Genomic DNA, 133646 nt, shown 5'->3' on the forward strand with positions numbered 1-133646 from the left:
AGCAACAGATCTTTTTTCTATATTTTGGGGTCCTTCCGAGTGAAATGGATTATCGATAAAAGGAAGAAAAGTAGGGTGGGGACTTGGTTCTATTGAATAAGGCAGATCTGAATGCAACCTGGTAGTCAATTGTAAGAATGGGGGGGTTATGCAGGCTAAATGATTGGAGAAGTCTGGGATACATCACCAGAAAGAAACCTGTTGTTTTACCGAAAGATCGAGTTATGATAACACAATCTCATGTCAATTCTCAACTATTTTTCTTTTGCCGAATTGGTGGCTAATTTGCATGAATTTGTAAAATCTCATTTAAACGTTTCTGTATGAACTGTTATGTTTTGGGGTGGACCTTAATGCTTACTTTTTTCTAAAAGTACTATGTTTTCGAATCATATGAATTCATACGAAATCATCACCTTGTAAATTAGTTATGTTTTGGAGTGAAATTGGGTTGGATATTTGAATAAAAAATTACGAGGTCAAAAAAATTATAATAATAAAATATATGCATGGATGATTTGTTTATAAGAACAATAACATGCATTTAGAAAAAAAAAAAGATGAAAGGGAAATTTTCATTTCATGCCGACTTTAAGAATAACAGTTGAGAGGCAACTAGCAACACCAAAGCTTTCATGAAAGCCACGGTGACATTTTGTCCTGACTTGTTTCTTGTAGAAGATGAGGTTTATGGGATTTGTAACATATCTCCTTGATAAAAGTTGTCATTTTGCCAACTCTATGTTCATGTGTTACTTTCCACTTACTGTTTAAAAGTCTGTAGTCTCCTTTTCTTCTTGAGGATGCCTGCATCTGTGCGCGCGTGTGTGTGTGTGTGTGTGTGAGACAGAGAGAGGGGCTGAAAAATGACTCACCTATTTACAGAGGGGTGTAACATTCACATGCCATCGACGCAACAGGAGTGCACACTACTTTTCATTCTCGCATTCATTCACACATTTTGTCTAATAAACCATATTAGTGAACAAGTTGAATGAATTATACCCTAAAATTACATGAACAATTATGTGAACCTACATGTTAACTGACACTAAACTCCAGATTTCAAAGATGTTGAAGAAGCTGTAATCGATACTCTTTCCACCCTGCACTGTGAATGTTTTATTGTTCAATTTTATTTTTAAATTGAATAGCTTCAGCAGACTGTGTTTGTTAGTTTTTAGGAGTCTGGATTTAGAGACTTCCAGCACCTGTAGAAATGCTTTTTCCATTTCATGTCCAATGTAGACAGCATAAACAATTCACAAACATTTTAGTAAGAAGTAAAAAAAGCTTTATGAATACTTTCTTTTCTTCAAACAGAAACTATCTCCACGATACATTGCATAGCCCTAAAAATGTTTATTCTTTTATGGACTCCAGGTAAGTAATATAGTAATGCAGATCAGACGATTATTTGTGCTATGTACCATTTCTTTCAAAATTAAATGAATTTAAATGTAAGTATAGTATACATATTAGCTTTGAAGTTTTTAAGGTTGTAACCTATAGGTAGGGGAAACCAGAGATCAGACATCACTGTCTGATGTGCAGATGTTTCTTTGAGGAACAGGCATGAATAATAGATCAGACAACAAAGTGTTCTCTCACAGTGGAGTTTCCCAGCAGGGAGCAACACTGATTTTATAATCTGCCTCCCTATTGGGCATATAGTTATGGTGCTATGATCATTTAAGGTGGTACATTCATTTGTCTGTTTTAAAACCTTGTGTAAATATGAGTGATCTGTGAATTGGATGAAGAGAGTGAGCAAAAACAGATAGGCCTATGTTGTGGGGAAATGTTTTGGTAAGAATGAGATTATCACAGAGGATTCCAGTCATTGTCCAGAGTGACACGTCCACTCTTCTGTCACCCAAGATAGAGGTCAGTGGTTTTCAACGCTCAGTCAGTATTCACACTGAAAAAGCAATGGATTAGACTACTGTAAACATATTCTCCCTATCATTTTACATTGTTATATAATTTCTAATTAATGTAAAAAAAAAAAAAAAAAACTTAGAAAAAATATTAGCACGGTTTGGAATCTGGGGCTTTAAGTCTATAGTTTAAACTCGAAGTATTTACTTATTATGCTGAAATTATATTTTTTAAAAATCATAGGATAAAATTCAGATCGGCCCCGCAAGTTTAGAGCCTTTAGCTGGGCATTCACACTCGTTTCGCTTCTGGCCCTTTAAAAGTCTCTTTTTGAGTTGGAGAAACATCTGGTTGTTGAATGAAACCCAGTCATTCATAAAAACAGGAGAGAAACATGCTCTGATTGGCTGTCTACAGCCTCGAGGTCGCATTGGTAATGCAGTGACGGCTATTGGTCAATCACTTGAATGACATGGCGGACTAGCCAATGAGCGAGACTTACAGTGTTAAGCCGATGCTCTTGGAAAAGCAAGCGATTCCATTGAGAAAATTTCAGTCGCGTCAAGCTGAGGGAGAGTGCGATCCTATCAGTGCTTTCAAAAGCAGTCTGTTTTTCTCTTGGATTTATCAAATCACTTCTTTTTTTTTTTTTCAAAATCAAAGGATTTAATCACCGTTGGGTGAGTATATTTTGCACGCTGCTCTAGCGTTGTATTGTTTAATTATGACTCGATGCAAGTTTCGTCTTCTGCTTTTATTTTTATAAAGTTGCATTACTTAAAACGGTGCGTTTAGTTTTGCTGGTTCTCAACGCCATTTTCTTTGTGCGCATTTGGCAACCATTCCCCTAGTTTCTTAGTACTTTATTAAGCTTATTGTAAACTTAATCATAATCGCAAGTTTGCGCTCTGCAAAAATCCATATGCGGTTTGGCGAAGTGCTTCTCGCGCGTTTGGTGTTTTTATGAATGGAACGTCTGAGGTTTTTTCGGGTAGCGCGCACGATGGATCAAATTTCACTTCATTGAGAAAAACAAGCGTCCGAGGGAAGGGAGGGGGAGCGCGCGGCGATAATGGGCGCTGGGGGGGGTAGGGATTGGACTTCTTGAACTCGCTCTTATACCTGTTAACTCGCTGTTGTAATGCTATAATCTCGCTTTACTTATTCAACAACTATAGCTTCCGCTGGCTGTCTTTATTGTCGCCAATAAAAATCTTTAAAAGCACAAACTCTTCTTTTTCAGCCTGAAATGTGCAGACGCACGTTCCTCCTGTTTTATAAAGGTCTGATAAGCTTCAGGAAGCAATAATGTTAAGCTATGGATGTTTAATTAGTTCTTGGTCCAGAGAGGTTGGCTCACTGTGAGGTGTTTTCTTGCCCTCGCGGCTGTAATACGATTTTATGGCTTGAACACTTGCGTCAGGGAAAATAAACACACGTGTGTGACGAAGCGTGAATAGCTTAGGCTTCTTATTTTATTCATGGCGTTCCACTATTTAAATCCGAACATTATTTGTGTTAATAAAAGCTCCTTTTTTATTATTATCACTTTGGTTTAGATTCATAGTCTCTTGGGCAACAGATGGTACTGTATGGTTATGTAAGGACCCCCATCTGTACCGAGTGTGTGTGAGAGAGAGAGTGTGTGTGCGTGAGAGAGAGAGAAGAGGCTGAGCCAGTGTAAGTGTCCTGCACTAATGTAGCACACTTCATCTGAGCAGGAGCTGAGAGTGAGTGTGTTACACAAACAAACATGCTAGCTGAAGTTTTCACAGATCAAAGGGACAGTTGGTCCTAAACTGTCAGGTCCCGGGACGATCACTGACAGCTGCATCAGATCCTGACTTGTCTTTCTCTAAGTGCCACTTTTCTCGGCTCTTCTTCCGACAGGCGACGATATCACCCGTGGGCCCACCCCCCCTTTATCCCTGTTTATTCCCGCTTTCCCTCCTGCTGCAGCCCTAGGCCGCAGTGAAAAGCCAGCGACATGGACGGATTTTACGACCAGCAGGTCCCTTTCGTGGTGCCCCCCAATGTACGTCTCTGCTTGAACTTTTCATGCCTCATTTTCTTCACTTTTTAGATATTTCACTACTGAATATCCATTTGTGGATGGCTGTACACAATGATCACTGGTTTCAACTTCATTATTTGATCTTGGTCTTATTTTACAGAAGTCTCACATGCAGGAAACATTTTGCAGAACTTTCAATGACCGAAAAAGGAAGTTTGTTGACACTGAGCTGGCACAGGATACAGAGGGTAAACAAATGAGCATGCAATCAATCCATCCAGATCTCTCTAAAACACATCATTTAACCCAGGCCCGAACAAGTCAGCCTGTTTATTCACAAATCAATCTTTGTGTTCCACAGATCTCTTTCAAGATCTCAGCCAGCTACAAGAGATTTGGATTGCAGAAGGTACGTCAACGGCTCTAGAATAGTCTAGGTTATGGAATACATTTCATAACTACTGTTAAAACACAACTTGGTGGCTAATGCATCATCTCAGTGGTTGATCTCTGGGGCCCTATTCAAATTGGATAAGACAATATGGCATGTATAAACATACAAATGATTTATATTCATGTTACTGACTCTGAAGCAGGTTTGCAAGCCAGTCAGTATAAATAGTTTTCCTTCTCCATGTGCAGCCCAGGTACCCGATGACGAACAGTTTGTTCCAGATTTCCAGTCGGATAACTGTGAGTACCTTTTGAATATTCATGTAGCAAGGAAGTGGGGTTGGTTGCAGAACAGCACATAGAACTTGCCTTTATGAATTATAGAAACTCCCAGCATATGAAAATCATTTATTTATTTATACTGCACAAATTATTAGCACTGGATAATTTGCTATGGACATTATGAAGCGTTTTGAGATGCATACTATACCTTCCTCCTTGAAACCAAGAAAATGAATCACCAAGAGTGTCTGTGCCAAACCTGATTCTTAGCCATGAGTTTAAGATGTTTCTATGGTGTGTGTGTGTGTGTGTGTGTGTTCACACGCATGTGAGGCCCAGTCTGCTGCTGCGGTGCTGTAACTCATGGCAGCCTCCAGCTTGGTGACATTTTAATGGGGCTGGATCCTCGGCGCACACACACTCTGGTTATTATGTGCTGGTGAACAGTGCTCTGGCTGTTTCCCTTGTTAGCTTTTCTTCCCATTTGGCTCTGAATAAGTCTTAATTGTGTGCATTTCAATGGTGTTTATTGTAGAACGTGAATGCACATGGATGTGTTTGCATAGAAATTGTGTGTGAGAGGGTATGTGTGTGTTTGTCTGGCACAATTCCTCTTATCTGGCATCTTGCCTGTAGTTCTCACAGGCCCCTCTTTCACCACAGCTGGGCAGTGGGGCCCTTTTCCAAAGGAATCACGCGATAGTCTGCGAGTTCTAACTTGCGGCCTCCTTTTCTAGAAGGAAAGGCCTTTTTTCCTTCCCCTCTTTAAAAGGAGTAGTTCTAGTGGTTCAGTGCTAAATATTTATCAAACATCTGACACCAGAAACAAACTAGGTTAGGTTCCAAGTTAAAGAACTGTATTTTTGTTCTGGCTTTTTAGTTTATGTAGACACAATGTATTAAATGAAATGAAAAACTTTCTCTCTAGTGATGTTCCATGGACCTCTTCAAACTAAAGTAAAGAGGGAACTGAGCCCAAGCAGGGAATTTTCCCCCTGTGGACAAGAGCAGAGACTCTCTCCATATGGAGAGAAGTGCCTATATAACTACAGGTATGTATTTACTTGTCCTTTCCCCATCTTTCCCTTCTCCATATTCCCCTCACACATGCTTTATTTGTGTTTTGTCGTTTTTAGTGCCTTCGACAGGAAGCCATTTCCTTTCAACAAGCCGCTGACTCCTCCTTCTACACCAGCATCACCCTTTGGTTCCTCCACCAGCACAGCAACACATAATGTGCAAAAAAGAGCAATGCAACCAGCCCAAACTCAGACACAAGGACTGCCACTATTACCTGTCCTAAACCACCGTTCTACCCCACCACATCAGAGAGCACATACTCCACTCCACAGTCAAAGCCCACCTTTTGCTGTGCCCTGCCAACCAGTCAATCACCCAGATGCCTCCTACAGTACAGACCACAGGTATGAATATATAACATCTTGCAATTTATTAGGTTGTTTTTATTTCCGACACTTCACAGTCATTTTTTTGGGTCACGGTGATCGATTTCTAACCTCATTTCTATCTTTGGCGTCACCTTGAACTGCTCGTGCATGTTAAAAGTACTGTAATCAGCTCAGGTTGAGCCTTTCATTGGGTATTATCTTGTTAAAGATGCCACACTGACCTGGAAAGCAGTTCTATGTTTATCCCATTCAAGTCTCCAGGTTTAACTACTGGAAAAAAAGAGCTTTAACACCAGACTTATCCCTCATGATCTCAATTGCCCTTGATGTTAATGCCTTCTCATGCCTTTTCTCCACTTTTTTCCCTTTTTCTTACTCTTCATCTCGTTAGGTTCCATCGGCAGCTTTCCGAGCCCTGTCTGCCGTTCTCACAGTCCGATGGTCGTTGTCAGACACTTTACCCCCCACACACCCGTGGCCATTTTCCCCGACATAGCCGCCCCCCTTATCACCGGCAGATGTCAGAGCCGTTGGTGCCAATGCCTCCCCAGGGATTCAAAAAGGAAATGGTGGATCCTCGTTACAATGACCAGGGTGTGCAAAACATGGGGCCTCCTCGTGCACCGTTGATCCACCAACTGTCAATCAAACAGGAGCCCAGAGACTTCGGCTTTGACTCAGGTGGGTGTAAATCGCTCAGAGATTTTGGATTCAGTCCCTGTGAAGCATGTAGTGCTGTAATGAGAAATCCTTTTAGCTCCCAGTAGGTCAGAGGTACTGATGACTATTGAACTGTCAAAAAAGTGAAATTTTAAAAGCAAAAAAGGTCCATTGTGAATGGTGTAGCGACTTGTGAAGCACAGCTCACACAGAAGTCACTTTCTGTTGGTCAACATGGCAAAATTCATGACCAATTTAATCTGAAGATGAAATGTGCATGGGAAATCTTTTGCCCTGATGCAAAATTCCCCGTAGTGCGGATTCCTATAGAAATTACTCAGATGAACTTGAAATTCCAAACTTTACAGTATATTATATTGTATATATTTAAAAATGATTATTAATGTGATTTTATAAAGTGGAACTCTGATGTATATATTTTTGAAAAAATATTTTTAATGGGATTTTTATATAAAGGAACACTGATAAACTTGAAATTCCAAACATTGTTATATTATATTTTTTTATTAATATTCATGTAATTGTCTTGCAGAAGTACAGAATTGCCAATCATCTTTTGGCAAATCAGCAAATTTCTATGGAGCCAACAGCGAGGGTGAGGCTTTTATCAGTTTAGTTTCACCTACTATTTCCATAAAGTACAGATGTTTTATTAAGCATCAGCTTCTGATTAGTCTTCTTTTGTAATGAGAGTTCTTTCTCAGACCGTCCATATTAAATCCAATATTTTTTTTCTCTGGCTGTCGATTGCAGGTTTTGGGTATGATGGAGAATCCCACCTTTATTATGATGATGCGTGTGTGGTCCCAGACCACCTGGAGGGAAAGCTGAAGCAGGAGGGTGGAGTTTTCCGAGAGGGTCCTCCGTATCAACGAAGGGGGTCTCTGCAACTCTGGCAGTTCCTGGTCACTCTGTTGGACGACCCATCCAACCGCCACTTCATTGCTTGGACTGGCCGTGGGCTCGAGTTTAAACTCATTGAACCAGAGGAGGTTAGTGCGTTATGAAAGCCAATAGCTCTATAGCCCATTTTTATTTCAGCCAACAAGCAATATTTACACCCACATTTTCAATAGGTTGCTCGCCGTTGGGGGATCCAGAAGAACAGGCCTGCAATGAATTATGACAAGCTGAGCCGTTCTCTGCGTTACTACTATGAGAAGGGCATCATGCAGAAGGTAAAGGCACGTTCACGTTCCAATGTCATTTTTCTTCTTTCAATCCCTTAATAATTAGATTGTAGTTCCCTCATTACCTGTAGTTAGTAAAATCCACCCCATCAAAGCATATCAGCTTTTTCCAAACAAGATTTTCTAAAACATTTCTCTTTCTCTTGTTCATATGCAGGTTGCTGGAGAGCGGTACGTGTATAAGTTTGTGTGTGATCCTGATGCACTCTTCTCCATGGCATTCCCTGACAACCAGAGGCCCAGTCTGAAGGCAGACCCCGATGGGATGCAGGTTCCTGAGGATGACACCGTTCCACTCTCCCACTTTGACGAGACTAACAGTGTCCCTTATCCAGCAGATGCCAGGGACCAGTGCTTAGTGGGGCCGTCCTTTCCTGAAAATTATGCTTTCTGAACTGTTTCACTACCAGAACTCTAAAATGCATCCTCACACTCCAAATGCAGCTCATGTCAAATTGTAATCGCTCCAATGAGGAATTTTTCAGTATAACCTTTTATATATATAAATAAAATCAAAGGTTATACTGAAAAATACTGTTGCTTTCTTTGTGTATTGGGCCTGGTGTCTATTTTTCAATGCTCTACTTCAATGAGTTTTTTTAGAACACTTCTGACAATGCATAATGATGCACCTCAGGCTGTGTTGTAATTATCTGTGTATATAGCTTTGATTATAATCTGGAAAAATGCACAATTTTTCTCCAGCTGGCCAAGTAAAATCTTAGTAATTTCAACTGCTTTTGTAATGTGATTTTTATGGATATGGGGCGGGGTAGAATAGGGAAAAAGAGAGCAGGGGAAATGAAAAGTGAAGAATCTATGTATATTATGAGTATATTTTTGCAAAAGCAGAATTGAATAGCATTGTATAACCTGTACAACAGACTTTTATCACTTCTAATCGGTTCTGTTTGTACAGTGGTGTGTGTGAAATTGAAAACAGCTCTTGATATAGGGCAAAATCGAGGATGAAAAGCCTGATTGCTGATTCAGGATCAGTCATGCTTGTGTGACCTTTAACTGTTTACCAAAGGATTAGAGCAAGGCCATCTGATCACTTTTCAGTAGTAAACCAGCATGGCAAGAAACCCCCTAGCTCTTTCCACATTCACTGTCAACCTTACTTGTCTTTCCTAGGTACAACAGACCCCTAGTTCTGCTTCACTGTGGATAAAACTGTTGTTTCATTGTCTTTTGAAGGCAATTTCTTTCATTAAGAATTTTTAAGTACAGTTTTGGTGTACAATTACAGACCTGTATTTTCTGAACTATATAAGTACAGGATAATAAATGTCCATAAACAGATATGGTTCTTTTTGGATACAGTTTGTTTGGTTTTTGTCTTATTTATAGCCAGTGGCACATCACCTACACTTTGAGAACATATTTGGGGTAAATGAACAAAGTAAAGAGCATTATGACGGTCATTAATACACTAAGGCTTGGTTTCACAGACAGGGCTTAGATTAAGTCAGCATTAGACCTTAGTTTTTTAGGGCGTTTAAGTAGATTTTATACGTAAATGTGCCTAAAAACACTACTGGTGTGCATCCTGAGACAAGGTAATGGCAAGACAATATTTTATGATATGCCAGTGCAAGTTGCTTTCACTTAAAACCACTTAAACATGCCTTTTAGTCAGGGCCTATCTTAAGGCTTGCCTGTGAAACCAGAGGTACATGACTTTTGCTCAGATTTGCATTCTGGACAAATGGAATTGATTCTTGTTGACGAAATTCAGAGCAGTCTGCAGATTTTGGGCAGTTCGAGTCAGGCCCGGGTTGGGTAATCGGGAGAATTCCCGGTGGGCTGCTTCACTTTTGGGCCGGTCGAGGAAATTTTATTTAATTTTTTTCACATTTGTCACGTTAGTTACATTAGGCTACACACGTTCCGCATTCTGACACCGCAGCGCGCAGCCTCTGCATGGGTTGTACCATGAGAGGGAGTTCTCCCTCCCCTCCCATAGAGTTGGTTGGGTCCATAGCCCGTCTTTTCCAAAACGTTTTCTCAGGTAGGCTACCGCGGCACCGCCGGCGCCTACCGATAGCTGGACCGGCCCTACAGTAACGGTACGCGTAAGGGAGGATGGATGGGAGGAAGAGGCCAGGAGGGTTGAAAACAGGTTGAAAAAAGAAAGGCATTGGAGGAGGATGCTGCCAAATGTGCCAAGCTTACAGATTTATTTTCAAGAGGACAAACATAAGTGGCAACAGGTAAAGAGAGATAGGTCTAGTAATGATTAGCATTAGCAACGCTGCAACGTAATTATTCGGCTAATACCGTTGTAGCGTTGTAAACCTATTCACAAGCAAAATATAAAATTGAATTAAAATATGAGCCTTTTTGTATCACCCAATACATGATGGCGATTCATAGACTTTGCAAATATTATGCAATTTAATATTGATAACAAAACTCAAGCTTGATCTGTGTATGCAGTAAAATGACCTCTTAATTATTTTTTTGTAGCTTCTGAGCAGCAGATAAGCCAGTCCCCCGAAAATTTGTTTTGAAAAACTTTTATTTTGTACAAAATGGCACATAGTCACACTTGTCGTGTTCCCGGTCACAAATGACCAGCCTACAAAAAATAGCTTATAAATCTCTCATTATAATATATTATAACCCAATATTGGATCTTTTTGTCAACTTGTTTTCTTTCAATTAGGACTGGTTTTATATTTCTATTTGCATCTGATTAATCATAGGCCTCATTTATCTGAATCTCATTTATTAAAAAAGCATTATTTTTGAATATTTTTGAATACAAATAAAACTGTAAACATCAGTTCAATATGCCTCTTTGTGGAAGAGTGGGATAAATTTCAAATGCTTTCTTTCTTTCTTTCTTTTGTTAATTTATCAACCTATCCTTGTAGAATAGTGGAATATTTTTTGTTAACTTCTCAGCTTAAGTGAATTATTATTTAACCTTTACATTATTTGTTGAACCATGGTATTAATAAAAACTACACAATAGTAAGAGCTGAACTGTTGCTTCATTTATCCAATTTGGAAAAAGTACTAATTTGGAATTCCACCATGGAAAAAGAGGGCCGGTCTTGGGCCTGAAACTCCCGGGCTGAAAAGTTGCCCCACTCCGGCCCTGGTTCGAGTTGACGCATTTCACAGAAAATCATGTAGTGTATGATGGGAACAGACTTAAAATTTTGCTGTTGTCGTGTAAACAAATGGTCAAAGCGCATAAAATGTTTTCCGTTTTTAGTTGAAAACACTGCCGTGTAAACGACCCCTATATGATTCCATCCAGTCTGAGAATATCAAACATGTTTGATATTTTGAGCCGGATTTAGAACACATTGTTTTCATTTGTCATGTGTCTCCAACAAACCATGTTTCTGCATTCATTTGTTATGTTCTTATGGTTTAAAAGTCTGGTAGTGTGTGATCCTCAGGCGTTTAGTGTATAATGCCATAGTGTTTTAAAATCTATTCAGATTTTAAAAGTTGTGTACTGTATTCCAGCCTTTACATTTAGACCATTCAGTCCATTTGGCACATTGAGGAATCTCATTTATGTGCGTGATCTTTCCAGGAACCTCTCAGTCTGACCACTAAACTGTAACCCAGCAAAGCCTGTGTAACGAGGCGATGCAAAGTAACAGGGTATTGCATAACCTAGTGACGCTCGTTCTCTTTCTTCTCTCCTCTCTCCTTTAGCAGGGTTAGTCTTAATCCTGCTGGTGACCTTGTTCCATGGAACCAGAGAATAGAAGAGTTATTAAGCTGTCATACACCCTTATCATCATAAAGGAACTCAAGCTTACTGAATGCTTGACAAATTATGAAGTATAACATTTTTGGTGCCAAACCACAGAAAAGTTACATACCAAAAATGTGTAATTCTTAGAGACTGAGTACCATATTTACTGTTATACAACAGTTCCAGCACTCAAATCTGATTGGCTGAGCTGCGATATAGGTATAATAGCACTGGGATGTTTAACTGTTCGTATAAATCAGTTCCTCTGTTTATGCTGTTCCAGACCACATATGTAAGTGGTGCTGAGTAAAAGGCCAAACAAAGAAAGATTTTCATCAGAAATGTAAATTACTTTGTATCATTACTTCTTTATAGAACTGTTGTATAAGAGCAATATCACACCCACATTCTTGCTAAATATCTGCTGTGATATTTATGACACAAAGCTGCAGCCCTGTAGATATTCAGCACTCCTGCTCATGCGATATTGCTTAAATAAATGTACAGTTTTAACAGTGTATTCAAGTGGAATGCTTTTTGGGGGTGTACTAGAATATGTTTTCATGCTTGATTGGTTAAAAAACGCATAATTTTGCACATATTTTACATTATTGCAGCTCCTCTCTCCCCAGTCTGGCTCGAACACGCCGATTTCCATAAAGCCCCTCCTTACGAAATACAAAATGTGCTGTGATTGGTTAGCTGGCCCAGTGTGTTGTGATTGGCAGCGCTTAGCGCGTGTTCGGGAAGTGTCCTGCCCATTGATAACTGCAAGTTCTTCTCTAGTGTAAATATTAATGACAGCGTCAATTTCAAACCATTTCGAGGCCGATTCAGACCCTGACAATGTTAACAAAAAAGAGGATAGTGCAGAACGTATTTCATGCACAGACTTTGCAAGCACAGATTTCACAGGACGTTTCAGAGTGGTATATGTTTTTTGTAATTTTCTTATACATTATAGATACAATGTTATCCACCATTTAATCATGATATTTGTCGGAAAACTAAGGTAATACAAACAGTAATCGATCCCAAAACCATGGTTAATTTTCCTAAGGAGTGGTGAACGGTCTTACAAAGCTTACAAAAGCAACAGAAAACAAGCTGTTCTCCATAAAATGTGCAGCACACAGATAAAAGTTGGGGTTATAATGTTCAGGAACAGTGTTTAAAATAAGTTTTAACCACTCAAAGTTCATCAAGAAGGTCAAACAAATGAGTTTTGAAAATGATGCAGTGCCTCTTTGACACAAGTATTTTGGAATTAATTTGCATATTCCATGGGCGGGGATTATTTAAATGAGCACCATTGTGACTTCATAAGATCCAGAAAAATCACGCTGTAGTACAAACGCTGTAGTCTACAAATCACGCTGTAGTATTCACAACAATGCTATTGGTGAATTTCAGGTTCACCAAAGAACCTTTCAGTGAACACTTTTTTTGTGAGTGTGAAAAACAATTTAATACTCTTAAGAATCATTTCCTACAATAAAGAACCTTCAGTGCAATGTTGGATGTTCATCGTGGAACTAGATGTCAATAAAGGACCTTTATTTTTTAACCCAGCAAATAGCCATCATTTCACCGTCTAGGTGAATATATAGACCCAATATAGTCTGGCTATGAGCTTGAATGTAAATATTGAATTGAATTGAAAATAACCATGAATTTGGTTACATGTCGTTTTTGCCAAAATAACTTGTGAGATGTGTGATGTTCCATCATGTAAGCAAAGTCAACAGTGATCATTTTTTAAACATGTTATATGCATAGCCCGGGAGTCTATGGTTATATTAAATGTTCACTGACAGCCCAAATTTTGCCTTGTTTTAGCCTAGACGTCAGGGCTGTGTTTGGATGGCTATTGGACGACGTTTAAACACAAAATTGCTTGCTGGGGACTTGGAAGGGTATGTTATGATGTCAAAAACTTTCATCCGCACAAAACATCCTGAATGGAAGGAATTGTTTCCTTTATTGTTGTGGTTGATATTATGTGATGTATGATTTCTCTTTTGTATGTTTCCGTTCTCTGTACAAAAAAAAAAAAAAAATCCTCAATGGAAGGAAACACTGTCCAAAACTTACCTCCAAACTAGAGTCTTGTTGCTGGGTTGAGCACAGGAGCTGCTAGCTTCTACTTTTAGTGTTTTAGCGCCGACCGCTGGTTCTCAACGTAAATGACAGGTTGGTGTTATATAAGCACGCACCATTGATAAACACGTCACCCCAGCCAATGGCGAATTACTACAGAATAACTCATGTTAATCACCAGTAAATACGTCTGTGATCATTTTGAACGTAACAGTGTTTCCCATGATGCATTTAATAAGCAAAACTGCGCAATATCATTGGCCACCAAGGTTATCAGTCAAATTGCCATATGACTTCCGTGTAAGGCTATATCTGTCACTGAACGCTTACTTTACATTTGGAGGTGTGATCCAAAATCGGCTCTGCATAGATAATGTAGTCATGTTTTATGACGTAAGGTTAAACTAAATCTCTGCGACCCGATCGCTGTCAGTCCTGCTGATCCAAATGACGTCATCCTTACGACTTCCCGTAACAGTCGATGTACGGAAGTGATCTGGACTGGCCGAAAACTTTCTCATAAGATTCATTTTTAAGTCGTTTCTGTTCCTTGAGGGTGCAATCACTAAGTATGGCGTATCCTGGGTATAACAATGTAAGTATCACTTATATGTTTTATGTTGTAGAATGTAAAAATAATTTGATAATTAGTTTAAGAAACGCCAGATTGGTTGAAAAATCTGTATGTCTTGTTACACCCCAAATTGTTACATTGAATAAATTACATATAATTTAATACCGGTAATTACATTTCCTCTAATATGGATTTGGCATAAACTAATATGGATTAGGCATACCGATTGAAACCGCAGCAGAATACCTGAACCCAGTATCAGTAATGTAACTTTTTAACTTAACGTTACTGGGCTATTATTTTGCGCACCGCCCACCCGGTTTTCAAGGGCAAGGACATTTTCAACAATACAATAAGCCTTACATTTTTGTTTTGTTTTGTTTTCCATTGAAACATAAACATTACTAAAGCAAATTATCTTGAGATTTAAAATTGTGGAATAATTTTTCTTGAAATGTGTTTTAAGCATAAACTTTCACTTCCACTTCTAGAAATTTTATTTTAAGAATGTTTAGATGTTTTTATAAAATATCTCCACAAAAACAAAAATAGTCACAACACGTCATCCATCTATGTCAAAAACAAGCTAAATTAATCAAATGGAATAAATTCTTTATTTGCACACCACCCACACATATTTTTTTAAGGGCAAGGACATTTTCAACAATACAATACATAAGCCATAACATTTTTGTTTTGTTTTGGTTTCCATTGAAACATAGAAAGAAACATTACTAAAGCAAATTATATTGAAATTTTGTTTAACCTATTGGCAAATAATTTGTCTTGTTTTAAGCATAAACTGTCACTTCTAATAAATCTTATTTTAAAAATGTTTAAATGTATATATAAAATATATTTAAAAAAATCTTCTTTTTTTTTGTTACTGTGTGTCACAGCACGTCGTCCATCTATGTCAAAAACATAAGTTAAATGAATCAAGTGAAAGAAATTCTTAGGCTGAATTCCTTCACTGTCAGGAAGAAAAAATGTGCAAAAATGATGCCGGTTTAGCAAGCCACACCTTGTGACTTGCCTCTAAGCTGTTGTAGCCTTGAAAGTTTGTTTCCCCCCTTTTTTCTCTGAGAATGTATAAGTCCAAATATTTATTTACATTTTTAGTCACTTTTATTGACATTTTCTGCTCCCAAGTCATGCCTATCTATATGCCTGTCTAATTTTGCATGGACAGGTTAAAGTAAAAAAAAAAAAAAAGAAAGGTATATGAACATGTAGCATAAATGTGGTTTCACCACAGAAAGCACATGTATAGCCTCTTGGCTATATATAGCCTCCTATGTAGGCTGGAGTTTGTTTAGGCCCAATAGTAATTGGCCACCCCTGTCTGTACTCTTGGTAAAACCCAGTGGAATGTTATGAGTTTAATTGGACAATTGTGTGTCTTTTGAAACAAATCCTTGTGGAGTAATACGTGATGTTCAGCAATTGGTTGGTTGATACAATCTTTTGAACAGAGACTAAAGGTTGATTTATATTGCACATTTTATTCTAGCTGTAGCCTATTAGGGCTGTTGTCAGGGGCAGACCACTTGAACCTTTTTGTAATAAGTTAAGTCTTAAATGTAGTCATGAACCGAAATTTACATCTGAAAATTATTTCTCGTTTTTAATCAATCTGCATTTTGATGAACCAAGATATTTTAGTCTATACTGTTTTCAGGCAGGCTAATGCATGAACAAAACATCACTAAACATAATTTTAGCGCACTTAACGTTACCATCTAATAATCGCAATAAGCATTGTGCTTTGATACGAAACAAAGCGTGAGCTTTCAAATTCTGTACATATTTTAATGAAATTCAAACAATAAATGTTGTGTTGATGCTTTTTTGACATATCACTGTAGCCACCTCAGTTACTATTCTTTACTTGTAGCATGAAATAAACAATAATGGGCGTCAGAAGGTATGTTAAAAGAAACTGTACAACTTACTGAAATGTCTCATGTAATCGCTCCATCAATGTTTCAAGATGTCAATATCTCAGGAAAGCCATTCGATGTCCATAGCTTGTTAGTCAACTAAAAAGCACCATATTACATAATCATTATATTTTTTACTTAAAGCTGCAGTCCGTAACTTTTTTTGTGTTTAAAAACGTATATAATAAGCGAGTACATCATGAATCCATTTTCCAAACCGTGATTTTGTCTTATACTTAATCACTACAGTACACCTATAATAAGAGTTTATATTCTGACCATTTTGAACTGGTTCGGGTCGAGTTACCCCAGTACCTGACTCGTCATAGACATAAACAGAGAGAAGACAAGAAAGCACATTTATATTACAACCACCATTTAAATGTTAATATTTCAACAATGAATTAGTGTAGAAACATATAATTAAAAGGTTGATATAAAACTGCCATGTGTGCCATTTAAATGTTTGTATACAGCTCAGTATATATAACTGATTTGATGAATGAATTGATTATTAAATAAACTTTGAGGTTCGGTTTTTCAGCCTAATTATTATTTTTCCGATCAGTACAGTAGGCTGCTTAAAAGTGTCCCTTTTTTACTTGCAGTTTGGTGGTCCAATGCCAGGAGTTCCTGCTCAGGGTATGGCAATGCCAGGGGTCCCTGCTGCAGGTGGTTACCCAGCACAACCATATGGGGCGTACCAGGGGGCTTTTCCTGCGGGTCCTGCCCAGGACCCAATGTGGGGCTATTTCACAGCAATAGCTGGCCAGGTGAGAGCTGCTAGCTATACTGTTTTTTCTGTCCCATTATGTTGTTCATGTAGTAAACATAAATCTTATGTCAGGATGGTGAAGTTGATGCTGAAGAACTTCAAAGGTGCCTCACCCAGACCGGAATCAGCGGCACCTACAATCGTGAGTACAAAGATTGTAGAAGGATTTTTAGTTCCAAATGCTTGGACTAGCAAATCAATAATATAGAGCGAGTGGATCATGCTCACTGCGCTTCTGTTTTTGCAGCCTTCAGTTTGGAAACCTGCAGGATTATGATTGGCATGCTGGATGTATCCTTTACAGAAAAATGAAACAGCTCTGTTCTGGCTCTGATCTTATCTCTACAACTTGAGTCAAAAGTTTGCTTTATGCAGTATCCCAACATCTTGATGTGGTTTAGATTCTTTAAGCATGTGTGTACAGAGAGATCTCACCGGAAAGATGGGTTTCAATGAGTTTAAAGAACTGTTCTCTGTGCTAAATGGCTGGAAGCAGAACTTCATAATGGTGGACAGGGACTGCAGTGGAACGGTGGATCCTCATGAGATGTCCCAGTGCCTTGCTAACATGGGTGAGTTTAACCTTTCATAATAATAGTATAAATTAAGTCTATTTCTATTGACTGAGATCAAAGAATAAATAACAAGTCTCAAAGAATAAATAACAAGTCACTAATTTTGAGCTTTAAAATAAAATCAAAACTACAGGGCACAATGTACATGTCTTAGCCAATAGCCTTGGAGACTGTGATGTAAGCAAAAAATGTCTGTCATGATTTCACAGGTTTCCGAATTAGCCCACAGGCACAGAACGCCATCATCAAACGCTACAGCAAGTCTGGAAAGATCTACTTTGATGACTATGTGGCGTGTTGTGTGAAGCTAAGGGCACTTACAGGTAAGACTTTTTGTAAAATTTAGAAATGCAAATCTATACAAAACTTGATTATTATAACTACACCGATTATAGTTATACTAAGTATTCTGTTGATTGTATTTTTGATCAAACACTGTATGACTTTTTTATTTTTATGTAGACAACTTTAGGAGGAGAGATACAATGCAGCAGGGAATGGTGAACTTCCAGTATGATGATGTAAGTGAAGACAAAGTTTTCCCATTTATGTGCCTATATTTTCTTATTTTTAAAATCTAAGATGGTTTTTACTGATTAATTGAAGAAGTAAAATGGGTTACTTCTTGAAAGCATATAGGAAGCTGTTGTAACATCTTTAATTTCCTCTTGCAGTTCATCTTGTGTACTATGTCTCTCTGAAGAGGGTTACTGACAAGTACAGTATGCACTTCAGGAAGAGCACTGAATGACTGAAGGTGCAAAGAAATATATTTGCTAATTTGCCAGTATGATGTTATATGTGAACATAGGAGTAAACCATATATTGCTTGAAATTATCAATATTTGTGCCAAGCAGACCTCAATTGTTTTTAAATGATCTTTTTCATATTCATTCTTTATAAATTCTATGTATTATGTTAAAATATAACCACACTTACCATATATTTTGCCAATAAAACATGGTACATCTTTAAGAGTTGTGTTCTGGCTTTATTTAGCAGCAAGGACAGTGAGAATGTGCTTTTGTGGTTCATGTAGGTAGTAAAAATCAGTGTTGGGTGTAACACATTACAAGTACGTAATCAGATTACTTTTTTCAAGTAACACTAATTTTTTAATTTACATTTATTTACTGACAGCTTTCCTGTCCGCATGTTGAGAGAAATCGGGAGTAAGAGCAGAGGCGTTGTGTGTTCTGTCTAAACATGAGCTGGCTTGTTGTAGTTCTAGACTAAATGTGAGCATGCTTTTACTCGTCTCACTTGCACAAAAACAGATTAAGTACCTCAAGTCAAGTTACCTTCATTTATATAACACTTTTAACCATATAGACTGTTTCAAAGCAGCTTTACAGTGATAATAGGAAATTAAAGTAACAGAGATGATTTTGGCTTTACAGCAGCTCTTGTCCAGCTAAAGTTAGTTTTCATTGATTCACATCCGTTGCAAAGATCATGTTATTAACCTAGGGGCCGCTTACACAACACCGTTCTAACAGAAAACCCCTAACGCGCTCCGGCCCGCTCATTCCCACAACAACAGTGCCTGGTGCCTCGAGAACGCAAACATTGAAATAGGTTCCAAGGTGCAAGTGTTGACTAATTTTGAAAAACGTCATCATCTCCGCGTAAACTTCAAAAACGCGAATCTGTGAAAACGCTGATGCACATGTGTATTCCGTGTTTAGTCTATAGGTATGCGCGTTTGAATATACATGTGCGCAGGTGTGTAGTCCTTCTTTACAAATTGACCTCAACAAATTACTTGTCTGGCTTTAAAAATTCATAATTAATCATTTTTTGTCGCTTCCACGTATCCATGTAAACCGGAATCTTTTTTTTTTTCTTTTTTTTTTTAAATATTGTTTTTTGGTGATTTTCCTTTTATTGTGACAGGACAGAAGAGAGATGACAGGAAACAAGGTGGGAGAGAGACGGGGGGATGGGATTGGGAAAGGTCCACGAGCCGGGACTCGTACTCGGGCCGCCCGAGCGCAAAGGCGCTACATGTCGGCGCACTGACCACGAGGCCATTGGCGCCGACTAAACCGGAATCATTTTGACAACATTTTATCTGTGCAGAGGTAAAGGGAAGGGAAGAGACTAGTTGACACTTTAGGACTGTGTTATCGTCGTGTCCAGGCGCAGGCCCTTCATCAGATCTGGATACGGCCTGGATCCGGCGGACTGCAATAAACCTTGGGATAAACAGAGAAACTAATATCAGTGTAGACACCATTCTTATGATGCAACGAGTACATCAGGATTTATGGGAAGTGTTCCCGGTTCCGGCTGACCTAATCTATGCAGCCTAACATTGAATTATTGAAGTTGATCATGAGTTATGTGTATGATGGGTCAAAGAGATGTGTTTGATAAAATGAATAAAATTATAAAAACAGTGAAATGCAAGCAGTATTATGCAAGCCTGCAAAAATGAAATGTTAAATAGCACACATATTCTTAATGTACTTAATCTCACTTTATTAAACAATGTCTTTGCTGCTGACCTTCGATGATCCAGTTCAACCATATGAATAAGCAATAATCACTTTAGTTAAACATCACTTTTTTTCTTTTTTTTTATTGCTATGAGAGGCTGCATCCGAAATCGCAAAGTGTCCAGTGCCTATTCTTTTATGATCACTGTGTATGCGGGCATACTTTTGTCTTATGCTGTTTTTCGCCTACAGTACAGTAATGATGTATGTGATTTTAGATGCAGCCAGAGAGTTGAACTTTCTTCTTCTGCAATCCAGAATGGCAGTATGCAAAGCTGAAAGGTTTGTCTAAGCTGTGCCAGAGCCCGTCTACGGAGAGCCTTGGCACTTCCTATTAGCCCCATTGTATCGATCTTGGTTGCATTTCCATTAGAGTTCCACTGGAGGTGATCGCGGGCGAGTGCAGAGTGAATGGGAGTCTATGGGGCTAGACGGCTAAATGTGTCTCTTTCACCCGATTCCCGTTGAGAAATCTCAGATTTTATTGTAAGTTTTGCAAGTTCAACATGGGTTATAGGTCGAAAGTTGAATGAACGAGTACTTATTTCTTTTCGATTTCTTACAGGTTGAGTTGTTGTTGCCCATAACACGCTAGCATTCTGCTAATGACGTCAGCATTCTGACGTCATTGACATTTTAAAAGACTTTTTAAACCAAATAAGTGACTCTAAAAAATCTAACACCCAGCAATGTGTAATTTCTTTGCATCTCCTTTCGAATACAACATTCAAATTACTAGACAAAAAGTTATATCCTGAGAAAAGTGGATTTTGAGGGTTTTTCGCCATAGACCTCCATTCATTCTGCACTCGCCTGCGAGCGCCCCCGCATGGACAGAGACGTGTTACTGCAGCCAGTCCAGAAACCGGAAGTAAGCAGAGAGTGCCAATTCTCTTCCTATTAGACATTCTCTGGCTGTGCCCTCTACTGTTCAGTCGTGAATGTGCATTTCCTTCATCTCTTCAACCGGAGCCGGACTCGATTGTTCACCGCAACGGTGTGAAAGGGCCTTTACATTTGCCAAAAATGTAACTTTTTTTTTTGTTGTTATAAAAAGAAACAAGCCCGGGCCAGCCCAGCAAAAATGACGCAAAAGTAATGCCACGTAATACTTCATCAATAAAAAGTAACGCAATTATTACTTTATAGGTAGTAACAATATTGATAATTTTCCCCAACACTGCTAAAATTCAACTAGCGGGATATAATAAAGCAATGAGACTCCTTTCTGTCAAAAATTAGGTTTTGGGTCAGCTATTTTTTATGTTTAATATATAACTGCATGTGTTTTTAAATGATTCTTGTTGCAAATTATAGAGATATGCACAAGCGAACAGTTCAATATATCAAAAATAATAAAACACTGAATAAAAAGACACATATACACAGTGATGCTCTGCATCACTTCACAAACAAGTTTTATTAGTCATCACAAGATACAAAATATATACTTTTTTAAATTCTTCTTCTTTTTTTTTCTTTTTTTTACTGATTTGCCAGAGGAATAGAACAATTAAGCTGATCACAATAACCATAAAGTAGAGATATTTTGACCAAGGAAGAAAAGAGGGAATTCGATCACTGTCTTCAACATAATACTACAACAGATTAGCATGTTCTTCAAAATCTAATCTGAAATTCAACATATCTTCCACTTCAAGTTCCTGCTGTCACATGAGCATTTGATAGCTTTCTCACTGAAATGAAGTGTGATGGATTCCCATAGGAAACTGAAGAAATGTGGAGTCTCTAGGATGTAGTTTGAGTGGAGACACATGAATAGGCTCAAATGTTTTCCACATTTTATGTTCTGCTTGTGAGGGCCAGTTGTTATAACTATGTATAATAGATTAAAACTGTAAAACGGAAATGGATTTTTATTTTATTTTAATAAATGAACATGCAAGGGGACGTTTAAAATTCTGAGGGCACACGTTAGCATTGAATGCGTGTTAAATATGTTGAACATGAGACTACAGCAAAGCTCACCTTCATGACAATTGTTTTCCCCGCCCCCTACCACCCCAGTAGACAAGACTATTGTGTAGGAAACTCACATAACACTGAAGAAGTGTACGTAACAGGACTAAGTCATCACCATGGTGAAACTGAGGGCAGCATAAAAGAGAGAGCGCAAACACAGAGAAACGGACTTCCCTTTAGATAATTACATTTTTGTTACCAAGAGTGAAGGCAAGGAAGAAATCAGATCTTGAAGAGCGTAAATATAGGTCCAAGTATATATTTTTTTGTGAGTATTCATTTAAAGGAGAATTGATATTACATGCTGTAGGGAGGCAAATTTGGAGAACTTGTTGGGATATGTGGTTTTGAGTGTTTATGTGCAGTAAATCAGAAGTAATAATTAGGGATGCCACAGAGTAATTTTGTAGGCAAGTACTCTTACATTAAAAACAAGTAATCATTACTCCTAAAAAAAAAAAAAATGTTTTTAAAAAAAAATCACAAACATAAGTCTAAATCAACTTTACAATGGTTTCACAAGATAACAAGCTATGCCTTTGGAAACCATGGCTCTAACAAGAAGCATGAAGACTGATATATTGCACACTTAGATATCTCACCCCTCTTCATCATGTATCCAGAGTGCCACCCAATGCACTTACCGTAGAAATAACGATTTAAGTGAAGGCAAAGGAAAATCAATTTGCGAGTAGTTTGTGTAGAGTTTTACTAGTTAGTTGTAGAACGAGTACTTGACTAGTCGATTACTTGTGCACATCCCTAATACTAACCTCAGTGGCCACATAATGTATGCACACATGCATGTAATCTGTGAGTGTGTATGTGTGTGTCTGCTCAGTCATGGGCATTCATTTCACTGGGGTAGAGCTTTGAGAATAGCATTAACCTCTTCAGCAACAGCGGTCAGTGCAAACTCAAACTGATCCTGAGGAGAGAGAAAAGCATAGATCAGCGTTTATATTTTATGATCCACTACTCCATCCGTCAAACTCTCCTTTAATAACACCATCAGCGCCAATGAAAATGATATATAGCAGTTACTGCAACTGAGGAGAACAAGACAGGCTGCTGATACTATGGTGTTTTATGGGTACAATAGTGCTTTTATTTCTCATATGGGGCTCTGTGGTGTTACTGAGCACAGCTCTGCTGTTCTGTCCTTCATTACCTTGGTGCGCACCATTCCTGGCCTCTGGTCTCGAATGTGTTCCAGGGTTGCGGCAATATCGATCTCCTTTACTCCTGTGTTAAAAAACAACAACAAACTTTATTAAGCATCTTCAGTATTTTGTACTTTCCTAAACACTGATTTCTTCACAAGCTTTACTAGTTTATATTATGTGCTGACCTTTAGCCATGCGGTTTAGGACCATGTCGATCAGGATGTATGTTCCAGTCCGGCCTGTACCATCACTGCACAGAAGGGCGATACTGTGAGCAATACACTCTACATACAATTCACAATGCAGTGCTTGATCTCCATAAGAATACTGGGTGTATTTCAAAACACCTTCTAATAAAATGTTTGGTAGGCTTAGCATCTCTTAAAGGGGTGGTTGATTATGATTTCACTTTTCTAACTTTAGTTAGTGTGTAATATTGCTGTTTGAGCATAAACAACATCTGCAAAGTTACGACGCTCAAAGTTCAAAGCAAAGGGAGATATTTTCTTTTAAAGAAATCACTTTTAAGGACTACAACAAACGGCTGGTAGGGACTACACGACATTCCTCCCGGGTTAGTGACATCACAAACCCTAAAATTTACATAAACCCCGCCCCCGGAACACGATTTATAGATTATCAAGACAGAATATGCTAATCAATGACTAGAAGACAACTACACATAAGCTACATAAATTCATCAACTAACCATTCAGAAATGTTGTCTACATGTTGTCACTTCTACGTGAGTCTCTCTATCTTTGTCTGACTCCGGTTTGACAATAAAAGGCTAAAAGCTTTTGAAATTTTCAGAGCATGTCTGTGTGAGTGGAAGCTGTTGAAGCTCCGCCCTCTGTGCTGGGAGCAGCAACTCATTTGCATTTAAAGGGACACACACAAAAAACGGTGCGTTTTTGCTCACCCTCAAAAAGTGACAATTTTAACATGCCTGTGGCAAATTTAAAAATATCTGTGGGGTATTTTGAGCTAAAACTTCACATAAACACTCTGGGGATATCAAAGACTTATTTTACATCTTGTGAAAAGGGCATTATACCACGCCTTTAAAAAAAAATCTCAAAAAGGAGTCAAACTACACTTTTTAATAAAAACTTTTAATTCATCAAACATGCCAATGTGTTAAAATACCTGCAGTGCACGATGATGGGGCAGGAGCGTCCACGGTAGCACTTGTTGACTTTCCTGAAGGACAGAAAGAAAGATTTCCTAAAGGAAATACTAGTACTTACAAAGCAGCAAAAAAATGTTTTTAAGTTAGATTAGCTCTGGTTCTGAGTAAATGAAATAACGATTATAAGTTGCAATGGCATTGCTTTCTGTCAGATGTTCACAAGAATGCATATGACAGTGTAAAGGAGTATGCAGTACAAAAGTATGTAATATGTACCGTAATTAAATGCCAGAAAAGCAATCCAAATCCATTATCCAAATATTACGATGTTGAATAACAAAAATTCTATTAATAATAGTCAGTTTCTTAAATGTCAATAAAAACTGTATAGGACGTCATTCAACGGTTTGGGTTTAGTAAGATTTTTAATGGTTTTGAAAGAAGTCAATTATGCTCACTGAGGCTGCATTTATTTGCATATTATTACAATTTAAAACAACTGTTTTCTATTTGAATATATTTGTAATTTATTCCTCTGATGGCAAAGCTGAATTTTCAACAGCCATTACTCCAGTCTTCAGTGTCACATGATGCTCCAGAAATCATTCTAATATGCTGATTTAGTGCTTAAGAAACATTTATTAATTATCATATATGCATAATTATAACATTTATTATATAATTATTAATTTTGTAAACAGTTTTGATACTTAATATTTGGTATAAACAGTGATATTGTTTTTCAGGATTCTTTGAGGAATAGTTAAAAGTTCAAATTTATTTGTATAGCACATTTAAAAACAACCACAGTTGACCAAAATAGCTTGGTTTCTATTCTAAGATGAATAGAAAGTTTATTTTATAATTCAATTATTTTCAATTATTTTTTGTAACAATGTAAAAGTCTTTACTGTGACTACTGTGATCAATTTAATGCATGCTTGCTGAATAAAAGTTAAATCATTATTAAAAATATTCCTTACCTCAAACCTTTGAAAGGTAGTGTGCCTATATAATGTAATGATTAATCATTTTAATCATTTAACATTTTAACATACAGAACATTTTTGAAGAAAAAATAAAACAAATAAGTATGTTGCTCTGTGTAATTTGTTGTGCTTATACAATGATTGTGACTTGTATTGATGATGATGACAAATATAACAAGTTTTTTGTTAAAGTGTACATACACATACACGAAGACTTCAGATGTCCCAAAAAAACCTTGAGCATTTATGTTTTTAATTTTACTCTTAAGTGAAATTTTTAAAAATAAGGCAGTTCAATATCTTCACATAAAAACCTTTTAATTGCCATTAAAGTGAAATTACTGAACCTAAACATAGGAGCCTGATTAAAAATGGTCATTTAAAAAAAATATGTCAGACCGACTTAGAGGTTTTTGCAAGTCTTCATATATGTACGTTGCTCTGTGTGTTATTTATTTTAGTGTTTATATTAATATTATGATGATTGTGAATTGTATTGATGATGATGGCGAATGTTTGGATTTTGATATGGTTAAGCTTTATAATTTAATAAAAAACGAAAAGAAAATAGAAATATGTTCCATTGGGTATTATTAATTTTAGTGTTTATTATAATATGATGATTGTGATTTGTATTGATGACGAAGAATGTTTGGATTTTGATTAATTTTCTCAGTGGCAGGAGAAAAAAAAAACAGATAGCAAAGCACAAAGATTAATTTAATCTACAGAGCAAATTTTTTATTGTGTCTGGACTGGAATATATGTAGCCATTTAAATTTTAGATGGAAAAATTGCAGACTTTGGTGGAGAACAAAAATTAATAAAGATGAGAGGAATTTCAACACAGTGGTCGCCTTGCAAGAACTGTAAAATCGAGTCTAATGTAGAGTGGAGACCCACAGAGATCAGAGGAAAACATCAGGACCACTGCACAGCAGAGAGCCAGAAAGATCAAAAAGAGGAGTGTTATACCAGTCAAGAGTGGTAAGAAACAAGCAACATCAACCCCAAACATCAAAAAGCATGTAATGTAAGGACGTGTTGGAGAAAGGAGAGACACAGAAAAGGAAATGAAAAGAGACTAAGATGAAAAGGTCGACAGAGAACGTGGAGGGGGAGTTAGGCGATGGAGCGTTTCATCAGCGTTGCTGCAGCCACACCTGTCTGTGCTCATTTTTGTGACTATGCAACTGGAACCAGACTACTAGCTGCAAACCACAAAAATGACACAGACAGCTGTGCAATACCTCGCTACTGCGCTCCATCGCTCTCAGAAAGAGACTGACAGAGGTCGAGAAGATAAAAGAGACTGAAGTGAATGGAGGGAATAAGAGTATAGCGTGATGGAATGATATCATGGCAGCTGGGAGAAAAGAGAGCAAATGGAGAACATGACTTAAAACTGACATATACATAAATTCACACAGAGCTGTCATGGTTTTGGCTGCAAAAAAATGTTTTTTTGTAATGTAATTTCTGACTATTATTTGTCATTTTCTGTATGAAAGTTATAGCGTACACTTATTACACCTTAAGAATTCAGTTGTTGTTATTAAGAATTAATAACAACAACTGAAAAGCTGTAAAATGACATGAATAAAAATATTTATAATTGTTAAAAATATCACCTATCCCACCTTAGTATATAATTAAGAGTAAAACAAATAAAATACTAATAGAATTTGAATAATAATGATGGTTCTTCTTATTTTATAGCATTTTATAATATTATGATGTTATTGCCATTAGAGTAAATAATCACAATCAGGCAATAATTAAGCCTTCATACATGTGTAAGTAATGTATTTACACATTAAGTATGTTTGTGAGCATGTGTAGTACCTGCGGAAGTCCAGCAGAGGGCGTGTGGAGGTGGGTATTCCCTGTGCGGGCCAGCTCAGGAAGTGGAACTGAGTGAGGGTTCGGGTTTCCTGGGTTTGGACGTTCTTCAGGTAGAAACTACGCACCAGGAAGTCATTACACCAGATATGCTCAGACACCAGGTTCACCTGAGTGAGATGATTGAAGGGTAACAACATTTGATATAGTTTACACTACATAAAGCAAACAGCTCAAGGCATCTCTTCAGGTTCACAAGAGATATTACAAACCTCATAAATGTGGTAGAGAGAAGATCCTTCATCGGGCCAGTAGCGATCGCACTGCTTTTCTCCATCCTCAACCAGAGCCGTCATCATCACTATGACTGTGCATCCGCTCTCCCAAACCATCTGCGCAACATACACGGATTACAAAACATGCCATTTAAGCTGTATTTACTTGAATGCACAGAAAATAAGCAATAATTGATCCATAGAACTGTAAAATATACAGAAATACACCATTCAAAAATTTGGCATTAAGATTTTTTAAAAGAATTCTCTTATGCTCGCTAAAGCTGCAAAATTACATAATTGAAATGTAATATATAATTAATTATATATTAATTTATATTTTAAAGTTGTATTTATTCCTGTGATGGCAAAGCTGATTTTTCAACAGTCATTACTCGAGTCTTCAGTGTCACATGATCCTTCAGAAATCATTCTAATATACTGATTTGGTGCTCAGATAACATTTCTTATTATTATCAATGTTGAAAACAGTTGTTCTGCTTAATATTTTTATGGCAACCGTGATGCATTATTATTATTATTATTTATCTGATGATTAGAAAGCTAAACAGCATTTATTTGAAATACATATATTTTCTATAAATGTAGACATCTTTACTGTGACTTTTGAACAATTTAATGTATCCTTGCTGAATAAAAGTATATATATAATTTTACTGACCATTTTTAATGGTAATGTTAATGGTAACATTTCAAGCAACTTGTATTACTTTATATCAAATGATTACAAAGGTCTCACATCCATACACAGATGTGACTGACCTGCCAGAAATCAGAGATGGTGTGTGAGAGAGGTCCTTGGGTGGCAATATAAGCTGGCATCCGGGGGTCATGCTCGATCTAAAGGGTCAATAGTAGACAAAAGGTCAAGGGTCAGTGCTTTAGCCCTTCTTAACCCTGGATCTGCCCATCACCACGACAACAGGCCATTAATGTGATCCGAGGCGCGTGAAGGCTTAATTGATGATCCCTTGCTCTCAACTACAACAGAGCAGCAGGGGATTCCAGACCTAAACATCATGAATGAGATCAATGCAATGTAACCATAGCAACGCTGAGAGGGGGATTCCGAAACCAGTGGCAGCCTTGCACATCTATGAGGAATAAATGGATTATTGCCTTGGTAACAGGAGGAGATGCAAGGAAAGGACGGCTTTCTAGCTTTAGATTTCAGCTACCGAGGAAAGGAAAGAGACAATAATGCAGGCCCTTCAAACTGTGCTGAGTCACATGATGAGGTCCAGGGCAAAGAGGACCATCAAGTGCACATACTTACAATGGTGCTGGCGTTGATGTAATCTGTCCTGGAGGGGTTAGTCTCAGCCTTCAGCTTCACCCTTGAATGGTCATCTGCATAAAACAACTGACGGTTACACATCTAATCCATTAAAAAGGGTCGATCAGGTTGTGTGAAAAAGAGATGCGTCCTAATTTACGTACTTATGCACTTTTTTATGCCATTTTATAGTATAAATAGTGTGAGTAGTGTGTTCACACTGAACTAACACCTCAGGTACACTTGCAGGCAGGGGGTGGGGGTGGGGGGCAATGGGTTCGTACTCACAGGGCACAGCATCAGAGCAGCGGTTCTTCTTTATGTTACTTTCACTCTGGGCCACTGAGATGGTGCTGGGTTCAGCCTGGTAGGAGCACAGAGCCTCCCATTCTTTGAGCAAACGGTCTTTATTCTTCAGATGATCCTCCATATATGCCTAGAAAACATGAGAGAGAGAGAGAGAGAGAGAGAGAGAGAGAGAGAGAGAGAGAGAGAGAGAGAGAGAGAGAGAGAGAGAGAGAGTGAAACACCAGTAAAGACTCCTGATTTCTCAGAAATGCTGCTCATTCATGTGATGCTTAAAAAAAGAAAATTTAGAGAATGCCAGTATACCAACAGAATCAAATCAGAAACACTCTTTGTAAAACATGAAGTAAATATAGTAAATATTACAAGCTGCAGGCCAATTCATATACAAAGCGTTAACCAAAGGGAAAGAATGAAAGACTGTGACACACCAGGGATGAATACTATAATGATAACTATAAAGTTTTAATAAGTGTTGTAATTCTATGAGAATAGGAAAGTCCACACCATATAGTAGAGCTGCACGATTTAAACACCCACATGATCTCATTCCTAAATGACAACAATTCTCCTGTGTCTACTAAAATCACACCGGAACATTCAGATCTGCGTTGGCGCTGCCACTGACCTGGAGAAAGAAGTTGTCATGCATAGGTACTGAACAGCTTCACAACCAAAGTATCATTATTTCTGTGTTACAAACAGGGTTTGAAATTAACACCCGCCAACCCGCCTAATGCGGGTAAAGACCAAATGTGGTGGGTAACGCTGTCAAATCACTAGCCAATTTGGCAGGTTATTTATTATGTTTACTCACTTTGCTGGGGAAGTTCGTGTAAGCCAAATCTGCGTAGATTTAGTGCAAATACACAACTTGTGAGTCATCATGATATATTAAATACAGCGTATTGCGCAGAATCTGCACATATCTGGCTTAATTGAACATGCCCATCACTATAGCGGGGTGCTTGTTAATTTGCGTTGAAGTAATAGCAACGACTAAAAAGCATTTGGTTAAAGGCACACTATTCAGTTTCCGTTTTTCTCTAACAGCGACCCCTAGAGTCGCTGTGGAGTACTTGTATTTAATGTAACTGTCGTAAATACCACTCACGCAGAGCCATCGTTTTCTTTTCCTTGACTCTTCCGACCGCTCTTTCTTCGTTTTCTTCGTCGACTCTGCCATGATTCACGTCTGAAATGCGTGCTAGTGTCTTCCATAGAGGCTGCTTCATATGTTGTTGATGTATGTGACGTGCCGTAAAGCAAGTCTTGATTCTCGCGAGATTTGATGGGGCGCCACCTCTCAAACCTGTATTGCTGGTTTTGCCAGCGGCGTCCACCCGTCCCCCCCCCTGCTTTGCTATCGGGATGATTCGCCCTACTACGAGTTCGTTTACCATCGAAATGACTTCGAAGCTGTTATATTATGGTACAAATCTTGCATTTTACAAATCCTTTAACAAAAAAGCAATTGTTATTTTCCAACATCCTACATGTTCTTTGTACTGTATTGATCTGGCCACCTAAAACACATTTTTTTGGTGAAAAGGATGAGGATGAAAGAGGAAGGGAGGAGATGACTGGATTTCATACATTCATTTCTTGTTCAAACAAAATCCTAATTTTATAATATAAGCTGTGACGCAGTTAATCAGGTTTATTTCTAATCGGGGGGGGGGGGGGGGGGGGGGGGGGGCTAGTAGAAGTTCTGAATGGCCGGTAACAGATAGTATGTGAATTGGGATGTAGTAACTTATTCATCCAGCAATAAAACAAGTGAAGTATTTATGAAGAGTCATTGAATCAATCATTCAAACCGATTGTTTTTTAAAATAATTTATTCAAATTAATTAAACGCTTTTTAAATAAACCGTAGCCATTAACATTTTGTTAGAACCTCTAGTAAATTACTTGTTATTTTGTTTAGTTGTCTGTTCAGAATCGTGGGAGATTCTCAATTTATCCAGAATCGTGCAGCTCTACCAAATAGTTATCGTTCTTGGTTACGAACGGGCCTTAATTGTTTACACTCAAAGTGAATTAAATTTTTTGTGTCGGTAAATAGGGGTATAGAGTGTCTACCAGTATCATGTGCCCAGTGGAGATATCCATGTTAGACTGTGCTGGCTCCTCACACCAGGAGGGGGTGCTGCTATGTGAACTAGGGCTTGGCTGAGGTGCATCACTGAACTGTGACGACACGCTACTGACTCGTGACGTATCCGTTCCTCCACCACCACCACCTCCTCCTCCTGCACCGGCACCCCCTGCAGCTCCGACTCCGCAGTCCTGCCTGCCCATAGAGGACTTAGCAGCCATGTGCTGCCGACAAAGATCCTGAAATATTAAGAAAACCAGAGAATGTGAGAGAAAGAAACAGAGAATTAGCTATTACTGACAAATTGCAGAACATGCTGCATATGAAATTCAGACAGTAAATGAAAATCGACGCTAATCAAATTACTCTGGTTTGCTTCTGTTCAAATTAAATAGCCTAAATCTGATCACATTAGTGTCAGATAATAACATGTCATCACAGCCAAAGCCACTAAATTAGCTTGAATTCAGAGATTTTATTGCAGAGATATGATGCAGTACGCATTTCAAACACTCCTTCCGACCTGGTACTCATAATGCGTCACATTTCCTGCTTCAGGTCCTAGTCCCAGTTTCCCTGAGGCCAACTGGCGGGCATGGGTGCGCAAGCAGGCGATGGTCAACGCCCCCACCAGGAGTCCACCCACACAAGCCACACCCACAAACATGAGGAACACCCACTGGGTGTTGTCACGTACACGTGTTGCCACTGGCAACGCATGGCCATCGTTCTTCTGCAATGACGGAGAGAAGGAAACAGATGAAAACAAATATATGAATCACAAATCATGTATACATCCCATACTTAATGTTGTGTTGCCATAGTTTGTACTATCCTAGAGAAGCACAAATGAGAGAAACCATAAAGGACTCTGAAATATTTAAAGATGGAAAAGTGAAGAGGGAGAGAGGGTCCATGAGGAGTATTAAAAAGAGTATTTAAAATAGGGCTGAACATCCCACCCTGCTGTCTGGAACTATGACTCAGTGGGCAACATCATAGCGTCTGATGCAAGTACCATAGTAGTAATTAACATGACAATAGATATAAAGCAAATAACTGATGAGAGAAACAGAGAGTGGAAGACTATCTAAATTCTTTATTACACCTCATTTCAACACACAAGAATCCCATCATATTCCCTAGTCCTATTTCTCTGCTAGAATGATGCAGACCACACAGGAGCCAGGGCATTACATCATCACTCCTGTGTGCACACCGCACTGACCTTGTCGCCACAGCAACCAACTTTACCTGACATCACTGTCTGTGCTGAGATTCTGAGTGCAAATCATTCTGATTGGTCATTTTTAATGCGCGTTCTTTATTTCAACAAATCACTGAGCACTTCGAGGAAAACAGTTTAACGACTACAGCAGGTTCCTAGATTCAAATAAAACAGTCTGGACCGGCCAGTAAAGTAACGTTAACTCATTTATTGTTACATTTAACGTACATTTAATTATTTAGCAGACGCTTTTATCCAAAGATTACAAGTCTGATCATAAGCTTTAAACCACTGACTTCGGAGAGTGAGTAAATGAATGCTGGTAAAACCAAGGAGTTAGATAGTGTGTGGTTAAAACGGTCATATTTCATAATTAACGTTTTTTTTTGTTTTTTTTAATTCTAGCAACATGTGATTTGTATGAGATTTCTGACCAAGATCAAGTGAACTGAAACGACAGGTAGGTGGATACGTTAGATAAAAAAGCAGATTTATTTATAGTTTTACTGCCCCGTATGACCTGCACTTGTAAGTGTTTAATTAACATGTTTAATATAATGTAACACGATATTAATACAACGTGACATTTAATCAAGTTTAAGAAGAAGTGCAACTCACCAAAAAATCAATAAACTAATGGAGAATGGAAACCTCACGCGCCCCGTGGTCCGCCGAAGATGAGCAGAAATTTGTACGTGCAATAACCCTAGAGCTCTTCTGCACCGGTTTGACATTTGAATTTCGTCCACTTTTCTTAGGAAGTGGAACGGTTGGTAAGTTTAAGTTCGCGGGAAACGAACAACGGTGACCGAGCTCAGCCCTGGAACAGACATCGTGATGTTTTGCGGGAATGTTGCGCTCTGAGGGGGAGAAGCATTTGGGATGGCAATCGGTCGCGCGCTTAGAGTCGTGAACGCGCCTGACAGTTTGACACGTATGATGTCGTTGTCATAGCAACAAAGCAAATGAGACGGGGCGGGGGTGGGTGTCAGGGGTCTTGTGAGATATTCCCTCCTCAACCATCGAAAGAGAAAGAAATCATCGGGAAAGGGATTAAAAAAAAAAAAAACAGGCTCAAAAGTTAAGACATTAATTCAATGTTTCTGCACATCCTTACCTCCCCAACACCTGCCTGAAGCACCTTTAGACCAGTCTCTGATTCTAGAAGGTTCTTTTGAGCCACTGCATGTGAAAAAAATAAAAATCAATGTAAAGACAGTCACAGACAGCTTATTCTAATGTTTTCTCAACATAGTTTCTTATAAGCTGATACATAGAAGACATTTAAATAGACCTTATTTAGAGCAGCACCATGAAAGCGAAGCTGTGAGGGATAGACTTACCATGTTTTCAATGGCATGGGCTGTAAAAAGCGGTATAAAGCTCCTAGATCACTTATAATTTTCCATAGTTCATGTTGTCTGGAGTTTTTTTGTCTACTGAAATTTCTTGGAAATATCATTTTGCAGTGTTTCGTAATCCAAAAACACATTAAATAACAGTACAATGTCTATCCCTTATAGCCTCGCTTTCATTCCCATTAAAAATCAAAGATGGTGCTGCTGTGAATAAGGTTTATTCACTGTGCGCCAGTCTCTTGTCGTATAAAGCAAAAGGTTGTGCATTAGGCTACAGTGATTTTTTTTACGCGATTATAAAAGCGCACAGCTTTAAGTAGCTTATTGCTTTTATAATGGTACGTAACTGAAATATGATAAAATACATATAGCTTATGCATAACATTAATCAATAATGTATACACTTGATGCAAATATAGAATTCAACGGATGTGGGTCACGTGACTCATCCAAACAGATTTTTAGTCTCCTGGGTCTGTTTGCTTTTAAGGCTTGTGTGCTCCAAAACATTGTCAAAATTCACTTTTTACACGCAATTACAATCCAGTCCTCTTCCAGAAGCAGGCCAAAAAAACTGATGACTCATGGTGCACTCACTTATTTAGTCAAATCAAATGCTCTCAAGAGTGAGAATGCCCCTCCCCCTAATAACACCAACATCTAGTGGCAAAGGCTGTAGCATAAAATAAAGGCCATTTTCTATTTAAAAACAAGGACAAGCTCTTCAGAAATACACCAGATAGGGGGGAAAAATAAGCCTATGGCTCAGAATATGAATTCTGAGCCATTATTATGTATCTAAGAAACACTTCTGTCTGACCAACATCACTAGTCTAATAGTCATGAAACATTCTCTTCATTACTCACCGGTCTTTTCGGACACCTCATTAGCTGATAAATTCTGGCTGTTAGGGAGCACCCGGAAAGTGACAGCTGGACCAACCACACTGTGTAGAGCAGAATTTTTTATCACATGCAAGTTTCCCGTATGATTATGAACAGGGTTTGAAATAAACTTTTTCACTCACCAGCCAATTACGCCACTAAATGTTTACATTACAAGCCATTCAGAACTTCAGAAATAAACCAGATTACCAAATTCAAAGCTTAGATTTAAATATATCTTATTAAATCTGATTCTGAATCATTGAATGGCTTCCAGTTTTATAAAAAAAAATTATCTGTGACTTTTCACATTTTCTAATTTTAAAGATGTGGCACGACACACCTCGTCAAACTTCTTTAAGCTTTTGTTTCAATAATGTTGGAGGTTCCTCTTAGGGGAAGGGCTCTGGACATCATAAGGAAAATAGGAACTTCATAGGAAAAAAGTCATAGGACATCATTTATGAAACATAACCTGCCAAATTAGCTAGTGAGTTGATATGCATTACCTGCCACGATAGATTTTCATCCGCATTTGGTGGGTTGGCAGGTGTTCATTTCAAACCCTGATTATGTTAGATATTGTGATCCAAGCAAAAAGGGAAGGACAAGTAGTGAAGCAAATCCACTTTTGAGGTCAGTTCATTCCATTCACTTTTCTCTCTCATTCTTTCCCTCTTAGCCATCCCCCTCTGTCCTCCTAGGACAATGGATCAAGGTTCCAGCTCACCACAGTTTGATTTAGTAAAAAGGGTTGGTGGGATTAGTGTTTGCTTCCTAACCACAGCAACAAACAGCAATCAAGACTGTTTGCTTTAATAAAATAATTATAAGTAAAGCATTGTTAGCTAAGTTAAACAGCATGCTTTTTTATTTCCATATCTTCAAATTGTGTGTTAGTAAATGCCTTTGCATGTTTGCTAATTAAATAAAGCTTAGGGTTAGTGCCCACCGCATCAAAGCTAATTCTGGGACTCTCCTCAGCTTTTGCTGCTAAACCTAAGCCTACCTGATATTGATGAAAGAGCCAGTGGTGAGATGGATCCTCTCAGCAAGGGTCTTCAGAAGACGAACCCCATCAGACAGACTAAGATGGCTGTTGAGAGACATACACATTCATATGCCCCCACACACAATTTCACAGCACAAACCAACACATAACTCACAAAAACAACACACAAACAGACTCTCCACTGAATATCCAGTTTGACGTCTGCCCTCAGGTCCTTCGGTAGTGTTTTGAAAATAAATACCACATGACTACTTTGCTTTCAGACAAAAGTAACGCCCACATAGACTAGCACTCAGTCCAACAGTCTAAACTGTTAGTTGTACCTTTGATTGGTGACAATGTATCCAAATTCCTCCTTTAACTTGGTTTCATTCTTTCCTGGTTGCACGCTCAGGGCTCCCTTTCCAAGTCGTCCTTCCTCTTGTTTAAGAGCTGAAGGCCTTAGTGCACTGGCACCCATTGGGATGGAGTTATCCTGGGAGGTTCCTGGGGACCCGGGGCTCTTATGGGAGGTTTCGGGCCCGGGGTTGAGTGGGGAAGGGAAAGAGGAATTTGTAGCTGGGGCAGAAGCCTTCTCCACCACATGGGTCATCTCCTCCTCTGAAATCTTCATCTGATATAGCACATAAAACATGCCATGTCAGGAATAGGCTGTAATAAACTCCACAACTTTTTAAAAAATGTAATTTTAAAACAATAGGCATCATATACTTGCTGACTTGGTTACACTGTCACACACTACCAGGCATTAAAGTTGTTCGAAACACAACCAACTCAGTCAGAAAAGCTTGCCTTGTAGCTTGTTCTAAAATTGGCTCAAAATATCAAACATGTTTGATATCCTCAAACTGGATGGAATCATAGTCTGATTGTGAAGCTAAAAAATCAGAGTCACCAAACACTACACGATTTTCTGTGAAATCTGCAGACTTGCTCTGACTTTCGGCAACTAACCTCGACTCATCCTGTAAATCTGAGCAGAAATCTGGGCAAAGGTTGTGTAGTGTATTCCAGCCTAAAACTGACAACAGATGATAATTTGTTCAATTTATGATGTATAGTGCTTTTCTCTCTTATTCCCTTTAAAATGCCTTTGGGAGGACCATCAAGTAGTGTCTGTTTATTTTGTAACCATGAATATTGATCATAGACAAAAGGTGGAGGAAAGGATATCTTGTTTCAGCAGTATAAAAGCACCTATGTGCAGAGATACACTAATGTTTGGTAAGAGGCCTAAAAGATAAAAGATTTACAAAACAAATCACACATAATCATGCTCTTGTTTCCCTCATGTTATACATGTATTTTCATAGTATTATGAGTTAACACTTGCTGCCCCCTGTAGGTAATATATAGCATTACTACCGAGATGAACCCAACCTTGTAACAATACTAAAGCACTTTACAGCAAAAACATTTTTGATGCTCACCACTTTTGGAGGCGCAGAAGAATCCTTTGTTTCAGCTGAATAAAGGAAAACAAGCAGTTATGACTTTACATATTTTTTGGAGCTCAAACTCATATATGGTGCGTATATTTTGGAGTTGTATACTGATACTCTTTAAAAGTTCCAGTGAAATCTCAAGGTGCTCACGTTTTCTCTGATTGTTTGTCGGTTCGCTTTGCAGGAGCTGAAGAACAGTGAAGAGACGCTCCGTCTCCTCTGGGTTCAGGTGGTTTAGATCAAATCCGTGTTGCAGGAGCAGCTCATTCAGGCTCTGTTGAGTGGGTCCTGGAGTCAGAGTTCAGAAGTCATTGGCAAAGTATAAAAGTATGTACAGTAGGCTATATATATATATATATATATAACATTAAAAAACAATCTCACCACTGTGCCCAGGAAACACTCCATACTTCTGAGGACCTTTCTTTTGCTCCTGTTGGCTGTTGATCTTCTCATCTTGGGAAAAGAAGCCCTTGTTATAGTCAAGCGGGAAATCCAGCTCCTGAAAAAAAGACGAGGCGGAGTGAGGCGCTGCCACACGATGGCGTGAGGTCGGCTGTGCAGGCGAGGAAAGGAGGAGAGTCATCAGATCCTGCAGAAGCTGATCATCTTTATCTAGAGACGGAGGAAGTGGAGAATTTCCCTTAATTCGAGAGGAGGCCGGTGGGTACCTGCCCCCATCCACCAGGTTCAAAGAGCGCTCCTCTTCATCTTGGTAACCATACTGTGAGACAAAAAGACATGATGCAGGAATTAAAGAGAAGTAGTTGTAGACATCCGTCCAAAGCTACAATGAGCACAATTTAACAAAAGTGCTACAGTATGTGTTTGGTGCTTGTGCAGGTTCTCTCACTCGCTGGTAACTATATGGATCCAAACTCTGCATATGGAGAGATGACTGAGGTGGATCGACAATCATGTAGTCCATATAAGGCTGCACCAGTTTGGAGTTGAGCTGGTTTGTAGGGCGAATCTGAGGCCTTTTATAATAGAGAGATTAAGAGAAAAATAAATGCAGTGGAAGAAAAGGGAAAGGAAACTGAATATGTGACAAAATTGTATACTCTGTGGATGGGACATTCTTTATCCCAGAAGAAACTGGGATCTTCGGAACTTTGCTAAGTTCTTTCTTAATCACTGATTGGGTGACATCATCCCGCCAAGTTAATCCTGCAAAATAAAAAGAGAAAAATACATCAGCCCAGAGCAACCAAAAAGGTTTGTATTGTTTGTGGGTAAATTACACAATAAGAATAAGAATCCATGATAAAAAAGGGAAAAATCTAGTCTAAAACATGCAAAATGTCAGTTTCATTCTAAAAATGTCATTTGTTAACCCTCAAACTAAAAGTTATGCTTTCCTTACACATATCTTAAGTGTTATTTATTTTTATGTTTTTTTAAAATATATTTTAAAGTATATATTATTAAATATATTACAAATATCATGAGTGATTCGTTTTAGAGAGTTTCACAGGGTAAGGAGTTACACGGTCCTCTCTATGGCACATCAGAAGATTTTCTTTTGTAAGAATGACGTTTTTTATTGAATGAGGCTTTTTTATTATGATACCAGGACAGTTGTAGCACCCTGACATCTTTATTTATCAAAATAAAGAGGTGATTTAAATAATAAAGAGGTGATTTAAGTGCAAGTTTAAGTTAAACTGCATTTTTTTATGTATTTTTGATTAAACCAATAGATCCAGAAAAAAAGGGCATCACTGATATATGTATATTCACACATGTATTCACTTTTGATTCATTTGACCTTGGTTACTGTGGTAACATTTGGACCATTTTCTGTCACATGCTGGTGGATGAATCGTCACTTTGCCATCGTGTTTGCATTGTGTGGTTTCTATGCCAACCGGCATTTTTTTTTTGCTAGCTGGAAAAGGGCCAAGAAATTTCATTTCCACTGAAGGAGGATTTTAAAATTTGCATGAGAAACTCACCTTCCTTCATGAGCGTTTGCAGTAATGACTGCAGTCTGTCCAGTAAGACTGCAGTCACCCTGTAGCGAAACCTTTCCTGTCTCTGTGTGAGACACTGACCAAACAGCTCATCTGGAAAACACATATAGAAACTTTACACTATGTGTCTTAGACAGAGTATAAATATTGACAGTGGTCATGGCCTGTTGGTATCAAACAGCTCACCTAATACATATATATATTGTGCAGCTTTCTATTTAATGTATTTATGACAGCCACAAACATTGACAAAATATACACTCCAAGGTTTATCTGAGGATCTCTTTGCCTTTTATATTTTGCTTTCTCACCCCTGCTCTTTCTGCTTGTATTAGACATAAACAGAGACTCCAGCGAGGGTGAAGTTGTGTGATGTCACAGTTGCCATGGAAATGGTTGAAGAACACTGATTGGGTAAGACCAGGTGATGGTGAAAGTGTGTGTTTACTGTGTAGTCAATGATTTTTTTTACACACTCAACTGCACAGATCAGCTTTAGCTAAAAGCTACAAAATAATCAGAGATCAAACCTACACAAAATAATCTGTATTTACAGGATTTTTTTTTTTTTTTTTTTTAACAAAATCAAAGTTTGTCGTGTTTGTCAGCATGACAGGCAATGAAGGCAATTTTATACACATAAAACAAATAAACATGAGGGCAAGACTGATGCATGAAAGCCAAATAAAACATAAAAGACGGATGGGATGGCACTATCACTATCACTACTATGTAGAGTCAATATTACACATCTGTTCCAGAGACTCATAGTTATTCATTATTGTTCATTATTTTCCAGTGATGAGTAACATTATGTAAAACGGAAACTGTAAAATATGGCAGCACTCACCATCCCAGCAAACCTGCCCATTGGAGCACAGGCCTTCATCAAACAGACAACCTTACCAGAAAGAAATGGAGAAAAAGAACAGAGAGTATGAAAGACTTTTAGGTTAATGTTTTTTGACAAAATAGACCAGCACAGACCATCTCTTCTCATAAGTGAGCAGGTTGTTTCAAGATTTGTACTATAGCTAGCTCACAAACATCCCAGAGATATGAGTTACATTTACATTAACCAGCACACCTCTGACAATTTCAGCACCGTAAGTCAGTTTGTGCAATTGCTTATCAAACACTTTCAATCAATTTAACACCACAGCAGCAAACAGGTTCTGGTTTGAAATAATGACCAGCCACCATAATGGGCATTAGTAAAATTTGCCTGAAGATAAAACAAGCAAGAGTAGCTGCATCTCAGTACAAATGTTTCTTAATAGGATTTACAAATAAGAATGGTAAATTACTAAGAGAAAAGAAAGAAAAAAACACACACACACAATATCAAGCTCTATAGGACAAGCCAGTTTTTCATGTTTGTCTGAAAGCATACCAGAATAGTTTGCACTCTGCCAACCTTCTGTTTCCTCCAGTCCCCTTGTGCTCTCTCAAACATACACACACACTTGAGAGTTGGGCAGACACACTCGTCATATATAACTGAATCATGAGATGAAAGTTGGTTACGTGAGTGGGAGTTCCTGCTCCAGTCTGCTGTACTATATCAAAAATAAATGTATTTCTGAGGCTGTATGTGAGGCAAAAGTGTAAGAGATGGTGTGCAGAAGAGGAGAGGAGATAAATCCCCCAAGATTCCTTTCTTAATTTGAAACTCATAATTAGTAGCCTAATTACACATCTCCTATTATGCCACTTTTGTCACATGGAAATCAATATTTATGCTGTTCAGCTTCCACAACAGCTCTCTCGTAGATTAATGACACATTCCCATAGAGTTTTGTAGGCTATGCCTCTGCCCTCTCAGTGACGGCTGTTATAAGAATGACGTGAGATGGATCGTCAGTGGTGAGTCAGCCTGCAGAAGAGGAGCTAACACAGATGCAGTGCACAAGCGAACATACTATCTCTGTGTACGAGACAACCACTCAGACACCCCCCACCCCGCTTACATACGCCCCATCAACTTCAGTTTAATTTGAAGCAATTGTTCCCAAATCGACCCCACTGTGCGCAATTAGAAATGGACTACTTCCGCTGTCCATGGTGCTGAGTTTTTACACCACAACAAACAGAACGGCCTCTTAGCAATGGTCTTGTGTGAAAGTCGTAAAATGCCTATAAAGGCAGAGGATTGCTCAGCTGTTCAAATTATCGCTGCATAAGTGATTAATGCCACTAAATAACCATATTGTACCAGAATAAAAATAGTGTTATTACTGTGAACTATTTTAAACACAGATGTGGCTGTTCGCGTCGTATAAATCGCTAGAAGACTAACAGTAGGCTGCGTTGTTGCGGGGATTATGAATCATGCCTGTATCTCATGCCAGATCGCCAAAATGTTGCCTTTTTTTTTTTTTGTCAGAGAATAAGAATATTATACAACATAAGAAAAATAATACAAAATAAGGTATAGTAAATACATATTTTGTACATATAATACACAATCTTAAAAGCTTTTTATTCAGTTTCCTACTCGCAATGAACCCCATGATTTTCCTTAATAAGTTAGTTTTGTTATCAGTAAATTTACATTAAGACTATTGTGATAAATATATATTTGAAATGTTGCCAAAATTATATAAAATGAACACAACTGTTTTATCATCATCATCATCATCTTAAAGATAAGTGAAAACAAGAAGCACTTTTCCCACAATTCAACATATTTTCAAACGCTGCCATTCATCCCACCCGAGACAAGCGTTATCTCTTCGACGTCAACATCACAAGCAAGCACAGGATTTTCTTTGTCAAAATTATATTAAATACATGTAACAAATTTACTGATGGCGTTTAGCAAGCACGTTCTTGTGCATAACATTGCGCGTTTTTACTAATTCCAAATGCATCTATAAAAGCTTACAATGTGACATTAAAATACGAAGAAAAAAAAAACTATGAAGGCTATAGTGCACATGCATTTAATGTGTGTGAGTGGGGGGAGGAGATATGCAACCATATTAAAATCTGATATTTAATACAGTTGATTTTCCGCAGTTGAATCATGCATCATTCAGTCAGCTGAAGTTAACCTGTGGCTCGTGCTCTTGACGTACCGTATCTATCACCGGTGCCAAGCTGACAGCACGCAGTCGCCAAACAGACCAGCATCCACAGACGCGCCGATTTCATCTTCCCTCGGCTTCTCTCTCCTCGGTCTCCGTTTACACCGACATATTTAGATGACACAGCGATCAATGTGATGTTGCTCGCGTGCCAAACTTCAGAAACACGAGACGTGGGCAAGAGTGCGATAAAGATGAGTGTTTGCGAGAAGCAGCACCAGTGCGCTCCTGAAGGGAGGGGGTGAGAGGGCAGGACAGACTGAAAACCCGGATAGTGGGCACGACAATCAGTACATTAATGCAGTTATTTTGAGTAATACACAAATTACATCATAATGGCCACTGCTGGTCTGTGGTTTGGACTTAATGCTTACATATTCAAGGCACATATGACATGCAAATAACAATAATGGAAGACATGAAAACAAGGCATCATAGGTTTATCGGTTTTATTAGCAAGTTCACAAAGTTGAGTGCATGGAAACATTGTTGAAGTAGGCCTACCACAGTATATGAGTGTTTAAACTCTCCATCTTCACCAAGCAGTGATTAACAAATGGATATATGTTGACAAATGAACAGATGGCAGTGGTTGATACAATGAGAACATGAATGGGTGTTGGACAAGTGATACTGATTTCGCTAATAATGACGTCCATGAATCCCATCTGTATGGTTCTGATGATTCAGTCTAGTCCACAGTTACTGTGCTTCGTACAATGGGGAAGTGCTCAAAGAAGCCCTGCACATTACAACACAGTTATTACAACCCAAAACAGACTTAAAAAAAACATTCATTAGACAATCCTTCCTTAATCCTTAAAAGAACAGTTCACCCAAAACTGTGCTCGCCCTTATGCTGTTCCAAACCCATTTTTCTTGAATTCTTCCATGATACAGAAAAGATGAAAATGTCAAAAATTGCAATTGTCACTCCTTTTCATGCAATTACAATGAATGGAGCATGAAGCTTCAAAAAGTGCTCTTCTTACTCTTTAATATATATTGGTTGACCCCGTTCACAAAACCTCTGCGAATAATTTATTCACCAATATAGCAACATTTTATGATGCATTCATGGTGCTTTTTTGGAAACTTAAAAACCGTCAGTCTCCATTCTTCATAGTCGTAAAGGACAGACCAACGCAATCTTTCAAAAATGTTCCTGTGTTCATGGAAGAAAGCAAGTTATCCAGGTTTGAAACAACATGAAGAGTAAATGACATTTCGTTAAGCTTATTATCAGCATTTACATGCTCGATTTGTCATTATGAAATAATTCACTTAATAACCATGGCCATTTAATATTAAAATTGTCACAGAACTCCAAATTTTACAACTAAATAGGAGTGTTTTAGATTTATATTTGCCCTTATAATACTGAATGACCAAACCTTATGCGGTTAAGCTGGCGTTTACCTTAAAGAGGGTGGTGGTCTGGAGAACTCCAGATGTGCAGCACATCTCACGAATGGAGTGCATGGCAAGTTGCGGTGCCCCGAGATCCAGGACTGCCATTCCTAAACGAGCTGCTAAAATGGGACCAATTGTTGTTCCACATGGACTGTCATTCCTAACCATCACATCCTGTGGAAGAAGAAGCCTTTTATCCTTTTATTTATATAGCGCCTTTCCACATGCATAAGGTCGCTTTACAAAAAATACATTTCACATTAAATTTAAACGGATAGTTCACCCAAAAATGAAAATTATGTCATTAATTACCCTGGCGTCGTTCAAAACCCTTAAGACTTTCATTCATCTTCAGAACACAAGTGAAGATCTTTTTGATGAAATTCGAGAGATTTATGTCCCTCCATTGACAGTTACTCAACTACCACTTTGACGCTTCAAAAAGTTCAGATCGTAAAAAACCTAATCAATATGAATCAAGCGGTTTAGTCCACATTTCCTGAAGACACGATCGCTTTATATGATGAACAGATTGAATTTAGGCTTTTAAATATTAATACCAATGCCCATTCCACACAGAGAGAAGAGAGTCATTTATATCACTGTTAATTTTGTATACAAACAGTGTCTTAAGATTTCATTCACCCTCTTTCTATCATTCTTCTGCACCCTTTTGTTTATGAATCCCACACGGTCTTATGAGCAGCCTGTTGCTAGAAGCAATGGTATGAAGAGAGATGGCATTCTCTAGATATATTCAAACATCAATAAACATTCTAAATGGCTACCAACAAAAACAAACCACACGATAGTAATCAACTGCTCTCTCTTGCATTTCATGTCTTCAGAGCAGTAATGCTCAGATAATGAGGAGCACTTTAACTGATTTATATGGCAGAAGAATCTTGACAGATGGTGAAGCAGGATATAATGAAATAGAAGGGAGGAGGGAATGTTCTGCTTACCTGTAGAGGTACGCCCACTTTTCCTGCAATCTCTCGTAATATAGCAGCAGTTACAGCAGTGGTGGCATAGCGCTGGTTACTGTTAAACTTGATGACTGGACCCTGATCCAGAACAAACAATGTGAGAGGTTTAGCTGACTGGGCTCTGCCGAAGACTTCATGAATGTGTTAAAGAGGCATTAGTGCGTATGTTTGTTACCTTATGAAAAGCTGGCCTGTGGTTCTCCTCATGTTTCTCCCTGTAAGGTGAATAATATTTATTATACATTACAAATATAATACGTTTTAAACTAGAAAACTAATATTCCTTTACTTTAACGTGGACATTTATTTGTCATTGACCCTTGCCCAGTTGGATAATTAATAATAACGCAATTAATCATTTTATTAAGGACAATTTCCAGCCTGTAAACAAAATATATACATCACATATTATGCAAAACATTCTTTTTTGTTAATGTTTTTGAAAGAAATCTCTCATGCTGCATTTACTGGATCAAAATACATTAAAAACAGAAATCTTGTGAAATTCTATTACAATTTCAAATAACTGTTTTCTATTTTAATATACTTTAAAGGTATGGCGGAGGATTTTCTTTTTCCGGGTGGATCATCAAGACTATTGGTCCTCCTAAGTGTCAATCATTCTGGTGATATGTTTACGTAAGGCCGTCGTACGTGCTCGTGCACACGATTCACACGATGGCGTGTGCTCAAAACACAGGTTGGGCTTCCCACTGATGCCTCAGTCGTGAAGTTTCTTGACAGGTAAAGTTTGACATGCTATTTAGAGAAATCCATTTAAAATCACTGCTAGTAAAAGTTAATGTAAGCTATGATTAGCTCGTGCATGCTCTCTCGTGCACACGTTTAATAGGCGTTCCCTCTCGGGAGCAGGTAGAGTGTTGCGCATGTGCATTTTTTCAAAAAGTGAAGAGGGCGGTTCTTTTCTAAAATTCGGGAAAATCCTCCGCTATACCTTTAAGATGTAATTTATTCCTGTGATGCCAAAGCCGAATTTTCAGCATCATTACTCCAGTCGTCTATGTCACATTATCTTTCAGAAATCATTCTAACATGCTGATTTGGTGCTCGGGAAACATTTCTTCTTATTATCAATGTTGAAAACAGTTGTGCTGCTTAATATTATTGATACTGACTTTAGATTTGATTATTTTTTATTACTTCCAAGACTGAAAATAACAATTAGAAAATTCCCAGGTATTTCTTGTGACTGGGAAATATGATTATTATTAAAACAAAAAAGGCACAAATTCCAGTGTCACCATAGTGATGATACATTGTATGTGGATAAAGGAACAAACAAGCTGGCATAGTAAGAGACTGACTGGTAGTTAGGGTGTGCAGCGTGTGCCATGTCTGCACTGATCATGTAGGACAGTGGCACTGCCTCCTGAAAGGCGGTCAGATTGTCAGGGGTCGAAGCTAGGCGTCGCAGAATCAACTCAGTCAGGTTAGACTGAGCTCCCTGAGCGCTTTCAGATCCCACCTATTGATCAACCAAGAAGCCAAATTATTTGGGTTAGGAGACTAGTGACCATTTTCTCATAATACTGCATTTTGTTTTTGTCTCACCTCTTCGTTGTCATATAGGGTAACCATACGGATGTTTGGATCTTTAGCTAGAGAATCAGGTGTGCTGGAGTCCATGAGTGCCTGGGAGAGAAGACATAATTATGCATTAATTATTTATCATCACTCCTCAGATCATTTCTGAGTGAGTGAGTGAATGACTGAATATTTAATAAGATGTTGCTCTCTGTGTTCAGACGTACCGTGAGGGCACAGAAACAACTGTGCAGGTTGTCCAGACGAGGAGAGAAAATGAATTCCTCATAGACACCTCCTAGTGCCTGCAGAACACAAAAACATGTCGAAACTCATGATAATCAGTTAAAAAGCCCAGGTGAGAACCCACCGCCGTAGTTCCGACAGTTAGTTTATGTGTAAATCATATGGAAATGAGAGCCATTAGAGCTCTTCGTCTTGTTCCTTCCAGATTCTCTAAAGTAATGCTTAATTCTGCTGGGAGTCCCACTCTCACATTTAAAGGCGTCTCTTCAGTCGGGTAAAAATAACAGCAATTCTCTTTGCTGAGCACAAATGTACCCTGCATACTAATCCTCTTTATGTCAGCACAATTTTGTGCAAAACCTCAACAAAAAAAAAGAAAGAAAGAAAGAAAGAAAAAGACTACCCTAGTAAAAAACAAAACTATACCAAAATGCATTTTAAATACATTTATTTCATACCAAGTATAGTACAAATCCAGCAACATATTTAATGACATATTGCTTGAGACTTTCTGATAAACATGCACTACTTCCAGATAACTAAAGTACAAATTTAGTTGTTACAATTTAGCAGACTTTAAGTATATCAATTTAGGCTACCAAAATTGCAGGGTATTTATAATAAGTACATACAAAATGTAAATGTATTTGTAGTATACTTAGCATTAAATAAATGTTTTTCAGATACATTTTGGCATATTTATTTTTCACAAGGGATAGAAAGCAAAAACAGATCTTTTGGGTATTTGTCTAACATGAAGACGAAGAGACTTACGCCAGGCTGTGTGTCTGCCAGACACAGCTCAAAGTCCAGTAATGCGTTTGGCTCGACCCCGAGCTGTCCACACAGCATCTGGATCAGTGCAGGGTGATGCTTCTCTGCCTGAACACACATTGATGCAAAAACACTGAGAAAAATGTTTACACAAGGATTGGTCACTTGTTCAATTGTTATCAGTCGAAATCAGAAATCTTAAAATATCTGTTTTTCATACTGCACATTGTAATGTTGTGGTGTCTAAATTCACTTGTAGCATTCTACAACTGAATTTGGGTTATATTTTAAATGTACTTAATAGGCCTATAGTATAGAATTTGAATATTGGTCATAAGAAAATTATTATTGGCTTACTCGCTTTCATGTCGTTCCATTAATATGGAAGCTCAAAGGTGTTTGCTTCACGCATGACAACCAATAAGGTTTGTTCTCGCATGTCATGCAAGCACGTTTGAGCTTCTTCAAGAACCAATGAGGCTTGCTCTCGCCTGAGGATGAGCTGCCATTGGCCAAATCTGATGTGCTCTATATATGTGAGTTGATCAATGTTTATATGTGAATAAAAGCTGAAATTAAACTCGTTCATCCTATAAAGTGGTCATCTCTTTGGAAGACTTGGAAGTTAAACGGCTTGATTCAGATGGATTACTTTTACAATGTCTTTATAAACTTTTGAAGCTTGAAAATTTGATGGAATGGACTTTCAATGGAGTGATGGAAATCTCTCAGGTTTTACAAAAAAAAAAAAAAAATAATAATTCTTCATTTGTGTTTCAAAGATGAACGAAAGTCTGATAGGTTTGGAATGATAAATGATAACAAAATGTTAGCTGAATAGCTGTTATTACCAGAACTGATGCAAATAAATATACATTTTATACAAAAAAGGTTTTAAAATATGCGTTATATATCTGTGTGTGAGTGTCTCATCTTTGGACCCCACATTACCTAACATTTCTTATGAAACTTATTTAAACATGACAAAATTTGTACAATGTAACTGATGTATAGATTAATATCTTTCCCTCATGTTCTTTTTCTCTATCTTTTTTATTTATTTATTTTAGTTTTCAGCTCATTAGAATTCTGATGACATTGAACATATTGTTAATACATTTTGTATATTATATACAAAGTTGTATGTCATAAACATGTCATCTCTGTATGTTTTGCAAAAATAATATAAAGTAGACTTTGAGTTGTAAGCACGTCCCAGCCGGATTCGTCACTTATTGGGGTCCTCTGGAAACATTTCCGTTGTGGTCTGTGCTATTTGCAGCACATTTCTGTATTTGTTTCTGTTTTGAACGTTTGCAGCGCGTTTCTGTATTTGGTTGTGTTGTGAGTATTTGGAGCACACATGTGTTGTGAAGCAGATGAAGATGTTTTCTTAATTTGCGGGTGTTTTTCTATTTGAATGTGTTTTCTTCAGTTGCAGCGCGTTGAGCTCTCTCGGCCAACGTATGTATGAGTCTCTTTGTAAAACATTGGCAAATCAGACCAATATTGGATGATGATCACAGTGTTAAATTATGGGTCAATGAAATTTAAGCCTAAAAGTTCCTGATCAATGCACCATTATTAATTAGATTTAAATTGAATCATTAATTAAAAGAGTGCCGTTTCCCCAAATACCTGCACGATTGCAAATGTGATATTGTTTTTATACAACAGTTAAATAAACAAGAAGTTATTATTGTTACATTTTAGACACAAAAGTGAGCCGTGACCCATTCATAGATGGTCACTTGCTTCGTTCCTGAATGAATCAGTCGTTTGAATGAATGACTGACTCCTTAAGAAAGCGACTTGCCACCACCTACTGGCGGTTTTAGTTTATATTTAGAGTATCATTTCATTTTTCCTTCATATTCATGCCACCTCTGAGCTGCATTAAACAGTCTGTGTAAATATAACCAAAAATGCCACTTCAGATGCAGCTTCTAAAAGGTATGGTCAAAGTTTATGTATAATAAATTCTGTGGCGAATCAAAATATTTTTTTCTATAAAGCTACTTTTTGTAATGTCTATTCAATGCTTTTCTCATCTAGCAAAATAAATAACTTCAATTATTTTTGAGGGGTAACTTCTCTGCCAAAACGGATGCGTGATTAATTCGAATCGGCACATTATGTAATTATTAGATTAAAAATGTTAAGCGCTTGACAGCCCTATTATTTGTCATTTTGTTGCACAGAAAGCATATACTTCAACTGTAATCAGGATTGTGTGGTTTTGTACACCTAAAGCATGAATTTGCATGATCTTACGATGGATGTTGCATTACAGGCATCTCCACAGGAGGCAGTTCCTGTTTCCAGCTCCTCCTGTATGGCAGTGGCCAGGAAAGGTGCTCTACATCGGACAAAAATACACAAAAATCAGCAGCGTTCCAGCGTGCTTATCCACATCTGTCCGAAGCTCCACCTGTCCTGCTCCCTGTCTTTTCCTATGGCTAAATTAGTGCTTACAGGTGGTTTTCCTTGTTAGGTCCAAAGGAGTCGTTGATGTCTCTCTGCAGGTGAATGGCAAGGTGCGGGATCCTGAGGATGGGACGGGGAATGTGAACCAGACGCTGCACAAGCTTGCCTTCGCTCTGTACAAAGAGAAATAGACTGACAACATTGGTAAAAATGATAACGATATAGTGTTAAAAATCGCTCTAAATGTAAAATAAAATAGCAGAGTCCACACCACAACTATAACAATAACAGCACCAAAAACTAAACTGAAATATACCTGGCTAATAATCTAAACCGGCTTCATGGTATAGGCCCCTAGTCGAGGACGTGATAATCACGATAGGTAGATTTAGATTCAGTAGAATGCAGTAAGTTTGCTTTTGATTGGATCACGATGATCGCATGTTAAATGCCAAGTGTAAACGCAGCCAGAGGTTTACCTTAACCATGATACGTCCAGCAATGGTCAGGTCACGATCAAACCATGTGTTCCAGATTCCCCCTCCATAACACTCCACTCCTATCTGCAAGAAGCCTAACTTTGTCTTCTTAGAGCGTGGCTTCACCTGAGCACGCGCACACACACACACACACACACAGGAAATTAAGAATGATACCCATATATGTATCCTCTACTTACATTAATGCGCAATACAGTGATCTGACTGCTATAATGTAATTACTAAACAAAACTACAGATCACTCAGAGAACTGATATGTAATCTATATCAAAAAGCCCTTTCACAGGGCATCAGGTGTTTGTCCTTCTCACCCTCAGACATGGACTGTCCGTATGAGCCCCGATCATTGAAAAACCATTTCCAGGCTTGTAGAGACCACCGACAGCAAAGGCAATAATGGTGGAGTAATTTCTGGTTACAAAGTACTGGAAAGGGAAAGATCACAGTAAAAATACAGTGAAAAGATAAGGATGAGTAGCATGTTTCTCATTCTGTCCAAAAATTATAGAATAAGCTACATATGGCTGAAGACATTTTGTAAGATGAGCAGGACCTTTTTATACAAGTTTCTACACATCTGCCTGCTATCATCCAAGTGTTTGAAGAGTGATTTTTTTTGCAATATATAATATGCATTACAATATTATTATATTATATATTATTATAACTACATTATAAAATGCACCTTTGAAAGTGCCTCCCCCCATTTGTAGGGGCTTATTATGATATGCTAAGATTTAAGCACGCACACACCTTATTGGCAGGTTTAATGTTCCAATGTTCAGCCTCCTTGAGCTCAGTAAAACCAGCCTTCAGCAGGCGGGATTTACATTCCTCCACCACTGCAAGACGGAGAAGAAAGGAAAAGTGAGATATACAGACTGTAAACTGACATTACAAATCTTGTGATCTAGGGAAAAAGTGAAGGTGCATTCTTTCAAAGTCTAGATCAAGATCTATTAACCATATCTGGAGCTCTATCAGCAAGTAAGGAACAATGTTCAAGACCCATATCTAGTCAGACTGTAAAGTTGGGTAATCATATTACAGACAAAGTGGAGCTCAAACTTTCATGCATTTCTCTATAATACATTGTCATGGCTTTCAGCTCAATATACAGCATTTCAATCAGTCCTATGTCATTCTTACCATGGTATGGTGAAACTCCTTTATTGACAAAAGTAAGAAACTCTTTGGCAGCGGCCTGTACAGCTTCTTTGGAGCTTTTCATGATGAAAGACTGAAAATAATTGAGGAAACAGTAAATATAAGCACAAGCAGTCAGTCATATGCAGAGACGTTATTCACTCTATTAGTGACAGCGTGAAACCAACTGTATTCTTGTTTTGGAGATTTTTATTATCATTGTTTTGGAAATTTTCATATCTTTAGTAAGCTTATGCACATGAATAAATTAGAAACAACAAAAAATAAAGTACAAATGTAAAAAAAACACCGATACATATATAACCAAACTACAACACTTGCAGAATTACCGGAAATCCGACACAAGGAACACTATACGGATCTCTGCACTGTCACAGCACTTTTAAAGTTACCCGTCAACCGTTCTTACCTGCATATGATAAAGTGGACTTTCACATTCAGTTCAGGGCATGAACGCAGGAAGCAAGGGGGATTTGCTGTAGTCTGGTTGGAACTGGTAGCAGAAGAAGTTTTGCGCCCTCTAGTGGTTGGAGGTGCAATAGCTCTTTTAATGACTATCTTTTTTTACAGTCTATGCTACATTGACAAAGGCAGTTCATATACCCACTGCACCAAGTTTTGCTTGCATCATGTAACTTTATTCTATGCATTATATAATACTTGACATAGCCTAAACATATTAAAAATATATGGCATGGAATGTGAAAATGTATCATTGCATTTTTTTTCTTACTTGTAGGCTATATTTATATATTATTCAAAAAAAAATAAAAAAATTAATAGGCTATTTATTGTTGTTGTAATTTTGCTGTGTAAATTATTTGATTTGATTGGCAACAACCCTATAGTGTCTTATTGTAACTGAATTTGCAATAACATTTTTACAAATGTAAGAATTTGACATTAAAGACGATGGATGCATTTAATAAGTTTTAAAAAATCCGCCTTTATAAAGATAAATAACGCCCTGCCTGTGGTTATTATCACAAATATGCAGATTTAATATAAGCTGAGAAATCAGATATGGTCAATTTGATCCGTGCATTAGGTCTTAAAGTGACAGCAAAATGTTAATCAAACGACTAAAAAGACAAAGAGAAAATCACTCCTTGCTTTTGACTGAAAAACTTCCAGCTTTAACAAGGATTAATCTGTATTTCATTTATAGGGTGAAGACAGTGTTATTTTACATTTGATTATTACATTTCTGCCTTCCTGAACATCTTAAAACTGTGTTTATTTCATTTGTTTTTGGCTATTGCTTGCAAGTTTATTTGTTCTTATGTTGTTTGAATTTCACTGGTAGGCCTATGTAAAACTGAATAGCTTATTTATTTGAAAAAAAGGTTACATGGGTCAAAACCTTTTTATCTTCAGTGATTGTGTTTACAGTGGGGAAATGTTTGAATGCATCTTCTTTGGGGCAAATGCTTTCTTCAGCATAACAGTTTTTACATTAGGAGATACATGGGCAGAATTTGACTTGTCATGCATCTTCAGAATGTCTTTTTGTCTATCTGTATCAAGTTCTGTTTGGCCTTTGCATTCAGCCCACATTCTTCAGACATTAGGCAATGCCTCAAAATTTAATTGGCTTCATTGAGATGATCCATGCCAAATTCCATGCAACACATATCTAGATAGTTAGCTAGTTAGAAAACATAGATTTTTCAAGAAATTCAAAATGGCTTATATTTTGCAGTGTTTGACTTAATGATTCAGAGGAATTTGGTTTCTTACGGTTTCAGAGTTAAGATCTAAAATGTACATGGCCTTATTATAGCGCCACCTAGTGTCAGACGGATATGTGTCTGTGCACTTTTTTCAGGATCATCCTGCCAAGTTATGGTCTTTGAAGAAGAACTTAAAACAGCTTATTGTCCTAGTCAATATAATATAATATAATATAATATAATATAATATAATATAATATAATATAATATAATATAATATAATATAATATAATATAATATAATATAATATATTTATAATATAATATAATATATAATTTAGTCATGGGAAAGTAAGGAAACTGGGGGAATCATGGCAAGCAAGGAAACGTGTTCACTCAAAAAACAGAAATATATTAAAATAATTTTAATGCCCAGAGATGAGTAGCCTACATACATTTTTTTTTTTTTAAATTCACTTGTATTTGTATGTCTATGTTTTTGTACTGTTGCCTGGTTGCAATACAATATTTAGAAACATGATCTTCCCCGCTTCCCATCACAAGAGCACACAGCCCTGAAGCATGAAGTTAAGCTATGATTCACAAAACTTCATAATAACATATAGCATTTTTCACAGTCTATCTGGAATTCACAGTTGTACAAATCGTTATGTTGTTTGGAATTATCCTGTAACATTTATTTGAAACCGTCCATGCATTTTCAGTTGTGTGTGTGTGTGTGTTTGTCCTATCCTGTTCTAAGAAACAAATAAAATATTTGATCTCATCCAGGAATTGCAAGTTTATCTGAGTGATATTTGGCAGCAACATCCCTGAAATTTTAGGGTGTGATGTTTTCGACCACAGCATATTTTTATTCAGTCACAAAAAAAAAACTAAATGTCACAGCTTCTATGTGAATAATACCATGGCAACATCTGATAGTGAAAGGTCACACTCTCTAATTAAAGCAGTTTTATAGAAAACAGCTTTCCCTGTTGCCAAGCAAGGATTTAAAGACTCTTCTCCGAGTTTGTCACAATTTCATCTGTTCTGGACAGCAATTATTTATATTTTTATATATTTACCTATTTATTTGTATTTGTTTTGCATTTATTGTTTTATTATATTCAGAATTACACATTAAATAGAGAAAATGCAAACAATAGACCAAATTATTGTCAGGATGATTAATTGGCTTACATTTTTGTGTACATTTTTACATGTCTTTTTGGACATACACTGACACCTTGTGTCGTGAATGTAACATTACCCAATATTTCCAAATGTTTCAGGTGGAATTTATGCTCTATTCACAATTTTTTAATTATTTATTTTATTTTGTGTGTGTGTGTGTGTGTGTGTGTGTGTGTGTGTGTGTGTGTGTGTGTGTGTGTGTGTGTGTCTCAAACTTTTTGAATGAAAAAAACATTGCTGAATGCAACTTTAAATACAACACATATCTTCATAATTTTACTTCATTATACTTGTGCACCTTATATAGAGCCGAAAGAGATAGAACAGGGTGAGAGGAGAGTGGGAGAGTGGAGGAAAAGAAGATTTGTTTATATTCTCTGTCACCTGTGGTCTCTCTCTCCTGCAGTTGAAGGCTTCCAGAGAAGCTTTTGTAATGATGGAATTCCAGTCCTCTTACACTCTCTATAAATAGATTTGACAAAAACCATGGAAAGCCATCAGAGGCTTGTAACAATAATATGCCTTATTTGATCCCTCAGCCCAAAAGATCTGAAATTGCACACTTTAAAATCTATGAGATTGTATAGGGAAAAAGGTGTTGATCTCCACTTTTCGCAATTCAGATCATCTTCAGAAATAGAAATAATTTCATTATTAATACTGCTTGATGCAGGTCTAAAACAGGGGTCTTTAATAGGGGGTCCACAACTCCAATTATTTTGTGAAATAATGAAAATGTGAAGGAAAAGAATAAAACAATTAGTTAACTAAGCAGACGTTAAGGTAAAGTTATACATAAAACTAAAATGTACTAATGATTATTTTAATGGCTTTGCAATGTAGGCTATGAATAATTTAAATGCATTAATATGATACTAGATGCGAATATGAGAAAGACATTAAATGCAACACTCAATTTTATACAGTATGTAGCAGGGAATCCCTGCGCTCCCTCTCATCCTCTAAGGAGTACATGGCATTGATAAAGACGAAATACCCTTGGTTTATAGTATTATTGGCCACCATGGTCTCTAAATCAAATGAACTCGGTAACAAGGGTGTGTTGTGTTGAAACATCTTAAAACTGTTCTCCTTCAGTATAGTGACATGGCAAATGACATTATCAGGAGGAAAGGATCATCTATTCTGCCATTTCCAGAGAAGGTACACAGTAGTGACATGGCAAATGACATTATCCAATAATGACACAATGCATTTACCAATGCTGGAGGACAGGATCATCTCTTCTGCCGTTTCCAGAGAAGGCACACAGTCGTACATCCCCTGCTCTCCAGTTCATGCCTTTCCTTTTTAAGGCAGCTTAGATAAACCTTCTGCTCGATCTGTGATCATCTGTTTACCAGCTTTGTGCATGTGACATTTTCTCAAGCTGTGATCAGGGCATTTGCAAACGGCAGAGCAATGCAGTGACATCATTGTGGCAATTTAAGGAATCCCAATGTAAATGCTCTTTCATTTTTTCCAATCAATAAATGGTACACATTTGAGGAATGATTTTTATACTTAAAGTCGCCCTTTGCTTTTGAGCTTAAAGGAACAGTTCTCTCAAAAAAGGAAAAAACTGTTCTCATTACACCCTCATGTCATTCCAAACCTGTATTACTTTCTGGAAAAGAAAATAAGTGTTATTTTATTATTATTGATATGCTATTATAGTTTTTATTAATATTTAGATTTTTTTTTTTTATTCGAAATATTTTCCATTTTCATTTTATTTTTAGTTCAAGTTTTGGTATTTTTGTTATGTGTTTTGTCATTTTTTTTTTTTTTTTTTTATAGTTTTTAAAAAGTTTTTGAAAATCGAAATTGAGTAATGCTGCCAGCGCAACTAACTGAAATTAAATAAAAAAAAATTTTTTTTTTTTTTTTTTTGTTAAAGTTTATTTTATTTCAAGTAATGGAATTTTTTATGGTTTTATTTTTATTTTTATTTTAAGTTACCTATAATAACCCTGGCCCATACAATGAAAGTTAATGGGGTCCAAAACAACGACAACAAACACCAATAAATTTCTCAAAATATCTTGTTTTGTATTTCACATAAGATTAGTAAGTGAGTAAATGATGAAACCATTTTCATTTTGGTTGATCTATCCTTTTAATTAGAAAAAGGTGAAAAACATGTGCTTGTCATTTAGTCATTTCCCAAGATTGCAGGTTTGCACCAGAGTCCACAACTGTGATGAGGGGCACAATTGGTTCTCTCTCTCACTTCATACTCAGTATTCTTGTTCCAAGAGTTGGGACAGCTGGACAGTAAGTGAAAGAGGTATAGAGATAATTAAGGGGTAGGATGGGAGAGTGAGAGTGGGGCTGAAGGATTTTGGGGTAGTTGGGGAGGGAGGGAGGGGGCTGAAGCCTACAAATAGCCACAGATGATCATGTCATGCGCTCATTCTGTCTCTGTCCTCTCCGGAGGCTGTTTGTATTCATCTGGTCTGTCCTTCTTGTGCTCCAACATGAGCCACTCTTATGCCTCCTCCTCAGCCTCTTCATACCGTCGCATGTTTGGCAGTCCCGGCTACATGACGCCACCAATGTCCCGTTCTACGTTTGGCCGAGCCTCCACCGGGGGGTCCGGCAACTCTAGGGTCAGCTCCAGAGTCTACGAGCTCTCCAAGACCTCCACTTCCTCTCCTGGATTCTCCAATTATCGAGCCTCCTCCTACAGTATGCCCAACTTATCAGCGGGCTATACCCGCTCCTATGGCGGGATGGGTGAGACGCTGGACTTCAGCCTGGCAGACGCGCTCAACCAGGAGTTTCTCCACACACGCACTAATGAGAAGGCTGAGCTTCAGCACCTGAACGACCGATTTGCCAGCTACATCGAGAAGGTTCGCATGCTGGAGCAGCAGAATCAGGGGCTGGTGGTTGAGGTGGAGCGTTTGAGGGGGAGGGAGCCCACGCGCATCGCCGACCTGTACGAGGATGAGATGAGGGAGCTGAGGAGAGAGATCGAAGTGGTGACCAATCACAGATCACGTGTGGAGGTGGAGCGGGACAACTTGGCAGATGACCTGCAGAAACTGAAAATCAGGTAAGACGCGTGAATCCTCCACTGGAAAACAAACAAACATCTTAAACCAGCCTAAGTTGGTTTAACAGTCTCCCAGTCTTCAGGCTGGTTTTAGATGGGACATTTCAGCTAGTCAGGCTGTGAGAAACCAGTTGACTGCTCTCGACTGCTCCTGTGAACGCGCGTTGGAGATTAATATTTAGTAAATAAAGTGGTACATTTTTTTTTTTTTGCAAATAAAGCACTCACTTTGCTTTATTAAATTAAGTTTAAACCACTGGAGTCACATGGATCATGTCTTTACTACTTTTCTGGCGCTTGAAAGTGGTAATTGCGTAGGGTGTCAATGGCGGGTCAGAAAGCTCTCAGATTTCATTAAAAAGATCTTCCTTTGTGTTTCGAAGATGAACGAAAGTCTTACGACATGAGGGTGAGCAATTAATAAATGAAGTTTCATTTTTTGGGTGAACTAACCCTTTAAGATTCTTTATGGAGCCACAGATGACAATACATTAACCATAATTTTTAAGAGTGTCAGCCAGAGTCCAACTAGACCAGCTGAAGACCATCTTAGCCAGGCTGGGAGACCATCTTAAACCATCCAAGACCAGTAAACCAGCTTGGGCTGGTTTAAGCATTTAAAAATGGAATAAAATGCTAGTTTCTGTTTGAAAGGATACAGTTGAAAAACATGCTATTTTGTAAAAAAAAAAAAAAAAAAAAAAAAACTTTATGCAAATGTTATGCATGTATTCTTTGTGGTAGTGAAGCTGTCAATCCACACTTGAGCTTCATATTTAGAAACACAGTGCTTTACATAACAATCTAGAGTCTTTCAGAGCCAACAGAGAAATGAACATGATCTCTCCCTGTCACAAACATCTTATAAACACTCATAAGACAACAGCACACTCTCATACCTTCTTTCTGAGTTAAAAAAAAAATTGTACCTTGTACAAATCAAGTTCATACGAAATTGGTACCTTGTAAAATAGTTATGTTTTCTCATGAGATCAGGTTGAAGGTAACATAATATGAGAGGAATACAAACATCACATTCACCGATAACACAACATGAAGACTAAATCACAGCAAAAAGAGCATAAGATCGTGTGAACTATTTAACAACTGGAGGAAAGAAAAATAACCAGTTAAAATGAAAATTGTTTTGTCAATTGAGAATGTCAGTTTATATTTAAACCAATGTATTATTGAGGTTGTAAAGCTTATGCCATATTAAAGCATGCACTTTATCTCATGAAATATCTCTATAAGCTGAGAATAGGGAGAAGGGACTTTTCTCCCCTAAAATTACATTTTTTTTCCAGAATAAGTAGGCTATATGTAACTGTTGGAGGGGTTAATATGACAGTCTTCTCAAAATACAGGCAGAATATTTATATAATGGGTTTGATAAATCAGGCCGAGAGACCATATCACTGAATTGTTCTGATGTGTTCTTTATTTAATGCTGAAAAGAGTTTCAAATTGCCTCTCTCTGCAGTGACCAAGCTAAGAAATAATTTAAACATTACTTCATCCGGTCAACAATTTAATTATGAGCTAAATAAAATGCTGTATCAGACCTTGAGAGGTTATTAAAGGCTTAAAGAAACTGCCTTTATAAAGGAAGCTATTGTCCTCTCAAACATGTTGTTTACAATAGCCTAGCATTAATTCCTATTCAGGAGTTAGTCAGGCTAAAAGTGTTGGCCCCACTCCACCTTCCAGCGCGAAGAGCATGTGTGTGAAGTTGTTGTGCACCTTCGGTCTATAAAAGGAAAGGAAAGAAGCTGGTTGTAATAAATATGACATACACAACTCCCATTCCCCCTTTTCTTCTTGCCAGGCTTCAGGAGGAGATTGCACTGAGGGAGGAGGCAGAGAATACTCTGTCCGCTTTCAGAGCAGTGAGTCCCCTAAATTGGTTTTATTAATGAACATTAAAATGTGGCATAGATTTATTTTGGTATCACATCGACTCTCAGGACGTGGATGCCGCCACTTTGGCCCGCCTGGATCTGGAAAGACGCATAGAGACTCTCCAGGAAGAGATCGCCTTCCTCAAGAAGATCCACGAGGAGGTCAGCACATTTAAAGACTTTTCATTTATTTTGTCTGTGCCAATTTGACTTAATGGTGCACACACAAACTAATATTGTAGCTTTTTTAGTAACAAACCTTTTTACAACAAGGACTGTGTTGAGGGATAAAACGTTGTTGTTCGCCACACAAACACAGCCTCCAGGTAAGTCAGCTAAAATATAGCATTTTGTGTCCTCTGTCTCATACAAACTATATTGTGCTCATTTAAAAAATAAATGATTCACTGATTTATATGTAGTATTGGGAAGTGAGAAGATAGTCATTTGTCTCATACAAACTGATATTTATCAGTTATTTTTTGGTGTATTTTAAGTGTGTCAGACAGCTCATGCATATGCATCTCTTCAAAACATGATTCACTGATCCATTTTAGTCCTTTTACTTAAGGCCTTGTCTGCATTTACAACTTTTTTGTAGTGCAATATTTGGTTAAATTCTGCTGTTTGTCACTATATTTTACTGTTCAAAACTTTAGGGTCAGTACGATTTCTTAACGTTTTTGAAAGAAGTCTTTTTTATGCTCACCAAGGATGGATTTATTGAATCAAAAATACAGTAAAATCAGTAATTCTGTGAACTATTATTACAATTTAAAATACTATTTTAATATATTTTGTGTCATTTATTACTGTGATGGCCAAGCTGAATTTTCAGCATCGTCACTCCAGTCTTCAGTGTCACATGATCCTTCAGAAATCGTTCTAATATGCTGATTTGGTGCTCAAGAAACATTTCTTATTTTTGTCAATTTTTGTGATATTTTGTCTGAATTTGAAGTCGAAAAGAACAGCATTTATTGGAAAAATAAACATTTTGTAACATTATAAATGTCTTTACTGCCACTCGACCAGTTTAATTATAAAAAGTAGGCTAATTATTTCTTTAAAATACTTTTGAATGGTAGTGTACATTTTATTTTATTTGTATTTCATATAAATGTACCTATTTTGTACCAGATAAAGGACCCACATTAAATTACTGTAATCATCATGATACAATGCGCTTATTGTAGGGTTGCCTAATACGTTTTATTTTTAACTTAAACAAATACAACATATAACATTCAAAACTCATTGGCTTAGACTGCATTTGAAGAAAAATAAACACAACAGTATTCCCTCACGCATTCCAGCCATGGGTAGTCATTTTCCCATTCAATTCTATATTTTTGTGCTCTTTTCTTTTTCGCCGGCTGCTCGGAGGTAGTGATTTTTACATTTCCACGACCAATTAAAAGGGCATTCTCTGATGATGTTCCAAGATGTTAAAAACGCTACGCTGATCATAGACAAACAGAGGGAGAAATTAGTATTAGTATGTGTCTGTAATGGATTTGCACTGAATTGATTCTCAAAAATACGGAACAAAGTGCGTTCCGTATCAGTTCAATACGGAACAAGACTTTTATGTGTCAAATACGGAACGATTCCGTATTATACGGAACGGTTGGCAACCCTAGCTTATTGTGTCCATGCATGTTTTTACGTTGTTGAGCATATAGCTTTAAATTAGCTTAAAGCTTCAAAGTAAAGTAGCTTCCCCAACACTGCTGAGCTGAGTGAATCTCAGAGCTCTATTAGAGCTGCATCTGTTCCTATAAGATACTTTGAAACACAGTATGACAGGCCTCAGCTTCAGGGCCAGGTGCGTGTGGATGTTTGAGTTTAGTCCTGCCAGTATCAACACTGCCGTGCTGCTTTATTAGAACAAGCACAATCACATACACACAAGCCTTTTTTCCCTCTGTGTGTAGGAAATCCGTGAGTTGCAGGCCCAGATGCAAGAGACCCAAGTCCAGATCCAGATGGACATGTCCAAACCAGACCTGACCGCTGCCCTGAGGGACATCCGTGCTCAGTATGAGGGCATCGCTGCAAAGAACATCGCAGAAGCCGAGGACTGGTACAAGTCAAAGGTGAGACAGAAGAAAGAGAGAAGTGAAAGGAGAACCTGCTGATCTTTGACCTTTGTGTTTTTTTTTTTCACCATCAGGTGTCAGACCTTAACCAGGCAGTGAGCAAGAACAACGAGGCTCTCAAACAATCCAAGCTGGAGAGCATGGAGTTCAGACACCAGATCCAGTCCTACACCTGTGAGATCGATTCCCTCAAGGGCACTGTGCGTTTGTCTGTTCTATCTGATGTGGATTGCTCTGTTCTTTTGTCTTTCTTCACGCGTCATTCATCTCTTTCTCTCTCACTCTGTAGAACGAGTCTCTCCTGAGGCAGATGAGAGATATGGAGGATCGCCACGGTCGTGAGGCCGGCTCTTTCCAGGACACCATCGCCAGGCTGGAGGCGGAGATCTCTAACATGAAGGATGAGATGGCACGTCACCTGAGAGAATATCAGGACCTGCTCAACATTAAGATGGCCCTGGATGTGGAGATCGCCACCTATAGGAAGCTGCTGGAAGGAGAGGAGAGCAGGTACAAAGGACAGGGACTCAAACAGATGTGTTTTTGTTGTTTTTAACATACTCCATCCTTTCTGCTTATTCTGATGGCTTTTCCTTACTTGTTTTTTCATCATCCTTCCACTCCCACGTTAAAGGATTGTGATGCCCATGCAGGCGTATTCCACTCTAAGCTTTAGAGGTAAGATGAAAACCTTGTTTTAAGTAGAAATCTTTGTATGTGTTTCCTCAGAGGCCACAGGGTGGCGTTGTACCTGACTTAATGCAATTTGTGATGCCTTGTGTATGATTTTCTTTGAAGACTCTGTTTAATTATGGAGTCAATTTAAACAGAAAATGAGTGTTAAATAGAGTTAGTATGATTTAATTTAATGTTAATATATTTAGCATATATGTAAAAATGTTAGGGCATCAGTAAAACATTTTTAAGAAGTAATACTTTTATACTAAAGAAAACTTTCAAATAAATGCTGTTCTTATGAACTTTATATTCATTAAAGAATCCTGAAAAAGAGTATCACAGTTTCCACAAAAATATTAAGTTGCACAACTGTTTTCAACATTGATAAGATGAAATATTGGTAACTTTCCATTTGTTAACATCAGTAAACTACATCGGTTAACATGAAATAACAATGTAAACTACTTCTAGTTTTTTTATCTTAGTCAATGTTAATTTTATAATTTACGAATGCATTATTAAAACCAAATCCTGTATCTGTTAATATTATTTAATGGACCTGAGCTATCATGAACTATGAACAGTTGTAGGCTATGTTATTAACTAACGTTAACAAAGATTAATAAAAACTGTATCAAATATATAGTTAATGTACTCAATGTTAACTACCGGTAATAGGACTTTATTGTGAAGTGATACTGGAACGTTCCTTGAGCAGCAGATCAGTTTATTAGAATGGTTTCTGAAGAATCATGTGACACTGAAGACTGGAATGATGCTGATTCAGCCTTGCAATCACAGGAATAAATTACATTTTTAAATATATTTTAGAAAAACTTATTTAAAATTTTAAGAACACTTAATATTTCCCCCTTTTCTGTATTTTTGATCAAATAAATGAAGCATTGTTGAGCATGAGACCTTTTTCAAAAACATCTTACTAACCCCTAACTTTTGAATGGTAGTGTATATGTGTTTATTATTGTCATTTTCAACAGAGACGAGTCCAGAGCACCAACAGAGAGCATCTGAAATGCACTCAAAGAAAACGGTCCTGATCAAGACCATTGAGACGCGTGACGGAGAGGTGTGATGCATGCGCGCACACATTCACACATTTCAGTTCATTCTCCTCATAACATCATATGCAAAATCAGCTTCACCTTAGGTGCGGTCAAATAGTTTTGTGTTCAAAATGGTCTAATAAAACTAAAAATATTTGATTAAAGTACTTGGATATTGTAAATCACTCAATAAAGTAACATTCATTGCAGAAGCCTGATGACAGGAAGAGATGTCTTTGAATTGAAATAAGTCTACTGCCCCCTACAGGTGGTGAGCGAATCTACACAGCACCAGCAGGACATCATGTAAACCTTGGACGAAGAGCCTCAACTAAAAAAATAAAAAAACATTTTCAAACAAAGACAAAAATACAACCACTAGGACAGTTATTCATATTCTGTACTTTTTTTCCCTTTACATCCTAAAAGTGATACGAGCACATCTGCATGAGTGGGAGAAGAGAGAGATCACTTTCTTTTCAAATCTATATTTTTAATAAAAATTCCAGTATGTCAATTTTGAATGATGTAAGGTAGATTAATCTTTAAATTTCAAATAAAGTAAAAAGAATGAGAGAAATATTAAAGGAGGTGTGAGTGCAGCAAATGAAGAGAGGTGGAAGACAGCAAAATGGAGAAAATTGTGATGGTACCAAGCATTAAAAAAAATAAACTAAAGATACCTAAACCAACACATTGTATTATGTAATCTTTCTGTTTGTGTGTCTGTTCACCTTTACATAGTATAAGAATGCACCTAGACAAATAAATCATCGACCACAAGAGACAGTGAATTCACAAACTTTACTATAATAACCAGGCCCATACAAACACATGCTGTTGTACAGTGTTAAAGAAAAGTTGATGTCAGATTGTCAAAGGTTTCATTGCATGAGGACTTTTAGTCTTTAAGACTATGCTCCGTTATCAGAAAGTAAGTAATAAAGAAAACATGACAAACAAATTAAACAAACTAATAAATACCACCATCCATTCACCTGTCGGGACTCAACATCCCTTGAAAAACAATTAATTAGAATTAAACCAATATCTAATAAATATGAGAGGCCATGTTGAAATGGATATACTAAATGTGCAATATATGTACATAACATAGACTTTTCTGCTTTGCAGAATTTAAGTGAGAGAGAGAGACACCATGGCAGAAACTGCTCATTTCAATTATTTGTATGAGGATGAACATGAAAAATGAACATTGTTAAAAGAAAATTGGGGTGTTTATGTCATGCAGTTTGCCCCAAGGGATTGCGGGGGTCTTTTTAGAAGGATGTTGTCCTCCTGGACACCATAAATGTTCACTTGTATGGCACTGCAAACTAGTTTTATACACAGCAGTAACTGAACAGTCATGGTGACATCCCTTTTGCACTTGCCTCAGAGGGGACATCATCATCATTTTTGCATCATCATTCTGTGTCCTTGTCCTTTGCAGTTCTTCTCCCAATACTCCATGACATTCACGCCGTCCCTGAGTAACGTCTTCACTTTTTTTTCCACCATCTTGACTTGTCCTCGTTCGTTTTATCACCAGGTGTTCAGCTCTGCATCCCAGAGTGGACCAGGTGGCTCTGATCAGCAGTAATATGGCTCTTTGCCCCACAGCCTTTCTGAAACAAGGCTAAGGAGTTGCATTCTCCTGAGAGAGTTTCTTACTGGTGTCTCGAAGGCACCCCTGCTCAACAGTATTTGGTACAGTCCTGGGCGGGAATGCGGGATCTCACAGTACAGACACTGACTGGTGGAGTCCACAGACTTTACAATGAGAGGAAGGGCGGCTGACTTTGACGTGAGTCAGCGTTATTGTACAAAGACAAGATTCAGCACCAACTGATGAATATGTCACAAACAAACGGAAACGCAATATCGTGAAACAATGATGAACGGGCAACACGCTAAATTCACCACGCTGACGTTTTTAGAAAATAAATTGACAGAATGGAGCCCAGATTAATTTTTTTTTTTTTGAACACCTCATAATGGTTTCAATATTAGGTGAACAGAATGCCACATCTCAGGCACATGTTCAGGGAAAGTGTATTAGTGTAATTATGTGTGTGAAAGCAGCTCTTTAATACAACCATGGTCTCAGAAGGATGAGTCCAGTATTATAGTTAGAAGTGCTTTAATTGTTCGGTTCTGAATGGTGAGGAGACCCAAGCCTCTGTGCGTGCGGGACCAAGGGTCAGGTCAGCACCGGATTTGTGTGTGTGCGTTTGTGTATGTGTTTATTTGTGAATAAGTGAGTGTGGTCAGACCCGAACATGTGGTCCAACCCCAGAAGTGAGAGGGACAGTAGAGCCACAGTCATAGTCCATATCCACACTTGTGTGACCTGAAGCCATAAGCCCGCCCACCGGATAAGCTCGTCCATCCACCTGTCTGTCCCGAAAACTCTGGATGTAGCTCTGCGAAAGAGTAAAAAAACAAACAAAAAAAATTAATAAATAGGCCTATATATCATAGGTATAGATTCAATAACATTATACAGTGAACATAAACAGAAGCTAAACCTTACTTAACATTTTTAAGCTTTGGGTGAACAGACCTTCAAGGGAGGGGCAGAAATCTCTCAGATTTTAGTTAAAACATATCTTCATTTGTGTCACAAATTTTGAAAGAAAGTCTTATGGATTGGAACGACGTGAGGGTGAGTAACTGATGACTTCATTTTAATGTTCTGATTTTCTAATACAATACATGTAAATAAATGTATTTTGTCTACACACATTTAAGGTCATGCTAATTGACCAGTGCCTTCATGTTAGTTTATGCTGCAATGCACAGAATCAGAGTCTGTCAGATTTACAACAGATACATTTATTCACTTCTCCTGAAATTCATGAAAGTGGACAGTGAACTGGGAGAAGAATAAAATAAATGTTATAGTTACCTCCCCAATGCGTTTGAAACATAAAACACAGACAAATTATGTTTGAAAGGGGTTCAATTATTTCCTATAGATTTTCTGCTTCAATAAACATCAGCGTGTATTTTACAAACTATAATTTTTTTGCAAGTACATGTGTGTAAATGTCCAAAACCTAAAATTAACAAGAAAACACTGAACAGTTGTGATATACGATAAGTCTCTCTCTGGCTTAGCGCCAGTCAAAGCACAAAAGCAGATTTGAATTTAGCAGTTGATCACATGATGCACAGAGTTTTAAATACACTGGTGTGATTGTATGCGTCAAAGGCTTAAATAAATTCTCCATGCAGATAATTAGAAAAATTAACCAAGCAACAAAAAAAGAAAAAATTCCCCAAGGAATTCATTAAGGGGGTATTATGACATTTTTTGACCCCAAGCCCCATTAATTTCGAACACTGCCCTCCAGAATATGTCTATAATTTGTGCAAGTATGCATGTATAGGACGGTGTGTGTGTGTGTGGACTCACAGGAGAAAGTACATCACCGTCAAAGCGTCGTATAGGGTTGGGTTTCCTGCGGTAGGCTGGCTCTGGGTGCAGGGCTTTGGCGGCATGTGTGTGTTGTGAGTCCTGCTTCTGCTTCTTTTTTTTCTTCCTGCTGCTTTCCCTCCTCTCCTCCTTCTGACGAATACGCATGAGCTGAACTCGTCGCTGCTGACGACTGATCATCACTGAAAAAGAGAAAGAGTGCATTACATAACAGTAACATACATTTTGTATATAATTGGCACAGTTCACTCAAAATTAAAAACTATTTCTACTAACTAATTATTTCTAAACTACTGGTTTCTATACAACTAAAGTGAATGGGAATGAACATTGTCAAACAAATGAAGCACCACAAATGTAGTAATACAGCACACATGTGGTCAGTGGTGTGTCATCATGTGATGTATTATTCCCAATCCATTCAATAACTTAAAGGGTTAGTTCACCCAAAAATGAAAATTATGTCAGTAATTACTCACCCTCATGTTGTTCCAACCGCGTAAGACCTTCGTTCATCTTCGGAACATAAATTAAGATATTTTTGATTAAATCTGAGAGCTGATCACTCCTCCATAGGCTGCTAGGTGACCGAAACTTGCTGGCCCAGAAAAGTTATTAAAGAGATCGTTAATATAGTCCAAGTGACTACAGTGGCTTAATCTTAAGTATATCAAGCGACGAGAATACTTTTTGAGCGCAAAAACAAACAAAAATAACGACTTTATTCCACTATTCATTTCCTTCTCTCTGGGCCTCTAGTTGGTTCACGTAGTGTTTTTGCGCTGCGCGTCTGTGTTACACGTCACCACGTAGGCTCACAATTGGCCGAAGCTGGTCATGTGTGTGATGCGTCTGACGTGCAACACAGACGCGCAGCGCAAAAACACTACGAGGCCCAGAGAGAAGGAAATGAATAGTGGAATAAAGTCGTTATTTTTGTTTGTTTTTGCGCACAAAAAGTATTCTCGTCGCTTGATATACTTAAGATTAAGCCACTGTAGTCACTTGGACTATATTAACGATCTCTTTAATAACTTTTCTGGGCCAGCAAGTTTCGGTCACCTAGCAGCCTATGGAGAAGTGATCCAGCACTCAGAGTTCGTCAAAAATATCTTAATTTGTGTTCCGAAGATGAACGAAGGTCTTACGCGGTTGGAACAACATGAGGGTGAGTAATTACTGACAGAATTTTCATTTTTGGGTGAACTAACCCTTTAATGCGATGAACACAGAGTATGTTTACATGCACTGTGTTAGTGGTGTACTATTTTTCCTTTATTTTAATCATCCATTCTTTTCTACAATCCAGCACACTCTTTAAAATCCTACATATGTTTGCATGATCACAGTCGAATTCTCTGGCACAAACCCAGGTGTAAAACCGGTTTCTCTTAATCCCTTGGCGTAAAAAAAGAGTTTGTGTTTACATGATGTTTCAGAAAGCTGCTTTCTGCAAAAACCCTGGAATTTTTTTAAGCGTATAAACTTACCGGTAGTCACTGAAATGTACGTCTTTTACACAGCATGCTCTGTCACGAGAAACATAGCGAAAATGATCGACATATAGCGCAAAAGTTGTATAGAACAGGGCTGCCTGATTTGGGGGGGGGGGGGAAACTAATTGCAATTTTTCTGATAATTTTTTTTATTGCGAAGAGCTCCAGGTTACAATAGTATATTACTTGGGAATAGTATATTACTAGGGAAGTATACTGTAATAATACTATTTAACTATAAAATAAAAAAATAGAGTATTTAAGAAAAAATACCATTATGATAATTCATTTTTATTTTTCAGTACAACTGTAAAATTACAAATCTAATATTTATTTCTTCCAAATCAAGCTTTTATTTTGGCTGAAAACTGCAGGGAGCTCTTAAATTCGCAATGAAATAAATTTAAGTAGAGATAGCTCTTTTCTTCCGTATTGTGACATTGTACATCTGAGTAAAACAGATTACTGACAAAGAAAAAAAATGCAGGCTGTGACTTGGTTCCATGCATTGATTGTTCATTTGATTTTTAGGTCAATCATTTTTTTGAAGACTTTAAAGCTTTTCTCTTTATAAATGCTTTTGAGCTGCTTGGAGACACTGAAAACACTGTATCATGAGCTGCACGGGTGCAAATGAAAACAGTGCCGCTTTTTGCTCTCAAACTCGCTGTGCATATGTTTTTTATTTAATAAAATCGCAGCCTTTGCTATTGATAATCACACTAAGCAATATTTCAATTTAATTTTGATTAATCATTCAGCCCTAGTATAAACTACTTTTATGGTCTTTTATTTTTGGAGTTTGACAGCATCTGTGCCTATTCACTTTCAAAAGAGCACTCTGCACGTTCTGCTAAACATCTCCTCGTGTTCCATGGAAGAAAGAAAATCATGCAGTTTTGGACTGACATGAGGGTGAAATAAATCCAGAGCATTCATGTAAACTCACTCTTTAAGAAATTTGACATTAAAAACCATTCAGTGGACACACACTTGGAATGGAAACTGCCTTGGAGAGACAGAGAGAACCTCTCCATGACCTGATGCTCTGCTCTGCATGATTGTTTCTGTGATCATTAGTCACACAGGCCTGAGAGCACACCGACAGACAGGAACCATCTGCCGTGCTGCACACACATTCATACAAACCTTCTCTCCCTCTCCGGTAGAGTAAATCTACAAGAACAGTGTGTCACATACTCCAAACAACACTGTCTCTCCCTGACTCACCCTTCGTGTGGGAGTAGCCCTCTGCCGTCACTCTCCACTGCACCAAAACACCCAGCAAGGCGAGAGCAGGCCAGGCTCCCAGGACCACCCACGTAGTCCAGCACACCGGCTCCCGGGGGCCCGTTTTCACCCGATCGTAAATATACCTCACAAGTCCAAAGAGCTCCACGAAATAATCAGTGGCCACGACGATCACTGCAGCCCCGAACACGGCTGTGGAGAGCGTGGTGAAGCATCTCTGCCACTGCAGGGTGAGGACGGCGAACAGCATGCCCAGCCCCAGCAGCACGCCCAGGGGCACCCACACTGACCGCGGGGGGTTGGATGACAGCTCCTCCATGCCTATCAGGGTCCCGATGCCCACCAGCAGGCCCAGGAGCAGCCCCACCATAAAAAGCCCAACGCTCCGTACCAGCATAGTCACCAGGCCGCACAGGGTGCCGATGCCCAGCCCGATGCCCACGCTGGCCTCAATGCTCAGCTGCGTGTCTAATATTCGCTCCTTGTAACAGAGCAGGAAGATGATCACAGAACCGAACATCAGACCCGTGAGGAAGAGTACAGCCTTAAAACAGCGGTAACCTGCAAAAGGGAAAAAGAACTGGAGGTGAGAGTTGAATGAGTGAACAAATGTGTGAAAGAGTGAAGGAGGGAGAAGAGAAAGACATCCGAGGTGGATAAATACTGAAAGTTTGTACAGAGTGGCTGATTTCACAGCTCAAGAATAGCAGTTTATTAGCAGCTCAACACTTTCCATAGTTGTCAGTGAAAAAAAAAAAAAAAAAAAAAGCCTCAAACAAAACAGAAATGACTTTAAAGTTGAAGCCCTCAGGATTATACCCTTCATGTATAATACTAGAAAATAACAGGGTATTAAATAAAAATAAAATCATTAAAAAGTTAAATAAATTTTAAATGCTACAAGTGAATTTAGGCATTACATTACAATATACATTATGAAAATAGATAAGCACATTTCATTGGGTCATTATGTGTCAACTCCCGGTCCCCGGCTAAAAATTTAGTTTTTTTTTTCTTTACTGTTGAAAGAAATACATGAATGAAGAAGATACATAATGTTGTTTTGATAGAGGGAAACACAATACATTACTAGTTTCAGTATCATTTCAGCTGAAAACTTACCCACTTTTGTTTTTTGAACATTAAAAATGGTTAACATTCAACAATTTGAACATGCACTGAATTCACTTTAAACATATATTTTTAATATATATTTTTTTTTTAGCTATTTCAGTTCAAATATATTGAGAAGATTCCAATATATTCAAGTCTGTGATTTTGAGTAAGGGAAAATACCTGTTTGTATTTGACATTCAGTTATGCTGTACAATTAAAAGACTGTCTGCAACTAGCATGGCACAAGTAGAACGATAGCTTACTTGTTAATGCACTGGCATTAGCAAAGCTATTGCTCATTGGACGTAGAATCATGCAGCATAGTTTTTATACATGCAGCCATCCACAACCTAACCATAAGCTCTACTTTTCTGCACAATGTTAACCATAAAAACGTCAACGTAACAGAAACTCTTAAATGTCAAACATAACTGAACATTAAACATTAACAGGTCTTTCCCTTCACTCCATAACACATTAAATAACACTTAATTTAAACATTTACTCTACAGATCCAGCCATATCCAAAGCATGCTGGGAAATATAATTCCTAAGCCCAGTTTCAGTTAATGCAACAAAAATCAATCATGTAATCCCAACACAAATGGTAAAAGTAAACTTAAATTCTAAATATATTTTAAGTGGATTGAACACAATGAAATTAAGTTAGGACAAAATGTATAGAAATTGTGTTGCTTTAGCTCATTTTAATTAATTAATTTAAACAAGCAGCACAAATCTTCTTCTTTTTTCAGCATGGAACCACATTGAGATCCCCATGTCTCTGGGATTAAACCTAATAGGACCTTAAAAATTAACATTACAAAAGAAACATTTATTAAGAACCAGAAGAATCTAGAAGGATATTAAGATATCTTTAATACTTTTAGAGTTACAGGCACACAGTCCTTTGGAAAATAATATTTGTGGCACTCGGGTATGTTCAATGCAATTGTTTTGATAGGAAAAACAAGATACATTTCTAGTTTCAACGTTATTTGTTCCTCAACTGTTCCTCTTTGAAATAAAAAAATAAAATCAAAAAAAATCAGCAGTACTTTTAAATAGTGGATTATTCAGTAATACATCCATGACATTTAATATTTTATCTTTCATCACTATTTATGTTTGTCTTGCTTACATTTTTTTTTTTTTTTTACAAAATAAAAAAATGAGGCGGGGAAGTTTCTCAAAATTGGTTGATTTAACAAGAACGACCCACCTTAAGTTTATTCAGAGGCATAAAATATGCTCAAATTTGGTGTAGATGTTATTTATACAGATAACTTACTGTACATTAAATGCACATATGGAAATATATCAGTTTTCAGTCTATAAATTGTCTGATTAAGATGATATTTAAATGCATAGTTTTACAATCAAAGTAGTTTTAGTTCAGTAGTTTTAATCGTGGACGTTTTTAGAATTATTCTAAAAGGCTTTTTACTTTATTAAAAAATGATGTACTATCAATCAGATAACAGAAGGTACATTGTAAATTGTGTGCAAACTGGTTTTTCAGAAAAATTGTTTATTTTCATAACAATGCTATTACATTGTTAATTTTGTTACAATGATATTGTTTGCATTTCTCATGCAATGTGGGTAGCCATTCAAAAGAGAGAAGGCTTAAAGGTACGGTGTCAAAAACATCCATTAAATTCTATATGACAGCTGTTGACTAACAACATAAGTGGATTGAATGGTATACAAAAAAGTAGAATATGTTCCCTTTAAATCTGTAGTCATCTCAAGAAGAATGCAGTACAGTTATACAAGCTATGACCTTATTTAGAACCTCATCAATATTGAAAAGAGGGCAAAAAAACAACTCTCAGAACAAGAGAACATGGGTTTGACACAGAAACAGAATAAAAATTGAAAACCACCACCACCACCACCATAACTATAAATAAATAATTATAATAGGGACAGACTGCAAGCATGAGATCATGTGCCATCTACAGATTGTTAACTGTAATAAAAATTATTAACATTGCATCTTGGTAACATATACAAATATTGTGTCTTGGTAATGCACATAAACATGAAGACTCAACTCACCAAAGAAGCAATAGATGATTCCGAAGAGACAGCACATAGAGCAGACCACCGAAGGGACCACCTCATAACGTCGTCCCACTCCATCGCTACAAGGCTCTGGTCCAGCTTCTCTTGAGGGAGGGGCCAGCTTAAAGGCTAGGGTCTGCAAGGTGGACGTCATGGTGACCGTAGTGCACTGGACGGAGCGAACAGGTTGTAGGGAAGGGGTGACTGAGGGAAGGGGAAAGGGCTGGGAAATCAGGGTACACCACGTGTCCACATGAATCTACCTGTAAGAGAGAGAAAAATCTATGTGTTAGAAGATTGGAAGACTAGAAGTTGTATAAACCAACATGGAATTAGTAGGAAAAGTCAAGTCAAATATATTCGTATAGCAGTTTTCACAATACACATAGTTTCAAAGCATCTTGACAGAAAATCATGATGTCAATGTTTATGAGTCAGGCGATAATATAGTTTACATTTTTCAATGATATAACAATCAAACAGTTGAAATATGCCAGATATAACATATTTCGCTCTATGCGAGTATACTGTATGCATATAAAGTTGGACATGCTTATATATCCAACTTTATATAAAGAGCTGTTATATAAGAGTAATAAGTTACATTTAGCACAAAAAAATCAGGAAGTTGAGATTTTCAATATAGTGCATATGGCTTTAATGTACGTGAGTGTACTGCATGTATGCGGATAAGGTTGGATATAATAACTTTATATATGGAGCTGTGCAATAATAGTTTACATTTTGCAAAGACAAACAATCACGCAGCCAATATTTGCTATATACAGTATATTGCTTTACATGGGAATACTGTATGTGCAGGTAAAGTAGGATAAACTATTTATACCACATTTAATATAATGCTGGGTGATAATATACTGTGTAGTAAGTGTACATTTTTCAACAATATAACAATCAACCAGTTGAGATTTGCTTTATAGAACCTATAAAATCGAACCTAAAAAAATCCCTTGTAGGTACCTAGGCCTATATTTATTATGTTTATTAGAGTTTTCAAGTTTTAAAGGTTCCGAATTACACTGACTCTTTCTCTGTCCTGCCCCTTTAGTTTTACCTTTTCCCCTGTGTCTGACTGTTTGGAAAAGATTTTGGAAAATGTAAGGCTAATTTTATGAAATTTACATCCACGACACTACTGGTATGTAGGCCATTACTCACTCACAGATATTGCCGTTTCATTTATTCTCTAACTTTATATATGGAGCTGTGCAATAATAGTTTACATTTTGCAAAGACAAACAATCACGCAGCCAATATTTTACTTTACTTCACTCTTCTTAATTCTCTCCCTTTGTTTTTTTTATTTTTATTGAATTTTCAAAGTGACAGAATTCAATATCAAGTTCTTGACACATTTCTTTTACACATTTTGTAAGTATAACTTGAAACACAACAATAATTTAAATAAAAATAAAAAAATAAATAAAAAGAAACTTAAAAATAAAGGGCATCACTATGTTAAATTAATTTAGCAGAGATATAGATCTTTGGGCTTTTCAATTTTTTAAAAACTTTACAGATTCTAAATACATTTTAAAAGGCTGCTTTAAAATGAGAAAACTTGGGTTTTGAGTTACTCCATTTAGTTTGATGAATATAAAATTTTCATAATAACAAAAACAAATCGATAACATATTTTTCTTTTGGAAAAGTCATATTAATTTGTATGAAGTAAGACGGATGACAAATTTAAGACTAAGTTGCAGTTCATTTTAACACTTAGAAATTGAGACATCTCATACCAAAAGATTGATGAACAGGGACATTCAAAAAATAAGTGCATAATAGAGTTTCTTTCACAATTACAAAAACAGCAATTGTAATCAATATCCAGATGAAACCACTCTGTGTCTTGCACAGGATATATTCTGTGAGCAATATTAAATGACACTTCTTTGGTTTTATTTGTACAGACTAAGAACTCCCCAAAAATGTTCCCATTTATCATTAATTAAATCAAGTTTATCTAAAAATAAATGTTTGGAAAATTTACTTCCTACAGTGTTACACCAAGTGCCATGATTTCTGAATAGAGATACAATTTTGGCAGAAATAGAATTCATGACAATACAATATTCTTTAACAGAAATATGACACTTAAATTTCAGACATAGTTCAGTAATACTCAAAAAATGACCATCAGAATTCAACAACTGACCAACTAATAATATATCCGACTCAAACCAATGTCTGAAAAATAAAGGTTTTCTTTGGTGTGTGATATACTTATTCCAAATAAAAAAGGAGTGAGGATAGAGGTTATGTTTAAAAGCCAAACACCATGTCAAAAGGACTTGCTTGTGAAAATTAGATAAACAAAGAGGTATTTTGTTAATATCAAAACTGCATCTAAGGAAAAAAATTATACCACCAAGTTGATTAATAATTAGCCTAAATGGTTAGGGAAAATATTCCACATAGAGCAATTATTTTTAATAAAACATTTTAGCCAATTTATTTTAAAAGTGCTATTCAGACCACTCTGATCATATGGATTGCATAATATATTTTTCTTTAAATAATGAGGTTTGTTTTTCCAAACAAAATCAAATAACAACTTGTCAAACTCTTTGGGAAATGTCTTGGGTACAAATAGAGCTTGGGATATATACGTAGACCTTGACAAACCTTCAGATTTAGACAACAAGACAACCATAAATGGATAAATCTCTCTGGTTGTGACTCAAGAGTCAAACTTTCTTTTTGTACTGTTGATAATCGGATTAAAGTTAAGAGAAGCACGATATGATTCATCTTTACAAAGTTTTACACCAAGATATGTGACTACTTCCTTAACAGGGACTCCAACAATTTCTTCAAGGTACACATTCCTAAGTGGAAATCGCTCACATTTGCTAATATTAAGGTTAAGACCAGATACTTTAGATAAATTATTTATGGCATGAATTGCTTAGCTCTGCAGCATTTTTTTTGCAGTGTTGCATCATCGGCTAGCTGCCAAATTTTTAATTCATTCCCAAAAATGTTAATACCTTGAAAGAAATTCCTATTTACATAGCAAAAAAGAACCTGTGTAACGAGCAAAAAAAAAAAAAAAAGAAATGGTGAGATTGGGCAGCCTTGTCTGATGCCCCTAGAAAGAAAAAAAATCTACCAGAAGTCCCATTAACCATTTTAACAGAGCTGTTACATTCAGTGTACAGGGTTGTAACTGCCTTTCTAAAAAAATTCCCAAATTTAAACTAGCCTATTCTAATGTTGCGACCATGAATTTGTGTTCTACTGCATTGAACGCTTTATTAAAATCAACAAATAGTAATAGATTGTCATCACTGAGAAGGTGACTATAATCAATAAAAAATAAGACGAATATTATTACATATATGCCTCCCTTTCTTGAAACCAGACTGAGACTGATCAATTAGGGAATCCAATCCTAATTTCAGCCTGCTGACAAAAATAAGAGAAACCAGTTAACCAGAAACCAGAATAAAGGTAATGATGGGTTTACGAATGAATTTTTCAAAACTTTCAGAGATGCCCTTTCCCCGTTTATTTTAGCTGTTTAATGAATCTATAAATAATGGAATTTTACCTTCATCTCTCAGACAGGGGGTAATTACCTTAATACCAAAGGCAAATAAGGTAACCTTATCTCTACATGGGTGGAGACCTATTTTTTTAAAGTCTATGGTGGAGACCCATAACTTTATTTTTCAATCCCTTTCTTTATCTCCCCCACTTTCTTCCTCCCCCGCTTGTTTAGTCATGCCCTTCTCCTCTGACACATAGGCCTAGTTGTGGTTCCTTTTGTGCTTAACGATGCCTAATAAGTTTAACTGTTCTGCCGACAGGTCTTCTTTAAATCACAATCAAATCAGTGGACAATTCTTCTGTTCTGGCACTGTTTACTACAGAATAGTGGTCGACCGATATTTGACATTTTTATTAATCGGTTCTTAAATATGTTTTTCTGTTTGGCGATGTATTGGAGGCGAGGCTTTTATTTTGACGGCACACCAGACTTTTAAGGCTACGTTCACACCGTCAATTTTTGGGATTGACAACCGCATTTACTTACAAATGTGTGAGTCTCGAAATGTCCCGTTCACACAGCAAATTACAGCAGCGTCTTGAATAACGTTAACTTACTGTCTCTGTACGAACGAACCGGAACGAAAGAACGTGCAACGACTAGACTAGAGTCAAGCCCCAGTAACCATAGCGACATTGACCGAAGTAATATCAAAGATGGCGACGTCCACAAAACTGAAAAAGTCTTATTACTTTTGACACGACAAGAGTCCAATCGAGTTCCGTCAAATGTTCAATAACGTAACCGACACAAGCTTCAACGTAATCACTCGCGTTTCACGTCCTTTACAGCGTCTCGCGCATCTGTGTCGCGCATAGAACACAAAACTGACGGGAGCCGCTCCGGTGGAGAAAAGACTGGATCTAAAACCTTCAGATGACACACACGGCTCATATTTCCGTCGCTGTAAGTTACCGACAGCAAAACCACAAACAAAACCCATTAGCAGAGCGACTCTCTGGCAGTGTATGACGTGACAAACAGACAACTATTTGTCCAGTGCGGTTCCGTTCACACAGCGCGGGTTTTCCGAGAATGCGTTGTGACTCGTGAGTCCTGAAAATTTTGGGTGCGAGTTCGGTTGTCACTCCCGTAATTAAACAACAGAACTGTATGTGAACGTAACTATATACACAAACAGGCTTTATATCGGCCATCGGCCAACCTTCTCTCTTAGATATCGGCCATCAAAAAAACAATATTGGTTGACCACTAGGCTACTACACAATTCTCTAATTCTAGTTCCTGATTCTTTATCCAACACTCTTTGACACTGCAGAAAAAGTAGAAATGTGTAAGAACTGCTGACCAGCAGTGATTGGAACCGCTAAGTGGTTGTACTGTAGGAAGCCATTTGTTTCAATGAAATGAACTGGTTTGTTGCAACCATGATTCATTTTAACAACAGCCCTTAAAGGGGACATAACAAACACAGTTTCTGCCAATCTCGTGTTAATCTTGAGTACCAATAGTACTGCATCCTTCATATCTCAGAGGAGTCTTTAGTTTTATCAGATTTATAAAAGAGAGATACAGCTGTACCGCTTCTTTCCGAACACAGACGAAAAACTTTGGCCATGTTTAGCAGGAGAATCCAACTGTTTAACAATGCAAATAAGTCAGAATGCATGACATAGCAATAGCGTGTGCAGCACAGCAAAAACAGACTCTGTGTGGAAACTATCGCTGCACTGCTGTATACGCACCGCTCCTGGAACGCATTGCCGGATCGCATCTGAGTGCACTGCAGTGTGAAAGCTCTAACCTGTTAACATTGGTACGGAAAAAAATATGCACTGCAAACGGAGTATGTGTGAAACAGGTATTAGACATCCCCTTTACAAATCTAAAATACTTTGCATTTGCAATAAACAATACTAAAATTAATTTGATGTCTCTTAACTCAAAGGTTATTGCATGTTTTAAAGTGCCCTTATAGAGGATTTTTGAAAATGACCTTTCATGTAGTGTTTAACATAGCTCTAAGTGAATGAAAACATCCCGCAATGTTTTAAATCTGAAAGTGTGCCGTATATAAAGTTATTGTCTCTCAAAAGTAAGAATCGACTCTGAGTCAATGAAATGAATTGTTTTTCAAACGAGTCATAATCCGTTTCGTTGTGATGTCAAGACGAAACATTAGCATATTGCCTGCACACTTACTGCGCGTGCAGACACCAGATTCCTGTGGATACTGGATAGCATCATGTCGAGAAGACGCTGTGCTCTACAATGTGAAGGTAAAGCCAGTTTTCATGTGAAGATTCAGAGATTAAAATTCATCTTTACCACGATACCACAGCAGTATAATCCTAAACTTTTGCTGTGTTCCCTTCATATTACTGACGATTGCTTCTCAAATCTCGGAGTTCAATGCAGGATTCGCAAAACGCTTGCTCTTGAGAGACGGGTCAGTACCCAGTTAACTTGGACTAACTTGCTCCTCAAAATCGCAACCTGTAAGTATGACTAATTATTGATGTATAGTTTTTTTTACCGGTGGCTAACTCACATTATTACTGTCTTACTGAAATACTTCTGCTAATCAGCAGTGGGCCGTTATTACCTAAAACTGTGTCTATTAATGCAGATAGTCTGTTGTTCTTACTACTTTGAGTAAAGATTAAGCATGGAGCAAGATTTGTTTTACCAACGTTTGTTACATCAGTCATTCACATTAGAGCTCAGCTAATGTATGCAGTTATTGATCCAGTTCCCACATGTTCACCGCAATAAATTTGAAATAAATAAGTGTAAAATAATCAGGTTGTTGATGGACATGCACTTGTGATGGTGAGGAATTACAGTTGCAACATATCATAATGTACCTCAAACTGAGTAGTGTCACTGAGAAACGTCCTGCTTGAGTCGTCCTTGCAACGGAGGTTCAGGTTGAATGACTAGTTCTTCCAGTGTTTCATCAACATCGGACTCGAGTCAGATTGATATGGTAAAATCAACGTCATTGTCTGTTACTGTCTTTAGTTTACTGTGTAAAATCGCTGAGCTGCAGGACAGAGCTGACGTTCAGTTATGGCAATGGGCGTTTTTGTTTGACGCGTGCTGTACGCGGTAGAACAATCACAACAGACTGAGCTGTCTGGCCAATCAGAGCAGAGTAGCTTGCGGAAAGGAGGGATTTAGAGAGACTGATTCATCTGATGAGCCGTTTGAGAATCATTAAAAAATGTGATGTGCAAATGTATATTATGAGAAAATGAAACCTTTGATGCATGTAATGAAATTACCTTTGATGCATGTAAACCTGTTGTAGGAGACAACAAAACAACATTAGGAAACTTTAAAATAGCATAATAGGTGCACTAGGGATAGGGATAAAAAGCTATTTAAACCAACTCATGCATACATGTTTTGTTTGGATAAAAAGTCATAAAATCAGGTCATAAACATATTTCCAGCATGTTTTAGCTGTACTATTACTGCTTTTCAACCAAAGTAACTGTTGTTACGTCCCTTTTGGTCTGTTTGTGTGTTTTATGCTGTTGTGGGAGGTGTTTATCCAGGAAGAAGACCGAATTGGTTCCTGCAGTCTGATTGGTGCCACGCCGATTGATCAGCTGACACCTGGACGTGTATAAAAGCCTCCTTCGTTACTGCTTTCATTAGCCTTGTGTTAATTTGCTACACTTGTCTTGCCTGATTTAGCTACTAAGTGTATTAGTAAGACTGTTGAGAGTGTTTATTCTGGGGTGTACATTTGAGAATTTGTTTAAGAGAGAAGAGTTTGTTTGTTTCTTGTGAACTGCCATATTCGTGATAATGACTACCGCCTGTTTAATGACCTAGATTCCAGATTACCCCTGCACTGATTTATTTGCTCTTATACCTGTATATACTTGTGTTTTGGATTTGGGAGGTAGGGAGACCTACGCCACCTTTTTGTTTGAACTTTCTTGCATTTGTTTTGGATTAGGGAGTTAGGGAAGTAATTGTATTTTCTTTTCTTGGACAGTAAGAGGTACATACAAATTAGTTACTTTTTTGTTTGTTGTTTTGGGCTCTGTCGGCTCCTGAGGTAAAAATCCCCAATTGTATTATAAACCAGTTAAAACTCAATAAATATTGTTTCATTCACTTTTCCATAAAAAGAAACCGTATCGTTTCCTTTTTTTTATGTTACATCCTTTACCCTAGACGGGGCGTACCACTGTTAAAGTAACTTTTTACACCATCAGTCAAATCCTCAGTGCATTCCAAATGGCCCGAGTAAGTTCACTCATCTGCTTTCTCAATTTAAATCAGACTTGTTCTCGGTTCAATGACCTGGTTGGCGACAAGTGGACAACTCTACAAGTGCTTGATGGTTGACTGATATTTGGCTTTTTTTTTTTTATTATTGGCATCAGCTGATCTGTTCACTTGATATGTGTTGGAAGCGGGAGTTTTATTTTGAAAGTGCTGAGAGTGCAGATTCACAGGAGCTCTCATTCTCTGTCTTCCTTAGTTTAGCCTACTGTGTTTGTTAAACAGTCCTGTCTAATAAATTAATAACTTATTTATTTGTGTGAAAAAACTAAAATACATCTACAGAATCAAGAAACTGCTATCTAAAAGTATAAGGGGCCGTTTACAAGACACGCTTTCAAACTTTTTATGCGTTTTGGGGGCCTGAAAACATAAGGCCCCAGGTTTCAAAGTGCAAGATTGTGAAAACAATACCGTTATCGCCTCCATGTAAACAGCAAAATTAAGAATTTGTGAAAACTGTAACATCATGCGCATGCGTATTATGCGTTTAGTAGTCTAAAGGCCCTTAGTTTTTCTTTACAAGTGGTGTCGTCAACTACCGGCCTAGCATGCATAACACAGCATTGTTATGCAGTTGTTTTTGTGGATCCTTGTAAAAGGGATCATTTTGACAACGTTGTCGTCTGTAAAAAACAAAAGGAAAAACTTTTCCATTTTAAGAACACATTGACATGTAAATAATATACCCTAAATCAGTTATATTACAGATTTATTTTTCCCCAAGTTCAATCGGCTTATATAGGCTTTATATCGGCCATCCTGCTCTCTAAGATATCAGCAACACACCCATTAAAAAATTGTACACTTCAAAGTGAATGAACTCAAAGCCAAAAAATGGATTGTGGAGTGTGTGTGTGTTTTATGTGCTTTCTAAAACCCTCTAAGCAAAGCTCTCTCGGTGCATTCACACGGGGTGTCGGCTTTAACGCTTCTCATTTACTTTGAATGGGTGACGTCATGCATTGCTGAACTAAAATGTGGGTTACATGGCGTTGCTCATGGCAGAATTTGAAAACTTTTCAACTTTAAGTGCCAACGCAGGCATCAGCCAATTAGATCGCCTATGCAAATACCCTAGCACAGACGCTAGTCAATTGCATTCATGCAACACCGGAAAGGAATGTGATTGGCTATTGTCACTATGACGGTCGCGTCAACACCAAGCTTCAGACACGCCCTCCATCAAGCGTTGACGCCGATGCCCCGTGTGAATGCAGCGTATAATCATCCTCTTTAAAGCAAAGCTGCAATAGCTATACCTTTTTTACTGCATTCATTCTGCAGTTTTATGTACAGCTGTTTCTGAATTAGTGCTGGGCGGTATACCGAATACCGGTGTTTATTTTTAATATACAGCAATACCGGTGTATGTTGCTTTAACAACGATCGGAACGCGGCGCAACACTGTTTGAGAGGGGTCACTTTTCACTGTTGTACTGAGGTCACAGCTATATGTGTTACTAGCGTGATGGTGAAGATGGATAGGATAAACTATAATTGATAGCTGTCAAATTATATTACAGTGTTTCCCATACATTGGTTTACAATATCAACACTGCCAACCACAAATAGATTTTCCAAAAGGCTTTGACATCGTTGAATAAACATGAGCACTCCACATTTCAAAGTCAAACCGCGGCGCGGGTGTTTTTATATGAATGTATCTGAAGTGAGAGTTTCAATGTTATTTCAATTTAATCTTTCTTTATCTTTCCTGATAAAGCAGAGTTATGAGACTGCTTTGTGTACAGCCGTTACCGGGGAAACCAATATTTCTGCCACTCCTAAAGCACCTCCTGACTCTCAATCATTAGAAAATGTGATTCTTGAAATGTGATTCCCAGTCATGCTTGAAAAAAATAAATACCGTCATATACTATGAAACCGGTATCATTTTGAAAAATACCGTGATATGGATTTTTGGTCATACCGCCCAGCACTATTCTGAATGCAAAAATACATTCTATGAAACAAGTCTGATGGGCATGGCCCTAAACCAACTTAATTATACAGGGCTTCCTTAGGACCCACTAGTCTATTCATTCAGAAAACCAACTGAGTAGAAGATTATGAAACTATGTAGTTCTGCATATCCCTAGCCCATAATTCCCCTGAAGCGAGTCTGAGTTGAGTGTGAGAAAATTCTCCATTCGGTTGTGCTCCCTCCCTATTTTCTCCCCTTCTCTGTCATACAAAGCACATGCCTTAGTAATTATCTTCAACATAGGGATAATCAAAGCTCTGTTTATGTCAACCCCCACGTGGCAGAGAATCCCTGCCAAACCAAACTACAATCCAGCACAGAAAGTAAAAAAGCCATATTCTAAATACACGTTTTGATAAAAACATATTTTACATCAATAGATCCCCCAGACAGATGTCCAACATCAATGACCTTCCACTTCCTGTCTGTGACCATAACAATAAAAAGATACAACCCTTATCAGCTCTAGGCCAAGGCAGCATTGACCAATAGGAAGGCAGCCTCCCCCTCCATAGCAACAGACTAGGATCCAATCAGAGCCATTCTAGCTTGTGGGGCTCTTCTAAGTGTTGCTGTAGCATCATCATCACAACATGAGGAACTAAAACAACTGACCACATACCCTCATTTATTCTTATACAAAAGTTCACCATACTCTCCTGAATGTTTAAACTCACATTTGTGAACACAACAAGCACAAGTCTAGTTGAGGGACGAATATTAGTCCAAGTTATATATGTAAAGAATTGTTTGGGGAAGTTAGTTTGATGATTTTACTTTTTTACTCAGCAGACTAACATTTCTTTTAACGCAGAGTGAAAAAAGAGGCTGACTGAATGTAAAGTGGCTTCATGGAAATTGAAGTTTGGGATAAATTAGGAATTCTGAATAGTGTATTCTGCAAGCAGGTTTTTAAAAACTGTGCCGTGCATTTCAAGTGGCAATACCATCAAACACCATTTGTTTTATTCAGAAGTGTGTAGAACTCACTGAGAATGGCCCTTCAAAATGACTGCTTCTGAAAGTTCAAAGATTTAAAACAATCCAAATTGTTATAAACCATTTCTATTTCAAATAAAAGCTGTTTGTCTGAACTTTCTATATGCATCAAAGTTCCCACAGCACAACTTTTTTTTCAACATTGATAATAATAATAAATGTTTATTGAGCACCAAAACAGCATATTAGAGTGATATCTGAAATGAGCTACTGCAGTTACACTGCTGTGGTTTCTGATGCTTTCTGAAACTGTCACTTTCTAGAGGTTACCTGAGGTCACAGGGATGACTTGTTTATCGACCGTGTTAATATCATGACCCCTGGAGTGTCTTGCCCCGCCTGTTGTTGGATAGCGAGGTGGACACTTGTAACCACGGTAACCTAATCTGACACAGCTGTTAGAGCTGTCTGGCTTCGATTTATCCCATTGTTTCAGTTTGTCTTCCTTTTGCTCAGTTCCTAGCCTCCCATTTTTTTTGTTCTTCCTCACTTGCTGTTCTCCTCTATAGCTCATTAATTACTTCCATCTGCGGTTGTTTACCTCAACTTGCACTTCTTTCCATTTAAACGGAGAAGCTTAGCGTTCACCGTCTTCATTCCCTGGAGATGTTTTAGTGGATTTGGTCACCTGTCCTTCTGTTTCTCACCTAAACGCTCTCAGAGTTGCCTCCATGTCACATGCTTGTGTTTATCTGTCCTCAAGAGCAAGAACATAATCAGATTCCTGACAAACACTATATGATTAATCGCCCGCTGGTCCAACATTAGCCACCCGGCCCATTCCCATTCCAGGAAACTCGTTTAAATAACCATCCAATTTACCTTACACCACTGCATGTAAAAGCGGAGCACTCAATGAGATTAAATCCCTTGCTTTTGTTCATTGTCGCTTTCCATTCTCTTATTTTCTCTGATAAACTGAAATGCAGTCCAGTCTTTACTGTTCAGCCAGAGTCCCTCTCCTATGGGGAGCCTACAAAGTTAGCTAAAAAAAGTGCAATGTCCGTCCAACACGGAGATCTGAGGTTGTTCTTTTTAAATGGAAGTCTCTGAGAAGATGCACCTTTGTGCGCTAAATAAACTGCTTTGGTGCAAACACAGCTTAACACTTAATAAATTGACTGATAGACAATTGACAGATGAAGATGTTGCCACTTCCTCCTGAGTAATTCTCTAGTTTAACTACCACTGTAAACTGCTCTAGCTTTATAACCTGACAATGAGGAATATGTTTAAAGGGGACTGTGAGAACGTCTCGGGTTACGAATGTAACCATGAAGGAGAACGAGACACTGCATCCTAGGACGCTTTGGGGAACGCCTCCAGAGTGACCTGTGTCTGAAGCAGGTGTCTTAACACAACAATAACATTGGCAGGTGACAGCCTATGCCGTCACTACTGGTGTGACCAGCAGTGTTGGGAGTAACGCGTTACAAAAGTAATGCATTACAGAAGCATATTACTTTTTGCTGTAACGCAGTAATGTAAGGCATTACTAATCAATTTTCAGTAATATTTTACACGGTACATGTTCAGTAACGCTTGCGTTACAACACACTTTTAGCCCAAAATGTAATTGTTCAAAAAAACCGGGGGGAAAAACAACACGACCGCGAGACATTAACGAATGAAAAATGCAAGTAAGTTATTACCTGTTTGTGGTCAGTCAATAGCCGCGTGTGGTGTCCAAGTTTGTAAATAAAGACTAAATGACAGCTTCTGATATATTTGTATGGCGATTTATTTCAATCATCCCCCTCTTGCTGGTGTACCTTTGTATTGTGTGACATAGTCCAGTAAAGGCGTGTTTAGGGCAGGTTTTACAGGAGTGCCGCGAGGCATGATTTCGGCCTCTGTGCTCGCGCTGGCCAGTGGAAAAGCGGCTAATGGGAGAATATGGTAGAAGACTGTACATTCGCGAGATGGACGTATGCGCATTACTCTGTTTGTTCTGTGTTTTCTTTCTAACCAGTTAGGCTATGTTTAGGTGGTGTTTTTCATCAAGCAGAGAGCAGTCGGTTTTCTTTTGTTTTGAATTGTTCTGTTTAAAAGTAGATGTGTCTGTGAGGCAAGTAGGCGCTGAGTTTCGGTTCATTTATGAGACGAGCTCCAGTTCATGCGCCGGCGCCTCCGTGTCCTGATTATCTCGTGTCTACTATATTTATATTAAATCCAGGCAACTGGTTGATGAAACATTGATTAAAATTAAGATACAATTAATACAAGACGAAATTAACTTTAAAGAAAGGCTTTCGGAGCACTCACGTCCATAACTGAGAACTGACACATCCGTAACATTGTTTTTTCCGCATAAATGCAAACACGAAAAATAAAATAAAATGAATATATTATGTTCTATGGAGAGCCAACCATTCTTCATCCGGTGGGTAGTATTACTTTTGGTTTGCTTAGTGTAATTCACAGAATTACAAAAAAATATTTTGCTAGCTAAAAGTTAACGATTTTTTGTGTCACACATGCATGCATGTCTATTTCCCTCATATTAAATATAAAACGCTAGGGGTGTAAGAAAAAATCGATACACTTGAGTATCGCGATATTTTATTTTGCAATACTGTATCGATTTTCAAAAACGCAATATCGATTTTTTTTTTTTTTTTTTTTTTTTACGTCCAAAAATATTCATGGTAAGACCGTAAGACAGTGGTTCACGTTTATGTTGTTTAAATCCCTACCACTAGATAGCTATGCTGAGACGCACCACTAGTGTCCTCGCCAGGCTCGCCTATAACGGTGCGTGTCCACTGGACATTTTTAGGATTGACAGCGGACCGGAGAAAGCGTTGAGAGCGACCGAGAGCGTCAAAAAGTTGGGCAGTTCCTTTATACAAATATCAAGCGAAAAACGCAGTCGGCAGCCAATTGCTGTGAGGTTCGGGATGTGACGACTGTCTTGAGAGTTTAAACATATGCAAATTGTGCCGGAGTTTATGCTGGATTTAGTGCGTAAATCATTTTGTTTACAAATTAGACGTTGTGCAGTTGTTATATATATGTTAAATATTTCATTTTGGATGTGTTTATTGTGATTATATTGGCTGGTTTTATAAAAGTTTATACAATTGAAAGGATATCTTTGCTTGGTACATTTGGAAACAAAGCTTGTCTATTTCTAAATGTAATCGCGTGCATCATTCACACCAAACGCGAAAAGAGCATCTGGCGCGAGTGATTTCAATGTTAAGTCAATGCAAAGACGCGTTTACGCGCGTCTGGAGGTCCTGCGGCACGAGGCGTTTAGCGCGGCGCGGTTCGCCTCATTCGCGCGTCCAGTTCTTTTAAAATCTTTTATCACATAAAACTTGATTTCAATATATGACACATTCATTTTGTTCACTTTCATCCACTTTCATTCATTTTTGTCCAGTTCACGTTGTTGTTTTGTTTTGTGACGGGCTATGTATTTTCTTTTATTATGGCCTACTTGAGCATATAAAAATTTGCTCACTAAGAACCTGTGAACCACAATCCCAAATTGGCAGTTTGATTTTCTGTGTACTGAATTGTTTACCTAAAGTAAACTTCTTTTTCTTTTATGCACATCATGTCTTTTTTAAATATTTTTAATATATTATACTTAAAAAAAATCCCAATATATCGCCTTATGCACAGTATCGAAATATATTGCAATATATTGAATCGTGACCCATGTATCGTGATACGTATCGTATCGCCAGATTCTTGCCAATACACAGCCCTATAAAACGCATGTGTAGACTGATATTTTTCTAATGCCTTTATTAAGGGAGTAGCCTATGGATATATAAACAGAGGTTTAAATATAGTGGTATTCAATGTATTTTCTGAGAATTTATATTTCAAGTTTTTACTGCTAATGTCACGTCCATAACGCTGGAATTGCCCAATTTTAAAGAATTTATCCTCAACTAATTTTGTGGTGTAGGTCTACGTATTTTATAATGTTAACTTCAAATAATACTAATAGTAATTTAAAGATGTGGTAGCATTGGATCTGGACGGGAAGGATAACTCTGGGACTGGGAAGGGACGTGTCGCGATTCTGCTTTCTCACACCGCGACACAGGTTCGTGGATCTGAGTGTCACGATTTCGGTTTCATATCGCATATCGTTACAGCCCTAGTCATTTTAGAATGTTGTTCTACTTCTGTAGTTATTTTGGTGAAAGTAACTCAAAAGTAATACAGGAGTAATGTAACGCATTACAATTCTGAGACAGTAATATTGTAAGGTAAAGAATTACTTTTAAATAACAGTAACAAGTAATGTATAATGTATTACAGTTTGGAAGTAACTTGCACAACACTGGTGACCAGAGTAAAAAAGGGCGCCTGTAGTACACGTCAACAACTTCTTTTGTTTGATGGAGACGTGGGCAGGCATACCCGAAGCATGGCAATGAGACGCAGTGTCTCGTGTCCCTTCTCAGGGAACCATAATTACATTTGTAACCCAACACAGTCCCTTTTGAATGGGAACTTGCACTGTATCCTAGGACGCTGTGGGGAACAAATACCAATTTCGCTATGTTAAAGGAATGAATGCCGTAAAAGTGGACAAAGTCAGTGACTCCATGGTCCAGAGTCACAATTCCCCATCCTAGATGGTATGCACCAGCGGCTGTCGTGACTATTCCCTAGGGCCAGAAACCCTGGCTGCATACCCTGCGGGCAGATCTCAGGGCCTGGTATTCTTCCAAATATTTTCAAGGGAATATGGCCATGTATTAGAAATATCCTGCCTGTCACTTCTGGGGAAAGTATACATTTTACGTTAAGGACTGCTTACCATGGAGGCTCACAAAAGAGCCTGACAACTCGATATTGCTATCCAAGCAGAGCTCTGGGGAGCGGAGGTCTCAGCATGATGACTCTCGAAATCGAGACAAAACCTAACAACGCTTTCCTAAGGGTGGTTTCACCAAGGAGGCTCAAAGAGGGACATTCAACCTGGCATGACCACCCAGACAGAGCTCTAAGAACGGAGGCCTCAGCAAGATGACTTTCTAAAGCGAGAGGAGGCCTAACTATGTTCTATACCAAGAACTGCTTACCAAGGAGGATCACAAAAGTGCTATCCACAAATTGCTATCCAGGCGGAGCTCTGGGTGGCGGAGGCCTAAGCAGGATGACTCTCTAATGCGAGAGGAAACCTAGCAACGCCCACCTTTAAGACAGTTAACCAAGCAGTGTTAATTTCGTTAACGAAAACTGACGAAAAATGTTTGTTGACGACCTTTTTTCCCCTGACTAAGACAAGATGATGAGAGACGACACCCACGTCATTAAACGATAACTGTGTCTATATCAACACATGCAATATCATTGCCGAAAACAGATGAGAATGAAATGTGTTTAAAAAAATAAAATAAAAACTTGACCAAAACCACTTGTTTTTGTCGAATAAAGGAGGAGACAACACATTACAGTCTGTTTTTACGAGCGTTCATGCTTACGGTTGCCAGATTTCAATAATTGAAACCCCAAGTCAGAGCTCTTTTTCTGTTAAAAGAACACGTCTTTTCAATAGTATCTGGCAACCACGCACTTGCGCACGCACTCTCTACACTGTTGAAGAAGCGCGGATGATCTGAAAACACAGACAAATAAGCTGGAGTTCAGCAATCTTCATTTGAGATTTTCTACTTAAATTAAAGTGTCATTCAGTCAGTCTGTGTTCTGTCACGAGCCGCTTGAGCTGTTTGTGCGACTAAATCAGCGATCAAAAAGCAGGCTGATATCCAGCAGTGTTTTTAATGTTGATCATATTATACGAATAAGCAAGAATGCAATGTTTTCCGAATATCCACACGATTTCAAATGTGAAACTGATTTTATACAACAGTTCAACAAACAAAAGGGTAACTTTTGTTAAGTGATGTTTAATTGTGATGTACTACATTTAAAACAGTATTGTAAGTAGGCTATATCATTGTTCTATTTTGCAACGAAAGCCATAGAAGAACTACAGTACACAGCAGTGATTCGTGAGCGAATCGTGAGATTCAATGGCCCGTTCATAAACAGCCACTTGCTTCGTTACTGAATGAATGAATGACTCACTCATAAAAATCATAATTGATTTTTATTTAATATTTAAATGTATCACTTCGTTTTTACCATCATTGCATATTTATTGAACATTGTTTTATTTAAAGCATTATTTATTTTATAAAAGGTAAAAAATGAACTGGAAAAATCGATTAAAGGGGGCAAATATTGTCCCTTAAACGGATACTTCACCGTTTTTTCATATTAAACTATACTGTTATTCCCTTAACTAAGACGAGTTGATACATACCTCTCTCGTCTCAGTGCGTGCACTCAATCGCTCTGGCGCGCGGCGACACTTTGATAGCACTTAGCTTAGCCTAGTTCATTCATTAGGAACCAAACAGAGATGAAGCTAGAAGCGACCAAACACCTCCACGTTTTATACACAACAAAAGCAAATATACACAACAATCTTACATTATATCTTGAGATTTTCTTTTAGTTGAAAACATGGAAAAAAATGCTAATAAATAAGTCTGTGCCAGGTATAGTGCAAAACGGATACACTCGAGTCAGCATATGGTTATCGTGTTTATATTGTTTGTTCCACACGTTCATGTTGAGGAAAAAAAGAATATCCACATGCTCAGGTGAAAGTTGGCTCCTAAGTCTGATAACAATAAGGCCAGGTGCAGAGAAAATGCATTCCGCCAACAGACGTTGCAGGGACACAGATAACGGTGTGCTAGGGGTGTGTGATATCACGGTTTTTGATCGTGGACGATTAAAATGCCTCGACGATCTGCTTTTGAAGAAATATCGTAGTATCATGTTACAGTGCATTCTATCAGTTTACACTTGGCATTAATGTGCGACCTGTATCCGGATGTTGTCCACATACACATTGAAAAGACAAGTGTAAACGCGCTTCTGATCGGAATGTTATCCGATCAGCGTGCGCAGGTTCGGAGGTAGTCGAGGACACATTGTGATCAGATCTCAGTGTAATGTAAACGCAATCCAGCCATCGTGTCTGCATTCACAGGTGGACGTCACACAAACAAATCATTTTGGGGGAAACTAATCCTTTAACATTAATAAAACAACAAAAACCAAAGAGAAAATCACTCACTGCTCTTGACTGAGAACTTTAAAAATAGCTTTAATAAGAATCAATGTATAATTTATACAGTGATGTCTATGTAGTGTTTTATTTTTATATTTGTTTATTTAATTTCTTTCTTGAATGCTACTGTTAAATACACCTACTGTAGCTGAAAAAATAAAGCACTGTTTATTTCATTTGTATATTATGTTGTGTAGCCTATTTTTATTTGCGCCACTTTGGCCTAATTGTCTGCCCTTCTTTTTTTTTATTTCATATTTTGTTACCTTGTAAGGCTTTGTTTTTAAAATAGGGAAATTAGTTTGGCTGTAATGCTCAGTCACTTGCAAAATAGTAAAACCAACATGAAAGAGAATCGTGATAAAATCGTGAATCGTGATTTTCCTGAAAAAAATATGACATTTTTGCCATATCGCTCACCCCTACGGTGTGCTAAGCAAAGTTTGTTACAGTGCTTTGTCTTTTCAGTTCTTAAACCCATCTCCCTCTATGAAGCATGTGTCTCAAGATCATTGTGCATTAAGTTATAACTGTGAGTTTTAGTTTGTGTGCTTGCATGCAGCTAAGCAACATATGTAGCAAAATTAATATTTTTCGGATAATAATTACAGATCGAATATTCATGCACACCCTTAAAAAAAGTATAAGAAGGATTTGGCAAAATTGCTAGCCATGCCAGTATAAATGCTCAACTGAGACTCCAGCAACAAACCAAGCTCTCTATTAAGGATTCAGGAATCCTACTATTGAGGATTCCACTTACTCTCAACCATGAAGACATTGCCATCAAGGTGCTAGCTGCGACCACTCGGAAACAAATTTGTAGGAGATTCGTAGGATCTCAAGATTCCAGACACTCTCAAAGGTGCATTACAACAAAGAATGGTTTGCAAACTGGGGCGAAAAACCCACTTCCTGTCTGATTCTTGATATTGAAAGAGCTCATCATCATAGGGACTGGAGGACCCTGCTTCAAAACCCGACTCAGAGTGAGGGTTCTGCTCTTCAGTCAAACCCGAGGAAAAACGGGCTTTCTAGACTCCAACACTCACACAGGTGCCTACAGCTGTAAACTCGCACTAGACTGACATGTTTGACCATTGGGCTCACATCTTGTGTCTTTTGCAGCGTGTCGCACATGACACAGCGTTCTAAAAACGTTGTGCTCAAGTTAAAAGAAGTGCAATTTTTAAATGCGCATCTCGAGTTTTGCCCCATTCCACTGTCCCATGTCTCACATTTTTCAAAGCAAAACCCTGTTCTGTGTGAATGGCCCCTTATACATGAGTGTTGTTGCCACTGTTCCTCCATCTCTGCTGTTCAACTGACCCGTACAGCAACTTGTTTCATGGTCATAATCATCCCGATTTAAAATCCTAAATATAAAACATGATGTTTGATATTATTGGGGCGGTCCCGGTGTGTCTGCAAACAGATCGGGAGGTTTAAGATTTGATTTGTAAATGCCTCACAGCACCAGATAATCTGGGGTGAACAGTGTAAAGATCAAGGTCCTGGACAAGATTTTTTCTCAGATTGTCGAGAGGGGTAAATCAGGGATAAATCGGCCTAAAACTCCTGTAGTCTGAGCTCAGCGTTAAGGGAAAATAAAAACATAAGCTACTGCTTTCAGAATTCAGAAGTTTTAGATCTCAAAACTAACTCCCTAGTTTAAAATATTAACAATTAAATAAACACTTATTCTTTTCTACCCTCATCAAACAGAATGATTTGAAATCAGGAGAACTGTGATGTCGCCTTTCTCCTCGACACGCCGCTTAACATGCGTCATCATCGTGAATTTATGGAGGTGTGTTCTGAACAACTCATATCTGTTCATCAATCATAAGAGTGATTCTGCTGTTGGATAAAGATGTCGAGTAAGACCGTCAAACTCAGACGCTGTTCTCAGTGGATGTACATAAACTGCACCTCCAAAAACGTCCTAAAATTACAAATGCATGGTTGAATTTATTTTTAATGACGTGCCTGAACACTAAAATCATGGTTTGTTCTTCACATTTTTCATAATCTTTTATTGAAAGATACAGCAATGCCAAGAATTTTGTCCTCGGAGTCAACGCACCCCTTAAAGCAAATTTTACTTTGAAGACCAAAAAAGCAACTGATTACAGACACAGTCATTTGTTTGTATGCGTTTGATGATGTACTGAATGAGTGGCACTATAGTGGTATTTGACCACAGAAGCAGATCCGGCACCACCTGCTACACCCCCTACAAGCTGTCCTGTCGTACCTAACACCAGGGCCTTGTCTGTGGGCTATGTTCTCTCACGACTCCCTTAGTCACCCACACCCAACACCAATCATCCATTAAGTAACCCACCTACAGCACCGTCAGCATGCGTTGGCTACAGATGATATTGTGTGTGTTTTAGGCAGTGTCGTGTTTGGATAGCATTCAGTTCCTGAAGAAATTGGCTGATGATTTGAACAGTGTGTACGTTCATCAGAGCACAGGGTTCCAGCCTGATGCGTCACCCTGCAACAAAATCAATGTGTATCATAGCGTTAGCTCATTGTTTTCCATATCTTATCCAGCCTACAGATTGTTTCTCTTCTCTGCCAACTCTTTATCCAGTTTTGCTCATGAAATGCATACTCTTTGACTCGCACACTCTGGTTTGTTCCAGTATTGTGTGCTAGTGTTGCAAAATGTCAGAAAAGCATCTGTCCAGCTGTAAACCTCAATCATATCCTCCCACAAGCGCCAAAAACTACACCCCACCACTCTATCTTTCCCTTACGTAAACATTTACAGATTTTCTTTATCTTATCCAATTTAAAACACACATACAAACATTCTATATCATATTTGCACAGACATGGAGCACCCTCTCATTCACACATTGTCTAGATAGCGCCCAACATACCACCATCCTAATGATAATCCTCCACTAGCAGATTTTCCTATTTTCATGAATCAGAAGGTGCTCTTTGGCACAGGCTGCTACTAAAATAGTCTGCCATCTCAGCCAAACCCTGCAGGGGCTGTTTTTCTCTCATCCCATTGCGGTTTGGACACTGTCAAACACCCAGCGTGGAGTTACAGAATTCCACTCCGGAAAAGATCAGTGTGAGTGAATTTGTGTGTGTGTGTGTGCGTGGGTGAACCTGGAACACTGCCAGCGGAAGAAACTTGGGCAGAGAATAGAGAGGATGGAATAATAAAGGAGGAAAAAATGAGATTGATGAAAAGCAATGAGCAAAACAAAAGAGAGAAGACTGTGGTGATTTTTAAAGAGTACAAGAGACTGAAGGAGAATACAATGTGTGAGGAATGGAAGAATTGATAAGAGGGAGAGTAAACGTGTGTGTAGGGAGGAGAAAGAAATGGAACCCTCTCTTGCATAACTCCTTCATAATGGATCAGTCATGCTCCACTCATTCTGTTCATGTGTCGCCTGCAGTATCTGCTGACGAAGGGTGAAAGGAACCCACAGCCTGGTTGTGCAGAGAACTAGAAAATGGAGTCAGATGAAACATTTCACAACTCTTCAGACTGAGATTAGCAAAGGACTTGTTTCCACGACACCGTTTTCAACTAAAAACTGAAAACTTTTTATGCGTTTTGGCCGTTCATTTACACAACAACGGCGTTTTGGGGGCCTGAAATCGCACGTTTTTGAATTTTTTTAAAAAAAATATACCGTTATATTGTCTCTGTGTAAACTACAAAAACGGAGGACATTATGCATATTACATGTTCAGTCAATAGGCATGAAGTTTTACTTTACAAAGTGATGTCGCCAACTACTGGCCTGGCAGCATAATACAGCCTTTTTTAGTTGTTTTTGCAGATTCTTCTGAACGGGGATCGTTTTGACAACGCTGTCGTCTGTACGCGAAAAAACATACATCATTTTTAGTACATCGTTGCTGCGTAAACACGCCCTAAAATGCTTGAGTGTGGAGAAGAACGTTTTTTTAATAACAATAACTTTTTTTCTCTGAATGACAAGGAAATGAACCTCATGTGCTATAGTTTCCAACGGCCAAACTCTGGGCCTCCCAGAACGACAAGGCTCCAGTGAGGTCATACTCTCGGCACCTCATGGCTCAGTCTACAGGAAACACATTGCATAAAAACAACAAAATCAACTTCAAAGCAAAAACAACAGATGTAAATAGTTAAAAAAAAAAGAAAATAAAAAGCAGATGATTAGCACATAGGCTAGAGGTTGGCCTACCTATTTTCTTTCACAGAATCTATCATCACTCTAATCATTCATCAAACTACTATTGGTAATGAAAACGATCTGTTATTCTAGAAACCTTGAGACTTCTGGATTGAATTTTAGAGGTTCCTCTGGTGTCAGACCTGTAATCGTACCCACAGGGGTGGTCACATGAAACCAACTACAGTGAGGTCACATCAATGTAAAACAACAGATTCTCATGTGCAACAAACGCCTACAGGAATCACCTGAAAAGATGTTGATAATAATAACAACAACAATAAGAAGTAAAGGTGCAGTTAATAAATCTGTGTGTCTTCTTTATGCTGATGCATTGTTATTATCAAGGCACAAAAATGTGTCCAGTTTGGTGATTACTTTGTCCCTAAGTAACAATGATGGACATTCTGTTAAATTTATATCCAGTCATCAAATGAATGTCCAGGGACAATACTAAAAAAATTAAAACGGATCATTTCAGGCGAACGGGGTAAGGTTACAGATTCGACGCATAGGAACTGACATGGAAAAAAAAAGGGGGGGAAAGAAAGAAACAGGTTTTCCTCAGACTACCACACCAGATTTCACTACAATGCTTGCAATGACTCTGACAGAGAGCACAGAACAAAAGATTTTGTGGCTATTCTACTATAACTTAACACAAATAAGTTATGGCATTGCTCAGACCACTGAATATCACAGCCAGCTAGGGAAGAGTTTTCTAGTAAACATACTTGATCAGTAATGACAGGCCTTAGATGGGGATACTAGTCTAATATACACAAGGGCATGAGATCCCTGGCAGACTCAGTTTATTTAAGGTTTCATTAATTCTGAATCAGACTGAAATACATTATTCTGTATCATTTTATAGCATGCCAACTAATAACATTGAAGCAAAGAAGAAACAAAACAAACAGTTTTGGAATAAATGATGGTCAGAGTGCATAAATGATGACAGATTTTTTCATTTGTGGGTGAATTATCCCTTTAAGGCCACTGCAAATTTAATGGATTGAAAAGTATTATCAATGTCCTGTTGGCTGAACAATCTACACTAAGGTTCTCAACAATAACTTTTGGAGTTGATTGTACTCATGTCCCATAAAGCCTTGTCTTTATTCGCATCATATGAAACATGCCATCTACCCATGTCGTATAGTAATTTCATGAACGACTAATTAGAATGCACAGACTAGTTTCAGAAATGTCCACTCCCATCCAATAACAGTAACTGTTTTCATAACAACACAATGATGAAATGCTTGTGCATGCTTGCTGGAATTTAAAAAGATTCTGCAGTACATGTGGTTTGGGTTGAGTGGATTAATAGTATTATGACCTCACGCCTCCACCCTCTCTGTACGCCTTTGTCTTTTCTTTAGCAGCAACAACATAGCACCTCTCAGTCTTTCCAGGTCACTTCTATTGTGTTCGTTCAAGGTTTAAGGAATGCCTCCACCTAACCACCTGTGACTTAACTGCACACACCATTACACTCAATATTTTTGTTCATTATTTATACCTGTAACACTTATTACACCCATTATACTAACATGCAGAAATTACCACATAATCTGTTCTGCAACCAATACAATTGTAACATAACATAGGGTTAAACATACAGACTGATCGGGACTTCTCAAAACAAAGCACTGACTTTTTATGCTCCTATTAACTTGAAATAATAAAAAAATCCCATCATAAGAAGGTCTGTGAGTCATATATCTGTCAGAGTTGGTGGACATCAAAAGAATGCAAGTCTTTTGGTGATTTGGACATGGAACAAAAGGATCCCCATGTGGCACACACAAGTGAGGACGAAAGACGAAAGATTTGACCTAACCGCTAGAGGCCTGAAGGACAATGAATGGTCTGTTCATCATACAGTGCATCCGGGGGAAAGTCTTACTCTGTTTCTGTGTTCATGGAAGTTGAGCCAGCATAAAAAGAGCTAAACCACATCAATATCTGAAGTTTAGATCAACAATATGCATCAAATTATCATGGTCCAAACATACGTTACATGGGCAACATATGTTTTGGTTAAACACATAAAGTAGTGGTTGGTGTAAAAAATAAAGACTAAAGGTGCCGTCACAAAAATGGTGCAAAACGGTCCATTGTCTATTGTCAATAGTGTAACGATCTAAGAAGCACAGCTCACACAGAAGTCACTTTCAAACCATGCAGCTTTTTGTTCATCAACCCGGAAAATGGCCAATCAACACTGCATGGTCAATTTGAATCCATTGCGAAATGCGAAATGTGTGTGGGCCAGTCAATGACAAAAATTCACCAAACAACAGTGAATGCGACCGTGACTTAAAACTCCACTGCAGTGATTGAAATGACACGTGTGTATTGATGCTACCTCACTTGAGTGTGATCCCTAATCTGGTGTCCATATTGACAAGCCACATCAATACAAATTAATAATTTATTAACATTAATTATACTAACACCTGAAAGCAGACCAAGGCATAACCTAATATACCAGTTGCTAATGTAACCTAACCATAGCAATTATCACAAGCTCCCATCCAAACTACTCAAATCTGTTGGTGTCACATGATAGCTCTGCTAAATGTGACAGATTTTACAGGAATAGGTCTCCAGCCATGATGAATTAACTTTGATTCGATGTGTGTGCTGACATGCAGGACAAATGATGGGGACTGCCCTGGGGGCATCATTTGTGCTGTGCCACTGCTGCTTTACTGTACCACTGCAATCGATGGGTGACATGTGCCAATACCAAATGTTCCAAGGGAACGTCCGCACAGGCTAAAGGCCAAGTGACAACATCACACAAATAAAACTGGCAGTGCACATGCTGACAGTCACCAACTCCTTAAAGCAATCTGCAAGGGAGTAAGTCTGTAAAGAGGCCATTCGCGCAGCACAACACAGGGTTAAAAAGACAGATGCCAGTGTGTATGTGTATTGCTGTCAATGAAAAAGATTTGGTATGGTACATACATTTTTCGAAGCATGCACCAACAAAGTCCACAATGTGTGGGAACTAACAAAGAACCTAAAGAGAACATGGTGATAAGATGAAGCAAACAAACTGTAAACATGTCATATCACGATATGATAACGGTGACATACCGAAGATCACAGAAGAGGTTATGTGAGAAGCCAAATTACTTGTACAGAACATGACACTGATCAAGATCACTGGCTCTTCCTTAAGAAGTGCACTGTTTGTAAAAATGATATTAAAGAAAGTCTAAAAGAAATAATTTAATGATACTGTTTCTCACAGTCATTTGATCTGGAATTTGACTACACTGCACGTGCTCTTTGTTTTTGCTTCACTAAAAAGAACCAGTTCGTAAGAAGCATGAGTTTGGGTCACTGTTGTTCACACTATTTTTCTGCACTGTAGCTGCTATATTCTGTAGTTGTGTTGTGGTAACATTTATTAGTAAGGCAAGAAACAAACCAATCGTCATGAAAATTGTAAAGCACTTCCGGAATAAAAAAAAAAATGGTTCCGGTTCTTGGAGGGATACTCCATCCAAAAATCACCCTCATGCCACCCTGGTTGTATATGACTTTCTTCTGTGGAACACAAATGGCGATTTTTACCAAAATAATCAAATCTCTGTGAGGTCATATAATACAGATAGGTCCCACAAAGTTGACGATGTGAAACTCGCACGAGAAGTGACGGTCCTCTGTGCTTCCGCATCACTTCTCGCACAACATGCTGACGTTCACAGCCCGCTGACAGTAGGCCAAAAGTGATGGTTTGTATATTAGTATTAGTAAAATATTAGCCTAGTATTTTTCCTCACACACACCTATAATTTTGCATCAGAAGACAATGATTCATCAACTGGGGTCATATGGATTAGTCGTGTTCCATTCCACTTGGTTTTTAAAGCGTCAGCTTTGAAGGACTTGCATTATGGACTATTTTTCCGAAAAATGTGTTCCACAGAATAAAGGAAGTCATATATAGGCTACAACTGGGACTGCATGAGGGTGAGTAAAGGATGAGAGAATTATCAGTTTTGGGTGGAGTATGCCTTCAATAAAAACAGTTTCCCAAGAAATCAATGAAATAGTTTGACATGATATCTCCCAATTCCATTAAATAAAGTACATTGTACATTCTCTGGAACACGAAAATGTTTAGTAAACTCGTATCGAATACAAAACTAAAATAATATAAATTAAACTATAACACACACATAGCATACAAGCCAACACATAACAAAAAAAGCAAGTCTAAGTTCCTGAGGCTGTCGCATTTAAGTTTGCTTGTTTGTGTGTCAAGTCCTGTCTCGTCTGGCACGTCAATGCCCTTCTGCTATATGTTAACAGAAGTCATAATCACTTTACCCGCAGATATGAACACACATGCATAGATAGCCTAATTATATGTCTATAAGCGTAAGACACTAAGAGTGTCATATCTTGTAAATCTCATGCACACACTCATTTGGACTGGGAGCAGATGAGACATCTCGAGCGAAGTAGGCCACGACATCATTTTCTTGATTTGATCGCATTCATAACACGCAAGCAAATCCCCCTATGCTACTGTGTACAGACATTTACAGTGACACGCGTGTCTGTTGCATGAACGGCATTGCCTGAATGCTAAAACCAAACCCGCGCTTGGCATTCTCATGTTATTGTGAACAAAAGCGTCCAGACGTGGCCATATGCACTCACCCTGATCGCGGTTCAGCATCCTGCTTCTCCCAGATCCCGGTCCCGTGCTTTGGCTTCGCTCGTCCGACAGTCTAATCTCCGGCGAAACAGCCACATTCCAGTCCTATCGATCAAGCCCTGCACACTTGAGCTCGCTCGGGAATATAAAGCACTTGTTTGTCCTGACAAACCGCTCCGGAGATGTTCCCGAGGTTCCCCTCGACTCCCTGTCGGCTTCTCGTTGGTCGTGGGTGCTGCCAAGTAGTCCACGCACTGATTAGTGCCTTACATTTGTGAACCCTAAGACAGATAAAGCACAATATTTTATAGTATGCTGTGGAGTGACTTCAGTGGGATGACAGACACTGATCAGAAAGATGCCGAAACACATAAATACTGCTGTTACCTACTCAGTCTGGGGCGGACCGTATTGGCCCGAGCAGGCGGGGTCAGGGGAAGATGTAGGGCACGAGAGTGCTACTAGTGGAGGATCGTGAATTTGAATGAACACAGACGCAAATCCCTGGGATTCATTTCGATTAATGGGAATCTCTAAAGCTACTCTTGGTAGTATCTGGGGGCAAATCTGATCAAAACCAGTATTTAATCAGTGAAACGTTCAGCTGTCCTCATCTAACAAACAACTTTTCTGTAATGAACTGTATCGACTCTAGAGAATATATGCAAAACAACTACAAAACGATACTTTTACATTACAGATTATGGAACATTTCATTTAGCCTACTGTGAATTAAGTCTACTGGCACAAATGAGTAGATTCTAAATCTAAGTACGCTTATTCATTCATCATACATTATCAAATACGTGTCAATGAATATGCTATATACCGTAAATATCATTATATGTAGTTGTTATTCTCACATTAATATTCCAGCCAAACATTCCAACAGACGAAGGAAAATAATGACGTGAGCAAACGTGACTAAGAAAGTGCAACACCACTGCTGCCTCCTGCTGGATAAAAGGTTTATAGCATGTAAGTGAGGCGAAGAGACGCAGGGGAGCTGCAGAATGGATTTGTTCACCCAAAAATAGAAGAGTCAGGCTTTATGGCATGGCAGACTTCATTCACTTTCACTGTATTAAAAAAATTGCCATTAAAGTGATTGGTGACTGGTTTGAAACAAACCTCAGGGTGAAATTGTGACAGAGTTTTCACTATCACTTCAACAGTTATTAGGCTGACTAGTAGCAGCACATAATAAATCAGCATATTAGAATGATTTCTGAAGGATCGTGTGACACCGAAGACTGGAGTAATGATGCTGAAAATTCAGCTTTGCCATCACAGAAATAAATTATACTTGAAAGTATATTAAAATAGAAAACCATTAAAATTTTAATAATATTTCATAATATTAATGTTTTTTTTTTTGTTTTTGTTTTTTTGATCAAATAAATGCAGGCTTGATGAGCATAAGAGACTTCTTTCAAATAAAAAATAGTAGTGTTTCCAAACTTTTGACCGGTACTGACACTGCTATTCAAAAGTTTGGGATTGGTAATAGAAAGCTTTTGTAACATTATACATACCGTTCAAAAGTCTGGGGTCAGTAAGATTTATTTTCTTAAAAGAAATTAACACTTTTATTCAGCAAGGATTCATTAAAGGGTTAGTTCACCCAAAAATGAAAATTCTGTCAGTAATTACTCACCCTCATGTTGTTCCAACCCCGTAAGACCTTCGTTTATCTTCGGAACACAAATTAAGATATTTTTGATTAAATATGAGAGCTGGATCACTTCTCCATAGGCTTCTAAGTGATTGAAACTTGCTGGCCCAGAAAAGTTATTAAAGAGATCGTTAATATAGTCCAGGTGACTCCAGTGGCTCAATCTTAAATTTATCAAGCGACGAGAATACTTTTTGTGCGCAAAAACAAACAAAAATAACGACTTTATTCTACTATTCATTTCCTTCTCTCTGAGCCTCGAGTTAGTTTACGTAGTGTTTTTGCGTAGCGCGTCTGTGTTGCACGTTAATAACTTTAATAACTTTTCTGGGCCAGCAAGTTTCAATCACTTAGAAGCCTATGGAGGAGTGATCAGCTCTCAGATTTAATCAAAAATATCTTAATTTGTGTTCCGAAGATAAACGAAGGTCTTACGCGGTTGGAACAACATGAGGGTGAGTAAATACTGACAGAATTTTCATTTTTGGGTGAACTAACCCTTTAAATTGATCAAAAGTGATAGTAAAGACATCTATAATCTTACAAAAAAATTCTATTTCAGATATATGCTGTTCTTTTGAACATTTTATATTACACAACTGTAATATTGTGAATCTTTATATTTTACTGTATACTATTTTGATAAAATAAATGCAGCCTTGTTGAGCAGAAGAGAATTTTTTTTAAAAACATTAAAAAAAAAACGTACTTATCTCAAACTTTTGAATGGCAGTGTATATCAAAAGACCTATGAACATCCAACAAACAATGCTCTTTAAAAAAAAAAAAAAAAAAAAAATTATATATATATATATATATATATATATATATATATATATATATATATATATATATATATATATATATTTTAACAATGTTCTTTTATACAATGGTGTTTCTTAAAATGTCCCTACAACATTTTAATTTTATATGTCACATGGCGTCGTTTCCATCATTCACCACACGATGGCGCCATATTCTTGCAACAAGCACCGAGCGAAACAATCATGGAAGCGAGAACATAAAATGTAGGTTTTGCATGTTAGCCTACACATAATCTAATTTAGAACAGTTACGTATTTAATCTGAGGTAAACTTCAATTGTTTATGCGATAGGCCTAATGGACAATAACTCATATTTGATGTTATTCTACTCAGAAACCCATATCTTACTTCTGCTATTCAGTTAACATTAGCTAACCTACAAAAAGAAGTAGACTGGTAGACGTCCATCGGGTAACTATCTTTTTCAGCGTCTGATCTAAATCAGGGAAAAAAAGAGACATTTGCAAGTGTCATGTAAATTTTGTGCAAATTATACCCGCCCTACGTGAAACAGACCAAGCCCTTCCTTGTCATCGTGATTCAATGATTCAAAACGTTTACCACTTACGACCACGGATGATCCATATAAAATATCCGTATATCAGATCTTAGATCGTAGAAGTAAAGGGACATTTGCATCTAAAGCCTTGGAGGCCCGAACCACACTTCAGCAGCAGGACCATCATCATCATCATCATCACACCCCGCCCCTCGGTCAACATTAGACCTGTGTAAAGTGCGACAGGTGCGTGGAGAGATCAGCACCTTTACAGCTGCGGGGAAAGGAGAGGGGGCATGATTTTTGTCGACTATAAAAACCCGACACTGGCCAGGCTGATTCACAGGACCCGCAGGTACGGAAACGAGGATGTCGACCGAGGCCCTCCATCAGAGCAACCTGGATATGAAACGACAGGGGTGAGCCAGACAGGTAAAACCAACTAAACAAACACAACAAAAAAAACTTAAAGGGATTTTCTCAGACCATACATAAATGCATTAGGGAACATGCCTTTTTTTTTTTTATTAAACTATTTGCATTGTGCAGAATATAGGCTATTTTACAAATTAATTGGAATTTGATATCAATATACGCACAAACTACAATATCAACATCTATTAAAATAACCTTTTTAATTTAGTAGGTTAGGGGAAGGAAACATGCATTGTGAAAAACCCTGAAAACTTTTAATGAAGTAAATTGAATGTAGTGCCAAAATTACATCATGCAGTGGAAAATTATTTGCAGTTTGAATGTAATTACTTGTCAGGAAAGATACGTTGATAGAAACAAAAACATTATTGTAACAATATATCCAAGAATGTACTGTAATGCTATAATATGCAATTTAATTGAACTGTTTCTTATTTTACTTTTCTTACTTGCAGGGAACACCTGAAAAATGAAATCTAATGGATTGAAAGTTTTTGACAGTTCTGGAGTATATCACGGTGTGCATCCAGAACTTCGACGGAAAAAACTGCACTTGCTCTACGTTGAGCCACACGCACAATACATATGGATTCAGTTTTGTTCGTTCGGCTCGCGTTAAGCAAGTGCAGAACTTCTTCAGTTGCCAAACTCCTATGGATTAGAAGCATGAATAACTGCTATGCTCTTTGGAATGGAAACCTCATAAATCTGAGATATCCGTAGAAAAATGAGCGAGCTACAATTGATCACCTTGCCTTCTGAAATGACCATGATTTACAATATCACCTGTTATCCAACACAATGTTTGATGAGCCCTCCACTTCCTCTCTTCTGTGTTGGTTTTAAATGAGTAAACTTCTTCTCACACATGCTGCAGTGATGTAATGGCAAAATAAAATACTTCTTAACCCTTCAGTGTTTGTATGTTGAGTTATCACACGTACGCTATAGCCTGGTAACTGTGGAAGCATATGATTGCTATGGAAATCTAGAAGTCAGTGGAGAGTTTGATGTGCGGAATGGGTAATGGGTAATCTGCACTAATGGGTAACAGGTAAAACATTAACTAGAGGAGCCTGGACTCTCTCTTCCCTGACCATCTGCTCCTGGTTGTTTCACACAGGCTCACATTGAGTCACCCTGGCCTCTATCTCTCAAGTCAAATTCATTCAAATAAATTAACATTACTACCTCAACTCTTCTGGATAACACGCACATAAAGCCATTCGACGGACGTCTGGCTGTTGTTAGGTTAGCAGTGCGTCATTATAGCACGCCTTTGGTGTGTTTTTTCTTTATTTACCATACAGCTGCATTATCTTAACCGTTATAGTGTGAGGCACATTGTTTTATTTCACATCTGTTGTTTCTATTAAGCACTACCACAAAGCTCACAGACTACACAAGAATACTAATAAAACAAGCAGTTTAGCTGAAAGAGAAACGTGGTTTGTAGCAGATGTGCAATCGGAGGGCTGTTATTAGATCAGAATTTGGTGTTCTGCTCTGATGATGCTGAAGGCTACTGCAACTAAAGAGGCTCCAGAGGCCATGTGTTTCAGCCAAAGACCATTACAATACCACTAATGAAATATGCAAGTGCCTTTGGGCGGCTTCACAGCCTGTGATTGGCCATGGACGTATCTTCAATATCACCAATTAGACAGAGGAATATTGAGGTCAACATTCAATGTGCCCAAAGCTATTTTGATGAGTGTTTTGTTCGAACTGTTTATTGATTCTATCTGGCAAACGAACCTAAACACACCTACTTGTATACATGGACGTGCACGCACATTTACAGTAAGCTCTATACAGTGTCTCCAAAACATTTGGACACTTAGCATACTTTTTTAAAGGGGGGGTGAAATGCTCATTTTCACTCAATCTCCTGTTAATCTTGAGTACCTATAGAGTAGTATTGCATCCTTCAGATCTCCAAAAAGTCTTTAGTTTTATTATATTTATAAAAGAAAGATAGGGTGTACCGAGTCTTTCCGGAAAAAAACGAGCGTCTGGAGGCGGGCCGTGTGGGCGAAGCCAGAGCCATAGAGAGAATCCGTCGATCTGGGCTTTGTTTATAAAACATTCATCGTCGAAATGCAGGGAACAAACAGTCTACACAACTCGTTTTTGCCCCGGAAAAACAATCTGCATCCACTGTTCCTAACACTGGGTTCTTTAGGAAGCTGAACATGGTAAGCTTTCCCTCACATCCAAAAACACACTTTGGAGACACTATGCAGCGCTGCCGATGATTTCCTGTTGAAGCGCGTTGATGTGCGCGGTCTCACTCTCCTCTGGTCGACGTGTGCGCGGCCGCGCTTTTCCGGGAGAAATGCTCATATAAGGAGTTCCACTCTGGTCTACGTCATTAGATCCACGGTCGAAAAAAAACCAGCCGAAACTTGTACCAACCCAGAAGTAAGATTTTCGGCACAGAAATTCTCCGTTATTCGTCCAAAATATTTTTTAAAAACTTTGGCCATGTTAAGCATGAGAACCCATCTCTTTAACACTGTAAACAGCTCTGAATACATGAAACACCATTGTACCCCCCCTTTAAACTCACATTTTCTCAATTCTGAATCTGAATTTTCAGCAGCCATTACTGCAGTCTTCAGTGTCACATGATCCTTCAGAAATCATTCTAATATGCTGAAACATTTCTTATTGTAATCAATGTCGAAAACGGTTGTGCTGCTTATTATTTTTGTGGAAACTGGGATACATTTCTTAGGATTCTTTGATAAATGGAAAATTCAATAGAACAGCATTTATTTAAAATAGAAATCTTTTGTAACATTATAAATATATTTACCACCACTTTTGATCAATGCATCCTAGCTGCAATAAAAGTATTGATTTTTTACATGTAAACTGTGTGTGTGTGCTGGGTATACTTAAAAAATCTAGTCGGTTACTAATTCCAAATTACATGACAGAAAGTTAGAAACATCCATACATATTTAAAGGAATCGTTCACCCAAAAATGAAAATTCTGTTATCATTTGCTCACCCTCATGTTGTTCCAAACCCGTAAAGACTTTCGTTCATCTTCGAAACACAAATGAAGATATTTTAATGAAATGTGAGAGATTTCTGTCCCTCCATTGACAGTCCATGCAACTTCTACTTTGTCGCTTCAAAAAATTCATAAAGAGATCGTAAAACTAATCTATATGAATTGGGTGGTTTTGTCTAAATTTTTTGAAGAGATCACTTTTTATGACGAACATAGGCTATAAATTCACATATAAACATTCATCACCGCACACATCAGATATGGTAAACGGAAACTCAAGCATGCTTTCTTGACGTGCGAGAACCAATGAGGTTCATTCTCGTGTGTCAAGCAGGTTCAGTTGAGCTTCTGATTATGTTCGCTGATCAATGTTTATATGTGAATAAAAGGAAAAATTCAATCTATTCATCATATAAAGCGATCGTGTCTTTTCATTTGGACAAAACCGCTCTATTCATATGGATTAGTTTTACGATCTCTTTATGAACTTGGAAGGGCAGAAATCTCTCAAATTACATTTAAAATATCGTCATTTGTGTTTTAAAGATGAACGAAAGTCTTACAGGTTTAAAATGACATGAGGGTGAGAAACAGATGACAATTTTTTTCATTTTTGGGTAAATTTACCCTTTATGGTAATATAATCTCACTACATTTGGATTACTTTTAGATTACTTTTGACCTACTCGTTAATCACATTGATTTGAATAGTATGATCTCGTACCACATTAATATAAAGAGAAAGAAAATATTTTTCCATTGATTTGTAATCAACAATATGAAGTGCATTGAATATTACATTACGTCAGGGTTTCCCAGACTGTTCATGAGATTAATGAAAAGCTGTTCCCCCTGGTTTCACAGACAAGGTTTAAGATATTCCCAGACTAAAATGCCAGTTTTAGCTGTATAAACTTGCTCTAATATCTTAAAATATGTCAGTGCCATTGTTTTGTCTCAAGATGCAGAAAAGTGATGTTTTTTTCTAAGGCACGTTTATAAAAGCTACTTAAATGTCCTAATTGAACTAAAGGCCTAATCCTGGCTTAATCTAAGCCCTGTCTGTGAAACTGGGCCATTAAGTAATTAAATTATAAAAATGAAAATAAATAATGTGAAAAATAAATATTAGTATTAGTATTAAGAGTTATGATTGCAAGTATTTTAAAATGCAATATAATCTAATTACAAGTACTTAATTTTTGGAATCTGATTACATAATCCAGATTTCATGCAAGCAGTTACTATCCGGCACTATAACTATACATATATATATATATATATATATATATGTATGTATGTATGTATGTATGACATATATTTGTATATATATATATATATATATATATATATATATATATATATATATATATATATATATATACATACATACACACAAAGAACACACAAAGTGAGAGTCACAGCATATTTGTTGGTGTTGCAGATGTCTGAGTTTGAGCTGTCAGGACCCGTTTTTCACACACAGAGCAGGATTAGTTTCCATGGTGGCAGTGAACGTGTGGCAGGTGGTTTTTGCCCTCAGCTTTGTACTGGACCAGCAGAAAAAGACACTAGTTTTGTCTGTGAGGAAATCAAAACAACAGTCATAAAAGAAAATACGTTTTGCAGAAGGAAACAGTTGCTATAAAACTGTATATGTATACATGGATAAAACCAATGAATACATTTCATTTGATGTATGTTTTATAATAATTTTTCCATTGCAGTAAACATATCCACACTGCAACTTCTTTGTCTCTTGCATTGCCATTTACATAAGAGATAGAATCTTTAAAAAGAATGCAAATTAGAAATTTGGCAGTGAAATTGGTCTAACTGTTGTGCTGTGTGTCTGTATGGAGGATATTAAATTCAAGGTGTGTGTAAACTTCACCGAATATAGTTCCAAGGACAGGTGACCGGTCAACAGCCCCTGGAGATGTGCGTCATCCAGACAGCTCTTGTTTTCCAGAGCCTACCTGACAACATGGAGATGCTAATGCCATCTCACAGAGACGCAGAAAGAACAGGAGACGAAGAGTGTTACCATGGAACAGATGGATTTATGAAACAGGCACACACACACACAGTGCTTGCATACTATCTGACCCTGTCGTTCACACACGGAATGAGATACACACTAATAAACATTCATCACACACACAGGTATAGGGTGTAGCACGCAGACAGCAGGAGTGGGGGCAGATGTGTAAACACTACCTGTTTGTTCTGTGTAATGGCTGAATGACTGGGGAAGTGAGAAGCAGGTGATGGTCCTGCTGGAACACTGAGCTCCATATAATACATTCAAACTACATGTGACAGCCTTGGATTTTCTCCAAGAGTGGGTGGATTCTCACGGTAAAACAGCGGTAATAAGAGAGTGTTTACAGTACATGCTATACTAATAATATTTTTTACCATACATTGTTACAGAGTAGCCTGCTAACTATCTTCATCTGGTTCATAAAGACCTGGCTGACTCACGGAGCTACTTTGAATGGTTATCTGTGAGAGAGAGAGAGTAAGCTGGCCTGTAATGTAAATGGACTAATTTTACTGTGAAATGAATGCTGTAGTGATGCAAGGAGATATGTGATCAGCCTGAGGCCTTGACTGAGTTCGCCAACTCCTCTGTCTCACACCAATAGAAGCACAGAAACACCTCTCACTTATTTCTATAATCCACGAACAAACATACGACTTTTTGATGATCACAATGTATTACAAATCAGGTTATATGCTAACATTTCTAAAAACAAATGCAGGCCTATACACTGTCCTATTTTACACAATGTTTGCTGGTTGAGTGATAAGACTTTGACTAGTAGTGTTTAACCCTCCCTGTCTGGTTAGTCATTGTAATAGCATAATTTGTTGGTGAAAAGCTTGTGTGGAGGAGAACCTGATACCTGTTCTATTAACATGATGACAAATCAAATTAAAAACCAGGCATGAAATTTATGGTTTTGTATATTTTTTACATGTAATAATGAATTGGGAGTTTCTTCATTGACTCTTTTATTGTGATATAAGTAGTAAACAGAAACAAAAAAACACCTATAACAGATGTATAATAGCAGCAAATGGTGCAATGCTAAACAATTCAACATATTATAAAATGTTGACAATACCTAGAATATTACACATTATGCTTTACTTTCTTCTTTTAGAGTGAATTTCAGTACTCTCTCACAAAAGTTATTGAAAGCTCTTTTTTAAGCACTTTACAAGCTTGTTTTTGACAAGAGCTTTTAGCGAGTTCATGTTATGTACTGTAATGTTTTACTATGCTAGAATGTGCTTGAAGAAAAAAGAAACAGGGTTCATCTGTAGGTGCTACAATGACTCTACCACCACAAAAGATGAGGGCCATAGAACAACAATACCTTTTGTTTGGACTGATGCACAATAGTGCATCATGTTCCTGAAACCCTGAGAGGACACTACATCATGGATGGATGTTCCACTGTAATAAACAACAGCATTAAAACAAGATGTTAGCCAGTGATGCAGTTGCTGTAAATATCTTTTAGCTGAGATTGATGACTGCTTGGTTGATATCTTTACCTGCAGATTCTCCTAAACACGACAGTAAATGACAAGAAGCAAAATGAATGCATTGCAAATAATGTGAAGAATAATTTTCTGACACTGTTTCACCATTTCTTAAAGGGATAGATCACCCAAAAATGAAAATTCTCTCATCGTTTTTTCAGATAAACACAAACAATGATTTTTAGAAAAAGAATCAATCTCTGAGAGTCCATACAGTAATCCATAACAGCCCAGTGGAAGAATTTGAAGCAAAATGTTAAGTGCATTGTGAAGTTCGTGCGAGAAGTAACGTGGAAACACAGAGGACCGACACATTTTTTGCAAGCTTCACAACACACTTACGAACGCTTATATGACGGTAGACTGGAAGCAATGCCTTAAAAAGTTACAAAATATTAGTGTTTTTCTTACAGACGCCTATCGTTTCACATCATTGATTCATCCACTGGGGTCTTATGGATTACCATGTGCTTTTTCAAGCATTAAACAAGCACTAAATGATGAGATCTCTTTAAGCGGACTCCATGAATCTACATTAAGGTCAAACAGTATGGATGGGCCTTGTTTTTTTTGATGAGTCAGAAATTGAAGCCCCCCGTTAGACAATAACAGGACTTAAGCTCTCTTTTGACAGATGTTGCTGAGCTAGCATTCCCTCTGCACATTCTGCAGTAACTGCAGAGACAGCGGCTATATAAACACCCCGCATTGGACCGACCCCCAACGTTTATAACGCCAAATCTCTCCCACAACAGCATGTGAGTATGGGTCGCAGTCATGCTGCCAAAATCAACATCATAACAAACCTCATGAAAGCGGATTTAACTGTGAAAATGGATAAACTGATGCTCAGTCGTGCTGACAGGACACAATCATCATGGATCATCATGAATGATGGGAGATAGAGGCCTTTGTGAATCTTTCCATGGACTGAAAAGTCACCCATTTTTGGTGGTTGCTAAATGAATTTTCAAAGAAATGTTGGAATTGAGACATTTCAGCCATTGCTGGATTCATGGGGCCCCTGTTATCTATGACTGCAAACGATACACTGGTTGTTTTAGTGCAGATAGGCATCAGTTTGTGAATACAAGACCTTTCTCTTGTCGCAGCTACACTGAAATGGCCGAATAGAACAAAATGTGTTTATTTTACAGTGACCTAAAAGAAGAATGCTTTTGACAACTTGACGCTAACAGTAATGGCCTGAGGTCATGGGTTAGGCCCGAATGTTGTTGATAGTGCTTGTAATCTGTCAGGTGAGGCCAGGTGGTGTTGTATTGTTAACCTTATCCCTTAATGTTGCCGGTAGCTGGAGAGAGCAGACAGGCGGCCATCATGGATCAGCGAGAGCAGATGGAGCAGAGGGGGCAGTGGAGGATCACAGTGTGGGAAGAGGAGAACTTCCAGGGCAAGCGGTGTGAGTTCATGCTGGAGTGCCCGAACATTCTGGACAGGCATTTCCAAAAGATCCGCTCTATCAAGGTGGACAATGGCCCGTAAGTGTGTGTTTGAGCTGATTAGTTTTGCTGATATCAGCGTCTTACATGTATAACCCCATCATATACATACATATACTATATATTATCGCAATTAATGTGTCACACATTGGCAAATCAATTAATCGCGTATAACATAAAAGTTTGTATATAAATCTACAAACTTTAATGTTATATGCGATTAATTGTGAATAATCGAGTTGACAGCACACACACACACACACATATATATATAACTAATATATATATATATATGTTAGTGCTGTCAAATCAATTAATTGTGATTAATCGTTGACAACAATCAATTCGCTAATTACAATGTCTACAAACTTTCCTGTTAAGATGCGATCAATTGCAATTAATCGATTTGATAGCACTAATAGTGTGTGTGTGTGTAGTTAATAATATTTTTAACAGGTTTGTGTCCCTTTTTTTTCTTGAGATGATATAAACATTGATCCTAATTTTTGCAGCTGGGTGGGTTATGAGTACCCAGAGTTTCAGGGTCAGCAGTTCATCCTGGAGAAAGGAGATTATCCCTGCTATCAGGCCTGGAGCGGAAACAGCAGCTACCGCACTGAGCACATGCTCTCCTTCAGACCCATCAAATGCGCTGTGAGTTAAATGCATTTAAGCGTCTCATATTGTACAAATTATGTACATTTGAGTACAAATCAAATTTGTTTGTGAAATATCACAAAACCAACAGTAATAGTAATATTAATAAAGGCATTGTACGATATAGAAATAATAAGCTTACAATCTACTCTGCTGAAATGCAATGTGTAGCCTACATCATTTTAATTTTATAGCATTTCATTCAAATGAACATGATATCTTGCATCTGAAATACAAACCTTTCAAAATATACTTTTGTGTGTGGGACCTCTTTCACCGCCAGAAACACAGTGATAGTAAAATTACCCTGTATGAGTGTGAGGACATGATGGGACGCAAGTTTGAGATGTGCGATGACTATCCTTCTCTTCAAGCCATGGGCTGGTGCAGTAAGGAGGTTCCTTCTATGAAAGTCAACAATGGAGCGTAAGTCATCCTCCATTTTGCCTCAATAGAAGTTATGTTTGTATTATTCTCTCTGCACACAGACTTATCTCAATTATAATATGTTCTTCTTCATCTCACGGCAGATGGGTGGGCTACCAGTTTCCAGGTTACCGTGGATACCAGTATATCTTTGAGAGAGACAGACGTCAGGGAGAATACAGGAACTATAATGAGTTCGGCACCCAGGCCCACAGCAATCAGATCCAATCACTCCGCAGAATCCAGCACTAACCCCGCCCCCGCTCTTCTCCTATTGGCTACTGTGAATCAAGTGACAGCATGATATGATACGAAGTAGGCAATAAACGCTTTTCAAACTCCAGAAAAAAAGAGTGTGCTTGTCGCCATTCCTTTAATTTTTCAAACCCGTGCCAGAAAATTGAACGTTAGATCGTTAAAATACTGGAGTATCATTATTTTATAACAAATCAAGATGGAATACTGCTTATAAGGCTATCCCAGCCTTTGTACTTATAAAGATTTAACATATTGTTAACAGAACTTTTCAATTCAGATTAGAGATTTTTAGATTAGATTTTTTGTTTCATTTAAATACATTTTTTTTTTTTGCTTAATGTCAGACATAGAATGTATATTGTTCTTGTCGGATTGTATTTTATTTTCAATAAACAAAAGCACGAGATGATGGCTGTTAGTGTTTCTACTGTGTGCTATTGTTGCCGGATCGATTGTGTTTTGCAGCTCAAAACGTTTGTTTATTATGACGATTGGTCAGCATTGGTTATTTGAATATTAGCCTTGGCTACATAAAAGCTGGTTTAAATCTCTTCATTTGGTCAGATAAAATTAAGATCATATATTTTAAGAATAAGTAATTCGTCGAGAGCTGTCCACGGTGCTGATATCTTCTAATCGCGTAACAGAGCAAGAGACTAACAGCATTAATAGTTGTGGAACTATTACTGGCAAGGTATTTTCATCCGTTTCTGAACTTCACCGAAATTTCCATTGGATTTTCATCGATTTGAGTTAAATACGTAAATTAAGAAGAATTAAGAAGGATATGAAAATGTAGTCTACACGCCTGACTGAAGTAGCCTACAGAAAAGCTGCTTTAGGCTACAGCACAACAAAAACAAAACACAATCGGTTACAAAGGTCCAGTAAATGCAGTATTTTGATCAGCGAGGCGCATTCAAATAGACAGCAGGATGGCAGCGCGGGAGACGATCACTGAGCGCCCTCTGCTGGTTACTTTTTACTTTACAGTAGGTGTAGACCTCAGTTTACCTATCATTTTAAAACGTTAATTAAAATGTGCATTTTATTAAAAATGACTTTAAATAGATAAAAAGTGGAAAAGTCTCATAATGTTAAAATAAAAATGTATTTATATACAGAGGTGCTATTAACGGTTATCACGATCACAAATTCATAGGGTATTATTAATGTTTGCATTTCTATTTTTCTTTTAAACATAAAAAACATAAAATGACTGTTTATTTTATGAATTAATAAATTACGTGGCTAATACATAATGAATGAAAAAAAGAAGAAGATAAAAAGCTAGTCTCTCATGTTGCCACATGATGGCGCCCTTGACTTTTGCATTGAAGCGTTCGGGCGTTCTACGTTGTCAGAAAATAGAGAATTTTTATTTTTATTTTTTTTAGGAATTGTTTTCTATATCATTCATAACTAGCCATGCAATTCAGTAACATAACAGCTTCAGTAAATTTCTGTTTGTGATGTTAAAATGTCATGGAGAAACAACTAGGGATTTGACCGTGATCAATCCAAGTCAAGTCACATTTATTTTTTTAGTGCTGTAGGCTACAATGCAAAGCTGTGAAGCAGCTCTACAGAATATAGGCCTATGCATGGTGTCATTATACAGCTCTGTTCAATGCTGTTTCAGTTCAGATCAATGTGTTAATGTTGCAAAGCTCATCGTTATGAAACAAAATCAATTCAGATACAAGTAGGGCTATTCAGCTTAAAGTTCCCCCGCAGTCAATAATTGTATCCATCAAAACTCATCTTTGATGACCAAAATGACATATTTAAACGTTTTTTCCTGTGTAAAAAAAAATATTCACGCCATAAAATAGCTTGAATGTAACTACACCCTTGCGTGGATCCATGAATATGCAAATTAGCTGCATCCACTAACTACTCACACAAGCTCAGAATACCTGATCCACTCGGTCAACTTTACTATAGTAAACGCTGCACAATGGTAAGTGGAAATGCTGGTTTAATATGTTTGAACCAGAAACTGATTCAGAAGAAAAGTGGAAGAGTGCATTTTACAGGCTATACAAGTCGAAATATCAAAATGGTAATGTGTTTTATGCATTGCTCTACAATGTCGGACACATAACGGTAATTAATATGATTAGCCTTTTGCTTATATGTTATTAAGCAGCTAATATTTGCTATAATGTTACACAAACCATGTTCACGTTCGGCATCTCAGAGTCAGACAACTGCCTTCTAAAAATCAGCATTACAACTGAGCAACTTAGAACATCAAGGCATATAGTTCATCAACATCGTAATGCACATCATTTATATTAATACTTGAATGAGGCCACTGCACTTTTTTGAAGTAACACTGCACCTGTTGCTATGCTAATTATAGCAGCCATTACTCAAGTCTCTTCATCGGGAGAGTTTAATCAGGTGTAAACAACTCAAATCACCCTCTTACCACCAACCTATCATGCCCATCACCCACCGCCCCCAAAATAACATGCCCGAGATGTACATCTCCTCTGCTGCACATCTATCTATCTATCTATCTATCTATCTATCTATCTATCTATCTATCTATCTATCTATCTATCTATCTATCTATCTATCTATCTATCTATCTATCTATCTATCTATCTATCTATCTATCTATCTATCTATCTACTAAATAGATTGATAGATCATTTCAAATAAATGTTTTTATTTTATTTCTATTCATCAAAGAATCCTGAAAAATGTATCACAGTTTCCACAAAAAGAATAAAATATGACTGTTTTCAATGTTTTCAACAGTGATAATAATAAGAAATGTTTCTTGAGCACAAAATCAGCATATTAGAATGATTTCTGAAGGATCATGTGACTCTGATGACTGGAGTAATGATGTTGAAAATTCAGCTTTGCCATCAATAATACATTTTAAAACAATAGTAAACAGTTGTATATATTTTTTTGCACCCATCATTATATTGTCCCCATTTATGTTCTCATTTTACTTTCTGTTCTATTCGGTGTTCTGAACAGTACCAGACGTTCCTCCTTCTTCTCACTCCTTTCCAGCTGCCAGCATCTCTCTCACTCTGCTGTTACTGCCACTGCTGGCTACCATGGCAACACTCTGGCAATGATGTTCTAGAAGGTACAGGAAGTGAAGACCCCACACAAATGAGTCCTTGTTGTGATTGTGTCAGTCTGTCATTCACATACCAATTGACATTGAGCAATGCAGCAATATTTATAATAATATAATATAATATAATATAATATAATATAATATAATATAATATAATATAATATAATATAATATAATATAATATAATACACTATAGCATAGTATAAAATAAAATAATATAATAGCCTATAATAGCCTATAATATAATATAATATAATATAATATAATATAATATAATATAATATAATATAATATAATATAATATAATATAATATAATATAATATACTATAATATAATTGATAAGTGCATCCTTTTTATATCTCTCCCAAAAATAGTGGTCCAAAATAGATAAGAAGGTATGAAATACCTGTTTTCCCTTCTTATTTCAAAGCATAAAGCCTCATGGTACAGCTACAATCTTACGTAACCCTGTAAATCCTGATATGCAATCATATGAAATAATAGTCAAAACCATTTTTAATGGAACAGTTCAGAGGCCCAAACTGAGCATTTGGAGCAGTTGCTAAAATTTATATGACCTAAAATTCTGATAGCTTGTAATATAGATTAATGAGATCTTTATACCAGTATTGCAGTCTACTAAATATCAGTTTTTGCTCTTCCAGTAATGTCTTAGTAAGATGATAGTTAGATGCTTCGTTTCATGATCAAATCTCTGTAGTTTTTATTGTGGGGGCAAAACATGCAAAAACAGTGCGATGCAATACAATGACGATTGAGAGATGTACAATCAAATGATCTTCAAAAGCCTGATCATACTCACATTTTGTCATGATTTTTCTAAAAAATGATGTCTGGATAATCAAGTAAACCTAAGTTGCTTCAGTCCAGTAAGTATGAATCTATATTACTAACAATATACAAGTCATTTGAATATTTACTTTATAAAATTCTGTAAAGATTTCACAGCAAAAAGAAATGTACCTCAACCTGAAGGGGGGTCTTTTTAGAATTATAAGGCATACTGCCTTTTACCTTCTAAAAAAGTGTGAACTATCCATCAGACAGCAGAAGGCGTAGAGTTTGTACAATGGGTTTTGATCACGTTGATCATTTAGAGGCCTTAGAAATGTGTGTATCAAATGTGATGCAGTAGGCTTTAGGGTTAAATAGCGTTCTATGTTATGAAACCTTCTGATAAGCTCATCTGCAGTGAAAACGTACACACACATGTAACACGACTTGCACTGACTTGCCCTGTACAAGCTGAATCCTGAAGGTGCTGAATGAGCTTATATTCAGGGCTTATATAAATATATCTCTCAGCTCTGAGACTTTATTCATGATTGTGCCAGGTGGGTGGAACAAGCTTAATCCCCACTGAGTCTCATCAGGAATGTTCTCCTGGGATCTGAAAGGCCACAAGGAAAAATAAAATGCATGGATAGTGTCATTTGTCATGAGGGGAAAGAGAACATAATTTGGTGCAATAAATAAAAGAACAGGTGTGCCAGCCAGGTAAGAGACAACAAACTGCCATTGCAGATTTGAAGTGAAAAATGCGCAATGTAAGATGAGAGCATCCTTCGGTATCACTGACATGATCGATGCCACTATAGTACACCTACCAAAAAGTTGATCTGTAATGATAACTATTGATTCAAGTCAGTCTTCTGATCCAGTCTTTCTCATCACTCATGTTTGTATGAAATCATCAAAAGCTTCATTGATGACTCCCCCTCGTGTACATTATCTAACCATTGTGTGGGCGAGTTGTTTTCGTTGGAAGTCCTTGGCAAAGTTTCATGAATGTTGTGTCAAGGGACGAAAATTACTGTTGCAAAGAAAATACATTATTGCATCAATGCTTATTTAGCATGAACCATTGTATCATAACAATAGCTTGCAAATAAACCACTGTCAAAAAGATGGATAGATCTCAGCACAACTGAACTCAACTAAATACTCAAAAATATACTGTACAACGGTCTATTTAAATATAAGGGACTAAGGGTTTATTTAAATAAACACACACACACACACACACAGAAATTAATATTTTTATTTAGCAAGGGCACATTAAATTATTCAAATGTAACAGCAAATTTCGATTTGCTATCAATAATAAATTGTAATATTATTTCACAATATTACAGTTTTTACTGCATTTTGACATTTTAACATTTTGACACTGCAGTCTGGGTGAGCATTTCTTTCAAAAGCATAAAAAAAATCTCTGATTACACTTTATTTTGATAGTCCACTTTAGACATTCCACTAACTATATATAACTTTGCAGCTACATGTCAACTAACTCTAATGTTAGGTTATGGTTATGGTTATGGTTAGTAGAATAAGTTGAAGTTGAATGTCTGTTGGGGACCGTGTTGCAGACAGTCTACTAATACTCTAAGCTGACATGTAGTTGCAAAGTTACTAGTAGAATGTGTAAAGTGGACTATTGAAATAAAGTGTTGTATATCGACTCCAAACATATAAACAGTAGCTCTTGCATTTAAACATATAGTTATACAAAATGTTTAAATGCAAGAATATTGGGTTATCTGAATAGCTTGAACATATTTTGTTGTGAAGCTTTATTGTGATGGTCCCTTTTGAACATTCTATTGACTATAAATAACTTTGCAACTACAAATCAACTTATAACCCTAATACTCTACTAACACTCTAATGAGAGTTAGTAGACATGATGGTGCAACATTACTTAGAGTCAACAGAATGCGTTGAAGGGACCATCGAAATAAAGTGTAACCAATTTTGTTATTTCACATACAATTTGATGGCATTTGTTCTGTTCTTTTTTTCTTTTCTTTTCTTTTCCTTTTTGTGACTGTTTATGTCTTGGCCCCTTTGTTATTTTCATACTAGCTGTGGATTATGTCTTCCGAATTCAGCTGAGTGTCTCAGAGGGGCCATAACTGCATGCACAGGGAGAATAAAATAATCTCATAACCAAGATTAGCCCATACCAATATAACCTGCATGACATAAGCCCCCTTGTGGATAAAGTACAAATATAAACAGACTATCGCTAGTGTCGATTACCTAAGAAATAAACTGATATTGGTTATATCTGACATGTACAGACCCTTTCCAAAAAATTAGAATATCATGGAAAAGTTTATTTATTTCCATAATTCCATTCAAAACGTTAAACTTCCATAGATTATAGATTCAGGGCCCACAACTTAAACGATTTCAAGTATTTAGTTGTTTATTTGTACATAATTTGGGCTTCCAGCTCATAAAACCCCCGAAAACAGGATTTCAAAAAATTAGAATATTACATGAAATTACACAGTAATTACACAGTAATACCATGGTCATTGAACCAGGTTTTGGTTCTTTTGGCAGTGTGGGCCGGTGCAAATCCTGCTGGAAAATGAAGTCAGCATGAAGTGCTCTGAAAATGTCCTGGTAGACGGCTGCGTTGACTCTTGATTTAATAAAGCACAGTGGACCAAAGTCCTCTTTTCTGATGAGAGCAAATTTTGCATTACATTTGGAAACCAAGGTCCCAGAGTCTGGAGGAAGAATGGAGAGGCACACAATCCAAGATGCTTGAAGTCCAGTGTGAAGTTTCCACAATCTGTGTTGGTTTGGGGAGCCATGTCATCGGCTGGTGTTGGTCCACTCAACGCAGCCAGGACATTTCCAGAGCACTTCATGCTTCCTTCATTTTCCAGCAGGATTTGCACCTGCCCACACTGCCAAAAGAACCAAAACCTGGTTCAATGACCATGGGATTACTGTGTAATTACTGTGCGATTTCATATAATATTCAAATTTTTTGAAATCCTGTTTTTGTGTGTTTTATGAGCTGGAAGCCCAAATTATGTACAATGAATCTATAATCTATGGAAGTTTAACGTTTTGAATGGAATTATGGAAATAAATAAACTTTTCCATGATATTCTAATTTTTTGGAAAGGGTCTGTATATATGAAACTTAGATCAACTGTGTGATGAATACATTTTGTCAGTGTGTTTATATCTCAATTTTCAATGTTTACTTGTGTCTTGACAGAAAGCGAAAGACCGTCCTGAACTGAGTTTGAAGTTGCTTCTATTTTAAATGAGTTGTTATGCTTCAGAAGTTATCATTCCATACTTTGCCTAATATACCATTGTACCATTTAATGTGCTTTTTTTGCTGAATATTGAGGTGAAGAACATTAACCCAAACTTAATAAGCGTTCTCAACCTTTAGTTTAGTAAAATCTCTCTGACAAAAACTGTATCATACTTTTGATATAATAACCTACAGATATGTAACATATGTAGTCTGTAGTATATGTAGTCTGAACTGCATCCATTTATTTTGTGTTTCAGTGGAATCACGAATGGTTGAAAGAGCTTGACATTAACTTTTTTGCTCACCAGCCACTGTGGCTTGTGGTTTTCCAAAGTTACTAGCCACTTAGCATTTTCACTGGCCCTATTTTTGATATCGATACCATGGGGAAAATTTTCCATATAGATATTTTTAAAATTATCTCATAATTTGGCAGCAGGTAAATTAGGCTTCTGCCTCTTTAAGACGATTCACTTGTCTGTGTTTACTTGAATACTCTCCAAGAGAGGCATTTTGACATTATTTTGTGTGTATTTGGCTGTTTAAGTACCAATAAGTACCAAAAGAAATAACTAAATTTAGTACTGAGAGGATAGCCTATGGCATTCGCCAGGGACTAATCCCACATTCCCACTAAAGGTTTGACAGTCATCTCCAGTAATAGAAAGCCGAAAGAAATATTGTAAATTATTAATTGTCTGCTTCATCCTTTCTGTGGTCCCTGGATCTTGCTTCCAGCTGCTGGTGTTTCCACGGCAACCTCATTCCTACGGCTGCATCCGTATCCAGCAGACAAGAATATACACTTACATAAACGGCTTATTTAACAAGAATGATCTTCACATTGAAGGTTCATCCAAGAACACTGCCTAATGCATGCTTGCTGGTGCATTTCTTCGTTGCATATCGCTTTAAGGGCTATACGGCTCTTCCAGCTCATTTGCATTCATGTCTGACTCTGCAACCTCTCCTGCTTCACTCTCAAGAACATTGATTGAATATTGGGGCATTTATGCACATCCGTGCACATTAGTAATAAGGTGTTATACGTTTACTGACACTATATTGTATCTAATCATTTAACTCTGGGCGTCCGGTTTCATACTGTATAGAGACAGATATTGTACGAGATAGCTTTTCTCATCCCACGCTCGATCTGGATCAGACCCTTTGCTAATATGGCCGTTGCCATAGAGACGGAGCGGAATGCGCCCGCAGAATTCCTATGGCCGACACGCGGCCGGTTCTGCAGCCTTCCGTCACAATGACACTTCTATCAGACTGCACCAAAATCCAGCCAATCAAATGTTCGAACTCCCGAACCACGTGTTTTATTCACAAATTCTGGGGGTTCTCTCGTTTCAAACCAGCTGCTTCTTACTCTCTCCATGACTCATGCACCCCTGAGGCCATTTTCACAATGAAGACGTTTCTCTTGAGGACTACCTGTGCAGGAGAAAGTGAGCAATGTCAGTGCAGCATGTCCAGCCGCCACACACACACACACACACACACACACACACACACACACACACACACACACACACACAAAAACATAATAATTATATATAAATATACACACACACACACACACACACACACACACACACACACACACTCACATACATAATAATACACACACACACATTTTCTGTTTTGAGTGGACTTTCCATTGACATAATGCTTATACTGTACAAACTGTATATTATATCCCCTTAAACTATACCCATAAACCTACCATCACAGAAAACTTTTTAGATTTTCAAAAAACATAACTTATGATTTATAAGCTGTTTTCCTCATGGGGACCAAAACACACACACGCGCGCGCGCCATGTGAATGAATTTTAAACTAATCAGTTTATTACTGAGGTGATCAAATCATATATGACGTCTGGTGTCTGATGTTTTCAGGTGACAGCCAATTGTACGACCAAGTAGAATATTGATTTTTAATTTACTGTAACTTCTGAAACGTGATCTGTGAGAGTCGTTTGTAAGATAAACGACCAAGATCAAGGTGCCCCATATTTAATAGATATGGAAGTAGTTTACATATATAACACATATAACCAATAGGCCTATTAACGAAACTAATGCGGAAACTGAAGGCGAGTTTCAGCACCACGGCTAGCGACCCCTCTTAAATAAAAAAAGGGCCCGATACATATTTATACACAACTTAGTCACGAACAATTGATTAAATGTAAGTGTTTGCTGTCCAGACTCAAAATAAAACGATTTAGCAGTTATATATACTGAAAAGCCTCCGGTGAATTCAGGGACTGTATGGATTTATGTTGTTACAGCACGCGCTCCTTATCCGACTGATTATCTTGCTCAAGCATTTGCCTGCACAGGAATGACGTAAACCCTACACTGTTGCTCGCTCTCGTGCATGATTGAAATTCAACTTTTACCAATGGTCGAGTTTTGTTAAAATGTTCAAAAAAAGGAAATGCAAATCATTTTCAATTAAATCAGATTAATCGACTTAAGATAATTGATTCAAAGAGAAATCATCTTTATCTGCATGCGATATTACGCCAGCGCCTGTCAATGTCAGTAAAACCTTGATCATTTATGCTCACATTAAAAACGCCTCAAAAAGGACACTTCAATCACGAACCAATGCATCAACTGTCCCCTTTTCATCATCAAAACAATAAAGAAGCGGCAGAGAGTCTGGGGGTATTTGTATTCATATATTTTCAAATATACAATATAAAACATTACGTTTTATACTATGACAATTGGCACATTGACTGTAGAGAATCGTTTTGTTGTAAAACAGTACATTCAACGTTCAGATAGACAGCATCAGGCGCCACAGGAGACAGGAGGAGAGTGTCTGTTGCAGGCCAGCACCCCGGACAGCTCAGCGTCGGTGACAACATCGTTTCTGAAACTAATAGAAAAATAAGACCCCAGCGTTGACGCACAAGCTAATAATTTACATCTCTCGTTTTTAGCTCGGCACCAACAGCTCGTTATTATTATTATTTTATTTTTTTCTTCAAAAACCACAATGATGATACGAGTAGAATTCTTTAAGCATGCATTAAGTAAACTATGAAGAAACCCCAGATCGCGCTCGTGACATTCACTGGGTCATGAAGGTTGTAGCCTATTTTACACATGTGATAACGTAAACCCCCTCTCACGGAGGTGAGGCGAAATCCCCCTGTCCGTTTCCACAAACCAGCAATAGAGTGAAACACTCTTTGCACCTTCAGCAGTCGGGCCTTACATTCATTTCACCCTTGAGGAAGGGTGTGGAGAGGTATCAGAGAGCTTCTCTCTCCTTTTCACACAAGCCAAATTTAGCGGTCCAGATTATTATTCCATCTTCCGTTCGTATCGCTCGAGCCACCCTCGTTCTTGAGGTCTTGGAAGACCTCGGTGAAGAAATGCGGGTCGGAGTTGATCTGCAGCATTTTGGCACTCATTTTATCAATGATCCGCAGGGAGCGCTCCCAGAACACCTCCTTGTTGGTCTCCACCAGGAAGGGCTTGAGCGGGTACGAGATCTCGTTGCCCATGTAAGAATAAGCCAGGTACAGGCAGGTGAGAAAGGTGGCCTGCAGCTCATACTCGCTGGAAATATCCTCGGTCACCGCCTCCCGGCAGAGCAGGTAAACGAACACCAAGTTGGCAGGAGTGATGAAACCCTGGTCTTGCCAACCTTGGATGAGCAGTGATCGGTCGACGTTTCGGAACCACAGGATGATCTCGTTTTGGCTCAGCTCTTTGAGTTTGTAGCACCTCCTGCACATGAACTCGCTCAGGCAGCGAAGGAGCTCTCCTGTGGAGGCTTGCACGATGACTCGTCTAGGGGAGATGATGGAGCGACTGCTCGGTTGCCGCTGGACCGAAAGGAGCTGCTTTCCGTTCTGGGATGCATTCTGGGTTTGATTGGATCGAAGGCTTTTATCCGGTACGGTAGGGACTGGCACTGCAAGTGGCCCAGATTTCGTCTTGCGCTCGGAGCCTGATTGAGATTTCTTAAGATTTTCGGTGTTTAGCTGGTCTACGGGGTTACTGATTTGAGAAACGGGTGGGTTCGGGTTCACTTTCTTGGCACTCTTCTTCTTGGCCGAGGCAGCGACTAACCGCTTCCACGTCAGAGCCGATATTAGCACCGAATGGCGCTTGAGGCTCTTCTCCGTCTTACCGCTAGCTCCATCCGTCTTCTCATCCAGAATCCCTCCTTTTCTGGACGTGGGAGAAATAGAGAGCACCGTGCCCATCTTTTCAACTGTCGACCAACACCCACCGGCCCTTCGGAATGCGCTGTCTCGCCTTTCGTCCCGTTGAGTGCCTCGGGGAGGTGCGAATTCAGAGTCACAGGTTCACGTCCATTTACGTTTCGCGTGACCACTGGGTATACAGTGGGGAAAACAGCTGTTGAGTTGATCAGGTTACGGTACCTATGTAATAATCGATGCTAGCTTCAGTCACACGCGCGCGCTCCGCCACTCCTTCTGCATCCCACTGCGCGCGCAGCCTCAGACAGCGGGAGCAATGGGCAGGACTTGTGTAGCCGGGCAAAAAAATCTAAAGGTACAGACCTGTAAACCGGGATAAGCCTCCCCATCTGCCAATCCTAATGCGAAGTGAAACGACTGATGTCTGTTTTCACCAACCAGAGAAGCGTGAAATACATCTGCTCACATCTTATATGAGTCTGTATGTGGGTTAGACAGTCTCTTTCAGATTTCTATTTTTATACAAGGGGTACAGAGAGTATTCCTGGATTTTTGCCAGCAATAGAAAAAAGCGTACCTCATAAATACATGCATGTGTTCAACCTGTCAGCTAGCAAGGTACATCTCACTGACAGACACAATCAATTCCCCAAATTATCTCACAGCTGGTAGAACGGTCAAGAGAAAGGTAAAACAAGAAAACGGGGGGAAACAGATGGTGGCAAGTTTTTCTTAATTGTGTATTTATAATTGTATTGGAGACTGTCACTTCAAACAAACAATTTCAATGATTTAGATCATTCATACTTTTTAAATAGGTATAGATACCATAACACAAATAAATGGTCATTTAAACCCCTAGTGGTACAGGTGCATTACAGTAGCCTCAGACATTTGAGCAGCACTGATTCTTATGCTCCACCTTGTGGACATTCATTTGTAGACAAACATAAAACAGAGTCTAGTGTTGTGTATTATGTTTGAGCTGCGCTGTAAAATATGGTAAACCTGCAAATGTTACCATATAAAGCTACCTGATTGTATAAGCATTTCATTTATTCTGTGATGACGTCAGAAGGCGACACCCGCACACACATTGTACGTGTGTGAGTCACCTGTATGAGACCGGAGAATATGAGGCGTAAATAAAGTTAAAGAAAAGAAAAGTGTTCTTACATCTATCAACTGGCATCCTTATAGACGGCTCTACAAACATGCATATCAGAGCGATTATAACAAGAAACGATATTTCATTGATCATAACCTTAAATTTAGTTTTGTTGGTGTAACCTAATATATTTAGGTTGATTCACTAATATTAAATATGTTAAATATTTCGATGGGAATAAAATTAATTAATTTAGATGTTATTTTTTTAGGTTACCTTTCAGTGTCTTGCTACAAACAAATGCAGGTATTTAAAAGCATGGACAGGAAAAACTGCTGGAAAATGTAAAATTATAAACGATTCATAACCAACAAATGTTCTAAATCAGTTGGGTACTGCCTGTATCTTTAGGTTTGCCAGACAGCAAATCAGTCAGGGATTCAGCACCTTGGACAGTGCTGAAATTGGTTCATTTTCAAATACCAAGAAAATGACCAAAAGCCAAGGATATCTGAGTGTGGCCAAAGTTTATCAGAGGATGTTTTTGTCTCAAGTTTTAAGCTCAGTCTATCCCCAGGTATTGTTCTGAAAACACTGGAGAAAATCAATTATTTCTGCATACACTTATTTCTCTTAATAAAGGACCAGCAGGTGGCAGCATGACATGTGCTTGTTTTTCGAAAGCAGACACACAATCCCAGACTCCCACCTGACTTTTAGATAACGCTCAGTCTGGTTTGCAATAACCAGCGGACTTGTTTTCACACGTCACTGCTTCCTTCTGCACTGAGGATGCTCCTCTGCATAGGAGAGAAAAGAAATGTGCCCTTCTAGCTCAAAGAGGAGTATCGCAGATGCAATTCTGCTTTTTATCTCCTCGAGTGGACTTCACAAGCAGAGGCTGACGTCCTGTCTCACGGAACATCTCTGGCACTGAACCTCACAGCACCAGTGAAACCGACACAGGCAGTTTTCCTCGTGTTCCAGTGTGTAATCTGCAAATCCTTTACCACAGCACAGGCTGTCACAGCCTCCCGGGCCTGTCTCTGTGCTGTTACACACACGGCCCTGTGTGCCTTCTGTACCGGTCCTTTGATTGGCCTGACAGAAATCAGGTGACTCAGCTGAATAGATGAGGACGTTTGCATCTAGGGGAGGGTTATCCGGATCGATGGGGACAAGTGATTTCCCGTCATTCCCACCCATCACGCGAACGGCCGCATGGAAGCCCTGCATGAGATAGTCGCCGACCTGACGGAAGAGAGGCATCTTCCTCCAGCAGCTGCGAAGAGTGCAGGAACCAGAAAGGCCATGACATTTACACTCTGTTCGCATCTGTATCTGTATGGCCTGTGCACACACATGACAAGACAGAAAAGTGATAAAGTGATTTCTTTCTTCATACGTGCATCTGTCCTGCATTTCATGCAGTCTCTTAAGTTAAAGTCACTACAAAATCAAAACGGGCAATTATTTGTATTGTATGGAATATTGCAGTATTTATAATAAATGATTTTTTATTCATGTGCCCTTGTAATCTTTAATCAAAATAACTTCCTCTCCCTCTTGCAGTCTCTTCTCTTCTCTGATGACGTGTTTACTGGCGTGAGGGCGGGGCAACCTGTCACTCACATGACATCACAGCAATAGCATATCACAACCATCCAATCAACTCCCGATGGACAAAATCAAGTCTCTCCCTACATTTTTTTCTTGTTCAAGCAGCCGATATACATCACAATAGATCAGAAAAGACTATGGCAACTTCTGTTTCATGCCAGAGTATGATTAGACATGTTTAGTTAATGGTCGAGTCAAGACACATTATTTATATAGCGCTTTATACTATACAGGTTGTTTCAAAGGCAGCTTCACAGTAATAAACAGAAAAAAATAACATTGCAAAATTCCTCAATTATTAAACAAATTCAATTTCAACTGTAAAGCAGCTCAACAAAAGATGATAGTGTCATTATTCAGCTGAATTTAGTTTAATCCTGATTTAATTTAGTTCAAGAAAAAATGAAACATGTATTTATATTGGTCTAATCGAAAATCGTGGTTTCTGCTTTAAACCTGGTTCGTTCAATTTATCTAAACAGAAATATAAAACTCCCCATAGGAAAATATTACAGTAAAATAAATCATTTTAATGTTTAAAAAGTACTTTTGCTTGACAGTGTTGATGTGCAGAACACATTACCAGCTGCAGAAATGTTGTTGTTGTACAAAACATATGATGTTTTATATATATGATGCATATCTTAAAAAGTGACAGGTCGTCCCGTTCTCGCGCCTGTAAACATCCTCAGAGAAGAGAAGAAATGTTTACTTTGATTAAAGTATATAAATAAAATAAAATAATGATGTGCAAGGATAAATCATTTATAATAAATATTGCAATATTGCATCAAAAAGAATTTTCAATTTTGAATTCATGGTGACATTAAATAACAACTTTCTCTCTTTTGACTGCTGTAGTCCACATATCTACCTGTAGGTTTTTTTTTACTTTTTTAGAAAGTAATACACCCAATAGTGTATTTTTTTTTCTTTTTCTATTAAAGCAAGGGAATACAAAAAATATATTTACTACGGTCTCCTATGTACCACGCCATCCGTATTCCAAACCCAGAAATGTAAACGTACCAGTCTTCCTGCCTCATTGTTGTGCAGGTCAATAAGGGTCCTGATGTCACTCTGGCCTTTGCTCTGCCTGGTGTCCATGAACTGACGAGACTTCTCGTTGCCAAAGTCCACATCATCTCCACAGCCCCCCCATTCCCAGCGCCCATTTTGGACAGGTGAAGCTTGGATAAGTACCTCCTCTGCTTGGAGGTCATGGTGAGTTTGAGAGGAACTCTGAAGGGTCACACAGCCGCACTGTGGCAGCGCCCCCTGGCTGCAGGCTTGTGTTACTGCATGCATCACCCCAGCAGCTGTGATGGCATACAAAAATGCAGTTTCCCGGATATCTAGAGAACAGTTCATAGAACCTTAACTCAATGAGGAAAAATCTACAGTTTGTCCAAATACAAAACCTTGCATCTGAAAAAGTGCATTGTGCCGTGTGGATCATGCTATGCGTTTGATTATGATCTCAATCTAAACTCTTGTTTCAGAGTAACAGCCCATCCCACTTCTAAGATCACTTCTAAGGAATTGCCACATTAACAATAACTCATTTAGCAGATTCACATTCCTCACACATCTCCGTTGTCTAGACCTGCCTCAATACACCACGAACTGCCAAAAGAGTTTTTCCTTTTCAACCTTTTCCCCTCAGAGTAAAGGATTCCTCCAAGACACACTCCCTCTTGGTATCAAATTTACATGTAAACAAGTCAAACTTATAAATTGCTGAGCTTTGGCAATTGGCATGTCATGTTTGGATTAAAAAAAGAGTAATCCTCATCTCAGTCTCATTTAGACATATGCACTACAAGGTCCAAGCTACTAATAAAAGCATTAGCTCTGCTGCTTTTTTCTTCAATTATGTTATGTGTCAAGTAGGCCTAACCATTTTCATATTCAAATTGACATACAATCATGCCCTCTATTGGCCATGTGGCTAACTACATGTGTTAATGAAGCATTCCTTAACTCTTAGAGCCAGAAAATTCCTTTCAAATGTACAAACATGCCAAATGGAACTCAGCAATAACTAAGCAATCAACTAACTCTGCACAAGCATCGTTTGACATGTCAAAAAGTCCCAGCCAAAAAACAACAACAACTGTCTTTCTGGGAAAAAAAATATTTGATTACTGGGAAATTAGTGTGCTTTTTCCTCAAAACTACATTTTAAATCCAATGGGGAATCGAAATGATGTTCTGGGGAATTATGACCCATATGAATTAAACATAGGAAGGGAAAAAAAAAAAAGGAATTCCTATTAAGCAAATGATAAATACAAATGAAGCCAATTGGAGCACTAGATCTGCAACATGTTTTGTTGAACAAGGTCATTGCTAATCAGTTAAGAGGGCTGACTGCATCCATTTTATCTTCCTTTTTGAGGTCCAAATGTATACATAATGAGAAGCTTTTTTTTTTTTTTTATTCCTCACCATAGTGCATGGTGAACCAACTCTAAGGAAAGACTAAATGTGATTCCTCCTTAAAAACATTTAAATAGAATGTCATGAAATAGTTACGTGTCGCCTATCAATAACCTCCCAGCATAAACGCTCTTGTTATTAAAGTGGTTATGTTCACAAACCATTATAATTTGAACAGGCAAGCATATGCGTGATTTGGCGTGGCAGCCAGTTCGAATAATAAATAGCCTGCCTTATCCATACCTAATGCAGCAAAACGTACGTTTTCTTCTAATTCTGAATGGATAATCGGATAGTGTGCATAAAAGCGCTCCCTTAATCACTAAGCTGTCGTGTGTGATTGGTTATAGTGCAATTTAAGGCCGCAATCAACACTTTTCATTTTAATTTTCACTTTATTACTATATTAGTTTAAATGTGCTGGTGCATTTTTGCCAAAGCCCCTGTTAATTTTTGACCCGTGGCCAGGAGAAGTTAAGACACATTTATTTATATAGCGCTTTTTACAATACAGATTGTTTCAAAGCAGCTTTACAGAGATAACAGGAAAATAATGCAAAAAAGTTTGTTTCCAGAAGAAAATAGCGTCATAGTCCAGCTTAAGTTAGTTCAGTGATGTTCAGTGTTCAGTGACAAGGCCATAACCCCATGCCTTACACACGCTCCACCTATGTTCCTCACCTTGTTGCAGGATCTTGGCCAGGTTTCTGCTCTGGCTGGAGCAGTTCCAGCGACGATTGTGGAACTGATGTTGGCATTCTCGTATGCCCAACTGGGCACCTTTTGCCACTTCTTGAATGATCTCAGGCTGAGACTGGCACAGGTCGGCATGTCTGCTTCCCAAAGTTCTAGTCTTACGGCAGATACTGTTGGGATCTATGACTAAAGGGTTGCCATCCACCCTGTGGTGCAAAAGAAATGGGAATAGCTAGAGCACATGTATATATATATATATATATATATATATATATATATATATATATATATATATATATATATATATATCAATTTCCAAACAGACACACTCACACCCATCCAGACAAAATACATATTTCCAATTTCTCCTGATAGTATTTCAGTGTCTTCCCCAACTAAGAAATTAAGAGAAATTCTTGAATGTTTTGTTTTATTTTTCTGTTTTATTTTTCATAAAAAATGTGATTCTTATTCACTCAATAGCATTATTTCTCTTTCACCTGACACACTTTTCTCTCCTCCCTCCTTTCATCCTTTAGTCATGACCCACACAAAGTTATATGCCATTAACAAACCAGTTTTTTCACATCGTCCATTGCCTCTTGTTATTTAAAAAGGCCTGTTGAACCTGAATGCAAAGTCATAGATTCTTACGCTTACAATTGATTCTAAATGAACAAAACAAGAAGCTGCTTGTTGCATTCGTCTTCATATAGAACTTAATCAAGCAGCTAAATGAGACAAACAGAAAAAGAATATTAGCAAGCAGGAATAAAGCCACAGCTTACCTTAGTTGCAGAGGTATGGGAGTCGTATTGAGGATAAAAATGAACAAGAGGACGTGTTTTTGCATTGAGAGCATCATCCAGGGATTTAGATCCACAAACGGGTCAAATCTACCTGAAACTGTCCCAACGAGGTGTCCTTGGTTTGTCGGCGAATCTTTGAACTGGCATCATGATCGAAAAAAGCATGAAAACGTTTTAAATGCACCGCTGAGACACGATTAAAACTAAGTTTAGACCCTGTGATGCGCAAAAGCAGGGGCACGAGGACAAATAAATCCTCGCTGCTTTTAACTCAATAAAAAAAATATTCCTCCTCTTTAGTGGGACAAAACAACTGGCATCATAAGCAAGTTTTCAGTGAGCGTCCACGGACTAGCGCGCGACTCATTTCTGAACAGCGCGTCTATCGTATCTTATTAACATCTATTGGCACGCGCGCATTCCACCTCCGTTGACGTAGCGTCAGAAAAATCCCTGTCAAGTCAAAAAGTTCAAGAGTCTGTAAACAAACGACGCAGGAACCCTACATGACACTCATTGAGTTGATGTAAACTCGCACAACCCTTATTTGTTTTGGAAACAGAAATTATTCCCATGGATTTATGTCAAGCAGAAAACTCGTCTCATTATGTTTTCGTTTTGTTTCTCGCTTTCATCAGGCCTTACATTTAAATTAGTGTTATGATGTCCAGCTGTCGTTTTTGATATGTTTTTCATAAAGTGTTCTCTTGCCTGTGTTGACCTTGGCAGTCTTCTTGGCCCTACAGCTATATCAGTATCCTGTGTTATCAGCCAGAATTTGTCTGTTAGAACATTTTCAGGCCAAACAGAATGGATTTTAAATGTCGATGCCAATAATCTTCCAATCAAATTTCTAAATCCGTTGCTTTATCGTCTTCTTGTTTGAAATATCAAAATATTGGGATAAAACTCATTTTATAAGAGTTCTAATCTTTCTCTCAGAGCAATATTGGGATGGACTGAGAAGTCTTTTATGGCCATTGATATTGTCTTGCATCTTTTTTCTGCTAGATGAAAATGACAGCATAGTGAGTTCATAATTTGGCAGACTGTGACAGTAGCTTGGATACATCACACAAACACACACACGCACACCCCCCCCCACACACACACACATGTGTTTTCATGTTTATGGAGACTTTCCATAGACATAATGATCTTTATACTGCACAAACTGTACTGTATATTCCATTCCCTACCGCTTAACCTACTCATAAAAATGTTCTGCTAAATATTGATCAAATATTATACAATATTTCAGGAAAAAACAGAAAAGAAAAACACAAAAATGCTATCTTTTTAATGCTAAAGTTTTTTGCACATTTTCAGTAGCAATTACCAACTTTATTGTACATTTCTTGTTTATGATGCATTTACATAAAATGTAACGTACCTTTATTCCATTTAATTATAATTCTATACTATTTGGACAGCTCGCTCTTGGTTAATATCAGGAAGGAAACCCATAATAAAAGGCTCTATGTCAATATGGCTTTTCCTGCATATAACACTGGGTGCGTTGAAGAGACAGAAGCCTCTGCGATCATGTGATCTGGGCTTTCCGAGGGAGGCGGTGGCATAGCGACATTATTTAGTAAACTCTGCCATACATTCCTTGCGTTTATCCCAGAGACAGTAAACAGCCTCAGTGTTCAGATGATAACTGTGATCTGTGAATGAACAATGCCTGGCTCAGGGCCCCATACACTACGATGGCTTACTGTGAATACCACAACTGTGGGCCTGGACAATCTGAAAGGCCTTTGACCTTCAAATCAACCCGTATGGCTTTATTCATTGTACTTTTTTTGGATGAACAAGTGGATATTTGGGGGAAACTGAATAAAAGTTTCATAAAGTATCTTTGCAGTTATGTAGTTTTTCAGTTGGTCCACTAAACCTCAAGGTGGAATCTATAGATCTCACATTTATTTCAACATTATCATTTTACAACATTTTTAAAATAGAATATATTTTTATTAGCTGAATTTCAGCATGTGTCTGTGTTCATATTACGGTTTACAACTATGTTGCAAAACATGAGCACATCTTCTCCTAGGAGTCATTTCTGGGGCCATTTGAAGGCACTCAATTTAATGAATTACTGCCACCTAGTGGAAGAAAAAAAAATACTACATATACTTCAAAAAAAAATTGTATAGTTCTATAGTACTTGTCCATTTTTTAATTAATAGTGTCTGATGATGTTAGTTTCACCTAAACAGATACAGTAGATCAAATGTATCCCTTGAGTTTGCAGGATTTGTAAGAGCTTTACTAGTTTATCATATTTAAGGCAAGGCAGGTAAGTACGCACAGAATCAGATCAAATGTAATTTTTCCAAAAGTGTAAAGGCACTTTGGGAAACAAGTATTATACTCCCAAAGTAACCCTAGTGAAAAAAAGTATACTTTATTGTATTTGAAATATATTCCCTTTTTCCATTGTACATTGTGCAAATATACTAACAAAAACGATACTTTCTTTAAATATACATCATGCTTTTACCTATTTTCACAACACAACTTTTAACACACTTTAAAATAATTGTACTTTAATATATTTTCTAAAAATATATTTTAGAAAAATATACTTGAAGTGAAAATTCTGTTTAATATTTAAAAGTGTATTTATTTGCACTTTTAAAAAATATATATTTTAGGTATTTTTTAACTGTGTGCTGGAAATGATCATTGTAACAATGCATTGAAAGTATACTTTCAAAATACATTATATTATACAATAGTATTTTGTAAAAAGTATAGCTAAGTATTATTTGTCTATTAATGTGCATTTGTTATTGAAGACAAAGTGTGCAATTTGTAGTGTACACTTATGGACGGTGCCGATAGCCTTGTGGGCAAGCGCGCCGACATATATCGCTGTTGTGCTTCGGGCGACCCGAGTTCCTTTCCTGATCCCCCCCCCCCCTCTCTCTCTCTCTCCCACCTCACTTCCTGTCTAGCAACTGTCCTATCCTAATAAAAGGCAAAAACGCCAAAAATAAATCTTAAATATATATATACACTTAGGGTATATTGCTTGTATGTTTCAAAGACACTTGTAATGAATTTGAAATGTACTTGTCACACAAATAAAGTTCACTTTAATATCACTAATCAAATCAAGCATGTGATTAGTCCCTACACAGGCATATACTTAAAGTATAAGTATACTTTAAGTTGTTCCAATTTAGTACACAAAAGTACACTAAAAACACTAAAAGTTATGCTTTACTACAATTTAATTACAACTTAAATAGAACAAAATTAGTTGTTTCAAAATAGCACTCTTAAAGTTAACTAATCATTACCTAGAAGTATACTAAATTAGACTGGCTGCAAGTATACTTAGCATATTTTGAATGATTACCCCTGGGAGAACATCATGCTCTGCTTCATCTACAGAAAGTAAAACCGTAACAAACCAAACCAATTGTCTGTTTTAACAACCACATATTTTCTGCAACAAGCGTGGGACAGAAAGACATCACAGCACAGCTCTGGAGAGTCCACTGTGTTCTTCAGTTGTAGCTGCAGGCATGCAGTATAAAGAACAGATGTGATGCTCAAGGGGAGGTGAGAAGGAAGAAAGATCTGAGCTGTGTTTTTGTGTATATTGCCATGTCTGTGCACATTTTAAGTCTGAGAGTACAG

General features: G+C 37.8%; 9 protein-coding genes and 1 long non-coding RNA gene across 15 annotated transcripts; 5 read left to right on the plus strand and 5 right to left on the minus strand.

Moving 5' to 3' along the window:
- Positions 1 to 2376: 2376 nt before the first annotated feature.
- etv5b (ETS variant transcription factor 5b) lies at positions 2377 to 8428 on the plus strand. 2 transcript variants are annotated; one of them, XM_079884287.1, is made up of 12 exons: positions 2377 to 2561; positions 3772 to 3916; positions 4056 to 4143; positions 4257 to 4304; positions 4538 to 4588; positions 5499 to 5622; positions 5707 to 5994; positions 6371 to 6660; positions 7193 to 7255; positions 7414 to 7652; positions 7737 to 7844; positions 8008 to 8428. In XM_079884287.1, the coding sequence occupies exons 2-12, from the start codon at positions 3869 to 3871 to the stop codon at positions 8242 to 8244; spliced, it is 1584 nt and encodes a 527-aa protein (XP_079740413.1). In that variant the 5' UTR covers positions 2377 to 2561; positions 3772 to 3868; the 3' UTR covers positions 8245 to 8428. The 2 variants fall into 2 exon arrangements, with proteins under 2 accessions (XP_079740413.1, XP_079740414.1); XM_079884288.1 differs by having other exon boundaries at positions 2384 to 2561; positions 7737 to 7838.
- A 5547-nt stretch (positions 8429 to 13975) lies between these two features.
- On the plus strand, positions 13976 to 18519 carry gca (grancalcin). Its single transcript, XM_079884441.1, has 8 exons — positions 13976 to 14272; positions 16803 to 16967; positions 17042 to 17111; positions 17217 to 17260; positions 17394 to 17541; positions 17754 to 17867; positions 18007 to 18065; positions 18219 to 18519. The coding sequence occupies exons 1-8, from the start codon at positions 14249 to 14251 to the stop codon at positions 18243 to 18245; spliced, it is 651 nt and encodes a 216-aa protein (XP_079740567.1). The 5' UTR covers positions 13976 to 14248; the 3' UTR covers positions 18246 to 18519.
- A 3527-nt stretch (positions 18520 to 22046) lies between these two features.
- On the minus strand, positions 22047 to 42197 carry ptprnb (protein tyrosine phosphatase receptor type Nb; the record flags this gene model as incomplete). 2 transcript variants are annotated; one of them, XM_079882885.1, is made up of 23 exons in its annotated part: positions 22047 to 22957; positions 23201 to 23274; positions 23381 to 23445; positions 24345 to 24398; positions 27162 to 27328; positions 27431 to 27550; positions 28217 to 28294; positions 28731 to 28804; positions 29019 to 29166; positions 31122 to 31376; positions 31661 to 31870; positions 33483 to 33547; positions 34591 to 34670; positions 35618 to 35704; positions 35944 to 36233; positions 37051 to 37085; positions 37216 to 37353; positions 37450 to 37789; positions 37919 to 38045; positions 38130 to 38235; positions 39024 to 39134; positions 39892 to 39942; positions 42122 to 42197. In XM_079882885.1, the coding sequence occupies 23 exons, from the start codon at positions 42195 to 42197 to the stop codon at positions 22886 to 22888; spliced, it is 2823 nt and encodes a 940-aa protein (XP_079739011.1). In that variant the 3' UTR covers positions 22047 to 22885. The 2 variants fall into 2 exon arrangements, with proteins under 2 accessions (XP_079739011.1, XP_079739012.1); XM_079882886.1 differs by lacking the exon at positions 35618 to 35704.
- A 140-nt stretch (positions 42198 to 42337) lies between these two features.
- dnpep (aspartyl aminopeptidase) lies at positions 42338 to 51686 on the minus strand. The gene is made up of 15 exons (XM_079882887.1): positions 51601 to 51686; positions 51174 to 51264; positions 50778 to 50866; positions 50336 to 50449; positions 50004 to 50129; positions 49573 to 49697; positions 49372 to 49456; positions 47098 to 47205; positions 46305 to 46382; positions 46105 to 46185; positions 45858 to 46018; positions 44708 to 44747; positions 44509 to 44610; positions 43550 to 43717; positions 42338 to 42872 (listed from the first exon to the last, which is right to left on the minus strand). Exons 1-15 carry the CDS (start codon positions 51604 to 51606, stop codon positions 42822 to 42824), a joined length of 1425 nt encoding a protein of 474 aa, XP_079739013.1. The 5' UTR covers positions 51607 to 51686; the 3' UTR covers positions 42338 to 42821.
- A 4727-nt stretch (positions 51687 to 56413) lies between these two features.
- On the plus strand, positions 56414 to 62895 carry desmb (desmin b; the record flags this gene model as incomplete). The annotated part of the gene is made up of 8 exons (XM_079883404.1): positions 56414 to 57121; positions 58950 to 59010; positions 59089 to 59184; positions 60960 to 61121; positions 61199 to 61324; positions 61414 to 61634; positions 61759 to 61802; positions 62801 to 62895. The coding sequence occupies exons 1-8, from the start codon at positions 56457 to 56459 to the stop codon at positions 62893 to 62895; spliced, it is 1470 nt and encodes a 489-aa protein (XP_079739530.1). The 5' UTR covers positions 56414 to 56456.
- On the plus strand, positions 62896 to 63241 carry LOC307165605. Its single transcript, XR_013822507.1, has 2 exons — positions 62896 to 62970; positions 63135 to 63241. It is a non-coding gene; the product is annotated as an uncharacterized lncRNA (long non-coding RNA).
- A 122-nt stretch (positions 63242 to 63363) lies between these two features.
- tmem198ab (transmembrane protein 198ab) lies at positions 63364 to 99620 on the minus strand. 3 transcript variants are annotated; one of them, XM_079883402.1, is made up of 6 exons: positions 99471 to 99620; positions 99082 to 99360; positions 72236 to 72504; positions 69035 to 69616; positions 66288 to 66490; positions 63364 to 65292 (listed from the first exon to the last, which is right to left on the minus strand). In XM_079883402.1, exons 3-6 carry the CDS (start codon positions 72393 to 72395, stop codon positions 65137 to 65139), a joined length of 1101 nt encoding a protein of 366 aa, XP_079739528.1. In that variant the 5' UTR covers positions 72396 to 72504; positions 99082 to 99360; positions 99471 to 99620; the 3' UTR covers positions 63364 to 65136. The 3 variants fall into 3 exon arrangements, with proteins under 3 accessions (XP_079739528.1, XP_079739529.1, XP_079739527.1); XM_079883403.1 differs by having other exon boundaries at positions 99467 to 99620; XM_079883401.1 differs by lacking the exon at positions 99471 to 99620 and having other exon boundaries at positions 99082 to 99459.
- Positions 99621 to 110417: 10797 nt separating this feature from the next.
- Positions 110418 to 112447, plus strand: cryba2a (crystallin, beta A2a). Its single transcript, XM_079884903.1, has 4 exons — positions 110418 to 110595; positions 111069 to 111210; positions 111497 to 111639; positions 111744 to 112447. The coding sequence occupies exons 1-4, from the start codon at positions 110435 to 110437 to the stop codon at positions 111889 to 111891; spliced, it is 594 nt and encodes a 197-aa protein (XP_079741029.1). The 5' UTR covers positions 110418 to 110434; the 3' UTR covers positions 111892 to 112447.
- A 9346-nt stretch (positions 112448 to 121793) lies between these two features.
- cdk5r2a (cyclin dependent kinase 5, regulatory subunit 2a (p39)) lies at positions 121794 to 123623 on the minus strand. The gene has a single exon (XM_079884292.1). It carries the CDS (start codon positions 123354 to 123356, stop codon positions 122430 to 122432), a length of 927 nt encoding a protein of 308 aa, XP_079740418.1. The 5' UTR covers positions 123357 to 123623; the 3' UTR covers positions 121794 to 122429.
- wnt6a (wingless-type MMTV integration site family, member 6a) lies at positions 122668 to 130525 on the minus strand. Of its 2 annotated transcripts, none has more exons than XM_079884290.1 (4): positions 129969 to 130525; positions 129166 to 129386; positions 127072 to 127397; positions 122668 to 125772 (listed from the first exon to the last, which is right to left on the minus strand). In XM_079884290.1, the coding sequence occupies exons 1-4, from the start codon at positions 130043 to 130045 to the stop codon at positions 125311 to 125313; spliced, it is 1086 nt and encodes a 361-aa protein (XP_079740416.1). In that variant the 5' UTR covers positions 130046 to 130525; the 3' UTR covers positions 122668 to 125310. The 2 variants fall into 2 exon arrangements, with proteins under 2 accessions (XP_079740416.1, XP_079740417.1); XM_079884291.1 differs by having other exon boundaries at positions 123853 to 125772; positions 127072 to 127361.
- Positions 130526 to 133646: the final 3121 nt, after the last annotated feature.

Source organism: Squalius cephalus (assembly GCF_949319135.1).
Source record: "Squalius cephalus genome assembly, chromosome: 10".
Classification (NCBI taxonomy): Eukaryota; Metazoa; Chordata; class Actinopteri; order Cypriniformes; family Leuciscidae; genus Squalius; species Squalius cephalus.

Bases quoted from the DNA above. Each gene is read 5' to 3' on its own strand.
- cdk5r2a (XM_079884292.1), bottom strand. From the start codon at position 123,356: ATGGGCACGGTGCTCTCTATTTCTCCCACGTCCAGAAAAGGAGGGATT.
- cryba2a (XM_079884903.1), top strand. From the start codon at position 110,435: ATGGATCAGCGAGAGCAGATGGAGCAGAGGGGGCAGTGGAGGATCACA. The intron at 110,596-111,068 runs GTAAGTGTGTGT...TAATTTTTGCAG, and splicing joins ATCAAGGTGGACAATGGCCC to CTGGGTGGGTTATGAGTACC. The intron at 111,211-111,496 runs GTGAGTTAAATG...TTTCACCGCCAG, and splicing joins TCAGACCCATCAAATGCGCT to AAACACAGTGATAGTAAAAT.
- tmem198ab (XM_079883402.1), bottom strand. From the start codon at position 72,395: ATGACGTCCACCTTGCAGACCCTAGCCTTTAAGCTGGCCCCTCCCTCA. The intron at 69,617-72,235 runs GTGAGTTGAGTC...TCCCTTTTGCAG, and splicing joins AATCATCTATTGCTTCTTTG to GTTACCGCTGTTTTAAGGCT. The intron at 65,293-66,287 runs GTGAGTCCACAC...ACTCTTTCGCAG, and splicing joins ACGGTGATGTACTTTCTCCT to AGCTACATCCAGAGTTTTCG.
- etv5b (XM_079884287.1), top strand. From the start codon at position 3,869: ATGGACGGATTTTACGACCAGCAGGTCCCTTTCGTGGTGCCCCCCAAT. The intron at 4,144-4,256 runs GTAAACAAATGA...TGTGTTCCACAG, and splicing joins GCTGGCACAGGATACAGAGG to ATCTCTTTCAAGATCTCAGC. The intron at 6,661-7,192 runs GTGGGTGTAAAT...ATTGTCTTGCAG, and splicing joins AGACTTCGGCTTTGACTCAG to AAGTACAGAATTGCCAATCA.
- gca (XM_079884441.1), top strand. From the start codon at position 14,249: ATGGCGTATCCTGGGTATAACAAT. The intron at 17,112-17,216 runs GTGAGTACAAAG...CTGTTTTTGCAG, and splicing joins AATCAGCGGCACCTACAATC to CCTTCAGTTTGGAAACCTGC. The intron at 17,868-18,006 runs GTAAGACTTTTT...ATTTTTATGTAG, and splicing joins GAAGCTAAGGGCACTTACAG to ACAACTTTAGGAGGAGAGAT.
- dnpep (XM_079882887.1), bottom strand. The intron at 49,457-49,572 runs GTAAGCACTAAT...TGTCCGATGTAG, and splicing joins CCTAACAAGGAAAACCACCT to AGCACCTTTCCTGGCCACTG. The intron at 42,873-43,549 runs GTAAACGCCAGC...TGTAATGTGCAG, and splicing joins AGACCACCACCCTCTTTAAG to GGCTTCTTTGAGCACTTCCC.
- wnt6a (XM_079884290.1), bottom strand. From the start codon at position 130,045: ATGATGCTCTCAATGCAAAAACACGTCCTCTTGTTCATTTTTATCCTC. The intron at 127,398-129,165 runs GTGAGGAACATA...ACTGTTCTCTAG, and splicing joins GGCCAAGATCCTGCAACAAG to ATATCCGGGAAACTGCATTT. The intron at 125,773-127,071 runs GTACGTTTACAT...GTGTGTGCACAG, and splicing joins ACAATGAGGCAGGAAGACTG to GCCATACAGATACAGATGCG.